Source organism: Haliotis rubra, unplaced genomic scaffold, assembly GCF_003918875.1.
Source record: "Haliotis rubra isolate DU_JTF1 unplaced genomic scaffold, ASM391887v1 Scf1535, whole genome shotgun sequence".
Lineage (NCBI taxonomy): Eukaryota > Metazoa > Mollusca > Gastropoda > Lepetellida > Haliotidae > Haliotis > Haliotis rubra.
The window spans coordinates 1-144,179 of NW_025765487.1; the positions used below are offsets into that span (position 1 = coordinate 1).

At 38.8% G+C, this 144,179-nt stretch overlaps 6 protein-coding genes and 2 long non-coding RNA genes across 10 annotated transcripts; 6 read left to right on the forward strand and 2 right to left on the reverse strand.

Annotated features, from left to right (window-relative positions):
* Positions 1–6,304: 6,304 nt before the first annotated feature.
* Positions 6,305–17,183, forward strand: LOC124270672. The gene is made up of 2 exons (XR_006896855.1): positions 6,305–6,512; positions 16,695–17,183. It is a non-coding gene; the product is annotated as an uncharacterized LOC124270672 (long non-coding RNA).
* LOC124270671 lies at positions 7,974–11,714 on the forward strand. 2 transcript variants are annotated; one of them, XR_006896854.1, is made up of 4 exons: positions 7,974–8,038; positions 9,857–9,985; positions 10,800–10,928; positions 11,226–11,714. It is a non-coding gene; the product is annotated as an uncharacterized LOC124270671 (long non-coding RNA). The 2 variants fall into 2 exon arrangements; XR_006896853.1 differs by lacking the exon at positions 7,974–8,038 and having other exon boundaries at positions 9,772–9,985.
* Positions 17,184–22,156: 4,973 nt separating the features above from the next.
* LOC124270674 (sulfotransferase 1A2-like) lies at positions 22,157–62,846 on the forward strand. Of its 2 annotated transcripts, none has more exons than XM_046705706.1 (6): positions 22,157–22,380; positions 28,818–29,020; positions 29,903–30,214; positions 32,309–32,406; positions 60,639–60,825; positions 61,267–62,846. In XM_046705706.1, exons 1-6 carry the CDS (start codon positions 22,349–22,351, stop codon positions 61,377–61,379), a joined length of 945 nt encoding a protein of 314 aa, XP_046561662.1. In that variant the 5' UTR covers positions 22,157–22,348; the 3' UTR covers positions 61,380–62,846. The 2 variants fall into 2 exon arrangements, with proteins under 2 accessions (XP_046561662.1, XP_046561661.1); XM_046705705.1 differs by lacking the exons at positions 60,639–60,825; positions 61,267–62,846 and adding exons at positions 32,638–32,824; positions 33,328–33,587 and having other exon boundaries at positions 22,165–22,380.
* Positions 57,054–59,952, forward strand: LOC124270675 (sulfotransferase 1A1-like). Its single transcript, XM_046705707.1, has 3 exons — positions 57,054–57,151; positions 57,888–58,084; positions 59,010–59,952. Exons 1-3 carry the CDS (start codon positions 57,117–57,119, stop codon positions 59,336–59,338), a joined length of 561 nt encoding a protein of 186 aa, XP_046561663.1. The 5' UTR covers positions 57,054–57,116; the 3' UTR covers positions 59,339–59,952.
* Positions 62,847–67,701: 4,855 nt separating the features above from the next.
* On the forward strand, positions 67,702–78,833 carry LOC124270668 (sulfotransferase 1B1-like). Its single transcript, XM_046705702.1, has 6 exons — positions 67,702–67,742; positions 68,087–68,310; positions 73,570–73,893; positions 73,978–74,081; positions 76,874–77,056; positions 77,531–78,833. The coding sequence occupies exons 1-6, from the start codon at positions 67,717–67,719 to the stop codon at positions 77,714–77,716; spliced, it is 1,047 nt and encodes a 348-aa protein (XP_046561658.1). The 5' UTR covers positions 67,702–67,716; the 3' UTR covers positions 77,717–78,833.
* Positions 78,834–84,069: 5,236 nt separating this feature from the next.
* LOC124270667 lies at positions 84,070–86,618 on the forward strand. Its single transcript, XM_046705701.1, has 6 exons — positions 84,070–84,214; positions 84,466–84,789; positions 85,162–85,259; positions 85,512–85,738; positions 86,195–86,262; positions 86,452–86,618. Exons 2-6 carry the CDS (start codon positions 84,495–84,497, stop codon positions 86,616–86,618), a joined length of 855 nt encoding a protein of 284 aa, XP_046561657.1. The 5' UTR covers positions 84,070–84,214; positions 84,466–84,494.
* A 1,647-nt stretch (positions 86,619–88,265) lies between these two features.
* LOC124270669 (putative nuclease HARBI1) lies at positions 88,266–91,667 on the reverse strand. Its single transcript, XM_046705703.1, is given in 4 exon segments — positions 88,266–88,668; positions 90,651–90,762; positions 91,135–91,247; positions 91,637–91,667. Coding segments are annotated over 4 exon segments (639 nt in total). The 3' UTR covers positions 88,266–88,285.
* Positions 91,668–131,585: 39,918 nt separating this feature from the next.
* On the reverse strand, positions 131,586–135,298 carry LOC124270670. The gene is made up of 3 exons (XM_046705704.1): positions 133,955–135,298; positions 131,839–131,907; positions 131,586–131,693 (listed from the first exon to the last, which is right to left on the reverse strand). The coding sequence occupies exons 1-3, from the start codon at positions 134,885–134,887 to the stop codon at positions 131,586–131,588; spliced, it is 1,110 nt and encodes a 369-aa protein (XP_046561660.1). The 5' UTR covers positions 134,888–135,298.
* Between the last annotated feature and the right edge of the window lie 8,881 nt (positions 135,299–144,179).

Consider the following 144,179-nt stretch of genomic DNA (forward strand, 5'->3'; position numbering starts at 1 on the left):
GACATGATTGGCCTGACAGGGGGTATGAGGAGGAGAGTGCTGGCTGTCATACAGTCACATGGAGGTTACACCCGGTATTGACCTTGAATGATGTAAGACACGCAAAATGACGTTTTGAATGTTCATATTCACCAATAAATTCAACATTAAACATTCCAGGTACATACTTGTACAGACATGGTTTTGTATGAAAATAGGTGTGTTTTTTGTTTGTTTTTAAATGAGCAATTATTATCATAAAATCAACATGGATTCCAATAATTTTGTCATTTTTATGCGTCAATGGATCATACGGGTTTAAAACCACGAGAAGTTTTTATGTACGTGTTGAAAACCTACCATTGCAAAATACATGGGGCTTTAATTAAGTTACAGCACGTAAGCGATTTCCAAGGACAGACGTACCTGCTTCAGCATTGTAAATATGGAACACAATCACACATTAACCCGTGAACACTCTGGACGCCATTTCACTCTGGGCTTCTTCTCTTGGTCAAGAGAAAGTATTTGGCACAGCGAGCACCTGCTGTAACCTGGATGCGCCTTCTGAAACGCGTCATTCCTTTTACTCCAGTTTACTAACCACCCACGTTCCACTATATCTATTTAATTTACACTTGCAGACCCCATTGGTCAATAATGCAATCTAACTATCGGCTTGCTATGTACAACTATCAACTATCGGGCTTGGCAACACACAATCATTTACCGTTTATATAAAATTATGTAAAAAGGTGCTGCCAGTTTGGTAGAATATCCATCATATCGATGTCATTGTTGCTTCTGAATGATCTTTGTATATGATTTCACTCATGTTCTCTGTTTAAACAGATGATCGAACATGATGAATGGAAATAGAAAGCACGTTAAAAATGCTGTTTGTAGTTACATGCACCTGTATGGCGCCGGACTTCAACCAGTCGACTAAAAACCATTAATCGAAACTTCAGGTTATTATTTACTTGTAGTCTTTCGAGATATTTGAAGTATATTTTCAAAAAGGGAGAAATTCCGATTTCTTTGCAGTTCTAAATACGTCACAGTCATTGAATAAGCTGTCTCTGATGTCTGGCGCAATTGATTCCATTGTACCAAACTGAACGAGAAACCGTTTTGGTGGATATTCAGGAATAAGATAACTTCTAAGGTTTTTGCGGTGAAGTGGTTGTAACGCACGGCAGACCATCCGGCTATCATCTTCGTACGATATGTAATTTCCAAACGCTTCAATAACCAGTCAACGATTTCCAAACCCACCTGATTTCAGCCTTGGAAACTATACAATATATATACTCATGCCAATAATGGTTGTCACCCCTTCAATTTTTTATTGGAGAGAGGGTGTGTGGGGTGGGTGTGTGTGGGGTTTGGGTGGGCAGGGGGTGACAACCATTATTAGCATGAGTATATATATGAAAAACAATCATCACCAGTTTAGCATGGAAACACATTTTGATGCAGGAACCATTCCATAATCTTTCCACAGAGTCTTTGTTATGGAAAATAAACTGGTATCAAGGTATGTATTGTTACTGACGAGGGTGTTAACACTGTGTGAAATGAAGGGGCGTTTTACGAGGTGACAACGCCAAGTTCGTTTCTGGACGAATTCAACAATACAATGCCCATTGTATATTATGTATCATGTACAGAATAAAAAAATGTAAAATGATCTTGAAAAATAATCAGTTTTGATACCTCTTGTCTTATATGCCTGTTTGTGATAATTTCATAACGCCTTAATCAATAATACAATTGTCAGCAAAAAGGTATATATTTTCACAAATCAATGATTTATTCATAGCCAATGGGGTCATGGGTCAAAAGTAGTTCGTATGCAAAATAGCCAAATCTTAATGAGGTCAGGTCTGCTGTCTTGTCCCTGGTTTTCATTGGCTGACAATGTGCGATATTTTGATTGAATGTTGATGCATAAGGAAAGGGTAACGTTTTGTTCACTTGCTGTTTTTCTCCCAACCTGGCAAGGTGGCTAAAAGGTCATGGCAGGAGGATTTTGAATTGGTGAAATACAGGTTAGATACACATATTTTTTTATTTGCACATTTTGTTTCAAAGTATAGGTCACATGTCACATGTAATCAATAATTTAGATTAACAATTGCATGTTTATAACACCCCAAGAGAATATATGTATGTAAAGATGATAAGATCAGTGTCTATTCAAGCTATGAACATACATGTATATTGGTCTACAGTCTTTCCTTATGTTCAATGTTAAATTTGGACTTGATCCAAAGCAAGCAATGCACTACTAGGTTAGATATACTTGGTTTTACAAACACTCTTAAAAAATATTGGGGGACCCTGAACTTTCAGTTTGGATAGGAAGTATAAGCGTTAACAAACCTTTCAAAGACTGACATCTTGTGAACCCACCACCATTTCTCTTGATCACCACCCCCTAAACACAACGTACAGGATGCACGTGCACAACGCAGAAGCCCCATACACGTGCATGGGGTGTCTTGATTTTGACGGTTTTCAAGAAGGTCGATAAATCACTGTAGACCATTGTTAACACATTTGTTAGTGTTTGTTTCTAGACTTACTTTTTGTTTGAATTTGCAAAGCGGCGTCTGCAACGTGATGAACGTTTACGTGCAATTGGCATGTTGCATACAGGCACCACCCAGCATGAAGTGGCAAATACTTTCAACGTTTCGAAGTCAGTCATTAGCAAACTTTGGAACAGATATCAGCAAACCAAAAATGTTGACGATCGACCCCGTTCAGGCCATCCGAAAATGTTGACGATACCAATCCACATACACAACCTGTATATATTAGTAAAATGTTTCAGGAAGTCACTGGCTTTCCCAGGTCCTCTCTATGCTACGAAACAGGTCCATCCAGTATTCAGAACTGATCCTGGAGTCCAGAATGAATGACTTCGCCTGCAAGAAAGGACTGGAAGCACTGCCTCCACCACGGATCCTACACACACATCTTCCTCTGCGCATGCTCCCCAAACAGATCGTGGAAAAGAAAATCAAATGTGTCCAGATTCTGCGCAATCCGAAGGATGTCTGTGTGTCGTTCTTCAACCACGCAAAGAGGGTTGCACCTCCTGATACATACCAAGGGGACTTTCAAGAATTTCTTCACCGACCAAAGTTAGTGGATGATGGGTTTCAGCTCTATAAAATTGTTCCTGTATTTCATTTTTTTCTGCTGTTCTGTATCTAAACTAGTGTCCAAAAGAAACGATACCACATGTTTCAAAGATCACCAAATTAAAACAAAACAACATAGACATTTCAAATTGATATCTTTCATTAGATAAATGATTGTACGGCATGTGTACAAAAAGTCATGGCAATCAAAGATTTACAATCATTAACACAGGGCTTTAAACGAAGTGTGGTGCCCAAAATTGAAATTTCATTTTAGCACAGTGGAGGAGGAGGCAAGTGAGGTAGTCTCTGAAAACAGTCTTAACGCCACTTTAGTACCGGGTATGCCCACCAGCAGCTGCGATACATGCCATGACACGCCTCCGAGCTGATGACGTCAAACGTCGGATGACGTTAGGGGTGATTCGGTGCCACTCATCCTGGAGACAATGTTCCAATTGTTGGAGGTTGGCTGGGGGCGCAGGGCGTTTTCTGATTTTCCGATTGAGGTGATCCGACATGTGCTCAATGGAGATTCAAATCCGGTGAACACGCTGGCCATGGCAAAACCTGTATGTTGGCGTTGGCAAGGAAGTTCTGGGTCAATCTTGCCGTATGAGGGCCTAGCGTTATCGTGCTGGAACACGATTCCTCCTGGATGCTGTTGGGCGAATGGCTGCACGACTGGTCGTAAAACCTCATCCTGGTAACGCTGTGCATTCAGGTTCCCCCGAATAATGATGAGCCTCGTTTTCACATCACCGCAGATACCTCCCCACACCATTATATCCCCGCCTCCAAATGCATGGACTTGCTGGATGCAGTTCGGCGCCAAACGTTCACGAACTCTTCGGTATACTCGCTGCCGACCATCGTTCTTGTAAAGGCAAAACCGGCTTTCGTCCGAAAACAAGACACGTGCCCAGTTTCGACGTTGCCACCGCCGAACACGCCTGGTCCATATCAATCGGTTGACTCTGTTTTGACGTGTCAGGTAGACTCCGCGGTAGGGGCGATGTGCTAGGATACCATGTGCCTGCAGTCTCCTGTAGACGGTTTGTCGACTGATCCGGTGTCCCAGTCCCGTCGCCGCCGTTAACGTCGCAGGAACGAAGCGGTTACGTAGGTGAAGTAACCGGATGTGGTTGTCTTGAATAGGCGTGGTCACCCGGGGTCTCCCGCTTCTCGGCCTGTCTGTTGATCGGGCTGTTTGACGCAACCGTCGCATTAACCTGGTAACGGTTATGCGCGCGCATCCAAACGTTCTTGCTACAGCGGCGTGTGATGCTCCCTGTCGGACCATTCCAACGGCTCTTTCTCTCTCGATCGCTGTTAAACGTGCCATTTCTTTTGTGTGCTTTTTACTGCTGTGGGCACAACGTGTCGGACCAGCGGTTTTATACAATTCATCTGCACGTGCATTTCGTGCTACACAACTTAACGTCATTTTGATTATTCGTGCTATTGCTTCTTAAGTGAATAAATGTTACCGGTTTTTTCGATCGAATACATTTGGTTAGGAACGTGGGATACACAGAAATATGTTTTTTCTCCAAAAAGTATCATTAATTTAAAAATATTGAAACAAATATTTGGTATCGTTTCTTTTGGACATGAGTTTAGTTGTATGTTTTAAGGCTACAGACATGCCAAATGCTCGCTAAACAAATATCTTAGGTGAAGGAATTTTCATCATACAGTGGTTATCCGCGAAGATTCGATATGAGTGAGTGAGTATGGTTTTACTCCGGTTTTAGCAATAATCCAGTAATCTCACGGTGGTGGACACCAGAAATGGGCTTCACACATTGTACCCATGTGGGGAATTGAATTCAACGTGACGAGCGAACGCCCTAACCACGAGGCTATCCCACTGCCCCAGATTCGATATGTCGTCAGTAACCTTCTCTTGACGACAGAGGCGACAAACGAGATCCGTCGGTGACGCTCGCGAACGGTGACTTGGTTGATCCAGGTTATCCCAGGTACACTGTATGATGTGATGTCAGTCACTTGATAGTCGGGTCCAGACTTAATAATTTACACACAGCTGTCATAGCTATAATATTGTTGTGTTCCAGAACTAACAAAAGAGTGTCCTTCCTACAGCTTGTTACCATGGGGAATACTGATGAACAGCGCTATTGTTCTATTGTAAATGTTTCAGTGCCATATGGGAGGTACGATGACTATTTGTTAAGCTGGAAGGCTGACGTGTCCAGGTTCCCAGACCTCCCATTTCTTTGTTTATTCTATGAGGACATGACAGTGGTTAGTATCTGTAGTAAATAAATTATTTCCACATAAATCGGTCGATTTCTCTACTTGACAGAATATATCGTTCATCGTTTCAAGACCCGTGAAGATCCGGGTTAGAATTGGTCTTCAGCAACCCTTGCTTGTTGTAAAAGGCGACTAACGGGATCGGGTGGTCAGGCTCACTGACTTGGTTGACACATATCATGTCAACCCAAATGTATAAATCGGTGCTCATGGTGTTGATCACTGGATTGTCTGGTCCAGACTCGATTATTTACAGACCACCGTCATATAGTTGGAATATTGCTGAGTGCAGTGTTTAACACCAAACCAACCAACCAAATCATCGCTTCCAGATAATACATCCCTGTTTTGTGTGAAAACAGCTTAAAAGAATGTGCAGAAGCAGACAACACATTTGAGGACATGTCATGTGTTAGCCCTTCAGTGTATAATCTAGACAAAGAGTTTTGTTCCCAAAGGATTAATGTTATTTATAAAGGCAGAACGAATGTTTACTGTACCGCATCTAGAAGTTTCGCCAAACACCAAATACACTGACGTACAAAAAGAAAGTACACACCTGGTGTTTTGGATTATTTGAAAAGTGTTGTGAATTTGACTGGCAACTTCGCTATTGGGCACGATATCTGTGGTGTTTTGGCAACATATTAGGAAAGTCTGTGACATATATCACTGTAAAAACACTTTTCAAAACTTTTACGTAGCTTTTATGAAAGTAATCCAAAAGCACCGAATGTGTCCTTTCTTTGTACGTCAGATTAGTAATATTTCAGATAAATCTCGCTTAATTTAAAATAAGTAGTTCTGATGATGCATTTTAAAAACATTATTGTCGGCTCCCTTTTAAAAGGTATGACCGGAACAATGAAGACATCGTAAATGTTTATATTCGTCTGTTTTATTCCCAGCATCCCTTAAAGTGCGTGAAGGAACTTCGTTCGTTTCTGGGGCTTAACATCACAGACGCATTCTGCGAGGCTGTGGTCGAGGCCTGTTCTTTTGATAAGTTGAGGATGAAAGAAAGAACGGGCATGAAAGATGGTGCTGTCGTGAACATCTGGAAGGAAGGTTCTGGAGGGACATTCTATAGAAAAGGTATGAATGACGTGAACATATTGTCCTATTTTGAAGCCAGTAAGGCGCCAAGGGCAGCGAAATATGAACACAGAAGCTTAGGCTCCTCCTTAGATGTAGTAAAGTGTGGGAAAGGGCCACACACCACTAAACATTCTATTGATTAGCAAGAGCTATGTACAAACTGCCTGGCACACGAAGGGATGTGCTTGAACACAGGCTTTGCATTCAAACGCGAACGTTATCAAACCTCACTAAAGATGAAACTTGAGTGATCGTTGACACACTTCAAACGTATATTCTCGTTGTGGACACTCGTCATATATTTACGTGTACAAAATGTCTTGATGTTTATGGAAAGTTACCAAATGGTAAAAACAGAGCAAAAGTGTAAATCAATATTCACTAATTCCTCTTTCCAGTGGAGCCCTTATATTATGCAATGTTTGGAGGCCCTCACTATGATTTAGTTTTGATCTCTTGTGTGTCCTTACCATGTGTCTTGTCGTCAACTGGCAAAAACAACCTTCATTGAATATGATATTTTTCTGCTAACGAAAAAGGATTTCATTGTATGGTTCCTACTGAACAATAGCAGTTGTTTACTAATCACTTTCAAATAATGCTGATATCAGTGTATCCCGTCACAAAATGGGACCATGCTTCACGTCACCAACACTCTGAACTAGAGACACCAAGGACAGTAGATGGTAAGGTATTGCTCGACACAATGTGGTAGCTGAATACATAACATCAGTGCCAAAGAATACAACAGTTTTGATTACATTTGATGTAAAGGGAAAAGAGCTGTGAAATCATATGAATGGACCGTTGAAAATCCGTGATTGTGTTCGCCCAAAACTATCCCTCTTGTCATATATTCTTATGTAACGGTTCAATGGGGTAAAACGAGAAAAATATATATTTTATTTCAGTAGCATGTCTGTTCTTTGGACCACTCTCACTTTTACCCTGTTAATTACAGTTTTACCAATAAAAGAAATAACTTGACAACATGAAGTTGAAACAATGAACAAGGATTTATTACACATAAATTTATCACAGTCAATAATGTCAAATATTATTTAAATCAGAACAAACTTCTGATTAAGTAAGTACTGTCTCAAGCAAAGCTTGGATATATTATACTTACATAATATTGTGGTGTTCTCGGTAGATACCGGTGAAAATATATATGGAAAATCTGCGACTCGCATCCACCACAATCAGTCTAGAACTGTCAACTGTCAACTGACAACTGACCAGAACTACGTCACAATCCTCATGACGTAATTTGTTTACAATCAACAAGCAAAACATATTAATATATTATTGGTGCAGAATAATAAATGTAGAGCGTCACAGGACTCATTATAATTGTGGAAATGTCTTTGATGCTTAAAATACAGAATTTGCAAAAGAAATTTTGTCAACGAACTGTGTACACATAAACTCATGACGTCATCATCAAATATGGCTGCCTCCATGGATAACATTGCCGAAGCAATAGCTCTGACGAAACGACAGTTAAATATAAGTTCTATCAGGTAAAAGGATATGGATTACAATGTACACAACATCGAGTAGTTTTTTAATGTTATTCAAACGGTATTACGTCTCACAATCCAAAGACTGAGGATAAATGCAATGAAACTCACTGCCTATATACCGACGGGGAAAACTCGTCGAATGGAAACACACCGGAATTAACCCGAGGCCAAATGCGAGAAAAGATAATTAGGGCTGTATATTACAATATCCCCCCTTTTACAATTAAATCGTCCCCGATTTAACACATTACTTTGTAAACCTTATTGCATGTCGAAACTTAATATATACATGTTAAGATAACCATTTTATCTTATAGAATGATACAGTTCTTTTTATTAAGGACAATCATAATATACTTACATAGTAAGTGTTACAAGAACAATCCATAGAGAATCACACACAATATATACACAATTTCATGATAATTACATACTTACGACACATCCAAGAAAGAGTCCAAGACCAATTCAAAGAATTACAATGCATATATAGTAGTGTTCAATGTCACATCTCAGAGTTCTTTGCTTGGGCTTGCAGAGAATTAATGTACGCATCTGCCTGTCTCCTTAATGTGAGCTGCTCCATAAACCTCCTATCTTCCGCAAGATGAAGAACTGACATGGCTTCCCTGCCAGCCCGGATAAACTCGTCGAGAGCTGGCCTGGATAATGGTATTTCCGACATCGTCGGCCAAGCTGGAGTTGCTTTGTGGAGGCGCCGGGTCAACTGCTCCACTTCCATCCTGAGGGCCTGTACCTCCAGGGCCTGACGGTCATAAGCGAGCTCCCAAGATGACTCCGCTGGCATCTTCATCTCAGGCTGGGCCTGGCTGGCAACAAGTGATTGCTTTATCTCAGGCTGGGCCTGGCTGGCAACAAGTGATTGATTCATCTCAGGCTCTGCCTGGTGGTTACTCTCTGCTAGGGCAAGACGAGTGTTCCGGGACCGCTGCCGCTCCTTCTTTGGCTTGAACACCAGGTTTCCAGGGTCGATAAAAGACCGGTTCTCGGCCACCTTGGTCCTCGCCCTTCGGCAGATGACCATTGGGTTGCTGGGATTCCCCTTTCTTCCAGCGTGGGTAGCCGTGTAGTGCCTGGTGAGATCTCCAAATCTGTTATAGATCGCTTGGCACCGATCAACAGGACAAAATAATGTCGTCAGCTTCTTCAGGTGACGCATGGTCCAATGCCGATCAAATGCATGCAGGTTGGTGAACATTTGCTTGTCCGGACATGCTGGACACTCCATCCCCGGCACGAACGTCACGACCTTGATGGATGGGCTAGCTGACACTTCTGGTTGTGGATTCTCCTCCTCTCCGAGGGACATGTTCTCATCAAACAACTCCAGGACAGATGGGGAAGACCTTATAATAAGAGTAACAATTATAATTAGCAAATTGTCAACCAGAGTGAAGAAATGTATTTCTGATGTGCAAAGAATTTACAATTATTTTATTTTATTTTATTATTTTTTAAATTTTGTAGTGCAGGTATAAGAGAGAGAGTTCCAATTTCAATGTTATTCCCACAATAACATATCCTACTAATCCTACTGGTAATTAAGTTGATCCGACATCTACTCTCAGTAGGATTTATAACTCAGTCATTCTAAATGTTTAGGCCCTTAGAAATACTGATGGAAAGCGTCCAACACGCCTAAATTTTAAATCCGTACAGATTGGTAAGTCCTAATGCTCTAGACTTTAGTCTACTTCATCAGTCCGTTCTCTGCATCCCTAAGTACCTATACTGATAATTTTGATATTTTTGTTTTAGTGAGATGATTTTAACTCTCATCTCTGATTGTTTCAGGAATACATGGATGATGTCTCAAGCCTATTGCTTGGAAGTCCACCATTTAGGTGGATCACTCCCCAAATATGGTAACAACCGGTCAATATGCACAACCTTTGGTGTTTTATTAGGTCCATTCTGGATACGGTAGGTTATGTCATCAATTTGTTTGGTGACAACCCAACCCTTTGACCATTTGGGGATAAGTTTGTAACTGAGGTTAGTGGCTCTGTGGGGGTTAAACAACCACACTGGTTGCCCTACTTTGAGTCTGGACTCTTTGCTCCCCAAGTCGTAACGTCTTTTCCGCACTTCCCGAAGAACGTTTGAGACTTCTTCTGGCAGTCTCAAAAGCTTTTGTGAACTGTTGTTTGATCTCGTCCATATATTCTTCTCTAGTAATGGGATTCTCGTTAGGATCACCAGTTACTAGGTGAAATGGCATTCGCACCTCTGAACCAAATACTAATTTATTTGGCGTGCAGCCCGTTGATTCATGCTTGGAACTTCTATAAGCTGCCATCACAAAGGGGAGATGTGTGTCCCAAGACCTTGGTCTCCCTTCTGTATATATACTTAGCATTGCTGCTAGCGTGCGGTTAAAACGCTCGACCTGACCGTTAGCCTGAGGTCGGAGAGAGGTTGTTCTGGTTTTTACCACTCCCAGCAATTTACATAGCTCTTGGAAAAGTGTAGCTTCATATTGTCTACCCTGATCACTATGTAACATTTTTGGGGTACCAAAACGGCATATCCACTCTTCCACCACTTTCTTAGCCACTGTTTTAGCCTCGATATTTGGTATTGCATAGGCCTCTGTCCATTTAGTGAAAGAATCTGTGACCACCAGAACATATTTATTTCCAGCAGTGGTTCTTTCAGGGGACCCATGATATCCGTTGTCAATCTCTCCATGGGTGAGCCTGTTATATACTCCTTCATGGGTGCTTTCTGCTTTTAGGTGTTTTCCTGGCTACACATTTGTCACAGTGTAGACAGTGGTCTCTGACATCTGCCTTCATTCCAACCCAGTAGAATGACTGTTCGAGCTTTGCGAATGTCTTGGAAACACCAAGGTGACCTCCCAAAGGTGAATCATGACAGCCTTCGAGGATGAATCTTCTCTTAACAGCTGGTACAACAATCTGCCAGCGCCATTCCTTGCCATCATTACTTTCCCATCTACGATGAAGAATTCCTTGTCGCATAGACAAGCGATCAAACTGACCCCATAATGCCTTGCAAGCATTAGAGTATCCTGAAACCGTTTCCCATTTCGGACGTTTATTCTGCTCTCTAGCCTTAAACATAAGACTGATATTGGGATCTTGCATTTGCATGTCTTTTAACTCTTCCTTTCTGAAGGTTATATCATTTTGTTTTGCAGATTGGGATCTGGTGATGGCAGAACAAACAGCACTTGTCTCAGCAACACTGCATGGTCCTTCCTCTCTATGACACTGCGGACAAGGGGTACAAGGTCGACGACTTAGAGCGTCAGCATTCCAGTGAACTCGGCCGGGTCTATGAACTTCTGTCAAGTCATAGTTACCTAACTCCTGCAACCATCGAGCCATTTGATTGACTGGCCTCTTGATGCGCTTAGCCCAAGCGACTGCAGAATTGTCAGTTCTGATGGTGACAGGCCTACCAAAGACATATGGATGCCAATGACGACAAGCTGCAACTACTGCCAACAGCTCACGGCGAGTGACACAGTAATTCTTTTCAGCTGGAGTGAAACATTTACTGTAGTAACCCAGTACCACCTCTCTGCCATTTTGATTCTGTGACAGGACAGCTCCAAGACCATCACCAGATGCATCACTGTCGATGGTGATTTCACCCTCTCGTGTGGGAAAACCAAGGACAGGGGCTGAGGTGAGAGAGCGTCTTTCAACTGTATGAAAGCTCTGTCAGTTTCCTCAGTCCATTGGAACTCAACCGACGGACTGGAAAGTTTTGTCAGTGGTCTCGCGGTTTTCGAAAAATCTTTGATGAATTTTCTATAATAGTTGGCTAGTCCCAGAAGTTGTTGGATCTATTTTCTAGATTTGGGAGTTGGCCAGGATCTGACAGTTTCAATTTTCTCTGGCTGGGTGTGTACACCGTCAGCCGAAATGACATGACCCAGAAAGTCCACTCTCTCCTTGAAGAGATGGCACTTCTTCGGCTTTAATTTAAGGCCTGCTAAAGATAGGCGATCCAAGACTGTTTTCAGGCGGATCATTACTTGATCAAAATCACGCCCAAACACTATTATGTCATCCAGGAAACAGAGACATTCGTTCCACTGGAGACCTCTGAGAATCATCTCCATGAGCCTTTCGAACGTGGAAGGAGCGTTGCAGAGACCAAATGGCATAACATTCCATTCGAACAAGCCGAAACGTGTTGTAAAAGCTGTTTTCTCACGATCACGTGGATCCATCTCGACTTGCCAGTAGCCGGCTTGTAAATCCATGGTACTGTACATCCTTGCACCCCCTAGGCTATCGATACAGTCATCGATACGAGGCAAAGGATATGAGTCCTTTCTAGTGCACTCGTTTAAAACACGAAAATCGCAACAGTATCTCCAACGACCATCCTTGCGCTGAACAAGAACTGTTGGGGAAGCCCAGGGACTACTGGATGGTTGTATGACACCTTGCTCCAACATTCGATTGACTTCTTTCTCCTCCGCCTCTTGCTTAGCAAGGGTCTGACAGCGAGGGGCTTGCTTGACTGGTCTCGCATCACCCGTGTCAATGCGGTGTTTAACTAAGTTGGTACATCCAAGATCATCATCGTTCTTAGCAAAACTATCTCTATAATTGTATGGGAAATCTCGAAGCTTTTCTTGTTGGCTTGCGTCCAAATTAACCTTGCTTTGGTCAAACAAATCTGCTAAATGATCAGGTACCTTAGCATTGTTAACTCTGACACGTGAGACTCTCTTAGCCAGTTTATTTGAAACTAAGTTTACATTCTCACACTGTCCCAGGATTCTACCTTTAGCTAGGATATATTCTTTGTCTAGAACATTGATCACTTTGACTGTAGCCACTTTACTTTGATTAGTAACTACTGAATTGCCCATAACTAACCCATGTGCACATAACATGTCTTTGCAGGGTTCTATGAGGATACAGGACTGATCTCTCTGACTCTCAGGCAAGCTAACTTGGACATAGGATACAGACTGGGGTGGCAATGGGACATCATCAGCAACCATGACAGTGGTCTCTGTGCCAACCATTGGCAACCATCTGCCACGCAACTGGATCCTCGACCCAGCGATGTCGATCACACCCTCAAGTCTTTCTAACACATCTATTCCAATAATGCCATCGCACTCATGAGAGTTATCTACCTCTGCAATGATGAACTCTTCCTTACTAGGGCTTAAATCATCTCCCAGAAAGACAGATGCTTGGAAAATTCCAAAAGCCTGGAACAAACTTCCATTCACAGCCTCACGCATCATGTCAATAGGATTAATAGCTATAGAGGAGGATAAGCGCTTGCTTGCAGCATGAGACAACATAGACACTTGGCTACCAGTGTCAACAAGTAAGGTGAAATAAGTATGACCTATCCTTAAATTAACAAATTGGCCCTTATCACCTATTTTAAAGCAAGCTTGGAAATCTGCTTTAACAGCAACTGGGTCAGGTGGATTGTGTAGAGGATTATCGGGAATTGCCTCCCCTTTACTGGAAACCACACTAATCCCACTTTCCACCTGACCACTGGATTTAGCTGATTTAGGCTTTGAGGTCTCCTTAACTGGTACATTCTCCACTGGCATCCGACCTAATTCCGGGCCAGTGGGTAACCGTTTCCCTGACAACCATTCATCTGGGAATTCAGAGGACACTCAGAAGCCCAGTGACCTGTCTGTTTACACTGGAAACAGGCATCTTTATCTCTCCTGCTCGTACTTGGCGAGCGAGATTCACTCCGCCGACTGGAATTGTCTTTCTTCCATGGGGACTGAGACTGATTTTGTCTGTCCTTATTGCGATTGTAGTTTTGTCTTCCTCCTTCAGGTCGCTTACGGGAACGAGAAGAGTGAAACTGCACGGCAGCAAGTTTTTCCAGTCTTCTGGAGGCTTGATAATTGGTCAGTAAGAGAATCTATTTTTTTATCCACGGAAGAACCTTCCGACTCAAACTGAACTCTCTTCCCTCGAGAAGGATGAGGACTGACAGATCTCACAGATTTCTTTGAACCTGGTTTTCCAACAACAGACTCGTAAAGTTCTGCAACCTCGATAGCATCTTGAAGAGTGCAGACACCTCTATCAAGGAATCTAAGTCTTAAGTCTTTATCGACTGCTCTTTTAAGTGCATCTAAGGCAAACCTTTCTTGCATCTCAAAAGGTAGATCTGGATAGGCTCCCAAAGCCAAATGCCAGATATCATCACATAACTCAGCGATAGTCTCACTAGGTTTACGGGTTTTCATCATGAGCTCCTCCCATTTGACATCAGGGATACAAGTACCATACCGTCTTCCTAACTGATCAGACAGCCTATGACAGTCTAAACGCTCTCTTACAGGTAAACCTGCATAGAAACGTTGTGCTACTCCCTCCAGAGCACATCCCAACATCTGAGCAGCCTGGGCATTGTTCCAACGGGACTGATTAGCAATATTGCTAAACTGGGCTTCAAAAACCCGATAATCACCAGTTCCATTCAACTTGGGCAACTGCAGAGAAATTCTACCAATGGAAGTATCTCCCCTTGAGGTACCTCTATCCATTGAATCTATTCTCTGAGACAAACTGAGAACACAGCTGGACAACTGTGACACCAGACCCACAAGATTTGGATCTGAACTCACCACTGGGCGTGGCGGATTGTACGAAGGTGTAGCATGCATAGAATTGTCTCGAGAATTGAGCTCAGGATGCAAACCATTATTCACTGGGGAATGAATGAATGTGTTTGAACTAAGTACATCAACTGGTGAAAGCTGAGGCGGTATAGTACCAGCAACATTCTCAGACTCTGGAGAAGTATTGGTCACAGAGTGTAACTCTGGAAAGCTGTGCATTTGGCGAGAACGCAAATTACCTGCCGGACCCTCCACAGAGTTTACTCTCCTTAGATCAGGGTTATTCTGACTGTGAAACTCCATTTTTATGTAATGGGAAAATTTTACTTGAAGTTATAATAAAAGTTACCAACTAACTTATGTTTTATTCAAGTTTTTTACTAAATATTTCTTTGATCCACAAGAAAGGATCCCACCGCTGCCACCATAAAACTGTAACGGTTCAATGGGGGTAAAACGAGAAAAATATATTTTATTTCAGTAGCATGTCTGTTCTTTGGACCACTCTCACTTTTACCCTGTTAATTACAGTTTTTACCAATAAAAAGAAATAACTTGACAACATGAAGTTGAAACAATGAACAAGGATTTATTACACATAAATTTATCACAGTCAATAATGTCAAATATTATTTAAATCAGAACAAACTTCTGATTAAGTAAGTACTGTCTCAAGCAAAGCTTGGATATATTATACTTACATAATATTGTGGTGTTCTCGGTAGATACCGGTGAAAATATATATGGAAAATCTGCGACTCGCATCCACCACAATCAGTCTAGAACTGTCAACTGTCAACTGACAACTGACCAGAACTACGTCACAATCCTCATGACGTAATTTGTTTACAATCAACAAGCAGAACATATTAATTTATTATTGGTGCAGAATAATAAATGTAGAGCGTCACAGGACTCATTATAATTGTGGAAATGTCTTTTGACGCTTAAAATACAGAATTTGCAAAAGTAATTTTGTCAACGAACTGTGTACACATAAACTCATGACGTCATCATCAAATATGGCCGCCTCCATGGATAACATTGCCGAAGCAATAGCTCTGACGAAACGACAGTTAAATATAAGTTCTATCAGGTAAAAAGGATATGGATTACAATGTACACAACATCGAGTAGTTTTTTAATGTTATTCAAACGGTATTACGTCTCACAATCCAAAGACTGAGGATAAATGCAATGAAACTCACTGCCTATATACCGACGGGGAAAACTCGTCGAATGGAAACACACCGGAATTAACCCGAGGCCAAATGCGAGAAAAGATAATTAGGGCTGTATATTACACTTATATAACCCTGAAGACAGCTGAGGTGCATGTGAGGTGAAGAGGTATTGAGGGAATGAGTTAATATTTAGCGTCACATCGGCAATATTTCAGCCATATCGTGACGAGAACAAATTAATTTATATCAATATTAAAATCAATAAATTTGGAACATAAATACATGTCATCGAAGGACAGTAAAAATACTAGAGCACCACATATATAAATTTAAAACTAGTAACTATCATAAAATTAAATCAGTATAGACAGTACAAAATAAAAACGGGCTATAGACCATCAACAGCTGAAGGTAGATCACCATACTAGGGTCCATAAGGACTTACAGTACTTTTGCTAGCTGCATTGACCCTAGTTGGATTTACACCATCCCTTCAGCAAAGAGGGATTGAATAGCAATCTCTTAAAATCATTTGGTAATGAGTGAGTTAAAAGCATTTTTACAAGTATTTAAGTTATATCGCAATGTTTAAACGTAGTGTAGTAAATAATTCTTTCGATGCTTGGGTGTATTTCCCTGTGCATCTGTAAAGTGCGAAGAAATCTGAGATCGTAATGATGTATCTTGAACATATGTCCTAACACGGCTAAGGAGAGTAACTCTATACATCAATTTAGGGTGTTTCGTACGATTGAGTCTCGTGTCCTTGCGGACATGAGAAAACTATAAATAGCTGTATATATAAACATATTAGCAAAACATGCACGCTTTATTTATTTTGTAGGAGAAGTTGGAGACTGGAAAAAATGGTTCACTGTGGCAGAGAGCGAAAATTTTGCCATCACCTGGAATGAGAAGATGAACGGTTCGGGAATCGAATTTTCATATTCAGTACCGTAATTAACCTTGAACTGTGATTGCACGCGATGTGCACCTTTAGTGAGTCCGCCAAAATATACCTCATGTACGCACTGCCTTCATTTGTTTGAAACAACAGTAAACTGCGGTTACATTGAAATTAAGTTCGATATAACAGTACTTCGTTATTCGCATTTCGACTGAAATATGTGGATGGGATGAAAAAAAACCAATTCGTTATATCCGTCAGTTTGCTATAAGCATTTTCGTTTTATGTTTAATGTACCCTCTGTATTTTTCAAATCAAAGTTTGCAAATAACATGTGTCCTGTGTTCGTCATCTCAGAACACATTAACAAAATTACCTGGTAGCTTGAATAAAGCACATCAGTTCACATTACAGTTGGAACACTTACTTCCTGATATTTGGTTTATCATTGAGTCAATGTTATTCTGAACCCGCCTTTAGTGGCATACTACGAGGACAGACGGAAACATGAATGATTAACTCTAGAGTTAAATAATTGACTAGCCGTTGCATGTGCGTATGGCAGTGGGACCAATGGAGCAGGATACGCTCCGCTTTAGCGAACAACTGGTATTGTCAATAATAAAGAGTGGTTAATATGAAAAATCTCCAGAGTCAAACAATGCTTTCGGTTAATGTGAGTCATTCCTGTCACCATCTTGATTTGCGTATGAAGACTTGTTGTGTGTGGGTTCTCTGTCGGTGACGGAACCAAACTTTAACAATTCACTGGTTAAAGAAACCAGTTTTATGACATATATATATATATATATATATATATATATATATATATATATATACATATAGGTTTAGTACTGCTCTGATTGAATTGTTAACTGTTGCAAGAAGTATTGCCGACGTGACTTTAATTAAACATTGTTATAAATCATACGTGTAAAATCGCTGAATGTTACATGAAGTATTGATATAAAGGTATAATATAAATGCTAAGTACTTGTTGTTTGTCTTTTAACTGCAAATGGTAGATAACCTTACTGTAACTTAGCTCTTGGGTTTGAGGGGTACGTAAGTCCCAAAACATTCCCAGTAAATTAAAATGTGTAATTTTAATATACGGCTAGATTTGTCTCAGTTGCTAACAGCTGAAGGGATGATGTAACTCCAGCTAGGGCCCATGCAGGAAGCAAATGTACTGTAAGTCCGCATGGTCCCTAGTATGGTGATCTACCTTCAGTTGTTGTCAAAATAGAGCCTGTTTTTATATTGTATTGTCATCTATAGTAAAACTGTTTTAGATCTAATTACTAGTTTATATTCGAATCTGTGATAATCTAGTTATTTTACTGTCCCACGTTGACAGGTTTTTACAATTTACCATTAGTTACTATGTATAAAATCAATTGTTCTCGTCACGATATGGCTGAAATATTGCCGATGTGGCGATAACTTTAACCTCACTCACTCTCTTTTTAGCTCTTAGGTTTGAGAATAGGGGAACAAACAACAATAATAAATATATAGGGCTCGATTAAGGAAACATTAGGTGATAACGTTGTTGAACCATATAAACACAGGTTGCACCTGCTGCACAATATAGTATGATATATAATGCTTGAATCTTGGCATTGATGATTTAAAACATCATTTCGACAAAATGTTCTGGATCTAATAGAATCATTGATCTCACTTCATAACACAAGCAAAGTATCTTCTTTGAGAGGCATTTTAGAAGTTGTATAGATGAAGGAAAACCAAGTTCTATGGATAGTCAACTTCTTTATTGAACTCAGTGCGACGTTTCGGTGTAGGTACTAACACATAAAGAAATTGACTATCCATAGAACCTGGTTTTCCTTCATCTTTAAAACTTCTAATATTCCCCTCAAAGAAGGTATCCGCCGTCAACATGGAGACGTGGCAATTAAGTACATCAGCAAACTCAGCAACTTGTGCTTGATAACGGTGTCAGTACCTACACCGAAACGTCACACCCATTGCAATAAAGAAGTTTACTATCCATAGAACATGGTTTTCCTACATGCATAGTAACAGTAATATAAGGTTTTCGCAGTTGTAAGTTGCACCGATGCAAGTTCTAATTGTTGACATCGAGGATCGCTGTGTAGTTTGAGAGGTTCTGTGTTTGGGAAAATGCCGGGGAAAGACTACGTCTCGTCGCAATGACAATTCCTACACCAAACCAACCGATATATTTCGACTGTGAGGTGTGGGATTCTGGTGACTGGATATTACCTTCCCCATCTCCCCAAAGGGAGTGAAAGAGTTTAGTTTTACGCCGCACTAAGCAATGTTCAAGCTATATGGGGGCGATCTGTAAATAATCGAGTCCGGACCAGACAATCCAGTGATCAACAGCATGAGCATCGAACTACACAATTGTATAGGGAAAACGTAAACAACAAGAACTGCAGTGTATTCGACAGATATGGATTACTGTCTCTATTTGATCCTTTTAAGGTAAACATCGCAGATTTACATTGGTGTACTTAATGTAATCTGCGACAATCATGTAACATCATGTATTTGATTTCCTACTGTTAGTCTCATGGTGCTAGTTTGGTGACTTACCTTCGGTTGTCGGCCATCTATAGCCTGTTTCTATAATGTCTTGTCATTTATAGTTAAAATGTTTTAGAGTTAGTTACTAGTTTTACATTTATATATCTGTGATAAACTAGTTGTTTTACTGTCCTTCGTTATAATTTACCTTTAATTAGTATGAATGTATAACTTGATATAGTCAGGATATGAAATAATGCCGATGTGACTTACAATTTTAACTCACTAACTCCCTCACTATTTGAATCTCATTCATACATGGGTTATGCTAACTACGGAGGCCAATACACGTACTAAGATTACAAGCAACTGACGCAGCATGTGTGACGCTATTATCAGAGTATAACATGTTACTTGTGACCATGAGACCACTGAGTACAGTGAGCTCACCTTGGCCTCAGATAAAGACGGTGGAAAACCTGTCCTACGTTTGCTTCGTTCTACTTCTGGTAACTGATACGTGTTGTCACTTATTTTTTATTTATTATTGGATATTTATATAGCGCACATACCCACGCACGAGTGCATGCTCAAGGCTTTGGTATTTTTTCCCTCGATCATTATCTCTGTCCTTGATGTGGTAACTCTTTACCAGATATACCTGCAGTGGTGGTAATCGACATAGAACCAACATGGGTTTAGCCCCAATACACATAAGAAACGATATAACAAGCTCTAGTCTGATGTAAACGATATGTCAAATATCCCCGATCTAAACGATATTACAAGCACTAGCCGGATGTAAACGATATACCAAAATATCCCCGATCTAAACGATATAACATGCTATCCTGGTGTAAACGATAAGTCAAAACACCCCGATCTAAACGATGTACCAAGCTAGCCTAGTGTAAACGACATGCCAAAAACACCCCGATCTAAACGATGTACAAAGCCAGCCTGATGAAAACGATATTTCAAAATGTACCGATCTAAACAATATTACAAGCTGGCCTAATGTAAACGATTTGTCAAAACACCACGATCTAAACGATATATTAAGCCAGCCCGATGTAAACGATATCAAAATCAAAATATCCCGATCCTAAAAAAAATGGTATATCAGGCCAACCTGTTCTATTCACGGAGGCAAAGTCAAAGTTCTTTCGTCTAGGAGATATATGTAACTGCCATTACCAAAATGCGGCGTGTCCAACTACTTTGATCTCAACATTGTACTTGGCTACCTTGGTCATCTCGCAATATTACTGGGTATGTTTTAACTAAATCACCGGTAGGTCACAGGGGAACGTGTGCACAGCTGATTGCTGTTTCCGGCTCTGTATACGAGACAAATACACACGGTGTCTTAATCCCTGCATACAAGACATTGCCTTTCAAAAACAAAGTAGAAATGAAAAGGTAAATACTCCTTGTCTGTCTAATCCGGACTGCTCTTTGCTCCGGAAAAATGAGTCGGTCTCAGGCCAGTCTATAATGGACAGATTCCATTGTATGTAGCTATCCTGACCTAAACAATATATCTAGCTACTCGGATCCAAACGATATAAGAAGCTCTTCTGACCAAACTGAAATATCTCATGACATATCACGTTACCCTGATCTACCCTGATGATGGACTATAAAATACCCTGGACTAACAGAATATATAACTTAACGATGCAAATTGGTAGAAAAACATAATTTATCACCAATATTTCGTCCACAGTTTCATCTCATTCTCTGGAAAATTCAATACTCTTTGTTCACTTTGTAACACATGTTATGTTGTATGGGAGCAGTATTCACATAAACTGGAACAGTTTGTTCACCAGCCCCTGTTTATTCAATCAATAACAACATGTATAAATCACTAAAGTGACAAAGCAAGTTTGTAGGAGGTATGTCAAAGGTCGGAATATGGGACATGTCATTGCGACCCGCATGGTGTTTCCCTCAAACTGACCCACATTGTGACAATTTCGTTGTGATATGGTCTTAAAGTGAGTGAGAATGATTTTACGCTGCTTTTAGCAATATCACGGCGGGCTGCACCAGAAAGAATCCCAGTCGGCGTATATGGATCTGTTTATATGAGAGGCACAAGGCATCAAAGTGCTGTTATGGTAGATAGGAAAGTAGTTATATTGAACGACTCATTTTCATTCACGTGTGTTTGTGAATAAGTTGCTTGGTTGGTTTGTTTTTTGTTGATCCAGCAATATTCCAGCTATATGGCGGCGGTTTGTGAATAATCGAGTCTGGGCCAGACATTCCAGTGATCAACATCATGAACATCGTTCTACTACATTGGGATACGATGACATGTGTCAACGGAGTCAGAGAGCCTGACCACCCAATCCCGGTAGTCGCCTCTTACGCCAAGCACGGGTTACTGAAGACCAATTGTAACCCAGATGTTCACGGGTACTATGAATAAGTACAACACATGTCATGAATGCGTTGTAGCATCTGCATCAATTTGGGGTCCAGGGTAAAAACGTTTGATGTGGTATATTTTGATACCAGTTTTGTTTCAAGGGATATACAATTATATTATATAACTGGAGTTTGAATATGCGAGTTAACCTTTGTTTGCCATGTTGATCAATATCTGCATTGATAATGCATTGTACTGAATGTAATAATTTCTAAATGTGTAATATGATGTACTGAATTGTAATAAAAACATAATTTTCAGTGTATGTTGATCAGATAATGTGATTCAACCACTGTCAAGCACCTATCATGTCATCATAAAATATTATCATTAAACGCACATGGTTCAAATGTCAGATACGTCAGACTTTAAACTGTACATGTCTGAAAGCAAAATGATAAACCTTTGAGAGTTTACGAGTCAGGGTTCACTGTGATTATGTCGTGAGGTAAGTAGCACAACCGAGTGTGCACCATGTGTGATAAATGTGGTCGCGTGATCACTAGATCTCCTGTATAACGTCGGGGACCGTCGATATATTCACAGTGCTTCACATATACACCACCCAGTCAGTTACAGTACAGCTGAGGTGTGATATATCATCAAATTGTCAAGATACTTCATCACCACGATGGCACAGGAACGTGATGGAAAGCCTCAAGTGTAAGTGTATCTCGACAAGTCCTATCAATTTAATTGGGCCGATGAGTATCGTTTTGTGTAGCTGGTCATTATGGAACGTCATATACCAGGATACGAATCAACATAGCGACAGGCCTAAAATGTCATTGTCAAACATATAATTTTATAATGACGTTTATGAATTGTCAGGAGTTTCATCGATTGCCCTCAATTCACCGTGTACATACATTTCGGTTGTTAAAAATTAAGAATGCTGTCTTAATAGGCTGTGTCCGTAACAGCCTGGTTCCCTGGGTCTGTTGAGCCTGCGCTAACGCTCCGACACTGACCCAGGCAACCACTGCCGAATGGCGGCCTTCACTGCAGGGAGACGCGCCATACATTTATTTTAGGAAAATCCGAGAACGGGTGGTTAGAATCTTTTCATAGCATTTTTATCGATACTATGGGAAAATATAGGTCACCAGAACAACGGCCATCGTTACTTTCAGTGTACAAACACGTTATTTAAGCAGTTTCGAGACACGAAAATCGTCGTTACATTGGCGATATGTAAACAATGACACAGACCCTATTTTCATCACCGACATGTGCTTTGATACTTCGTGTCAGCTCGCTATTGCCACGAAATCATACATATAAAACATGGATCTGAACGACCACATTGATTGAATATAGTTAGCATCTTTATTTTAGCAAATGTTATCACGTGTAATTCGATGATTTGGCCCCCATTTCTTCTGTTTTGTGTGTTGGAAATAAACTGAACGCGCACTAATAGTAACTAGAAAATGGTTGTTACCACATTATATAATTAATAATAATTATTTCTAATACATCTGAAACACATAAATGATTCATTCAACAATGGTTTTTTAACAATGTATGTGGTTTCAAAAATGGAATAATATTAGAAGAATTAGGCCTATTTATTATTTGTATTCATTTGGCATACTACATTTCAATATTACATTGGGCTGATCACGGTGATGCAATAGGCATTGATCTTAAAAAGTTTAACAATAATCATAGTATGGCAACATCTGCGTGATTCTACTGGGAAGTCGATTACACATCGGACCATTATATATAACATTGAAAGTACCCCATTCCCCACCCCATATATAGGTACAGTTTTGTACATAATAGGAAAACGGACACACTATGAAATATTCATAACTGTGTGTGTTTTAACTTGTTTTGAAAGAGCCCACTCATAAAAAGGAAAGTGTGCATTGTCTAAAACACACTGATACACAACACTTCCAGATGGGGCTCATGTTTGTTAAAGACATGTTAAGTAAAAAACAGCTATTAATATTTCATAATATGTCCATTTCCTATTACAAAAACCACTGTAGCTATATCTGGGGTTGGAGAGGGGTGGGGAATTGGGTACATTCAGTTTTGAAACCTGTTGGTATTACAATCCCAATAAACAGACAGTTTAATACAGACTATCTTTGATTGCATGAAACACGCAAGCCGATGAAACAAGCTATTACAATTCCCTTAGCTGTTTAATATGAATATAGACATGAGTTATATACAACATCAAAGTTGTCTTGTCTGTCTGTCGAAGTTTTCAGATGAAAGAATTTCGATAAAAGATGTTGGTTGGTTTGTTGTTAAAGGCTGCACTCGGTTCTATTCCAGTCTGGACCAGGCAATCCAGAGATCAACAGCATGATCATCGATCCGATGAAAAATGTTACAGTGTGTTACAGACTTTATATATATAATTGCTTAAGACACATACATAATTCTTATGGCTGAGTAGTGAGTGAGTGAGTGAGTGTGTATGGTTTTACGCCGCTTTTAGCAATATTCTAGCAATATCACGGCGGGGGACACCAGAAATGGGCTTCACACATTGTGCACATATGGGGAATCGAACCCGGGTCCTCGGTGTGACGAGCGAACGCTTTAACCACTGGGCTACCCCACCGCCCCTATGGCTGAGTAATGCTCTCATACAAGCAATACATGCATATGAAACTCATCTTCAACAAAAGATCTTCCCCTTAATATACAATATTTACAGTCATTCAGTGTATGGGACATTTGTGTATCTTCCAAAACCGACTGAAAGTTTAAACCTACTACATCTGAAAAGAGCCATGGATAGTCTTAGGTGTACAGGGATAGGGACTGTAAAATTCTTTTCCACATTTAACAGTGATTTAAAATGCTGTTAATATAAGGAATCAGATAAACTGTTGATAGAACTACACCCTGATTGTTGTAGGTTGTCAAATGATCTTCACATCTTGTGCTAACCGCACATATTCAAATCAGAATATTCTAAATATGAATGAGTCTAAATAGAATAATTTTAGTATGAGGAGGGCATGTGGTACGGCATTCCCGAGGCAGTTTGCGTTTATCCAAATACAGTAGTCTGCACCAATACCTTATAGGGCTTGTGGTGTGCACAAGTTGGAGAGGGGTTCTGCCACATTCTCCCCAAACCATAGCATTGTTTGCTGTTTTGAGAAACCGTTTACGCATTTTATGCTGTACGTCTTCAATATTTTTACAATATGAGGTCCCCTATACTTCTGCACCATTACACACTATAGGAACAATCATAGCATTAAATATCATGATTAATCTTCACATGGTTTATTTTCAACTTTCTTTTGACATCTGTACAATGCAATAACAGCCTTTTTACTCTGTGCACCAAGAGAAGTTAGTGCTTTAGTCCAAATAAGTTTACAATACCCAATATCTATATAAAGATTTCAAGATACACACCATAAACTTTTGATTTTTAAAAATTAAATCACAATAGTGGACTGGTACAGAGCAAATTACCCAAAATTCAAAAGCAAAATCACTGATGGTGTGTTGAATTATGTATGCATGCACTACTGTAAAGTATAATAAATTAAAGAAAAGAATCCATAGCAGCATTTAACGAAACTAGTCAACTGATATCTGACTGAAAAATTGCTGACATCAGATGATTTGTATCAGATCTATTCTAATAACACCAGGGTTATCATGCTCAAAATAATCAATGTACAGCAAATGTATACTCTCAGCCATAAAAACTACAGTTCTCATGACAGGTTTCATTGGTAAAAATCACCCTTAATTCAACAGTTCACAAATAGTGGAATGTTTATCTGTCTAAAACGTTCTTTTTCACATATATGTTATACCAATGTTTTAACATACTGCTCATACCATGTATTTTTATATGTTCAATTTAGTAATATAAAGTAAAAAAATCATTGTTTTGAGCTGCATATGTGTGTGTATTTTTGTATATAGATCATTTGATTCACCATGTTTATTATAATCATAAACATTTCAGAATGATATTGGTATATTTGTTCAATTGTTATCAGAATGACAAACCCTGTCATTAACATCATCCATATCCTAAACGCTTTACCTTGTAATTTCACAAGGCGATCGAAAAATATATCGGCCAAACCAACCCTGAAACGATGGAAGACATGGGACATAAACGGCGATATTTTCGTCATCACATTTGCTAAAATAAAGATGCTAACTATATTCAATCAATGTGGTCGTTCAGATCCATGTTTTATATGTACGATTTCGCTCGTACGATTAGCGAGCTGACACGAAATATCAAAGCACATGTCTGTGATGAAAATAGTGTGTGTGTCATTATTTACATATCGCCAATGTAACGACGATTTTCGTGTCTCGAAACTGCTTAAATAACGTGTTTGTACACTGAAAGTAACGATGGCTGTTGTTCTGGTGACCTATGTTTTCCCATAGTATCGATGAAAATGCTATGAAAAGATTCTAACCACCCGTTCTCGGATTTTCCTATAGTAAATGTTTTGCGCGTCTCCCTGCAGCGAAGGCCGCCATTCGGCAGTGGTTGCCTGGGTCAGTGTCGGAGCGTTAGCGCAGGCGCAACCGACCCAGGGAACCATGCTGTGTCCGTAAGTGGGTCACGGCACTTCGCGAGACCTTAGTACTCCCAATGACGATCAACCTACACTTGGTCCAGTCTAGTAAAGTCATATTCAGCGGTCGCGCAATTTCGAATCAGAACTGTTTCTTGAATATACGCTTGTCACCCGAAATCTGGTACCGGAAGTAAGCTGGGCCCGTCACGCATATTGCAAGTTGGTGAGGGGGCCAGCTTAGTACCGGATGTAGCGTCTCGCTGGACTTATAGACCCTATAGAATGTTAATATTGAAAATTGTTCATACCTTTGCCCGAGAGTGCCCACAGCGCAAGTATCAGGACAAGTGGGTTTTCAGATTTTGTTTCATGTTGATTCCAAAGTCGAAACTAATAAGTTAACCAGGAAAACAGCAAAGAACTGTAAATTATAATTTTATTCTAAATATACTGTTACGAGAGTGTGTTTTTTGTAATTTATATTATCATTGATTAAGTGATAGTTGTTATAGGGTCACAATGTTTCGAGTTTTGAGTGAGGGTTGTGGGTCACATTTCGCATCATGTATGTTCAATGGCAATACAATTTTAGCGGTTCGCCTTTTTTTATAGCGCTTCAGAGTTGCCGCCCTTGAGGTAATCGTTTGTATAACTATCTGTTTGGACATGGCGTAAACACGACGCTGTTCCCGAAAGTTCTGAGAGAATAATGATACAGCCACGCTTTGCTCGAATGTTCAAGGATCTGTGTCAGTATATATAAAGACTGGTTGTTGTGTTGTGCCTCACGGAATCACACACGGGGACACACACGGAATTACACAGGACTTTTCATATCAGTGGAGTTGTCTACATCTTTCTGCCGTCACCTGCCTACGGTTGTCGTCTGTCTGCCTTCATCTGACCTACATTCAAGATTGACAGTGCGAGCCTGAATGTTGTCATTGTAAACTACCTTCAATTAGAATATCTGTTCTCATTGTAAAAGTCAAGACTCTGGTGAGTTAATATTTCATATTTGTGACCCATTACTTTAGATTTGTGACTCAATTGCATTGTACCAAATATCTGTATTGTTATTCATAAGCTAGCTCATTGTTTGCTCAATATATTATTGAAAATTTTAGATTGCTGGTTCAAAGGGGACTCTTAAACCTTTTGTGACGGCAATTTAGTTAACCGTAACAATACTAAGTTCACAAATCAAGACAAATCTCGACAAAGGTTTCACCATTGCAGTACAAAATTGTGAGGTAGTACAAAAACAGAGGCAATATGATAAAGAGCAGTGATAATGGCAATTACGACAATGATGGCAACAGTAATCCAACCCGTGGTAAGACCAGACAGAGTGTGTGATGAGTGGTCATCATGCAATGCTTCTTCTGGTGACCTGAGATGTAATGTGAGTTGAGACACAACAGCTTGGTCCCTATATTGTTACGGTTTGTGAGTCCCCTATGAGACAGCAAAATAGAACACAGACAGGTCTAAAATATTCAACAATATCTTGAATAAACAATGCGCAAGGTTACAATGAATGACAGTACAGATTTCGAAAACAATATTATGGTTTCAAAAATCTAAGATATTAGGTCACAAATCTAAAATATTAACTAAATGTCTGTAGTTACCGCAGTCTTGATTCTGGTCGATGTACTGATTGAAGTGTGTTGGCAGTTGAGACGATGAGAGCGGACGACGCTAGCAGACCAATGAGCGTAAATCCAAAGCACTCCTCATCTCACCAACCAATCCTTATATACCTACCACACAGTTCTCGAGAATTCTTGCAGTACATACTCCTCACTACGGCCATTTAGATCACACTACGATCATGTAGAACTCACTCGAATGGATGCCACAGTCTTACCGGAAGCAGCAAACTGGGAGGTAACTCTAACGCCTCAACTTACTCTCAACAGGCGGGATTACATAGCCTAAGCAAGATGCGAGTTCAAATCACACTCATCGCTTTAAATTTTTGTGACCCATACTAATGAAAAGTTAATCAATGTGACATCTTAACTAACACCGCCTCCGTGGTGTAGTGGTTAGAGCGTCCGCCCAGAGAGCGGAAGGTCGCGGGTTCGATCCCCGACCGCGTCATACCAAAAGACGTTAAAATATGGTACTTGTTGGTCCCTGCCTGGCGCTCGGCATTAATGGGTACAACAAGGACTGGTCGGCTCGGAGTCAGTATAATGTGTCTGAGTGGGGTATTCATGCTTCACTGCGGCATGGTATCTCAGTGGGCTAGCACGATAAAACCAGCTTCAGTCTGGGCTAGTACAAGCAGCCGCACATACACATACACACGCATGCACGTCGTCATATGAGCGAAATATTCTCAAGCACGACGTTAAAGCCAATTTCACCTTACCTCACCTCTTAACTAACAACAACACACTCCCATAACACTATGTACAATAAAAGCAGGTGAAACATCGCTGCACCACGTGTACCACTGCCTGGAAACCAATTAGTGAGTGAGTTAAAATTTATTATTACTTTGGCAATATGGGACTTGTAAAATATATCCTGTGACATTTTCAGGATTCCTTTCGACCATGGTGACATCCACGATCTGACAAATTCCTTGGGTCATGGGTTCCAGTGTTTGCTGTATGGTGGCTTGTACCTCCCAAGGTCACCACCATCAAAGATCAAAGGAGGAAATCAACTGGAGAACTACAAAAGCATTAAAGCCGCTCAACTGAATATAGATGATGTAGTTGTTTGTGCGTATCCTAAATGCGGTAGGTACCTTTTGCATATATTTTGGACTGCATTTAACTGAGTTAATCGCGATGGTGTTCGTTTTTTGTTTGAATCCCAACGTCTTTCGATGTTTGGTACATGCTCATCTAAATATCAAACATTTTTGATCAGTCATAATAAGTTTCCTTCTACATCAGGTAGGTACTTTGTTATGCAATCAAAACGTTACAAACGTGAATTTACAACATTGAAAATGTGCAAAGGAAATGCTTTAAGTCCAGACATAGCTGATACGAAGCACTGCAGACAACTCGTGTTTAGCTTTCAGCAAAGCAACAGGCTGTCGAGCTATGGCGTCATGTCTCGTAATCCGGTTGTTATGTGTTCAATAACAAATATCAGTCTAAAATCTAGACATTAGGATGTTTTATTAACTTTGGTGAATATTTTGTCAATGTGGATGGTCAATTTATTATCCTATCTGTAATACTTTCATCCAAAACATCCAAACTGCGGTGTTGTAAGACATCTTCAAAGTAACATGTAAATTCGGCGCAGTTGTGAAAAGTGCATTTTGCTGAGAGAATAGAACTATACTTCTTATTAACATGTTACCGATAGCTCTCACAGATGGGACAGACAATCCATGTTCTTTCATCACAGAACTTACCCCGAGGAACCTACAAGGAACCTGTGCTTGTCGTAAACGTCGACCATTATAGATGAGATGATGAATTTGTGTGAGCCTGCCGTTATCTTTGTTCCTCAGTGTGGTTCGATTATCATGCTTTCTGTCAGTCCTTGTGAAGGTTCACACTCAACTGTTTACATTTTATAAGATTATTTTCATGATATAACTGAAGAAATGGTTAGGACTTTGGTGGAAAACATTACCTCACTCGAACTTTCTACTTGACCAGGTAGCCACTGGTTGTTTGAGGTGCTGGGGATGCTCACAACGGGGTCTCTTCATCACAGGAAATCCCTCCTCAGGGACCAAATGATTGACTTCATTTTCAAAGACGGCATAGAAAGTCTTCCCCCACCAAGGCTGCTCGCTACACATCTCCCTCTGCGCATGCTCCCTACACAGGTTGCGGAGAAGAGGCTCAAGTGCATTCAGATCAGGAGAAACCCCAAAGATGCATGCGTGTCGATGTATAATAACGCCAAAAACATGACCTATGAAGGAACCTTTGCGGAGTTCACAGAAGCATTTCTGTCGGGCAAATGTAAGTTACACTGCAATATTCACGCTGTGCATGAGACATCGTTCACGAAAACAGTCTTATCTTTGCGTGGTCTATACTGGTCAGATGAGAGGCATGCCTGACGTAACATGTTCACTGTCTCACCAGAGTACCGTCATGTACTCATTACAAAGGGTTCACTCGTTACGAGTCTTCTTAGGAAGGGTTCATTCCTTACGAATGTTAAAAAGGATTTTTTCTCATTAAAGTGTTATAAAGGGTTCACTCGTTACGAGTCTTCATAGGAAGGGTTCATTCCTTACGAATGTTAAGATGCTTTTTCTCATTAAAGTGTTATAAAGGGTTCGCTCGTTGCAATTGTTATCAAGGGTTCACTCGTTTAAAAGCCAGCAGAGTGGTAACTATGTCATCTCAATTTTGACGTAAATAAATAAATGCCGTGCCATCTCTAAACAAGTAGATACCGGATTAGTTGTGTCACCTGCATATAGTATGTAACTAATATGAAAAATGCGTCCACTATATCTATCTACCTTGTACATGTATATCGGTATCTAAATCCTCATGAATAACTTTGTAATGGGGTAGTTGAGTAGCATTCGCTTTCTCTGTCTCGTCCGCCTAACACCAGCGTTCTGTACCAATACAGCTAGTTACCAGTGTTACTCAGCTGTCAGTGATATAGCTACCATGTCGTCAGATTACCTTTTACTCGGGAAAGTTACTGAACATCTCAGAATAGTACCATTTCAGTTTTATTCTCAGGCTTCGCAATGATCCATTCAAAATCACCAACAATAAGTCTGACACATCCCCCTGGGCAAGAACAAGTTGAAACCGAAACACAATATGTGGGACATTTATGAGGATAAACATCATGTGTTGGCCAATTTCCGGGTTTTATTGAGTATTTGAAGCACGCAAATTCACTTGGAACCGACGGCGTTAGCCGGAGGTTTCAAATGAAATATTCCCGTTCTTCAAATACTCAATAACACCCGGAAATTTGCCAACACATGATGTTTATCGACATTGTAAACACAAAAGTAAACCAAAAGGCCCACATGGGTTTTACTGTCTGCACTCATTGACATTAAATACGGGTACAGCAGTGAAGTGTCATCAACCGGCCGTTTCAGCTGCCTCCCATGTTAGCATCTGGAACTGTTCATTTGTGACGTCATTCCGACTTTACTTCACAATATGATTTGAATGACGTCACCACTGCTGACGATACAATGGCAACAATACAATGGCGTTTGCGATATTTGTACGTGTCAATACGCAGTGAATAGTCTTGCAATTTCCGGGAATCGAATACCATTCGATCATGTTTTTCAACCAGTCAGATTAAAGAAAATGGTGGTTTACAATGGCGTTTTCACATGTTGATCATGAAAACCTACAAATATTTACTTGTAATTCATCAAAGGCATTTACTGGTTGATACAGTAGTACAAGACGAATGTTATGGATAACAAGTTCTTTCGTGAGAAACAAACAAAGAAGTTGTTGTCCATAACATTTGTCTTGTATTATTTATTTGTAGTTGAAGCATTTGTAATTGGGGGGGGGGTGGCTGGTTTTATGTTATCCGTTCAAACAACTGCTATCGTCATGTACATAAAACATTTTGAATATCCTATCAGAGATTTCTCCTGTATATCGAGCAATAGAACAATAAACCGTTAGCTCCAGTTACATAAGTGTCTAGTTCATCTGAAATGTTTGAATGGTGGTGCTACTGTTGGGACTGTAAATGCTTGCGTTTTCGTGAACGCTCAGTGTTATGTCCGATTCTGTTCTTATTCTCATCAACACTCCTTTGTCCTTCAAACCCAGTGAAAATGTTGAGGCAGTTTATACACGCTGTGCCGAATTTAATCTTTACGTATGTTTGTGATTATACTTGACATGGTGTTATAATATTCAGTAATTGGTTGGGATGCTGGGATACCACACATTACTCTTACGCCGAGGATCTCTGCTCTATTCAACAGTCTCCCAACTCCACTCACCCACCCAACTCCTTTCTGACCACGATATTTAATTTTTAAAATGGCAATGCCTTCAAGTTTCGTTAACCATACTAACGCACTGTCGTCGTTTATTCAGTACCTTATGGATCCTACCACGGCTATCTCACAAGCTGGGCAGCTGAAGTGTCCCCTGAACAACCGGTGTTCTATCTGTACTATGAGGATATGAAAGTCGTAAGTGTGAACAGTGTTCTTCGTATATGATTAACTGTCTGATGTGGCTTTCTGAAATATACATTTTTGGATTTGTTGTTTTTCATGCATGCATTCAAGAAAACATGTGTTTCAAAATACTAAAAGACACGTTCTTCATAGTACAGCGGTTAAAACGATGTAACAAGTACGAAAAGTACACATGTAAGGTTACTTTACGAATTTCACCATAATGTTGAATTGTATTTCCAGAATCCCCTGAAGTGTCTTAAGGACATGGCAAGGTTTCTGGATCTAGACGTCACAGACAGATTCTGTAAGGATGTGCTCGAGGCGTGTTCCTTCAAGAACCTGAAGGAAAAGGAAGCCAGAGATAAACAAGAAGGGCGTTACCCAGATTTCTGGAAGAAAGGTTCGGATGCGTCATTTTACAGGAAAGGTAGGCTTTACATATACTTTATAGTTAGACAAGATAGTAAACAATCTCCGATGATTGAAGGATGGATTTATAGGATGGAAATGATATTCTATATTAGGCATTCGGGGTTTTCAGCACACTTGTCTTCTCAATCATCGATACATTTGATAACTCTGTCGATAAAGATACCTACATGAAAGATAATTTTGACATATTAACACAGTTTTAATTAAAAACAAACATTAGACGTTGGACCCACATATATGTTGCCAAAGCCATTCAGCATTGGAAACCATCATGGAATTAACGCTACTTTAACGTACAGTGAGTGGGTTTGAACCTTGAATTGTTTTTCATTCACAATAGGTGTTATAGGAGAGGTGCAAAAAGGGGATTCGAACGAATGATCAGTGGACGAACACAACAGGCCCCTTGGCCTTCTGTACTCCGCAATTGTAATTAAGCTACTATCGATGTTGGATGCCATTTAGGTCTTTAAACCCCCACACACGCATATATTTCAGGTGAAATCGGAGACTGGAAGAACTGGTTCACTGTAGCAGAAAACGAGAGATTTGATCAAATATGGGGCGAGAAGATGAAGGATTCAGGCATCAAATTTACATATTCCGTTTAAGCATCCATCTCACTTTGAAGTTGATCCATTTTCAACTGCATATATATATATATATCCTTATATGTATGTATATATTATTATTTTTGTGCGTGTGTATATATATGTAACCGCTACAATCTCCCTGAACAGTAAAGATCGAAACATGTTGGAGAAAAAGGCATTCTGTTTTTATTTATCTATGTGATATTTATCACTGAACACCTGTACTATTTTTGACATTTTGTGCGTATATATACAGTATGACGTCATTACATATATATTGTGACGTCACAATATATATGTAAAGACGTCATACTGTTATCGCTACAATCTCCCCGAAGAGTAAAAATCGAAACATGTTGGAGAAAAAGGCATAATTGTTAAGCAATAAATATTTATACGACAGGGTCAAGATATTCGTGCCTGTTAGTTTTTTTATGTACACACGTTCATTCCATCCCTCAACGGCGATACAATGATTATGTTACAATAATTGTGCACAAATTATTGTACAATTATGCCCATAATACGAGCAAATCTTCCATGTGTATTCAAGAGAAACAAAATCACTAACACTGTCAGTGTAACAACATGTCACACACTTCGATGTCGAACTTGCTCAATTATATTTAAAGACTGCAAATTTTGTTTTACTGAAGACAAACTATTTACTGTCAAAGATGTTATATAGGTTACAAGATGTGCGGGATGGGGTGATCATTACACAGGTATGCAACTACAGGACCGAGACAATGTACATATACAGCATTTTCGAAATCCAAATGTAAGGTATAAATGTAAGCAAACACATTAATGAATGCGGGATTGTCCAGTTGAATATCTTTCCGTTTTATCAATTGTTAAAGCATGATACTTAATTACGAATGGAAAAAGAACTACTGTCCTGAAGAATATTTAATTCAAAAGTATAATTTTGTAACCGTATTTGTGCACTGAAACCGTGATGTATTGTTATTAACTCACTCTCCTACCCAGAGTTCCATGCGAGCAGCATAGTACCTCTGTCACAGGCCAGCGAGATGTGACGATTCGTCACATCTTGCACAGTCCATTCAAATTATTGTACATATTTCTTTTATTCTTTTATTTTTGATGAGTCTACACAATTAAAAAACGTCTTCGACAGAATTGTTTAGTTTCAATGAGAAAATTTCCTCAAACGTGTAACACTATTCCGGTTGGCGCATTGTTTACATGGGTTTTACGGCTCCTCGTGCTGTCATCGAAGCCCCACGGAGAGCAAACGATGAAGCCGCGTTTACATAATGTATTGTCATAAACCTTACTGCCGCAGTTATAGAAGAATATCTATGTAAAACATTATTAAGAGCGAACCGAAAAGCTTGCGCCACTCTCTTCTTATTTACGAATATGTGCGTTTGTTTACAAACAAGAGAAAAAGTCTGGTCACGTGATGTGCAGATTAGCCTCTGGCAGTGATGTTATGCTAAGTCATCGCTGCGTCGGAGTGTCTTACTAACTATGTTATCAAAGACATGATGACGTCACAAACATAACGTTTCTGTAACCTTTGACTACGTTATAAATACGTCAGCTTCTATTGTCACTAACTGTTATGACATGCGTATGACGACATAGATACTACCTATATGTGTCATGTAGTCATGTGACTACGCTTAGTTTTCATTACACCTGGAGTATAGGTAATTATACCACGAGTGTTTATCCGTTGAACTGCTGAGTTGAACCATGGCTCCTTTGTTTTAGACCAGGGTTTAACTGACTGCCAAACCAGTTAAAACCCGGAACGGAACTACTTTCCAAACAACATCAGCATTTCACTGGTGAATTACGGGACCCTCGTAGTCTAACCTATACATAATGCCATCGGATACATTGCCACAGTCAACTAAGGCATAAAGTTAAAAGTACCATTTCCCTTTTATCAATAAAACCGTACTACCCCAGTGAAATACGAAGTGATTCCACGTTGGCTATGATTTGAATGTGTTTCCATGTTAATTAAGTGACAATGCAACAAACAGGAAACATATGCATGTTAACGAAATACGTTTCCTATATGTAATGAATATCTGCAGTAACTAATGTAACTGTGTTGAATACATGTAGTTTGCCCCTCCCCTATGTGTAGTGTTATAAACTGTAGTTTTGCCCAGAAGTGTTTTAGTAAATTCACAAGGACGACGGGATCAAACAGGAACTGACGTGAAATGGCGTCGCTCTGGGGGTGTACAAAGCAAAATAAAAGCGACTGAGCAACGATGGTTGACTGCCATTAAATATATTGACTGCTGTATGTTGCAATATATGTTGCAACCAGTGAACAGGTGGTTCTAAAACTTTCGAAGCACTGCCCATTCCTGTAGCTGGACAAAGGACGTGATCCTTAAGGCTATCCACCTCGACCAACTCTGAAGCTGATGTGGCAAGGAGACGGCGGTGTGTATGTTTGATATGTGCCATGGGAGATGTATGATATAATCTCGCAATAATTCTTTCAAGAGAAATATATTGGATACTTATCTACTAACAATATACACTTGTTTCACCTATAGGGGATATGATAACATCATCATGAAAGAAATGAATTTGATGACAATGTTATCAGGATACTTTTAGTAAATAAATTTCCTCCGCATTTCATTGCTGATATAGTGCCCTCTATGATTCATTTTGAAGGACGCGTTGTCAGTATGAAATTGTGAGGAGGTTGGGGATTCTATTTTCAGATTATTTAAAGATAAATTAACCCACGCATAATTTCAGCCATGACAGTCATAATATTAAAATATCCCGTTTTTCCGTGAGTGAGTGAGTTAGTTTTACGCCGCTTTTAGCAAAATTCCAGCAATTTCACGGTGATGGACACCAGGAATTGGCTTCCCACATTGTACCCATGAACCCGTGAAGATCCGAGTTAGAATTGATCTTCAGTAACCCATGCTTTGCGTAAGAGGCGACTAAAGGGATCGGGTGGACAGGCTCACTGACTTCATTGACACATGTCATCGGTTCCCAGTTGCGTAGATCGATGCTCCTGCTGTTGATCACTGGATTGTTTGGTCCAGACTCGATTATTTACAGACCGCCGCCATATAGCTGGAACATTGCTGAGTGCGACGTAAAACTAAAGTCACTCACTCATTGTGCCCATGTGGGGAATCGAACTTAGGTCTTTGGCGTGACGAGCGAACGCTTTAACCACTAGGCTTCCCCACCGTCCTCCAGGTTTTTGAAATTCCAAGGCATATCACATACTGTATATAATGACCATATTTACGCTATAAACCCAACAAAGGAAAAGAAAAGTATTTCTTGAAGTTTAAATTTTGCTCTCCAAATGTACCTTAAAGCTTCGTTCAATTACTGGCATCAGATAATGTCCAGAACCAAATTCTCGACAATTGAATATACTTTCAAGTAATATCTCATGAGATGCCAGCTCACATTAACAGCATAATGGCATCGTTATTTGCTTTTCCTCCTCGCATCATCATTTCCACAATTATTACACAGTTTTTGCCAAAACGGAAACTTTCGTCTGAAAATGATAAACAGTAAAAACTGCACTGACTGACTGAGTTTGGTTTTACGCCGCTTTTAGCAATATTCCAGCAACATCACGGCGGGGGACACCAGAAATGGGCTTCACACATTTTACCCATGTGGGGATTCGAACCCGGGTCTTCGGCGTGACAAGCCAACGCTTTAACCATTAGGCTACCCCACCGCCCCCACTGCACTGACAATAGCAACCGAGTGTTGTATGGAAATCAGTGTAAACATACAGCCAAATTTAATACACATTCATTAGCTTCTTCAACAACGCATGCTTGAACAGTGCCAAAACTTAACCAGTCTTTCAAAAAGGATTGGGTGTTTAGGGTCACTGGTTCTGGTAACCTCTACTACTAAAACTGCTTCACATTTTGTGAATATCTACGAAACACACAGTCGATTAGCTCAGACACCTAAAACGTTTCAAGGTTATGACATGTGTGGAACAGACCTCCTTTGCGAAATCATTTATGAAATATATATAAGACTCAATGTACATCCCTGAAGAACCTAATTGTAGCATTCTTAATTGTTTCATTGTGCCATTTGTGCAAAACTATCATATGAAATCACCTGCACCATGAGTATGTTGCTAGTCGTGGGATGTATAAAGAAGATGCAATAGACAAATGATCATTGAGCATTACTGAGTATAGTACAGTTGAGAGAGAGAGAGAGAGAGAGAGAGAGAGAGAGAGAGAGAGAGAGAGAGAGAGAGAGAGAGAGAGAGAGAGAGAGAGAGAGAGAGAGAGAGAGAGAGAGAGAGAGAGAGAGAGAGAGAGAGAGAGAGAGAGAGAAGAGAGTCTGTGTGTGTGTGACACAGGTGATGCTGTATTACAAGTGTGCGTCCAACTCCTAGCCAGCCAGGCAGATTGTTTATGGCAGTGTTGTTTCCCTTTGTCAAACTGACGTGTTATTCCCATAACCGCAAGTCATAAGATATTGCAGAGCACCATATGACCGAAAATGAAGCAAAATCGGTCGAGGTCAGGTCACGTGTGGACGATAACATGGATATGTTCGCGCATTGGACATTTATAACATCAGCTTGTATAAAAGCATAGCATTTATACGCATATGATAAAGGCAAGTTTTCATTAAATCATTTGAGGGAAATGAAATGTGATACACACAGTAGTCAAGTGACTGAGTTGAGTTGAGTTGGGCTTTACGTCACATCGGCATTATTCCAGCCATATAGTGACGAGAACAAGTTTGCATTAATAAACATTGTAGGTAGAGAGTCGGAATGAGTTTTATTTCAAAAACATATATTCATTACATTGTCATTTAAAAACAGAAAAAGTCATTACACCAAATTTAAATGCAGGCAATTCGTTAGTCACATTACACAGTTACAATTTATGATACAGATCAACTTCCCTCAGGTAGTTCACTATCAGATGAGCGCTCACGCGGGAGAACAGATCTTTCAGATTTGTTGCATTATAATGTGAGTCCCTTGCAGACGATAAGTCCACACAGTCAAGCAGAATATGCTTGATGGTGAAAACCTCATCGCAAGAGACACACATGGGGGGTCCATCCCCATCCGTCTTCAGCAGATAGTCATGTGTAAACCGACTGTGTCCAATACGACATCGTCGTAAAATTACCTCATCACGTCTTGACTGACAACCCACGTAGGTGTAACCAATTGTTGGCTTCAATTCATACAGTTTATTTCTTCCTACTTGAGTGTCTCACCTTTTTTGCATGAGGTCCCGAGTATAGCTTTGGATAGTGGGTTTGAAATCACTGTACGTGATCAGCAGTGGAGATAAGGGCTTGTCAAGAGCTGCTTTAGCTGCATCATCGGCCTTTGTGTTACCTGCTATGCCGACGTGACCCGGCAGCCAGCAGAGGGCGATGTCACATTGGCCAGTAGAAAGGTTAATGTAAAGTTCTAAAATATCCAGGATGATTTGGTGACTTGAAGTAAGTTTTTGAAGTGATTGAAGGCAAGATAATGAATCTGTAAAAACGATGAAGTTTTTGGAGTGCTTCTGCTGTTTAATGTAGGTGAAAGCTGAGAAGATAGCTTAGGCCTCGGCAGTAAAAATGGAACTGTTGTCGGGAATCCTATAGGAGACAGTCTTGGATCCAATGACTGTAGCATCTTGGCCCTCATCCTTGGATCCGTCTGTGAAAATGGATCTATGGTGTCCTACTTGGAACGTAACTGGTTGTATTGCTGCTGGAACACCAAAGTATTTGTTTCGGACCTTTTGAGTTTAGTGAGGGTAAGACCGACCTGTGGCTTCACCATCTGCCAGGGTGGTGAAGACAGGAGTCGGTAAGGTGCTATGATATTGAGATTAATGTTAGCTGCAGATATGTGTGGTTGAATTCTGATTCCAAGTGGTGGAACCAGGCTTGGCAGTTTAGGAAACAGGTTTTTATAGAGAGGGTTGAAAACGCAATTGTATGCTGGATTTGACTGATTTGAACGGAATTTAGTGATATACTGCAGTGAAAGTTTAATGCGGCGTTGTTCAAGGGAAGGTTCGTTAGCCTCTGCATATAGACTGTCTACCGGAGAGGTCCTAAAAGCTCCCAGGCAGAGCCTCGACCTTGGTGGTGGATAGAATCTAATCTTTCTGAATTGCTTTTGCAGGCTCCGCCATAAACAATGGAGCCGTAGTCTAGTTTAGAGCGAACCAAAGATCTGTACAAGTGAAGGAGGGTAGTCTGATCCCTCCCCACTCTGTATTTGAAACGACTTTTAGAAAGTCCAGAGTCTTCAAGCACTTGGTTTTCAAATATTTTATGTGTGGTAAGAATGGCAGGTGACGGTCGAATGAGTCTCAGGAATTTGGCCTTTTCTACTACCTTAATAGGAGTACCATCTAAAGATAGGTCTTGATCCTTGTGTGGTTTGTATTTACGACAAAAGTGAATACAATTTTGGGGGGATTTTGAGAACTTAGAGCCATTTTCATTAGCCATTTTTGGAATTTGTTAAGACAGAGTTGTAGCTGCCTTTCTATTGCGTGCATGTTCTAACCACGACATGAAATATTAAAAACTTCCACGAAAAGGGACCCATCAAAACAACTGTTCAAGACGTTAGTGAGGCTGTTAATGTTGATGCTAAAAAGGGTGACAGACAAGATGCTGCCTTGGGGGACGCCCTGATCTTGGTGGAAATAATCAGAAAATGTGGAACCTACGGGTACTTGAAATTGTCTGTTGTTTAAAAAATGAGATATGAACTGAGGTAATCTGCCCCTCAATCCAAATTCATATAAATCTTTTAAGATACCATGTTTCCCCGTTGTATCGTATGCTTTTTCTAAATCGAAAAAAGATAGATACTGTATGCTGTTTGTTAACATTATCATTTTTTATAAAAGATTCCAGACGCACCAGATGGTCAATGGTACTTCGGTTCTTTCGGAAACCACATTGAGGTCACTAAGGAGGTTATTGGTCTCCAAGTACCAGATTAATCGATTGTTGACCATGCGCTCCATGGTTTTACAAACACAGCTAGTTAGCGATATAGGACAGTAGTTTGAGGGATCAGTATGATCCCGGCCAGGCTTTGGTATAGGGATGATAATGGCATTGTGCCACGAAGGAGGAAAGTTGCCGGTTGTCAAATGTCCCTTAGTTACGTGATGTGTATTTGTCTGTATGTTTACACTGATTTCCATTCAACACTCGGTTGGTATTGTCAGTGCGGTGTGTACTGTTTATCATTTTCAGACGAAAGTTTCCGTTTTCGCAAAAAGGTGCATAACAATTGTGGAAATGATGATGCGAGGAGGAAAAGCACATAACGATGCCATTATTCTGTAAATGTCATCAAATATATTGAGTAGCTTTTCCAAACTTGAATCAGCTCCTGCCGCAGTGTCGTGAGCCTGGCCCAGGGCAGTACGTAATTGATGGAGAGAAAACGTTTCAATGTAATCCGCACCATTATCAGAGTTAAAATTGACTGATTTCTTTTCTTGTTGCGTTTGGTATTTCTGGAACTTTGGGTTATAATTTGTGGAAGAGGAGTGGTTTGCCAAAGTTTCGCCAAGTTTATATGCAATTTCAAATTTATTTGTTAAAAGAGAGTGCCCAAGGTTGGTTTAAAACAGAATATATGTGATTGTGCCCCTTACATAGTTTGCATTCAACATCAATCATCAAAGTGCCTGTTTTCAAGCGTTCCTTGTATCGATCGCTTGTGCTGCCATGTCAGGAGAAGATTATTAAGACGTGATGTGTATATCAGGCCGAGGTGCTGGCTTTACCTGCAGAAGCCATTATGCATTTCCTTCTATTCTGACAATTACCTAACAAATGTGTGATCTTGTTATGTGGTTGACGTGGGCAGTAATTATGGTTAATATATAGTTGTCTGTGAATGGCATGTAGAAATGACAGACATAAACGGTGAAAGTATATGGATGATAAACTCCTGATAAACACAACGTTTCGGAGTGTATTCTTGAATTTCTGATGAAGGAGTAAGACTCAGTTGTCGTATTCCTCATATTACATGTTAAGGCCAGATTTAATCGTGCGATGAGGATGCTGGGAAATGTCGTACGCTTGGCGTGTGAAATGATTAATGGCAGCTTGGGTAACGTCGATTACTTAGTTGATTGACTGAACCCCAAATTGTACGCGTGACATACGAAGTGATTAATTGCATATTGGGGGAGGTCGGTGACTTAGTTGATTGAACAAAAACAAATAAAGAAGACTTTGCTTCGTTCACAGACCTGACTCAGGGCCAAAATATGCGACAGTCCCCGAGGTTAAGATGGTCGATCTCAACAACTCCAAGGGACATGGCTTCATGTGTTATCAGTACGAGGGTATATATTGGAGTTTGTGGCCTCGTCAAATATCCAAAGGGAAGAACCCAGTTGAGGAATTCAAGCGTCTCAAAGATTGCACAATTGAAGAAGATCGCATCGTAATATGTGCTTATCCCAAGTGTGGTATAATGCTAACTAGTTTCCTCAATCTATAATAGCGCTGTACAAATGTAAAAGTTCATCAGTTATTTATAAGACTTGCATGATGTAGCTACCTACATAGAAACGTATAACGTATATGCCCATACGCTTAACTGCTTTAAGAGTCACCACAAGTAACCCAATGTAAAAGTCCAACTGTTTTTGTCCGCGTCGATCACTACTTCCAACACTAAGAGTGTTTTCTTCTTGGTGAAAGAAACGAATTGTCTGCCACACAATAGTTATCAGGACATTCAGGCATGTCAGGCGAACAACTGTTATATTCCACAAAATGGTGTAACGGTTCAATGAGAAAAATAAATTTCATTCAAGTAGCATGTCGGTTCTGTGGACAACTCTCACTTTTACCATGTTAATTTAAGTTTTTACCAATTAAAAAATAACTTGACAACATGACGTTGAACAAGAATTTATTACATATAAATTTATCAAAGTCAGTAATGTCAAATATTATACAAACCAGAACAAACTTCTCTAAAAGTAAGTTCTGTCTCAAGCAAAGCTTGGATGAGTATACTTACATAATATTGTTCTCGGTAGATACCGGTGAAAATATATACGGAAAAACAGCGACTCGCATCCACCACAATCAGTCTAGAACTGTCAATTCTCAACTTACCAGGAACTACGTCACGATCCTCATGACGTAATTTGTTTACAGTCAACAAGCAAAACATATTAATTTATTATTGGTGCAGAATTATTACATGTAGAGCGTCAATGGATTCATTATAATTTTGGAAATGTCTTTTGACGCTTAAAATACAGAATTTGCAAAAGTAATTTTGTCAACGAACTGTGTACACATAATCTCATGACGTCTTCATCAAATATGGCCGCCTCTATGGATAACATTGCCGAAGCAATAGGGCCCGTAAGTCTCGTTCTGCTGTACTTCCGGTTACGAACTTCCGGTGACAAGCTTAAACCAGCTCCAGTACCTCAATGCGCAGCTAGCTATGCGACTCATAAAATGCTATAGACAACATCCTAGTCTCTCGATTTGACAGCAGTTTGACGTCTGGCAAACAAGGTTATATGTTTCGTGTTTGGCTGCAATCACCGAAGTGGTCGTGAATCATGTATTTTTTGTCGGTTACCGAAGGAAAAGAGAAGTTTATGGGGACGTAATTCGCCTAAGACTATACAAAATAAAGTAAAGAGAGTACCGTAGTGGCTTGTATCGATATATGTTCAAAGTACGTCCATCACCATCTGACCCCTGTTCTCAGTGCATAAACTAACTCTTCCTCTCACATTACACATTGTGTTAGTAAGTCTAAACACCACATCATATGATGTGAATTATCTTAACTATGAACTGCTTAAAATTTCATGTTTCAAGAGACTAGACAGATGTCCATCATCTGAAAATGACAGAATTTGCTCCTGTCATTTTCAGAATGGTGATAAAAGCACCAACCCTACCCTCTTTCCTCACAATGAGGGCAAGCTTTTCCAGTTTGAGGATCTTACATCGAAACGGTTTGTTGTATCAGGAGTGTGCTCACTGAGGAAACAAAACAAAACAGTTCCTTTTCTTCAGCTGAGTTTATTACAGTATAGGTACAGTTAATACGTTTTCTCACTTTATGCTGCTTTTCATGCTAAAGACATTATTTAGTTTAATAATAAACTGTTGAAACAAATAGTGGTAAGGATAAATTATATGGATGAACAACTGTTTTATTTACAATGAGGAGCGATGTTTCGGTGTACATTCTAACACTGTTATCAAGCAAGTAATTTACAGGGTAGTGTAGGGAGGCATATGAAACAGATATGAAGTATCTTTTTCACCATAGGGCAGAGAAGCCTGTTAAGTTTTGCAAAGACACGATTGAACTTAGATCAGTGTATACTTAATATCTGTACACCACATCACTTGCTTGATATTAATGATAACAGTGTTAAAATCTACACCAAAATGTTTCTCTTCTTTATAAATAAAGTCGCTGTTCATCCATATAGCTTATTACTCCAACTTCTATATGACTCTAAAAGAAAATGAACATTGGAGGAAGCATATAATACACAATCTGTGAACAATGGTTGAGGTTTATCGATATCTATCAAGATTCCCATCCATATCATGGTGACATGGAGTTACATCACGAATTGGTAACCAATATTGAATACTCTGTGTACAAAAGGCAATACACAAGATATTCATGCAAAATGGAACATTTCATGGTTCATATTTTTTGTACTTTCCAAAAGAGTCAAACACGTTAAAGAACATCAGTTTAATGGTTATAATAATACATGAGGTGAATAAAAAAATATTCCAACTGCAAAATATTTAAGTACCTAAAATTTGCCCTTGTATCCGTAAACTGAAGTCTGCAAAATGACATGGTATCACAAATTAATCAATAATTCATTTCATACAATCTTGTCAGTCTGAAACATTTTCAAACCACAAATATAAGATAATGACAGTATTCACATATTAACTTTAGCCATAATTAAGCCACTAAAACACAGATTTTTTTTCCTCAGAACTAGAAGGCAGCAGGACGCAATGCACATGGCAACCAAATCTAGTGAAAATCAAGAGCAAGCTGAAACAGAAATAGCACAAGCAGACTATCATGTAAGCTACAATTTGAATCAGTATGAAAATATGGAAGAAAATAATAGTTGATTTAAAATGACAAAGAAACAATAAAGATTTTTGTTAATTTTTCCATACTATTTCTCACTTAAACATTCAAAATCCATCTAATCACAGGTTGAAAACCAGCATGGGTACGCAATAACATGCAAACCTAACTGCATCAAGCTCAACACACTTCTCAACACAGAGATTACAAAGCTTAAACATGATATCGTTTCCCTTGAAAATGACCTCCAACAACTGCGCCAAAGTCGACATCGCTTTTCTATTGATGACATCAAAGACAATGAGGATAAGGTATAATCAATCATAAAAACATTCCTTTTTCAGAACGACTAGATTGAAACGTATGTTATATTTGGGATTACACTTTCTTAGTAAAGTACAAATTCTAGTACTTTTGGGGGTTGAGTCCCATCCGGGATTCGAACCCACACCCTCGTGGGTTAGCGGGTTAGGCGGCTGACTTTGTGTACTGGCTCACACCCTCAAGGTCAGGCACCAAATCGCCAGTACACAAAGTCAGCCGCCTAACCCGCTAACCCACGAGGGTGTGGGTTCGAATCCCGGATGGGACTCAACCCAAAAAAGTACTAGAATTTGTACTTTACTAAGAAAGTGTAATCCCAAATATAACATACGTTGCGTTTGACCACTTTCTACATGGCATTGTGTAATCATAGACTAGTTTGAAGCACTCTATGCACTGGACAAGAGATCATCTGTAATGCTAATGCGTTCGGTTTTTAAATAACATTTAACACTCTTAAATCAACGATAAAGGACTGCAAAATTGAAAAAAGAGTGGCTTTAACTTCTAATTAAAAATGATCACTTTTGCTAGGGCTGATCTATAAACAAACTTTTACTAAAAAAATTAATAAATATGAATATTAAAACAAAGGATGCTGTTGTACACCAGCATACCTCATGACATCTTTGTCATTCTGTCTGACACCATCGGGAGGTTTGGTTTGAACTACTATGCTGGCTGGAAGCCAAGTAGCATTAGTTTGCAGGATCAGCTTCTGCTCACGCTAATGAAATTGACACTTAACAGTAAAGATCTAGACCTGGCACAGCGGTTTAATGTTAGCAGAGCCACTGTGTCAAACATTTTTAACACATTCATTCATGTTTTGCATGAGTGATTGTTTGTTGCATGCTAGATATATCAATGCCATCACAAATGAAGTGCAAAGGGTCAATGCCAAAATCATTTGAAGATTTTTGGCAGTGCCCGAGCATCGGTTGATGCTGTAGAAATGTCGCAAGACATTCCAAATCAGCTCAACAAACAAACCAGAGCTTACAGCAATTATAAATCTAGACACACTGTAAAAGCAGTGACTGCTGTAGCTCCAAATGGAGCTCTGACATTTTCATCCAAACTATATCCTGGGTCGGTTTCCGATGTGGCAATAGTTAGGCACTGTCACCTTGCAAACAAATTTGAAGCTGGCGACCTAATCCTTGCAGACAAGGGTTCTACGATACATGACTTGCTGCCTCAGGGAGTTCATGTAAATATACCACCATTCCTTTCAGGAAAATCACAATTTACCAAGGAGGAGGCACAAATTTGTTACAAGGTGGCAAGAGCCCGTATACATGTAGAAAGAGCAAATGAACGGATCAAAAACTTTGATATACTAAACCATGTGCAAGCAACATATAGGCCCATCTCAACCAAAATCTTTCAAGTGTGCTGTGCACTCATAAATCTTCAAGCCCCTCTACTGAAGGAAGTAGCTGAAAACATGTGAAAGCAGTCAAATGATAGAACAGTAAAACCTCCATATGTTTGTACCTTATCTCCACGTCATAAGAGCAAATTTATCTGTCACCTCTTCTCACATGTGATATAAATGTAACCATAAGTGCAAGATACACCATTTTTAATTATAATCTTTTAGAAACAATTTGAACAGACCAATGTGAAAACATTTCAGCACTTCAATGGTTGTCAATGTGCTGATCTAAGACCCGGTATGTTCGACATAATGTGTTTTGACTATACTTGAAACAACAGAAGCAACATCATCATACCATATCTGAAAGCTTTAAGTCTAAATGTACCACTATGCACCTTGTGTTCATAATCATTTCTTAATGTGTTGACCTTAAATAGACACAACCTATCAACATCCCGTCTCAGGACTGTAATATGTGTCACTGGTAATGAAAATGATACAGATATATTTCGCAGTAACCTCAGAGATGACCTTGACCCTTGATAGACACTTTTCTTATTACAACTTGCCTTGGAGAATTATGTCCTGATGTGAGGAAAAAATACTCCCACCCTTGCACTCACAAAGAAACTGATGAGCTTAATCTATGTTTATGTAAGCATTGTTTCCAAAAACATTGACTCGATTTACATGTACTGGTATATAATAAATAGAATTACAGACTATTACCAAGTAATCTCAATTCTAAAATTTCATAACATAAGGTACACAGCTAGTGAAAAACAGACATATGTTTTCACATTTATTTAGCGCTATATACCACCTGCCCCATTCCTGGGTGATGTAGGAGCTGACAAGCATAAAGAATTATGGATCGCACAAACCTTGTTACATGTCCCACGTTGTGTGACCTCCAGCAAACACTGTCTTTGAAATTATTTGAGAACACACAATGCCTTTCAAAAATGAGGTCAAATGTAACATATGTTAAATTTGAGATAGTCTGTCTCACAGTCAAGGAACCACATTATTTTTCAATCCATCCAACCCATTCTGCATTATTATATAAGTCTTAAATGATTACATTTTCTTCAGGTCTAAATTTGGGATTCCTTTCTCAGTGGAGTAGTACAAGTTAAGATTTCTTGTTGTACTGAAATCAAAAGCTGCTCAAAATCAGAAGGCATCTATGACAGAATTGACTTAAGAAACTGATTGTGAAAAAAATCTATCAGTATGATCATATTTGGAGCCCAAGATGGGTCTTTAGCAATCCTGATCACAACCATGTCAATAGGTGTCCAAACCAGCAAGTCACAGCAATCTTTACCCAAGTGTATAGCTGACCCTGAATTTGGTGATAGTACTCATGACTCTCAGACAGATGAAGACAGGCATCTTCCCCTCTCACTGAAAATTTAAAAAAATAAAAATATTCAGTATTGTTAGTATGACTATACCTGGTAACCATTACCTTCATATTCAGTGTACTGATAAACACCAATAAATGTACTTATAAGGATGACATGTTAACATGTTTGACTTTGAAGTTGTATTACCTGGTTCAGGGATTTACCTTGAGTCCTGTTTTTGAGGGTCCCTAGGACTCATGCTCTTAATTTTCAGGGGTTCTTAATTATTATTATTAATACTGTTATTGTATTGTGTATCATAATCATCACATTATTGTTACAGTAATTGAATTGGAAATTGTACCATAATCCAGCTAGTAGCAAACCTTTTGATAACTTATTGATACTTTATTGGATTTTTTACAAAATGTATTTTGACTTTTTCTGCGCCCCTGTGGATGTGCTAATAAATTTTGTTGCCTCCATTGTCAATTTTCATGCGTATAGGACGCAGGAATTCGCGTACTATTAATCCCTGCTGGTTGTAAACTCGTGAGCTATGATACAGATATGACATGTGCTATTTCTGAGGGGTATTAAACATTAGCAAAGGCATACTAACCAAGACAGAATCCTTTGACTGTATCAACACCTGTTTCAATACCAACTGTTCTGGCAGCATATGGGCACTTCACCTCGATGATATCAGGTGTTAAATGCCTTGCTTCAAAAGACTGGTATATAACAGGCATCATGAAGGTAGTCTTCACTAGGCCATCATGGGATGCCCCAAGAACACCAGATTCATGCAACCAAATCCCTGTAAACATTCACATGGAAACAGATCAGTAGTAAGGCAAACATTTTTTTCAACTGTATGCTGACATGGTTAAAATAAAAGGTAGTATCTTTTACAAACTAATCACATTTATAAACAGTAATTTCAGAGGCACTGAAATTGAAAAAAAATAATAGTGCATCATACCAAGAAATTAAATTTCAAATACCTTCTGGGCAGGCTATGCTTTAACAGGGTGCAATATAAATGAGCAGTAAGTAATATGGGCGTCAAAAGATGTTATCATAAAGTTGTTTCCTGTTACATGATGCTGGAATTTACCTGTATGTTCAATCACACCAACACCAGCTTCATAGGCCCTGAGTGCAACTGCCTCATGATTTATCCCCCAGGCAACACTCTTCACTGCTTCCAGATTGTATGCTGAGAGCAACCGTTTCATAAGTGATTGTGGATACCTTGAAAATATTGGACACACAAATAAAGAACATAAGACAATGTGCCATGACCAAAGCTTATGAGTCAGTAAACACTGAAAATGGAGAGACTTGATAGGCTAAAGCTGTGTGCATGCTCATAGTATTGAAGAAACTTCTCATTTCTTCTATCAAATTAGTATGTTTTACCTATTTCTCCTGATGCAACCCAACACAGCACGAAAGTTCGATGCAGTGATGCGGTGCTTCCTCACTATGCACCAAAGAGGATTCGTCCTTTGTCCAATAGTCTTCTTTGCGATAAATGAAATCCTTGATGGTGACACGAGGAGGGTCCTGCTCAACCAAGCACGATTACAAGGTGCTCCCAAGTATTGGTGGCTGAGAATGAGATCTTCTATAGATGAAATGATCGGTCCTTCAAGTGGTGGTTCTGGTGACAGTATCCACCGGAGTGCTGCAATATATTGGCAGTTGAATAAGTTCCTAGTGTGTAAGTGAATTGTATTTCAATGACTGTCATAGATTAATAACAGTTTAAACAGGTTTTACTAGGTTTTCGCACATAGTAATGCCTGAACAAATAAGTAGACAAAAATATGGTGTAGCATACATTGTGTTTTTCATTATTTGTAGAAATAAATACATGTTAATTACATCTTGGGCATGTTGGGAATTTTTAATGTATATCTTCTACTCCTGTGTGATTATGGATACATTTATCAAACACATGTTCATTTGGGACTTTTTCTTAATACAAAGGAAACACATGTACAAAATATAAACAACATGATTTGTTAGAAAATACTTGTCAACTTGTGTTAGAAAGAAAATGTATTCATAATCAACTTGATAAGGATATCAATATAAATCCAGAAGTAATCTTCTAGTAAAACTTTTCGTGATGACTTGGCACAACTCACAAAAAGCTTATATATGTGGTATAGATACAGTATTGCATACTGTGCTGTTTTCACAGCATCAATAACTTATGATTACACAAAGCCATTTAGAAAGTGGTCAAATGTAACATATGTTATATTTGGGATTACACTTTCTTGGTAAAGTACAAATAAAAGTACTCTTTTTTTTTTAGTTGAGACCCCATCCGGGATTAGAACTCGCACCCTCAGAGTCAGGCACCCAATAATCAGCACACAAGGTCAGCTGTCTAACCTGCTCAACCACCGCGACTTCCACAGTGTAATCCCAAATATAACATATGTTACATGAATAACTTAACAATTATAAAATATCTTCACAATTATTAAACATAATTAAAAACAGCAAAACACCAATTTGAACACGCCATCATTTAACTTAAAATAATCAGGCACCAGTGAATCGTCCAAGCTTGTGCAGCTGATCATGTATGAATTTTCGGTCGTCATCTGTGACCTCTCTCATCAGAGCTCTGTTTTGTGAAAGGTAAAAAGGTAGTAACAAAGCAGAAAGCAAAAGGACTTTCCACATGACTAAATTATGAAAGATTTGACCATACAGATATAATAATCACCGGGAAATTATAGAAAAGGCACAAATACAGTTTTTCAATTTACTCACTTGTAACTGGGTTTGCGAGGGGGGAAAAAGCTCCTCCATGGTGGCGATCTCTGGTCTTATTTTACTCTTTGGTGCAATAAGCCAGCTGCACTTCACATCTGTTTTGGTGGCTCTCCTATAACTGTTGAAACAACAATAGTTGAATGAATAATAACTTAGTTAACAATATAAGATAGAAAGGATCTGTAACATTATGTAATTTCTCATTGTGTAATGAATTTCAAATTAAAAAAACATACATGTGAGAATAGTGGACAAACATAATTTGACATTAACCCATAATGTATCGACATGGTGCACGAAATCAACAATATCATTGGGTCCACAACACACCAAGTCACAACATCATTATGAATAGTTAGCCCTCTGTGATAAGCATGTAATACCTATATTGTCTGATTCAAACTTACCCAAAGAGAAGTGCAGCAGCTACATGGTGGCAGGAATACTGGCCCAAAGGACATTCGCAAGATAAGTATGTTACGTTAAAGGCATCATTAAGGTGAACCTTTAACAGTTACATAAAAATTTATATGTTGTTCAGCATCTCAAGTGTGTCGTCATCAATGCATTCATCCCAATTGTGGCAAAACTTGTGCCCAACAGTGGCATACTTCATCAGCACTGAATTGGCCCAAAGTCAGCACTGCATTTGCCCACTGTCTGCCATATATTAACATTAATCTCAAATTATCATAAGAGAATCAGCTATTAATCAGCATATACTTTGTGTTTGAACATGCACTGAAAGCTCAATACTCCTTCTGTTGTTCTAAATTTTTCCATGTCTAATATTGTAATACATTTTGATTTACATATCACACAAACAGTACTTTTAATAACATGTAAACACATGGTCAAGGGAGATAGGGATACACCATGTACACTAACCTGGGTAATTGTAGGCTTTGGCATTGCAGAAAGGGCTAAGCTTCTTATGCCTTGCCAATATTTGAATATCAACCTCATGCTTAGTTACAATACTTGTTCACAGATGAATCACAAATACAAGTATGTGGCTGAATTGTCAAAAATATGTTTGCCAAAAGGCAAGGTAATCACTCAACTTAATTTACAATGCACATGTATGTGTGGCGTTTTGGTAAATATGGCATGCTACCTGGGATATTTATTGAAGGACTTACTATTGCTGTTTCTTAATATATATATATTTTAAAGTGCAACCTGTAGAACACGCAAACTTCAAATGCTATAATGATACCTATCAGCAAGTGATTAGTTCTGCCAACTTCTGGTACACACTTCCAATAAGAATAACACGAATATAACACATTGTACCATCAGAAAAAGATCATGCAGAATTCCCAAATTCTTTGACGAACCAATGGGTAAAGATTAATTAACTTACTATTCATGATCGTTATTACATCTACAAGGACGTGAAGTTTGCAGCCATCATACCCACCTCCACGTTGTAAGATCTGTCACGCATCGAGGCCTGAACAACCGCACTTACGTGCAGACATTCTCTATCGAACAGAAACTTCAATACGTGATCACTGTTAACAGCAGTTTCCGACTTCCTCATCAGTTTCAACTTATCCCGCGTATAGGTTACCCAGAACATAATTGATAACGCCATATTGCCGGGATTTGTTTGTCACCGGCAGTAGGTAATCACGTCGATTCTCGCATTGCCCCGTGACCTACTTACGGGCCCTATAGCTCTGGCGAAACGACAGTTAAATATAATTTCTATCAGGTATAAAGGATATGGATTAGAATGTACACAACATCGAGTAGTTTTTGAATGTTTTTCAAACGGTATTACGTCTCACAATCAAAGACTGAGGATAAATGCAATGAAACTCACTGCCTATATACCGACAGGGGAAAACTCGTCGAATGTAAACACCACCGGAATTAACCCGAGGCCAAATGTGAAAAGATAATTAGAGCTGTATATTACAATGGGCAGCAAAAACACCCAGTTTTCCAGTATTTTCACTCCCTATCACAACTTACACCATTGGTCAGTCCCACGCATGATCATATGTGGTTGTTATGCTTCGTTATGTAACGTGAACAAGAGTAACCCGTAAAAACCATTGTATTACTTGTTGTTACTATTATGAATAACATGACACCTTAGTAGTTTTATTCAAAGCATTAAATTTAAAGTTTAATAACGTGAAAGAAAACCAGAAGAGTTTTATGCTAAGGATAATCTGTCTTCCAAACCAAATCATCTCATTCCAGTTTCTCTTAAATTTATCTTTTGATAGGAACCCACTGATTGTGGGAGATTGCCGAAAGAGGGGAATCATCCGGAATACGAAGGAGGTGAAGGAGACCAGGATGATGGAGTCCATACAAAAAGACGGAATCGAAAGTCTGCAAAAGCCGAAGATACTGAATACACACCTTCCTCTCTGCATGCTCCCAACACAGATTGTGGAGAAAAAGATCAAAAGTATCCAGATCCACACTGACTCAATCTCTCACTCACACGCTCCCCCCTATCTCTCTCTCTCACACACACACACATAAAACCACTCACCCGCTCACTCACTCATTGCCCTTTCTTTCTTGGTACAAGGATATTACTCTCTATCTCTATCCACACCTTAAGTCTATGTCCCATCAAGTGTATACGATACCTTGCCACCTTTCTAAATATTACTGTCACTGATACCTTCTGTAAAGGTATAGCCGAGGCATGCTGGTTTGATAAAATGAAGCAGTTTGACAAAGATGAGATGCACAAGTCTTTGGCACTCTGGAAGGAGGGTTCCGGGGGAGTCTTTCTATCGAAAAGGTACATAGTTGAATTGACTGTGCGGTTATAACTGCCTGGGTTGGGTTCTTCACTGCCACACTGAACAGTATTTCAGTGATGTCGATGTATGTGAGACATTCATCCACTTTGATGCATGTGAAACCCTCGAACGGCACAGCCCTAACAAGAATCATTATCAGGGCAAATCTTGTACTCCAACCCATGACTCTTGCTGTGGACAGGGACATGTTTTTTAATACTTATGATACTTCAAGTCTAAGATATGAAAAAAGTAAAAAAAGTGTAATACTATTTAATTCATACAATATTCCTTCCACATTTGATAACAAGTGCACTTTTAGAAAGTCTGAAAGAAGTCAAACCAGAAAGAATCATGCTTTTACAGTCCCGCCCTTTTGAAACTTTGATGAAATTAGGAAACGATTTTTTTGCCTTTTGCCTTTTCCTTCAGGTGAAGTTGGGGACTGGAAGAATTGGTTCACGGTTGCAGAAAACGAGTAATTTGATTATATTTGGAACGACAAAATGGAGGGCTCTGGTATCCAATTCTTGTATACACTATGATGAGAAGGTACATTGACTGGTTTGTCAAATTGGCGTTCAAACACTTTAGCAGCTTTTTCAAAAGCTATTTAGGGGAGGGACAGGTTGGTGACGACAATACATATAACCTGAAGACACATTTCTATTTTATTAGTTTTTGCATATACGTTTTGTGTGGTCCAATAAAAGTCTAATCAGAATCAGGTTACTAGTGTTTTGTTGTTTCGAAGTGAGGCCTTTCCTTTTGACGGCTCATTGTTTGAGAAGAGTCTGAAGAATAAGGGCATGAGGACGACTGGCTATAAGAGTTAGTTAAACGTTAACGCCGGATCGGCATTATTTCATCCTTGTATCGAGTCGAAGAAAAAGAAAAACATGTAACGTGTCTTGTTTTCAGAAAGTTCAGAGGCGTCACGTTCCTGATGTCTTTGACACTGCATAAGACTGTTCAAAATGTCCTCAGTCAATAAACCATTCACGGGCCTAAGATTCAAAGATAACTTTGTCTGTTATGCATACCATAGGGAAGATTTATTTTGTGACTGAGCGATAACGTGTTCATAGCATATTTCCAAAAAGAGCCTCCAGTCGGAAGATTTGCTCGATGCCTGTTCTTCCACAGGATGGCACCTTTGGTATTGACTTATGTGGATCACATCTTATCTCTGTATTAGTGAAAGTCGGTAACACTCAATTCAGAACGTGTTGTTGTTTTTTCGATCAATTATTCATACATTACTGTACAGAAAACAGAACCTACGAAAAATATCTTTATGGTTGATGATTCATTATTCATCACCGATAAGCCACAGATGCACTGAAAACTATATATCTCATATTTGTAGTATAAATTGACAATATTATCAGATCACGGGAAGTGGATGAGTGGATGAACCGACACATTTGTCATACAATGATCGCACATACTGCATCACCCAGTGCAAAACGTACATAACAAGAATTATATTCACTGCAGGCAATTAATTGAATGGGGTATCTCGTTGTCTTTACAAAACATGCAATGTAAACTTTCAGCTGACATGAGTGAGTGAATATAGCTAAAGAGAGTTATTACGTAATATTATGAACGGGAAGAAATTAACTCTACACATTGTACCCAGGATGTGCGGAATCGAACCCTGACTTTTGCCGTTACAACGAACGCTTCAGCAACAACTCTCCAGGGCCGTCCAGTGGGTGTTTGAATGGGCTGTCGCCTCACATCGCATCACCATCCCTGATGTAGCAGGAGTTAAAGATGTATGGTGAGATCATATTGAAGGTCAGCGTTGCACAGCTTGAAGGGGTGTCTCAATAAGTATTCGATATTACATATTGCCTCTTGGGGTGCAGTCAGGTTTGATTTGTTTGTTTCTGAACGCCGCACTCAGCCATATTTTTGCTATATGGTGGTTGTCTGTAATGAATCGAGTGTTGAACAGACAATCCAGCGATCAACACGATGAGCATAGTTCTACGCAATTGGGATAGGACGACAAGTGTCAACCATGTCAGGGAGCCTGTTTAAGATTTAACGTCTTGTCGACAATTCATGTACTGGCAAGAACAAAACAATACAATATACGGACAATGCGAACTGAAATAGCAAGGTAAATATCAGTCAAAGTAACAGACGTGAGATAGAGTTAACTATAATAAACACAATCAAAGCATGCCATGCGTAGTCATCCGCAATGTCAAATGTTACCCAGTCTGCTTTCTTCATGGTTCATGCCCGCTCGTTCATTAAAACGATCACTGAGGTGTTGCTGATTAACAGTCTCGTGAATATGCTTCATTTCTTGAGCAGAACAATGTATCCATTTAGTCTATAATAAAATTGTTTTATTCAGTTATCAATACATGCAAGTGATGACAACAACGTTTCCGTTTGTACATATATGAATATTGTATAATCTGAACTCAAGTGACAAGGCGAGTTTGCTGAAAACCGTCAAAGATCACAATGTGTGACATATCATTACGAACTGCAAGTCGTGACTGTCCAATTGACCCACACTGTGACAGTTCCTTTGTGATATATGGTCTTAAAGAATCACAGTTCATGTATTGGGATCTGTGTTTGTGAGTGACGCAAAGACACCAAAATGTCTTTGAGGAAGACATGAAAGTAGTTCAGGCATGATGTGATTTTCATTTGAGTGGAATGTCGATTTATACAACAGGGGTTAAATGTACTTATCACAGAACGTTATAAAAATTGCTCATACAAGTAAAGACAAAGATTCATTTTCATTTTCATTCAAGTAATTTGCATAAACAAGTGTTACATGGGCACAATGAGATTTCTGGTGTCCCCGACGTGTGGAATTTTGTAAAATTTGTATTATCATTGATTAAGTGATAGTTATTATGGGTCACAATGTTTAAAGTTTTGAGTGTGGGTTGCGGGTCACATCTCATCATGTATGTTCAATGACAATACCATTTTTTAGCGGTACGCCTTTTTGATAGCGCTTCAGAGTTGCCTCCCTTGGCAATCTTATTTACGGCTTTCATCATGTCATGTTTATGAGGCCTTTCGTGAATGTTCTGAGAAGATAATGATGTCGCCTGGCTTTTCTAGAATGCTCAAGAATCTGTGTCACTATATATAACTTAAGGCTGGTTGTTGTGTTGACAGACACGGACTAACACATGGACTTATCACACCACTGGAATTATACATCTGTCTGCCATCGTAAACATCGTCAAGACCGATCGTCTACTCTCATTGTAAACTACCTTTATTCAGTATGTCTGCTCTCACTGAAAATGTCAACACTCTGGTGAGTTAATATTTCATATTTGTGACCCATTACTTTAGATTTGTGACTCAATTGCATTGTACTAAATATCTGTATTGTCATTAATTGTAGCTTGCTCAATGTTTGCTCAATATATTATTGAATATGTTAGACTTTTCTGTGTTATATTTTGCTGGTTCAAAGGGGACTCTTAAACCTTTTGTGACTTGTTAACCGTAACAAATTATAGAGAAAACATATGTAGTGAACGTGGGGTTACCTCTGCATCCATTGTATTGCCCGGTGTATGGGACTACGTTGTGGTCCTGCATGCATGACATGACACTTCTTTCTTTACACAAAGCAAGGAGGGTTAAACCTATGAGGGAGAGAGTCAGGGTCCACTATGATAATGAGCTGAGGTAAGAAAAGCGAATGGTAATTATGTCTCTAGCACTACTGACATGTGTGGTCACGTAATCAAAAACAGTATGTCGCAACTTCAGGGCACGTAAATACATTCACAGAGCGGCACATCACACATACACTACCCAGGTGCGAGTCAGATACAGATCAGAGGTGTGATATATCATCAGATTGTCAGCGTACCACATCACTGACCGACATCTACCACCATGTCGGCAAATGAATGCGAAGGAAAGCCTCAAGTGTAAGTTATAGCTTAACTGAGAGTATCATTTTATAGCGCTACTAGTTATATCCATGCAATATAACACACCAGGAGACGTATATTAATCAACATGGTGACAGATATGCATTGGGAAGACATGAGTTGTAGGATACTGTATACATACATTTCCATATTTAAAAATCAAGAAACGATTGTGAGTGAGTTTTAAGGTGATTTTTGTCCAGATTACTCTTAACATACTTCGTGTATATAATTTTCTTTTTTTTTTCTTTCGTATATTATGTCCTATGCATTTCCCTATTTTGACTTAAACCATGTGTTCCCGAATTATTTCAGGTGAACAAATGACTAGTCTTAGCATATGTTTATGACGGGTGCCACCGAGGGGGCAGGATACCTGGAATCGCGAACACCTGGTACCATCACTATTTCATAGTGATTCATAAACATATGGTCTGTCATCGTATCGCATGGTGACAATCACTGGATTGTCTGGTTCATACAGCTGTAATACTGCTGAAATAAATATCTGCTCATGATATAGTCACAATTTTACAATCACCTCTGCTTTTGGCAGAGACCTCTTATGAATGTGGAAAGGATTTTGTCGCTTCAAGACCCATGACAATAGCATGTTGAAATTTGTTCACACCTTTGCCCGAGAGTGACCACAAAGCCCACAGTTTCAGCGTATAAATGCGAGTTTACAGAATTTAAATGAAATCTTATAAAATTAATGCTGTGGTATCTTCAGGATTTCTTCAGATCTGAGAGACCTTGGTGACATCCACGATTTGAACAACTTTCAGTGTTTACTGTATGATGGCCTGTACCTCCCAATGGCACCACCAAAACGGCTTGAAGGTCGGAGTCAACTTGAGAACTACAAAAGCATTAAAGACGCTCAACTGAATAGAGATGATGTAATCCTTTGCGCGTATCTTAAATGCGGTAAGTACTTGTTGCATGAGTGTTAGACTGTATTTACTCAATTTCGATTTCTGACACATGTAATTCATCTGCAAACGTTGTTTATCAATCACTTTAATAACTTTTATGTGTGATATTTCCTTCCAGGTGAAGTTGATACTTCAGTCTGTAACCAGAATGTTACAAACGTGATGTTAAAAGTTAAAAGTGTTTCAAATCAATCCATAGCTGATACGAATCATTAGCACATCTAACTGTCACCATCAAACAGACAGTGTTTGTTGAACAAAAGATGAGAATTCATTCCCATTGTAAGACTACTGAGCAGGGTATTTCAACCTCGTTCTCTCGTCACTCTTTTCACAAAGAAAACAATGCAATTCATGCAAATGCCCCCACCTTTTATCCTTTCTTTAATAAATAACCCACTAAAATCTAAAAGAATTAGGATCTTCCGAAGGTTTGGTAAAAATGGGCATAATGTTGGAACAAAGATGTAGAATCCGACTTTAACGAAACGTATAATGTTTTTATCGATAAAACTTCCAAAACATCTCCAAAACCAAAAGTATGAATTCGGTGCAGTGGTGAAAAGATGCATCTTTCGCAGATAATACTCTCCTCTTTGACTGTTGTAATATCGATCATTTCAATTACATACTTCCTTATGTTGAATATTCCGTTGGCATAGTTTACCACCAGGAACCTATCAAGAACATATCAGGAACCTATCAGGAGCCTTGACCACAGAAGCTGCTCAAGTTCTGCCAAGTGTATGCAACTTTGCCCAATCAGCTACAATTGATGATCATGCTTTCAGTCAGTGGTTGTCAAGGTCCGCACACAATTACTTACAATTTACAAGAATGTTTAGGAGCCTTAGCTCGAGGTTTCGTTAAGGCTTTGGCGGAAAACTCTCACTCACACCATATTTTCACTTGACCAGGTAACCACTGGCTGTTTGAGGTGCTGGGGATGCTCACGACGGGATCTCTTCTTTACAGAAAGTCACTTCCCAGGAGCCAAATGATTGACTTCATATACAAAGACGGCATAGAAAGTCTGCCCCCACCAAGGTTACTCGTTACCCATCTCCCACTGCGCATGCTCCCTACCCAGGTTGTGGAGAAAAAGCTCAAGTGCATCCAGATCAGAAGAAATCCAAAAGATGTATGCGTGTCCATGTATAATAACTTCAGAAACCTCGCTGTCCCGAAGTCCTTTGAAGGAAATTTTGCGGAGTTCACGGAAGCATTTCTGTCGGGTGAAATGTAAGTAACATTGTAGTCGCTGACACTGTTCTCTCAGGAAAACAATCTTAACTTCGCATGGTCGCTACCGGTCCTGTGGGTTTCTTGTGTGACGTGACATGCTCACAATCCTACCAGAGCGCATGCTTTACAGGAGCTTTACAAGAAGAAGGGTTCACAAGTTGCAAGTCCTAGAACGGGTTCACTCGTTACAAGCGTTAGGAACGGTATATATTTGTAACAGGGTAGCTGGGTAACATTCGCTCTCTTTGCCTCGTCCGCCCAAAACCAGTGCCTTCTTCCCACACAGCTACCATGCAAGTGCTGCTCAGTTGTCCATGAACTGTAATGTTTTGTCATATACTCGGGGAGTAATAGATCCATTTCAGCTTAATGCAAAATACCCCAGCTTCCCAAGTATCCATTTTAAAGAGATATATTGCATATATTCTTAAAATCACTGTCATAATTCTGACACCAGTTAGGCTTTTCCGAATCCAATACCATCAGTGAATACATGAGACACTGGAGTTAATCACATGTTGACCCAGAAAATCTCCAAATAAACTTTGTGATAATAGGATGCTAATGGTAGGATATGGTTAATCTTTCTGCGAGCACCAAATGACAAAGCTGGTTTTCAGTCACTCATTCACATAACTTTCACCTTTATTTTCTTTGCAAACTTTGTCCCAAATTGTGTCAAAAGAATTTCGAATCTCCCATCATAAATATCTCCTGCATATCGAGCAATAGACCATGAATAATATCCAGTAAGGAGGTGGATAAGTACATCTTTCATTACAGTTGACGTGACCATTATATTGAATGATCAAAAAAAATGTCCTTAACCATACACACACACTGTCATTGATGATTCAGTACCATTGGGATCCTACCACGGTTATCTCAATAGCTGGACTACAGAAGTGTCCCTGAACAACCGGTGTTCTATCTGTACTATGAGGATATGAAAGTCGTAAGTGTACACTGTGTTTTTCGTAGAAGATTAACTGTCATATGTGGTTTGGTGTTAAGTTTTCTTATATATATACCTGTTTACATTTAGTGTTTGTCGTGAGAGGGAGCTAGTCATCTCATCTCCATGCTCACCCTCACCCCACACCAACTAACATTTTTCTTGTGATAGAATTACTCATATATTCGAGAAAAAATGTGTTTCAAAATAACACAATACATGTTTATTACAGCACACTAAAATGTTACAAAGATTTAAACAATTAAGAAAAGAGAATCAAACATGTATGTATGTTACTGCACTTTCCCAACGATTTTCAACATGTGTGGATTTGTATTTGTATCAGAATCCCCTAAAGTGTGTTAAAGACATGGCAAGGTTTCTGGATCTAGACGTCACAGACAAATTCTGTGAGGACTTGATCGAGGCGTGTTCCTTCAAGAACCTGAAGGAGAAGGAAGCCAGACATAAGCAGGAGGGTATTGATCCAGGTATTTGGAAGAAAGGAGCTGGTGGGACATTTTACAGGAAAGGTAGGCTTCACGCATGCGTCATAGTCAGACAACAAATTGAACAAACTCGCATATTTGAAGGACAAGGATGGAAATGGTATTTACGCTTTCGGGTTTTCCAGCAGACCTGTCTTCCAAATCATAGATACATTTTATAACTCTGTCGATAAAGATACCTACATGAAAGGTAATTTTGATATATTAACACAGCTTTGATGAAAAACAAACTTTAGACGTTGGAGTCAGATACATGTTGTCAAAGCTATTCAGTACTGGAAACTATCATCGAATTAACGCTTCTTTAACGTAAAGTGATAGCTGAAAACAAGGGATTCGAACGAATGATCAACGCAGGAACACAACAGGCCCCTTTGCCTTCAGTACTCCGCCCTTGCAACTGAAGTACAATTGATGTTGGATGCCATTTAGGTCTTTGAACCCACGCATATCCATATATTTCAGGTGAAATCGGAGACTGGAAGAACTGGTTCACTGTAGCAGAAAACGAGAGATTTGATCAAATATGGGATGAGAAGATGAAGAATTCAGGCATGAAATTTATATATTCCGTTTAAGGATGCATTTGAAAATCGTGCTGTGATCGAGGCCATAGCCAGTGAACCACAGAGGACGGCATGATACTATATATATAGTTTCGTTCAACAGCTTTCATAAGAGTGCTTTTCTTCTCGTGTATCTTTCTTTTGTAGTACTTACATCCCAGCGAAGGGCATGTGCACCTAAAGCGTTAAACGGAAGGGGAAAGGGTCGAACAGGTTACGGATAAATCTATATAACATACAAGGAAGGCGTAAGCATGGCTGGAAAAGTTACGAGGGTGAGCCTGCTTTCGAATCATTACTGAACAAATGTAGCCGGAAAGTCGGTGAAAGTTTCAGGAGAGTTTCCGGCAGCCAGCATGTTCGACAATAAACAATTCCATCATGTTCTTTCAACGAATATTACCAGATATTTTACCGTTAGTGATCTGTTAACTTGTGATTGGCTGACTACTGATATAGCATGTAACTATTATGTCAGCTCGCGATGGGTTACCTGCCTTTTCCGTTAGTGACTTCTTTATGTGTAGTGTGATAACCCCTGATAATTGCGTATGAATACATTGACAAACACTCACACAAGACAGATTTTTTGTTTCTCAAACCTGTCATTTCAAATACGAAATGACTACATAATAGTTTTGATTTGATTGTGTTCGCTTGTCAATGCGTATGGCAATTTAACAAACAGAAATGATATCCAAGTAAATGAAATACGTTTCTTGTATGTATTGAATATCTGCAGTAACTAAATGCAGCTGTGTTGAATAAATAAATAAATATCGTTACCACATTCTCAGTGCAGTGTAATAAAGTGTAGTTATGACCAGGACTGTTATAGTTAGGGCACGAGGACGTCGGCAACTGACAGAAATTGACGGCTTGCAGTGTGAAATGGCGTCGCCCTGAGATGTTCAGGGCCGTAGAAAGAACCTGAATAATGGTTGTTCTTGTTGTTCTGGTTTAAACGTCGTTATATAACGTTTGAAGCACTGGTCTTTCCTGTGGCCATACAAAGACGTCAGGCATAAGGCACTAATGCCCGTCCGTAGCTGATGTGACAAGGAGAATTCGGTTTGTGTATGATGAGGATGTTGCATGGGAGATTGTTAACATAATCTGGCGTTAATTCTTCCCAGAGAGTTATATTGGATAATAATCCTAAACTCAATTTCGCCAATATGGAATTGCCATGCATGCACCATCATGAAATGAAACATTACAGTGTTTTCAGGATACGTAACATCAATAAATTTCCAAGACATTTCATTGCTGATACAGTGCTCTGTCTGCTACATATTCTAGGACGTGTCCTCAGGATGAAATCATGTATTGTCTCATAGGCAGATCCAGACGGGGATTGCAGGGGTGCGTAGACCCCCTCCCCCCTTTTGTCCTGAAAGTGTATTAAATGACCATTGAAACTCAGGTTGAAATGAAGTGTGCAACCCCCCCCTTTTTTTCTCAATAGTGTACACCCCCTTTCTTATAAAGCTGCATCCGCCCCTGTGTTTAGGGATTTAATTTCCAGGAACAAGATATTTTTAAAGACCATTAAATCCAGGCCTGCTCTTCGGACAGTCACAGTGAAGTAAATATCCAGGATGTCAGGGCATATTGTATAATATCCAAGGGATTTGACATATGGAAATTCTATGTCAGTTCTATTCTAAGGACGACGTTTTGACATTAAAACATAACAAAGAAAAACAAAGACATGACACATCAGTTGGAAGTTTAATCTTGATTTCCAAATGTGTTGTTGTATGGAGGGATACATCTAGGAAGGGTAGGTGTTGGTTAGACTTATTAATTTAATTTACCAATTTTAATTTGGTCTCTTTGTCCTTGTATTTATTATTATTAGGCCTGGCTTCCATTTGTGTTCTTACCACCCTGTTACAGTACAACCAGAAATTATTGAGAATTTAAAGATTGTAAATGTTTGTATTTTTTTCACTTATTACTCACGTATTAATGTGAATAGTAGCAGAACAGAACTCCAGATTCAAAGACAGGTGAACAGTTTGTATTTTGTCAAGTCACCATGGGCAGCAATGCAGGCTTCAATGCGGCGGGGCATACTACTGATCAAAGAAGTTAGAAAGTCGTGGTCCATGCTGTCCCAATATCGGACCACCTCTTCTTTCATTTCAGCAATATTTCTCAGATTTTTCTTATGGACACTTTCCTTCATAAGTTCCCAAACATTTTCTATTGGATTTAGGTCAGGGCTATAGCTTGGCCAATCTAATAATGTCATATTGGGGGTTCGAAACCAGGCCTGTGAATGCTTTGAGCGATGTTTTGGGTCGTTGTCCTGCTGGAAAATCCAAACATTTCAATAGAACACGTGAGCAGATGGAAGTAAATGTCCCTCGAGAATAGCTGTGTACCGCTCACTGTTCATATTCCCTTCAAATACACAGCGGGGCGTTGCCCCTAACACAGATATGGCACCCCACGTTAAACTTCGGACTCAGTTTGTTTGGTCTTTGTCCCAGAACTTTATCTGAGAAAATCACTGTCTATTCTATGCTGTAAGCACCAGTTCAACCTTCACTCCTTTTGTTCAGGTTTCATGATCGGTGATGGAATTCCTCGACTTTTGCCAACCCATTGCATGCAAGTTCTAATTGTCTCACTGCATGCAGATCAGTTCTACCAAATTGTCTCCTTACTGCCTCCCTGATGCTCAATGCCATATCCATTTGCAATATGTTTCAAAACACGATTAAAAGAGGACAAGGGGATGCCTGTTCTACTTGAAATCACTTTAGCTGATCTGATGTTCTGTTATAATACTCTAAACTCAACTTCCTCTTCTCTAAATCATCCATACTGAGGATCACTGAAAATGTCGTCTGCTAGTAAGTAAACAAAGGGGGATAACTCTTCACAAACTAATGAAAAAGGATTAACAGAGTTGTCTCTCTTGAATGAATCCAAGCACTTGATAGCTGATCAAGGTTGTTTATACTCGAAATCCAATTACGCATATTCCTAAAATTCTCAATAATTTCTGGTCATACTATATCTGCCACTAATGTTACCTCATCAACTACACCACATGGGCACAATGTGGGAAGCCCATTTCTGGTGTCCCCCGCCGTGATATTGCTGGGATATTGCTAAAAGCGGCGTAAATCTAAACTCAGTCAGTCATCAACTATGCCTGGATTAACAATCACTGGCTTCCTTTTGTCCATCCACCCAGTTAGTGCTAGTTATACCCCCTTGGATTCTATTTGTTTTTCTTATGATGCATGCCTGGATTAACAATCTCTGGCTTCCACTTGTCCATCCACCAATTCAATACTGGTTTCCTTTGTTATACTGTTGTTGTTTCAACATGTACAGATGTATCTGTTTGTTCCTAATTGTTTCATTCACCTGATGAAGGAGTAAGAACATACTTCACAACGTCGTGACCCTTCACAATAAAGAAGTTGTCATCCATAAAACTCTTGTCTTTATGTGTATCACTTCTAAATGCCCTCCAAAGACTTTATTGTCACGTGATCTTTCAGACTAATTGATAAAAACAGTAAAGTGTTGTAACAGTGATCCATCAGTTCTTCACATTCTTTCAAAGAAAACTTGACTCCACAAGCATCTAATGCAAAATGTTTTTACTCCTGTACAATATCTATTAATTCTCATGCCGTTATTTGAGTCAAAGATACGTGTAACTGGTCTAACTTGCTACATCCCTTAACGAAAGAGAAAGCAGATGACGTTAATTGACTGCAGTCAAAAATATCCAAAAACTCCAAGCGAGATATTTGAATCACTGCTAACTGGAGCCTACCTAAATAGGTTGATTTAGGCAACCAGGTCAAGAGAAGCAAATCCACTGATTCAAAGGACACAATTCCATAGCTGATACAAGATACTCTGAAACTCTTTGAATGCGTCAGTGCCTCTTCTAACTGACTTCTGTTAAAGTTTATTTGTCCATCAAATGAAAAAAAGGAAATATTCATTTAACAATACCTACGTTATTCTGCAGTTGTCTGTTATGAATGTTAGGTCTATACTGTTCTATCTCAGAGGTATCCGAAGATAGAATAGTATAGATCTCAGAATGCCAGTGTTATAATTCAATACTTATGTGTTCAATCTCAAACACTAGATTAAATTCTCACCAATGACGTTATTTCTGAACACAATTAAGTGAAAATTACAGAACTATCAAATCATTATGTCTATTATTGAATGAATACGGTAATGCAATGATTTAAGCATTTATTTACCTGATTTTATGAGGATCATCAACATCTCATCCATTCCGTCCAAACATCAAAGAGACCTTTGATCACATGATGCAAATTCACTCAGTTGATTGGATGAAATTTATAAAATTGTATAGAACTGAAATCAAGTGAAGTTTTTCAGCTAGAACAAAATGATTCTGTCTCTGACAGCTTTATTATTGAAGAAATATTATTGATGTAAATTCTATCGTGTAGAGCTCGCCAAGAGCTTTCCAACCGTACCAAAAGATCAATATGACTAATTTTGACGATAGAACAAAATAGTTCTCATGGAGCGATATTTCGAGAAAGTTCAGGTATTTGTGAAAATGGGATCATTTCTGATTTATCAAGATATGCACGTAGGTGAATAACTACGAAACTTTCGTTATTCGCCGTGAGAACCAAATACGTTTTCGGGTTATGACATGTGCAAACAACAAAAGAAACAACAAACAGCTCTGGGTGCAACAACCAAACTCGACTTCGTTTGTTGAATCAGTTATGAACAATAATAACATCAGGTTGTATAAAACTGTCACGGCGCCAGCTACCGTCCAGGGAGATCCAGAATAGTAAGCAAATACACAACTAGATTGTTGATACAACCCATTCTTAAAGCTAAGTACCCGCTCAAGCATGAATGAACTTCACAAGCACAACAACAAGCTGCTAAAAACAACAAGTAAACTAAGTAATCTCGCCTTAATAGGCTAGCTCAGGGATCAGACCATATATTAACTGGTGACACCTGATGAGTGGGGGATAATAAGGACCTAACTACTGCCACACACAGGGAGAGTATCAGGCCAATAAACATTTAACACTCCAAGTGATCAATAGTACAAACAGACCAGAACAAGATATACTATCACAAAAAACAGAGCTCCCAAGTTCCGTCCTCAGGTCGTCCCACGATACGGCGAATGACAAATATGTAGCAGGCCGACATGCACAAAGTAGTCTGGACTTGGACAACTAGTGTGTTTGGACAACTGGCCATGTCCAGCTATAACTTAAACGTGCGGATACGACGCGAGTTGAAAGTTTGCATCCAGCCTCTGACCAGCAAGGAAGTGTGCTAATACTTGGGTACATAAACGACTGTAGCTAACTTGTAAGCGTATGTCCAGTGAAGGGGAATACATGTATATGTATAAGAAGAGCGTGAGCTCTGCTACAAATAGATATAGGTTAGCAAACACCCTGGTAAAATAAGGGGTATACATATAGGTTGGAGCGGCATAAACGCTTATATATCCCTTCTAAAAACAGATACAGCGACGGGAGTCACATATACAACAAGTGTTTGGCTCTGATATGGCAATGTCCCCCGCCGCTAAAGAATGGAATATCTATATTTAATGCTATTTATTTTGGGGTCACATACAAGATGCCTGAAATGACAGGTGTCTGCCTAATCACCTAATGTAGGCTGTCAACATAATTGTAAACATTGGGTGCAGTGTTTTATGAGATATCACACTTAAATAAGTTTGAAATGAGATACCACGTTAACAACAGTTTGAAAAGTGGTCAAAGTGTCGGGGTGACCTTGACAATACGGTCAAGGTCACCCAAATCGACTGGTGTCTGCGAAATCCCCCAATGTAGGCTGTCACCAAATTTGAAGACATTGGGTACAACAGTTCATGAGATATCGCGTTAACAAGAATCGGGACGTACGGACGCCGCTGAATACATAGTCCCATGTTGCATAACACACACGCGAGTCGCGTGACAAAAACATATATACATATGTCATCGCATTCATTTAAATTCATTATCTCTGCCCGACTGAGCATAATTTGCTCAGTGATATGTTTTCAGTAAATAAATAAAAAATAATGACAGGTGATGCAATCCTTTGTTGAATCATTTATAAACAATGATAACATCAGCTTGTGTAAAACATGTATTCATGTGTCATCGCATTCATTTATATTCATATCGGTTATCTCTGCCCTACAAAACTTAATAGGCTTAGTACGATATGTTTTCAGTAAATAATTGAAGAATAATGACATGCGGTGCAAACTACAGATGCGTATCTGAAAATATAGGTTTGTGAAAAGCTCACATTTGAAGGCGGCACTATGGCCAAGCAGACCGCGGGGCTAAGGTAGGCTTGAAACATAATTTGTATGTGATTGTGACACTTATTTGCATGTAACATGTGTAAGTGCCTGCTTTCTAGCAATCACTTGTATCGGTCGCTTGTGCTGCCAGCAGTATATTACCTCTGACGTCAATATATCAGACCAAGGAGTTGGCTTTACCTTCAGTAGCTCTTGCACATTGAATTTAGTTTTGACACTTAAGTAATAAAATGCGTGCTCTTGTTACGTGGTTGACGTGGACAGTTCTTATGCGTCACATATGGAGCGATTAATGTCGTACTGGGGAACGTCGATGACTGATTTGATTGCACACACAAAAATAAACTATACTTTGTTTTGTGCACAGACCTGACCCAGAGTCAGAATGTACGACAGCCCCCGAGGTAATGGTGGTGGATCTCACCAACTCCAAGGGACATGGCTTCAGGTGTTATCAGTACGAGGGTATATATTGGAGTTTGTGGCCTCGTCCAATATACAAAGGGAAGAACCCAATTGAGGAATTCAAACGTCTGAAAGATTGCACAATGGAAGAAGATGACGTCATAATATGTGCTTATCCGAAATGTGGTATTATGGCATCTACATTCCTCAATATATCACAGTACTGTACAAATGTAAAAAATCTTCTATTTATAAGTGAGTGAGTGCGTGAGTGAATGAGTTAAGATTTATAATCACGTCAACAATATTTCAGCCATATCGTGGCTAAATCAAGTTCTAGATTTATAATACTAATTAGATCACCATACTAGGGACTATGGGGACTTACATTACTTTTGCTTCCTGCATGGACCCAAGCTGGATTTACACCATCCCTGCAGATGTTAGCAATGTTTGACCATTTAGCCATAAATCAAAATGACATATTGCTCCATAAGAACTATTTTGTTCTATCGTCAAAATTAGTCATATTGACCTTTTGGTACGGTTGGAAAGCTCTTGGCGAGCTCTACACGATAGAATTTACATCAATAATATTTCTTCAATAATAAAGCTGTCAGAGACAGAATCATTTTGTTCTAGCTGAAAAACTTCACTTGATTTCAGTTCTATACAATTTTATAAATTTCATCCAATCAACTGAGTGAATTTGCATCATGTGATCAAAGGTCTCTTTGATGTTTGGACGGAATAGATGAGATGTTGATAATCCTCATAAAATCAGGTAAATAAGTGCTTAAATCATTGCATTACCGTATTCATTCAATAATAGAAATAATGATTTGATGGTTCTGTAATTTTCACTTAATTGTGTTCAGAAATAACGTCATTGGTGAGAATTTAATCTAGTGTTTGCGATTGAACACATAAGTATTGAATTATAACACTGGCATTCTGAGATCTATATTGTTCTATCTTCGGATACCTCTGAGATAGAACAGTATAGACCTAACATTCATAACAGACAACTTCAGAATAATGTAGGTATTGTTAAATGAATTTCCTTTTTTTCATTTGATGGACAAATAAACTTTAACAGAAGTCAGTTAGAAGAGGCACTGACGCATTCAAAGAGTTTCAGAGTATCTTGTATCAGCTATGGAATTGTGTCCTTTGAATCAGTGGATTTACTTCTCTTGACCTGGTTGCCTAAATCAACCTATTTAGGTAGGCTCCAGTTAGCAGTGATTCAAATATCTCTCTTGGAGCTTTTGGATATTTCTGACTGCAGTCAATTAACGTCATCTGCTTTCTCATTCGTTGAGGGCTGTAGCAAGTAAGACCAATTATACGTATCTTTGACTCAAATGACGCCTTCAGAACTGATAGATATTGTACAGAGGTTAAAACATTTTGTATTAGATGCTTGTGGAGTCAAGTTTTCTTCGAAAGAATGTGAAGAACTGATGGATCACTGTTACAACACTTTACTGTTTTTATCAATTAGTCTGAAAGATCACGTGACAACAAGGTCATTTGAACAGCAAATAGAAGCCCGTTATTATGACTGCCACTTTGTTATTCACAAGCACCCTCAACATGGATCAGTCAGCAGCTGTGGATCTATGGAACAAAATGATGGAGTATGATGGTGATGCTGCTGACGATAATGAGGTTTGAGTGTGTTTAGGTGATGTTTTTATCACTCCTGTTATAGATTTCTCTGAAACGGAAACATATAAAGATCGGGCAGATGTGTTGATGCCAGGGGTAGAAGTTGTTGAAGAGTGTGTATTATCAACAAACTATGATCATTTGGAAGAGAACGCTTCTGACACGGATGACGATGATGATTCTTTATATTGTCCAGAGGAAAGTTTGGATGACTCGGAAAATGAAGAAGTAATCCAGAGAAGAAACAAACAAACAGTGAATAGGAACAAGCTATTGAAACTGAACATAACATTAACGAGGAACAGCCAAGGGTCCGAAAGCGTACAATAAACAAAGATCAGTGGAAAGGCAATGTTAGAAAGCGGAAAACACATAGTGGACAGGAATATGTAAATTCAAAGGGGAATGTAGAACCAAGACGAAAGATTAAGACAAAGAAGGACTGTCCAGGAAGATGTAAATTTAAATGCAGCCAGGTAATATCCTCAAACAAACGACATGAAATATTTGAATCTTTTTGGAAGTTAGATGACTCAGAAAAGTCAGTATTTTATGGCAACACAACCAAAAGAAACCAAACAAAAAGGAAGTCTGAAAAGTCACCAGGTAGGAAAAGATATACCATTCAATACGTTTTCATTGTTGATGAAAAAACCCTCCGAGTGTGTAAAGAGTTCTACCTTACATCCCTGGATATTAGTCACACGAGGATCTCTTACTTTCATGAACAGGTGACAGGAGATGGAACTCCTAAACCAGAGAGACGTGGAAAACATAGAAAAACTAGTGTTCCTGAGGACATGAAAGAATGAGTAAGAAATCATATAAAACCATTTCGCAGAATGCCATCACATTATTGTAGAGCTAGAAGCTCAAAGGAATTTCTGGAGTCTGGTCTTTCTCTTCCTATGATGTACAATCTATATGTGCAAAAATGTCTGAATGAAAATCAACAACCTGTCAAAGAACATATGTACCGGAAGATTTTTGACACAGAGTTTAACATTGGTTTTTACGTTCCTGAAAGGTCGGTGTGACCTCTGTGCAACATATGAAATAGCAGAAAAGAATGGAACTGTTACCCCAGAGCTTACAGAAACATTCAATGCTTGTCTTGAATCGAAAATGCTACGAGAGCAGAAAGAAATTCTGACAGATCATGTGATATCATGCCCAAGAGCCAACGCATCCAATATTTTCTACAAGTGTAAACTAAATGCATTTAATCTCACAGCTCACAGTTCACTTTCACCACATGCTTACTGTTGCATCTGGCATGAAGGAATTGCCGGCTGTGGCGGTAATGAAATCGCAGAGCAGGAAACCAAAGAGCTTGGATAAATTTAACATCGATAGTGTGAAGATTGGTTCAGCTAACATCACACCGTCAGCTTTGATAAAAGATCTTGGTGCTTATATTGATTCGGGCCTGTCTCTAGATTCGCATGTGGATAAGTTGTGTCATACCTGCTATTACCACCTCAGACTCATTGGGACGATTAGGAAGCACATCACAATGGAAAGTGCCCCCACTCTTGTGAGATGCCTTGTAACATCCAGATTGGATTACTGTAATAGCCTTCTATACGGACTCACCAACGGACATCTCAATAAACTACAAAAAGTCCAAAATACAGCAGCACGTATTATATCCCTTACCACTAAACGAGACAATATCACCCCTGTACTCTCATCATTACACTGGCTTCCAATCAAGTTCCCGGATTGACTTCAAACTTCTTTGCATTGTGTATAAATGTTTGCATAATCAAGCTCCTTCATATCTCTCTGAACTTCTCACTGTGTACTCCCCTACCAGAACTCTCAGATCTCAAGACCAATGTCTTCTCTCCGTTCCCAAAGTTCTACTTTCTTCTTTTGGCAAGAGGTCTATCCAGTACGCTGGTCCTATTCTGTGGAATTCTCTCCCTCTCCACATAAAGCAGTCATGCACATTGGAAACTTTCAAAATTAAGTTGAAGACTTTCTTTTTTTCCAAAGCCTATCCCTAAAATCAATCTTTCTGTCATCAATTTTAATGTATACATATTTTACTATTTTATCCTCTGTATGTATTGTATGTATGCTTTTATGTAGCGCCTTGAGCATGTATCAGTGGGTGGAAAATGGCGCGCTAAAAATATCCATTATTATTATTATTATTAAGTTGTGTGATTGCAGTACTAGAAAGATTTGTGGAAAGTCACCCCAATGTGAAACACTTAGTATTATGGTCGGACTCCTGTGTTCCCCAGAACAGGAACTCGATGATGCTTACAGCACTGAAGAACTTTATTGTTCGATCTGACCTCAAAACAATTGTCAAGAAATTCTGTGAGCCGGGTCATTCATCAATACAAAGAAGTCAACAGTGTCCACAGCAAGATTGAAAAAACACTGAAAGCCACAGAAGTTTATAGTTCACAGCGCTTTATCCGTGTACTAAAGTCTGTTACAGCCAAAGTTGGCACAGTAATTATTTCTTAGAACGGTTGATAGCCATGTTTAATTAATTATGTTTATTATTGTCTAGAAATGTTTATAAGCCAAGGCTGGCTTTCAAACATTTGGCCTACTTATTTTTATCCTTTTCATAAAACCCAAAACAGTAGGCTGAGCAGAGATTATTTTTGTATTCTCTTGTTATTGAGTTGTATTATTTACTTAAATACTTTTTTATAACTAAACTTTTTCACCAACCTTGAACCTTTACGATTTTCTTTGACTCAATATTAATAACACCTTTGGATAAAACAACAACTCCACGCAATGCCCATATTTATCGTATGCTTTCATTGTAGACGATTGTTTCTGAATTATAGATTACAAAGAAAATGAAGAAAAAAATAGACCATTATAAGACTTAAAATATGCATAAAAAGGAATAGAATAGTTTAAGATTTTAGCTCAAGCGTTCTATCTCAATCATTAAATCTTCGTGTCCCTTAAATTACGTTGAAATGAGGGATTAGATGAGTAATTTTATTAAACTCACACGGAATGAATACCAAAAAGCCATTTGCAGCGAGATAATATTGAAAATTAAATAATACCATTATTTCAAAATTTCAAACTCAAATTTCAACAAATTTCAAAAATGGCAGAGAGAATAAACTAGTTCTCATGGAGCAATATATACTGATTAAAAGTAATAGTAAGCTTGAATTTACTTTAATTCTTTGGGGACTTACATACCCTCTCAGTAGGACAATAATTTTATATTACTAACCCCCTGGGAGTACGGTCATTTACAAGAGGTTGATGAAGCTACCTACATGGTAACGTATACGCATATGCACATACGCACATCAGCTTTAAGAGTCGCCACGAGTGTAAGTATGACACCACCCAATGTAAACGTCTACTTGGTTTTTTTCCGTGTCGATCACTACTTCAAACACTAACAGTGTTTTCTTCTTGAAGAAAGAACAGAATTGTCAGCAATGCAATAGTTATCAGGACATCCGGGCATGTAAGGCAAACGACTGTTTCATTCCACAAAATGTGTAGTAAAAGTAATTTTCCAGTATTTTCACTCCCTATCACAAAGTCAAGTAATTGGTTAGTCCCTTCACTTTGACATATGAGCATGTGTGATCATTGTGCTTCTTTATATAACGCGAACAAAAGTGAAATGTAACCTTTAAAAAGCATTGCATTGCATGTTGTTCCCACTATGAAGAACATAACAGCAGAACGTTTTCCTAAGATAATTGGCCTTCCAAGTCAACGCATCTCATTCCAGTTTTACTTAAAGTCATCTTTTGATAGGAACCCATTGGTTGTGGGAGATAACCGAGATGCTCAAAAGTGGAATCATTCGGAATACGAAGGAGGTGAAAGAGACCAGGATGATAGAGTTCATACAAAAAGACGGAATCGAAAGTCTCCAAAAGCCGAAGATTCTGAATACACACCTTCCTCTTCGCATGCTTCCTACACAGGTCGTGGAGAAAAAGATCAAGTGTATCCAGATCATACGCAATCCCAAAGATGTTTGTGTATCCTTTTTCCACCACAAAAGGGACACGTTATCTTCCATTGGATATGATGGAGACTTCTTGGAGTTCACAGAGGCGTTTTTATCTGGGAAATGTAAGTTTTGTTTGTGATGGATACAAATTATTGAGAAACCAATGTTCCACCACATCACTTCCGCATTAACCGGTTTACTTTCAGTGCCGTTTGGATCCTACTACAACTACCTGATGACATGGCAGAAAGAGACAGCCAGAGAACCGAGCCTACCTGTGCTCACCCTGCACTATGAAGACATGAAGCTGGTGAGTATGGTGAAATAATCTGTCGGATCATGCAGTACTTTACACTAGGTGGAAAACCCTTTTGGATAAAACATGTAATGAACTCAAACTCTTCCAGATTTCAGTTTTTACATTGCTTAAAATCTGATGATATATCTGTTTTTACATGTGGTCTTGTATGAACCGGGAATTCCCGTATTTAGGCCCATGGGCTAAAATATGGGATTTGACCGTATTTAAGCACGTGGGCTTAAATTTGGATTTAATTCTTGCGTGTTTAGAGTCACGTCCCTTTCCAAAGGCATGGTGAACCTCGACGTTTTCAACTTTAGTAGTCCTGTGCGAGGTTATCACGTTTACAGGACATTTTGGACACTGATTACAGAGCAGTTATTAGTGACAGAAATCGATCATCTTAATCCCTACGATGTGCATGCAGTTGCAGTTAAATTGAACCATGTGGTCATTCAATTTGAATTTATAGACATGTTTCCTGATAAAAGCGTTTTAAAACAAAATCTTGTTGTTTTTCAACATATTGCACATTTTTTAATTTAAGCCCTGGGCTTAAATATGGTTAAAATATTTCTTCACTAAAACAGGGATTTTCCGTATTTAAGCCCCGGGAATTCTCGGTATGGTGTGTAATGAGAAGTTATGTGTTGGGACATACAGCTGACTGAATACTGGACACTTTGATTGGCTGGGGACTTATTGAAAAGGACACTTTATGTCCTGAGTGCCTTTCATGTATTTCTGCGTCAAATACTCTTTGAATGTACATACTTTGATAAATATGTATTATTGAGACAGCAATGGACACGAGTTCAGTCATACATTGATATAGTATGACCAGGAATTATTGAGAATTTTAGGAATATGTTGAATTGGATTTCTAGTATAAACAACCTTGACCAGCTATCAAGTGCTTGGTTTCATTCAAGAGAGACAACGCCGTTAATCCGTTTTCATTAGTTTGTGAAGAGTTATCCCCCTTTGTTTACTTGCTAGCAGACGACATTTTCAGTGATCCTCAGTATGGATGATTTAGAGAAGAGGAAGTTGATTTTAGAGTATTATAACAAGAACATCAGATCAGCTAGAGTGATTTCAAGTAGAACAGGCATCCCTTTGTCCACTGTTTATCGTGTTTTGAAAAATGTTGCAAATGGATATGGCTTTGAGCACCAGGGAGGCGCAGGTAGGCTAAGAAAATTGACTGTCGGTGACAGGAGGCGGCTTGGTATTCTTGTTTCTAAAAACAAACGAAGGAGTTTAGAAAACTTCAGGCTGGATATGATTGATAGAGGAACTGTGGCTGTCTGTAAGGAGACAATTAGAACTGAGTTGCATGCAATGGGTTGACAGAAAAGTCGAGGAATTCCATCACCGATCATGAAACCTGAATGAAAGGAGTGAAGGTTGAACTGGTGCTTACAGCATAGAAATTTTAACTGGGACAATGTGATTTTCTCAGATAAAAGTTCTGTGTGGCTGTTTCCTAATACACTGAAATTCTGGACCAAACAAACTGAAAAACCTTTGTATCAGCGCCCAAAGTACAGTCCGAAATTTAACGTGTGGGGTGCCATATCTGTGTTAGGGGCAACGCCCCTCTGTGAATTTGAAGGGAATATGAACAGTGAGCGGTACACAGCTATTCTCGAGGGACATTTACTTCCATCTGCTCACGTGTTTTATGGAAATGTTTGGATTTTCCAGCAGGACAACGACCCAAAACATCGTTCAAAGCATTCACATGCCTGGTTTCGGACCCCCAATATGACATTATTAGATTGGCCAAGCTATAGCCCTGACCTAAATCCAATAGAATATGTTTGGGGACTTATGAAGGAAAGTGTCAATAAGAAAACTCTGACAAATATTGCTGAAATGAAAGAAGAGGTGATCCGATATTGGGACAGCATGGACCACGACTTTCTAACTTCTTTGATCAGTAGTATGCCCCTCCGCAGTGAAGCCTACATTGCTGCCCATGGTGACTTGACAAAATACTAACTGTTCACCTGTCTTTGAATCTGGAGTTATGTTCTGCTAATTTTCACATTTAATACGTGAGTAATGAGTGAAAATATAAAACAATTTAGAATCTTTAAATTCTCAATAATTTCTGGTTGTACTGTATATATGATTAATGGCTGATGGAGGCAGGACCTGTGACTAAATGAAACCTGCAAACAAGTGTATGATGCTGATGCATCATGATGCATATCTAGGCGCGATGCAGAACAAATGATTTTATGTCAGTATTAAATCCTCATTTCTATGAAAATTTTACTCATGTCTGCATAACGAAAGGTAAGTCATGTAAATTATAGTAATGACAAACGGAGATTGATAGCTTTCTGGAACTGGCTGGACTCACAAAAAATGGACAAAAACGAAGAGTCACATCAATACCAATTCACGTTCCTGTGTCGAAACTTAAATTGAGTATCCTGACACGACGAACGAGTGCAACCCTATACAGACAAGTGTGGCCCAAATAGATCATCCTGATCCAGTGATGAACGGGAACCACTGTAGCAGAACGTATGGTTTTCAGTTAGACACAATGTTGAATACAGTCCTGCCTTTGACATTACTTTTTTCCATACAGGCACACCGAAGCACACAATTAGTATTTTTTTTTTTTTCCTGGAGACATATTTCAGTCTCAAGAGATCCTAAAGCTACGAATCCTCGGATGGGTAGGCCGAACGTTTACATTATAAACGATGTCCTACTCACTCACGCACTCTCTCAGTACAAGTGTATTACTCTCTACCTCACATTTTGTTTGTATTTTGCAGGATCCCATCAAGTGTATACGAGACATTGCCACCTTTCTGAATCTTACTGTCACTGATACCTTCTGTAAAGGTATAGCCGAGGCGTGCAGCTTTGATAAAATGAAGCAGTTTGACAAAGAGGAGAAGCACAAGCCTTTCTCACTTTGGAAGGAGGGTTCCGCGGGGGGTCCTTCTATAGAAAAGGTAACTCGTTGAATTGACTAGGTGGATATAACTGTGTGTATAATATGGATATGTTCTGTGGGATGGGTTTACTCCCACCATAAACTGTATTTTATCGACGTGGTGGTAGGGATGTATTTTAGACAATTATCAACTTGGATGAATGTGAAATCCTCTATCGCTACAGCCGAACAACCAGGAATCGTTATCAGTACAAATCTTACACACCAACAGTTGCTCTTGATGGTTCCAAGAACAGATCACTTTATAGCTACTTGTGATACCTCGAGCTTAAGATATGAAGAGTATTTAAGAATTTAATTTATACAATATTCGTTCTACATTTGATAACTAACGGAAAGTCTGAAACTAAGTCAAATCAGAAAAAAATAATTCTTGTACAGTCCATCCGTTTTGAAACTTGTGTTTGTGTTCCCCAAATACCACTGATGGAATTAGGTTAAAGATTTGCTTTCCTTTTGTATTTTCTTTCAGGTGAAGTTGGGGACTGGAAGAATTGGTTCACGGTTGCAGAGAACGAGAAATTTGATTATATTTGGAATGCCAAAATGGATGGCTCTGGTATCCAATTCATGTATACATTATAAAGAGTCACATCTTCCATATTCCAGCCATATTGTGGCTCAAACAAGTTATACATTTAAAAATACATCCTGGTAAAAACTGTAAAGACAAGAAGGACATCACAGATTTGGATGTAAAACTAGGTTGTAAATCTAAAACCTTTTTACTATTAAGACACTACATTATAAAACAGGCTAAGAATTGAAGGTAGGTCACCATGCTAGATACCACGGGACTTACTGTACTTTTCCTACCTGTATGGGCCCTAGCTGGATCTACACCATCCCTTCAGCTAATGGCCATTGTGCTCAAATTTGGCCGTAATTAAAAGAAAAATACCCAACGATTAAGAATCTTGTAGGCTTACATCTACTTTGAATGCTTTGGGACTTACGCACCCTCTTAGAAGGACAGTGGTTTTACAGCACTTATTATATAACCCCCTTTTAGTTTCAATTACCAATACTAAAGCGTTATTGATCTTTTTACAAAACATATTAATCAATGTTTTTCAATCAGTTCTCTTTCTCCTTAAAAACAATAATTCAATTGCAATAACCATTATCGCAAAGATGTTTAGCTGTTTTTAAACTGAAATGTTGATCCCTTCTGGTGGCAAACCATGCAGTCAAGTAAGACATGTTTGACCGTGGTTCTTTCATCATAATGATACAAAACGGAGGATCCTCAGCTTTGGATAAATATTCATGAGTATATCTCGCTTGACCAATATGACATCGTCGCATAATGACCTCTTCAAATCTGGAAAGACAGCCCAAGTAGTTTGTTGCATGTAATGTATTTATACATACCCGGTTGTCACACTTCTCAAGCATTATGATGGATGTAATATCTATTAACAGCTTCGTCGCATAATGCCCTCTTCAGATCTGGACTGACAACCTAGTAGGTGTAACTGATATTTGGTTTAATTTCATATAATTTATCTATATCTATTTGAGTGACCTACAGTTTTTGCATTACTCCACAGAGATCAGATCTAATAACAGCTTTGTAATCGCTGTATAAATGAGAAATGGTGTCACAGATTTGCTGAGAGCTGATTTACCTGCAGCATCAGCATCATGCATTGTGTTACCCGAAAATAGAGCTGGTAATCTTGAAAATGTTGTTCCTGATCCAGTGACAGTGCCAGATCCAACTGCGCCACCACCCATCTATAAATAAAGATTTGCATGCATTATATTTACTTCTTAACTGATGATTAAAATATTGTCTATTGTAATTCATTTGTTTCTGGTTTCTTGAAAGTAGTGATAGGGCTACTTGTGGCTTGCTCAATAGCCAAGGAGGGGAAGGAAGGAGATATATATCCTAGCTTGATGAGAACAGCAGAACTGAAAGGTTTGTTTCTTTTTCGGCATAAGAGAAGATTGTGTCTATTATACAGATCCTCATAAAGAGGATTACAAATACTGTTATATGCGCGGTTGGACTCATTAGAATAAAGTCATACTGCAAAGATAATTTGATACAGTGATGTTTTGAAGATGGCCTATCGGACTTAACATTTATAAGGACTATCAACAGAAGTTCGTAAGAGTCCAAGACAAGGTGTTAGACCTTAGTGGTGGACAGAATCAAGTAGTTTAATGTTTCTTTTACAGGCTCCACCATATACGATGGAGCCGAAATTGAGTTTTCAGCGTATCAGTGATCTCCTCACCACTTCGAATTGGAAAGGACTCTCACTATGTCCAATCCCTTCAGGCATTGAGCTTTAAGGTATTTAATATACGGCTGAAAACTGAGTCGATAATAACACCCAAGAACATGGCCTCTTTCTTGGTGTGAAATTTACAAACAGTTAAGTTTTTATGTGGCTTTTACCTTCTGCAGAAATGTATACAATACGTTTTTGATTTAGAAAGTTGAAAACAGTTTTTAATCTATTTGAGTCATACCTGTAACTGCCTCCCGATTGTATGCATAGTTTTACCACGACAAGAATCATAAAATCACATATAAAAAGTCCACAAACTGAAACACGTAAAACCTGTGAAAGACTATGTATTGTTGTACTAAATAACGTGACAGATCAAGTACTGCCTTGCGGAACACCCTGATCCTGATTATCAGTCTGTAAAAAACTAAGATATAAAGTGAGGTAAACGACCCCCCAAACCTCTTATAGGTCATCGTGGACCATCCAATCAAATTCAGTATACAAGGTGGAACATTATCTCATTTCTCCTTTAAGTTGTTAGCATTCCATTCAGACTATATTTTCACAGAATGAAGCAATTGTTTACATTATCATATTGGAAAGGAACTATTGAAAATATATTCAATGAAGACGATCAATCAGTAGTAAGACAACATATTATGGATGTCAACTTCTTCTTTATTGTATACACACATTTCTGGGCTTTTCCTTGCCCCTTCGTCAGCTGAATTCAGAACAAGCTCATTCATAAAGAATATAAACATGGCTTAAAACGCACCCTAGTCTTACCCTAGTAGAGGTGCTAAAAAGGAAGTGTTAGAGCAACCAGCTTTTACACCTGCTTTTACATATCCATACATACTTTTTAACAGACTGTACATTTTACGGCATCCTTTTTGTAAGAGTAAATAGAGCATTTTCCTATCAACATGCCGCCTTATCCTGGGGCTTTTCCTGATATTAAATCCTCAATAGTGTCCTGGATTTCTTTCTCACTAATGCGACTACGTAACAGTTCGTCAGTAAATGGTAATTCGTTACAATCATGAATGGCTTTCGATAAAATCTAAAACTGAATAATCAAATGTCAAATGATGAGTTCATACGGGTTTATCAAATTCTTGAAATAGGCATAACATACTTCTGGGGTATAACATGATTAACCTTGCAGTTAAAAGATATATCCGTGTGCTTTGAATTATTTTCTTTAACTTATTCGTCATTCCGGAGTGTCTTTTCTTCAAAATCCAAGCGTAAGGACCAATTTAGCGAGGAGGAAATTTCGGATACAGCATAAATGGTATACATAGTGAATGCTCACAACCATGTACATGACATACACCTTTTGAAAGTAAAGTCACCAGAAATCATGTAAATAAAGATGTGTTATACGAGGATAATGTTACAGAGATAGACAAGAAGAATATGGCGTACATTCCTCAGATAAATATAGTGTGATAGACATATTTAATATTAACATTGTCAGTTTGAGTTTATTTATTTCTATGCCATATAGCAGGAATATTGCTGAGTGCGGCGTAAAACTAAACTCACTCACTATTTATTTCTATTATTGTTCTGTTTATTTATTTAATCGTTTATGCTTTATTGTGTGTGTGTGTGTGTGTGTGTGTGTGTGTGTAGTATGTGGTAATCAGTGAGCAAACGATAGATGTTTTGGTCAATACTAAATGGAGTGAGTATTATAAGCTAAATACCAGCCTCAAAGTTGTATTCATGAAGTACGTTACAACCGATGTTCAAATGGCAGTTAAAGTGAGTGAGTGAGCTAATATTTAACGTCACATCGGCAATATCTCAGCCATTTCGTGACGGAAACAGTTAATACAATAAAAAAAATTAAAACATTTTGGAGAGTAAAACCTGTCGACGATGGACAGTAAAATCACTACAGTATCACAGATATGAACATAAAACTAGCATTGAAAGCTAAAAGATTTTAGTTAAAGAAGACAATACCATATAAAACACGGGCTATAGATCGCCAACAACTGAAGGTAGATCACCATACTAGGAACCATGGGGACTTTCATTACTTTTTCCTACCTGCATGGACCCTAGCTGGATTTACAACATCCCTTCATCCCTTTCAAAAGAAAGTACCCCCCCTCCCCCGCCCACGTGCATCAAAGTGATGCACTATATGCCTACATCCCTCAAACCAGTGAAGATCCGGGTTAGAATTGGTCTTCAGCAATTGGTCTGCATAGATCGATGCTAGTGGTGTTGGTCACTGGATTGTCTGGTCCAGACTCGCATTATATAGCTGGAGATTATTTTTAAACGACAGCCATTCCAAAACCAAACCTACCCCCCTCAGGCAGCAGGATAAAGTACGGCCATTTCTCTTATGCAGCAGAAAACAGTACTACACAAACCAGGACTCCCCACTCACTGAGATAAATGTTCCGGTTATCATTAATTTGGCTTGATCCACAAGCAGAAAAGGCCGACACAAGCAGGAAAGGCCTACCTTCCTTCCATTCAGCCACATTTTCATTCGAGCGTTGATACGTGAACTCAATGTACAGGGTGGAATGTTTAACATAACACCTCACAGCCATGACCACGGACCAGCCCAGTGGTGAACCTCCCATGTACGTTTATAAATAAATTGATCCAATAGTACAATCATTTATGATGACATTTATAATTGATACAGTAATACCGCTTGCATAGTGCCTTCTGATGACGCTTAATTAACGATGTTGCAAGACATAAACCACAAGGTTATCTCACTGACATCTTGCACGGTGACCAAAATTCAGGAACTGAATAATCCAGAGTTTGTTCACAAGTATTTATCCAATCGTGCAATCCGTCGAGGTCTTGTATACCGATGCTATTGATGTGCATTATTCAAACAAAAATAAATAGACCATTTACGTTTTGTTTAACTGGAATATATGCTGCAAGCTATTCAGTGTTACATTACACAACACCCATAATAGAATATGCAGGAAACCTAAAACGTGTATATGCATCGATTCACGCTAGTTGAATAACTTGAATAAACGCTTCGCCGGAGTTCCAGCTGAAGCCAGCCAACAGTAGTTGGGATTGTCATTGGCTGGGGCTTTGCTCTGCCTTGGGTGTTTTGGTTTTATTTGCTGCATTCGGTAAACAGATGTTAGCCAAGTATGCATAACTATGCACCCTCACGATCAATGTCCATTATGACTGTGACTGTCAATATCTGTGTTATGGGGTCGTTAGGCCCCGTGAATCATACAGTGGTACGGCGTGGGTCGTGGTATTCATATAATAGTGTGATAAAGGTTAGAATTGGTCTTCAACATTCCGTGCTTATTGTGAGAAGCAAAAGGGATTGAGTGAGTGAATTTGGTTTTACGCCGCTTTTAGCAATATTCCAGCAATATCACGGTGGGGGACACCAGAAATGGGTTTCACACATTGTACCCATGTGGGGAATCGAACCCAGGTCTTCGGCGTGACGAGCGAGCGCCTTATGCACTAGGCTGAAAAGGGATTGACAGGGTGATAAGTGTTCTGGTTGATACGTATTTTGTATCCGACTTAGCGATATTTACTATCTTATTACTAGTGTGTCATCCGTGAAGGTCTGGGTTAGAATATTGATCTTCAGTAACCCATGATTGTCGTAAGAGGCGACTAACGGGATCAGGTGGTCAGGCTCGCTGACTTGGTTGACACATGTCATCGGTTCCCAATTGCGTAGATCGATGTTCATGCTGTTGATCACTGGATTGTCTGGTCCAGACTCGATTATTCACAGACCGGCGCCATACAGCAGGAAAATTGCTGAGTGCGGCGTAAAACTAAACTCACTCCCTCACTCACTAGATTGACTGGTTGCTAACTGACTATTTACATGTCGTCGTATAACCAGAATATTGCTGAGTGCGGCATAATACAACAAACATAACATTAATTAGAAACAGGAAACCTGGTTGTTGAGAAAACAATTCTGGGTTTGAATCATATTTCTATTTCTAAAACGTTATTCTTTACTTGTAAGAGGTAGAATCTCTGAACTTCAAATTCACAGCTGGAGTGTCTGTTTCATCGCTCCCTGGATTATCTGTTTGTTTACAGGTCGCCGTCGCATGGCAGGGGAACTGCTGTGCGTCATCGGCCTGTAAACAATTAGTGGTTAAGGTATACAACTGCCAGGACATGCTGACCTTTTCACCAACACCTCGTTTCAGTGGTCCATTCACATGATTCTCACAGGTATCTGCCATGATGATATTTATGGAGAAGCATGTACAATGTGAATGACAAAATTTATGTACAAAGTAAGTGACACCCCCCTAGCGTCACATACAACGTCAGTGACCCCCCCCCCCCCTATTTTTTCAGAATAATTGGTAAATATTACTACGTACAAAACCGATGAATCCCCTAGAACATGTGTACAAAATAAAATCATCATCACACACAGATACCATGCCATTACGTAATATACGTTACATTTAAGCATTTTCTAAGTGGCATTGTGTGTATTCAAGACTAGGTTTTCCTTTCGAATTGAATATACATATCACTCATTTGATCCTCTCTCTAATATGTCGCGTCTTCATCCCATGTAACTGACAGATGGCCCCTCGCATTTATTGAATAAACTTCATGAATTTAAAGCAAACGGTTGTTTTAGAGTTTTGTAGGAACATTACCAATAACGACGTTTATAATGCGAAATGATTATGACGATTTGCTGTATTCCACCATCCACGATCCACGATGTGGCCTCTAAAGGCCATGGCTTCGAGTGCATGGTGTTTTACGGTCTCTACATGCCGCCGTCTTTGGTGAAGGGCGAAAAGCTGAAAAGACGCTTCAGAGCATCAGAGAAATTGAACTTTATGACGATGACGTCTTTATCTGCGCGTTTCCAAAGTGCGGTGAGTAACGACACATAACCCGTGGAGTTTGGCTTCCCTTTCTACAGAAATCTGAGTTTATTTCAACACCTAGTCGCTGAAATCATCACATTTTTACAACAAACACATTTTGATAAAACGGTAAAACGGAGCCCCAAAACTTCTTGCATTTTCCTGAATCTGCGGTACTCGAAACTTGCCACTTACTCTTGGCTGAAACGGGCTGTACTGTCTGTATGACAGACTAGTTTCAATATGTGCGTCTGTTGCAGGCACTCACTGGGTGTGGGAAGTCGTTGAGATGCTACGAAGTGGGGTCATTGAATACAGGAAGCAAGTTAAGGAAACTCAGGAGTTTGAACTAATATACAAAGAAGGTGTAGACGCACTACCGTCTCCGCGAACCCTGAACACTCACGTATATCTGCGCATGCTCCCCAAACAGGTCGTGGAGAAGAAGATCAAGTGTATCCAGATCATGCGCAATCCTAAAAATGCCTGTGTGTCTTTCTTCAACCAACACATAGATACCCTTGCACCTGTCGGCTTTGAAGGAGACCTGGCTGAGTTTACAGAAATATATTTGTCGGGCCAAAGTGTGTACTAAATTTACATATCCAAATTCCAATGTTCCGTTTGTCAGGAGTTTGATGAAAAGCGAATGGAAGACCTAGGAGACACAAACGAGTTAATTAACATGTATGTGACGTAATGAAATATGAAAGATCAGTTTGGAAATATGACAGCAGTCTGTACTTAACTGAGTCCCAATCTGATACTTGGCAGTAAAATCACGATGAATCAGTCAATCGCTATTTCAGTCGGCTTTTACGAAGACCATGACGTTTGAGCGTTCTCATTTACAAAACTAATTGTTTGAATAAAATACAGTTCCTCTTGGTAATTTGTCCCTGTCCCAGGAAATGTAATTTGTAATCTTCCAAAATTTCCTCTCGCCAATTTTCCAGTGTTTTCCTACTCCGACTACCTCCTGACATGGAAAGCAGAATTGGCCATATCTCCAGGGCAGCCTGTATTGGAGTTGGTCTATGAGGACATGAAACTTGTGAGTTCTGGCCCCGATTTCTCGAAACAAACTTAAGTTTTTACTCAAATTACAAACTGAGTTTGAGATTTTGACTCAGCTGAGTTTCTAACTCAGTTGCGTTTCTCAAAACAAACTCAGTCAAAACTCAGCTGAGTTTGTAACTCAGAATTTGACATCGATCTGAGATTTTTTTTATACGTGGTGTAAGCGGCCATGGCGCGGAAATCAACTTCCGTTTCTAATGTAAACACGGTAGAAGTCGACTGCTAGCGAAGTCGTCTACCGATAGGAAAACGGCAAATGATGTTGAGAATGACTACCAGCGGGATGGAACCGAAACGTAGGCCGAACTTGACCGAGGAGGAGCGGCTTACGTTAGTTGATGAGGTGCGGAGGAAGGAGGAACGGTTGTTCGGCAGATTTAGGGGGTGTGGAGGGAAGAGGGGGGCGGCGATGAAGGAAGAGGCATGGGAGGAGGCAATGGCGGCGCTAAATGCGTAAGTTACTTTTCGTTGAATGCACCCGTAACTAAATTTCCATGAAAAGAATATGATAAATATAACCAGAAAAAAACGTAATCGTGCATGGATGTATCTGACACCTGTGCAAAAACTGAAGGTGAAAAACTAGGTCAGCAGAGTGCCGAATTAGAGTTACCTGCCCCGTACATTATGACTGCAAGCTTTTGGCCCACGTTAATATTGGGTCACGTTACTCAAGGTTTTGCAGATTTGTGCTTATTCCTAATGTGTGTTTTTTTTTGTCTGGTAAATAAAACCACAGTATAGATTTGTACAAAATCTACTGTGAAAAGTAGTTGTACCAAATTCATAAGCATGAAATATGTTTTACGAATCCAGCCTGTGGTATCGACGAGTGGGTGTGACCATGCAGTACCGTGCCAACATGTATATATACATGTATAATCAGTCTCACGTTTGTTTTTACAATAGGAAATCGAGTCAAATTAAACGGACGGTAGAGGAAGGGAAGAAACAGTATGCGAACTTGAAGCAAAGAGGTATATCATTATACATTTTCTTTATGAAGTTGCTTAGGTATTTAAATAAACATTTTCACGCCTATTTGATGATTACAATGACATTAATGTCACAAATTAATTCTGTAAGAAATATTTTATATATATGTAATGTAAACCGAAATGATTAAAATTTAATATCTTTATCAATACCTTGCAAAATATTTTCAGCAAAAGAAAAGAATGATGCCATCCGTCGGCCCAAAACAGGAGGAGGGCCCAAACCAGCTTCCCCAACAATGCCAGAAGCTGCCATCCTGGAGACTATGGGGGGAAGGGCAACTCTGAGTGGTCTAGCAGGAGGCATAGACACTGAAGGTATAACTTATTTCAACTGACTTTGGGCTATGAAAATGGTATTTGCTGCATTTTGTGTAGTTTTAACAACACATAAACACATAACTCAAAATAGAGCAATGATTTGTATTTCTTAATTGCATTGATTCACATAAAATATTCATAAAGAGTGTATGAAAATAACACAAAAACATGACTAAATCTACATATTACATGAAGAAACATTGTTCCTAATTTCACATTATTCAACATTTAAAAACTGCAATTTTCCCTCAGATATGACTATATGTGACCAGGCAATGTTACTATTGGAACAGAACACTTTCTTGACCTAAGTTTTTTTCATACTTTAGCAGCACAAAAAACTTTAAAAATATAAGCCAGTTTGTATATTAACAAGGTGTTATTTGGAAACATAAAACATTAACAATGCTTTATTTAGCAATTTAGCTTCATCACATTTTCCTACTATAAATGCCATTTCATCATAATATTAATAGTAGTAATAGTAATGTTCATTTATATGTAGCTCCAAACTCCACATAAGGTATGTTCATAACGCTGACAATGAATAGCACAGCACACCTCAGATAAGTGCATTCAAAAATACTGTTTCACTTTCCTCATGAATGTATTTTCAGATTTTGATGTAATTCCTTGTTTTTCGGAGGAAGAACCAAGTGTGTCCATGGACTTCACTGATACTAATGAGCATGGTTTGTCCACACTTATATACCATTCTTATACTTTATCCATTAAAATAAACTATCAAATGTGGGACACATTTTTATCGTACCATTACATGTTAATGTACTAAAAGATAATTGTCTCTTTAACCATGACATACTGACCAATCAGACATTGCAATAATAATAAAATGGGACTATTCATCTCCCAATAACTACTGTATTATCTGACAAACAGATGACTATTTACATAAAAAAATATATTTTTGACATATTGTCTCATTTCTAAATTTATATTGTGATTTATATGATTATAATCTGGCATAACTGATATGCTATTCTGTAGCAATTCTTTACAATAATAACTGTTGACAATTATTTATATTACAGTTCTTCAAAGTGCAACAAATTTCCTTGTCATGGAGGACGGAATACTGCAGATCCCAACTATCACTGCTGGTACTCCAAAATCAACCACTGTTACCACTACTACTACTGCTACTCCTACTGCAACTACATCTACAGCTACAGCTACAACTGCAACAGCAAATGCCACTTACAATTCCAATGTTCCTCAAAAAAAGAAGCTAAAGCTGCAACAGCAGGAAATACTAACCTTACAGGCAGAGGAATCCAAATTTAAATGTGAAATTGTTAAATTAAAAGAAGCAGAATTTTTCAGGGCAAAGGTAGCATTAATTAAATTAGAACAGGAAAAGCTGAAATTAGAAATGGAAATACTAAGAAAACAGAACCGTATTAGTGAAGAATAATTGTTATGGGTGCCAAAAATGAAACATACAAATTTATGGATAAAATTTTCTCTTTACTGCATAGAATGATGTTTTGATGTAGTTATCTTGCTAAAAATGACTAATATTCAGACACGTAATTGTTAATCAAGGGAGATAATCTGTCTTAAGTTTTTTTCTGATAATGTACATTTCTATTCATTACTTGACCAAATATGTTAAACACACAATGTTTTCATGAGATATATTGTTTAAGCTGTAATGGAATATCTAACTAAAACACTGCTGACACAAGTGTTTTCGAACATTGTTACCAGTCCAGTCATCAGCTATATGGACACTGACATTTTCATTTGTCTCAATATCAACCTGTTCAACATCTATTATATCTTTTCTATCAATGCCAATATTATGTAGAATGACACAAGCAGTTACTATTTTGCAGGCATTTTGAGGTGTTGTCCTTAATCCACTATGTAAACAAGAAAATCTCCTTTTCAAAATTCCAAAACTCTGCTCAATCAAAACTCTGGTTCTACTGTGACTTCTGTTATATTTCTCTTCAGCATGGGATGATGTGGTTAGGAATGGTGTCATCAAGTAGGACTTGCATGGATATCCTGAGTCTCCCAACAGTTATCCCTTGTAGGTACCTATAACATATAACAAATCACAATCTGTGTGGATGGTTCTGTTGACATTCCTATCTAAATTTGCAAACATGAAACATATGAAAATAAGAAAAGAAATCCTATGGCTATTAATATTTCCTTCTGAAGTAAGAGAGAGCAAGTGAGTTTAAAATCTTTAATATTGTAGTTAAACTGTGGCCAGCTTAGCCTATCAGTGTAAAAATTGAAATGGCCAAGGGCTGGAGCAAAGAGTGTTGTAAGCATGCAGTGTTGTTATTACTGTAGTTAAGACTGAGAGTAAAGCTTAGTATTTAGAGCTGGAAGAATAAAATTAAGTAAAAAATAGTGGTGGTCCGATTAATTGAAATAATCGAATATTGGTCGCAATGACTAAACGACCAAGCAATCAATGTTTTCTCATAATCAAACATTAACAATTTTGGAACATTTGTTTGCATTAACATTATTTTTTACAAGGTTGGTTTTGTCTGTTACATTTCATAAGCACTTCCAGCTCGTTTCAAGTCATGACTGAATTTATTATAAAAACTCAAGAAAAATTATGTTCCTAACATACAAGTCATCCTTTCAAGATGTGACATTTGCAAATGCATTTTGTGCAATTAGTTAAAAAATGTATAAGAACTACATGTTTTCTACTCTATTTTTTGTGCATTAACAAACATATCCAGGAAAATTTGAATAATGACGCTAACCAAATATTTTCGATGATTGAATGGTTGTAATGAACCAATCATCAGTTAAGAGATTCTAACCAATGCCCAACACTATTAGGAAACATAACTAAGCTTCTAACATTTTATCATATAAAACATACCAAGAGTCTACAGAGGTACAGATAAGCTGCGTATCTGCGTAAATTACGCAATTGTTTTTGGGAAAACTCAATTCCTATTAAGTCTATTGCGTACAAGTACGCTTGATTTTTTGTAAATACTCAATAAATATGATCTTACATGCGTACACACAAAAATGTCAAATCTTAGCTTGGGTACCGGTGGATAGATAAAATAACTGAGGTATATTGAGAGGTTCTATTTCAGGACATGAACGTGACAACTTGCAGTCTTTCTTATCATTTTTCATATGACAGATGAAACATAAATAACAAACACTAACATTTAAACTTTATTATATTTTTAAAATTAATGGAAAATGGCAAAATACCCAATTGAGTTTGAGTGAGGTGAGTACAATTTATTTGGTTACTCAAAGGAAAATTAGGATACCCAATTGAGATGAACACAAGCGAGTACATAACTCAATGACCCAAAAAGTTATCTGTAGCTCTGCAGTCTAACAGGTGTTCTTTTTGTTAAATATAGTAAATAAATGGAAACGATGTCTTACATAGGGATGTCATGATACATTAGTTTCATGAATCGATATGTAACCTGATACCCATGTCATGATTCAATACACAATACAATACCCATTTTCGCGGCATTATTGCTTAAATTTAGTAACATTTTGAACATTAATGTTGAAAAATTGTCCATGAAAAGATCAACATGTTTGATTCTTAGAGATGAAAAGTTCTAATTTCCCATCTATGTGCATGAAAAATAATCTTTTATAACCCTCATAACACTTTAAAAAAACATGATACAATTGATAAATGTAAATATTTATAATATTTAAACCAATATTTTTAAACATAAATATCAATACAATTGTCAATGTATCGATAATTGTATTGCCTTAGAAAAAGTATCGATACATTGATGTATCAATGTGTCCTGGCATCCCAAGTCATACACCTTACTACTTCATATGATGTACCTAATATTGTACCTCATCTTCAGTAAAAAGCTATGTTCATATATAAAATGTACCTACTATTAATTAAGAAGAACAGAACCACAATTAATATTTTGTTTGAAAAAAACTCTTCAAGAGTGTTCTTCAAACAGTGTCATTTGGTATTTTGTTTTTTTATACAGTGGAAGTTATGTTATTACAGCTGCTCTATGAAGTTATACCATTTTCAAACGCAATGCTGATTCTGCTGTCTCTGAAGATGCGACTGTCATGGACACTCCCTGGCCACTTTGCAGCACAGTTGATGAATTTGTATCTCGCATCACATATCATCTGAAAAGTGATTCAAATACTATGTCAGCTTAATATAACAATTATTATTTGAAATCAGTAGGTCATTGGTCTTGACTGTTTTGGATTTACATTTGAGCATAAAAGTGACGGAGTTTAGTTTTATGCCAGCGCTTTTTAGCAGTATTCGAGCAATATCATGGCAGGGGACAACAGAATTGGGCTTCACACATTCTACCAATGTGGTGAGGAATAGGGCAAAATTCAAATGTGACTTAAGAAGAATTGATATGGTGATAATCTACATTTTGGTGGTAACAGCATAGGTAATGAAATATGTTTTTTTTAACGCTGAAAGTAATTTCATGCATTGTACATGAGAAAAGTGGTGATTAGTAAACATAAACATATTACCTGAACATTGAGTGAATGAAAGCCTTTCCTGTTCAAATAGTCTGCTTCATTCTCAGATGGTGTCATTAAACGGATGAATGTTCCATCCACACATCCCAGAACATTGGGGAATCCTGAAAAGTACATTTTCCATAATTCACATTTTTTTGATGAATTCATATATTATACAATTATTATATAGACATTATTGTATCATTAAGTTTTGGGTGTGTGTTTTTTAAAAAGTACATCAAGGAATATTTCTGGTTCTTTTCAAGTTTATAAAAATATATTTTTATCATATCGTATGGGATGTCTCTAATGTTTAATTTTTTCCCACATTTGCAATATCGTTATGTCAGTGGGTCTTACGGGGATTTTTATTACGAGTCTCTTCATTTATGCATGATTACATCTCGGTTCATCGGAACTAGAAATGACAAGATTGAGAGTAGCCCCCCTTTATTTGACCTAGAATGAGCTTTGCTACGAAAGGAAGGTAAAAGCAATCAAATACACTCACCTGCAATTTGAAAGAACTGTTTCTTGGTCATATCGGCATCTTGTCCGCTTGGCATACGTATGAAATGCCGGAGATGTTCAATGAGACAAGAGCATACATCCCTGACTGACCCAAACACAGATGAGGTGGAGATGGTCGCATACGTATCGGCGATTAATGAATAAAAAGACCCAGTGGCCAAGAAACGCAGAGTGACTAGAACTTGCGTTAAGACAGGTAGTGGGTTGCTTCGGTTTGAACACCGTTCGAGTTTCCCGCAAACAAGTGAAACAATAAATAAAATACTCTCAGCACGGAAACGGAACCGCAGAAAGAGCTCCTCTTGTGACATAACCTCGAGAGGGTTCTGTCTGTCAACTAATGATCTACTCAAAGTGGATTTACGTTTCACTCTACGGCGTCTACGTCTATTTATCAGCGCCATTTTGTGATCACCAAAAAAACTTAAGTCACCTCCCTACCAAACTCAAATTGTCAACTCAGTTTGAGTCCAAAATCGAACTCAGTTTTGTTTGAGAAATGCATTTTGCTGAGTTTTCTCAAATTTGAGTAAAAACGCAGACTTAAGACTGAAAACAGACTTAAGTTTGTTTCGAGAAATCGGGGCCTCTTATCGTCATTTGGAGTGAGTGATGTGAGATAGCTGTCTGAGATAAGGTGCAAAAAAATCGTATTTCCCTAATCCCAACCAGTCCTCCTTGTGTATCTCTGTGATGTCTGTGTCACAGCTGTGTTCGTAGGTTTCCACAAAATTGATGGCTTCTATGATCTGCATACCTGTGAAGGTCCGGGTTAGAATTGATCTTCAGTAACCCATGCTTGTCAGGTTAGGGTTAGGGCGACTAACGGGATCGGATGGTCAGGATCGCTGACCTAGTTGACACAGGTCATCGGTACCCAATTGCCCACATCGATGCTCATGCTTTTGATCACTGGATTGTCTGGTCCAGCCTCGAATATTTACAGACCGCCGCCATATAGGTGGAATATTGTTGAATAAACTAAACTCACTCACTCAGTCATTCTATGATCTGCATCACGTGCATCTTTAATCAATCTGAGTGAGTGAATGAGTTTAATTTTACGCCGCTTTTAGCAATATTCCACCAATATCACGACGGGGGACACCAAAATTGGGCTTCAACACAATGTACCCATGTGGGGAATCGAAGCCGGATCTTGGGCGTGACGAGCCAACGCTTACACCAGCGCCCTTCATCAATCTGAAACACAGCATGCTGCAGTGTATTGTGAGGATGTAGAACTTTGAATATTGATTCAGTGAATATTCATGACACTAACGCAGTATTACTATGAAGTATTATTGTGTGTGCATTACGTTAGGGTGACGTGGACCCTGCTCTAATTGCAGTTATGGAGGTTTGGGTATGGTTTGGGTATCTATCATGCATACATCTATTTACACACACACACACACACACACACACACACAGATATGAAACTCAGGTTATAAAACGACCTCAAGTTGTTGCTTGTCTTCACATGGGTCTAGGTTGGATTGGATGCAACGCTCGCTTGCGGAACGTTTTTTTCGTAATTGTTTACAGGTTGACTTGACTGGGGTGGAAAAGTGTTGAGTGCGGCATAAAACAATACGAAAATCGAAAAGGCAAAGAATTGTCATTATAGTTATTTGTATAATAAGGGGATACGTACGCATAGATTGCCACCGATAGTCTAAGACACGTACACGCAGATTATGACATATGTGCAACGACCTCTGAAATATCCAACGCATAATAGTAAAGTGTAACAAAGTGCAACATATAACAGTGAACTTACTGCAACGCGTAATAGTAGAGCAAACTGAATGCAAGGCAGTAAAGTATAACAGTCGGTCCATCACAGTAATGTGCAACAATTAGTTGAATACATGACTCTAATAGTGAAGGAAACAGTAGACTCTAATAGTAAATGAAACACGTGATAGTAGACTCTAACAGTAAATGAAACACATTACTGTAGACTCTAACATGTCTGACTGAAAGTGTGAAACAGGAGATTGTGTGCGTGTCTGGGGATTTAAGATTATTTACCATTTCAGATTAATGTATATAAACGTATATCAATCATCTCCTACAGTCCTACGTAGGAGATACTAAGCCCTACGTGGGAGATGCTAAGTCCTACGTAGGATATACCCACTTAGGAGATACTAACTCCTACGTAGGAAATACTAAGTCCTACGTAGGAGATACTTAGTCCTACGTAGGAGATTTTAAGTACTACGTAGGAGATGCTAAGTCTTACGTAGGAGATAGTAAGTCGTGAGTAGGAGATAGTAAGTACTACGTAGGAGATACTAAGTCCTACGTAGGAGATACTAAGTCCTACGTAGGAGATATTAAGTCCTACGTAAGATATACTAAGTACTACGTAGGAGATGCTAAGTCCTACGTAGGATATACCCACTTAGGAGATACTAACTTCTACGTAGGAGATAATAAGTTCTACGTAGGAGATATTAAATACTACGTAGGGGATACTAAGTCCTACGTAGGAGATATTAAGTACTACGTAGGGGATACTAAGTCCTACGTAGGAGATATTAAGTACTACGTAGGAGATACTAAGTCCTACGTAGGAGATACTATGTCCTACGTAGGATATACCCACTTAGGAGATACTAAGTCCTACGTAGGAGATAATACGTCCTACGTAGGAGATACTAAGTACTACGTAGGAGATACTAAGTCCTACGTAGGAGATATAAAGTCCTACGTAAGATATACTAAGTACTACGTAGGAGATGCTAAGTCCTACGTAGGATATACCCACTTAGGAGATACTTACTCCTACGTAGGAGATAATAAGTTCTACGTAGGAGATATTAAATACTAAGTAGGGGATACTAAGTCCTACGTAGGAGATATTAAGTACTACGTAGGGGATACTAAGTCCTACGTAGGAGATATTAAGTACTACGTAGGAGATACTAAGTCCTACGTAGGAGATACTATGTCCTACGTAGGATATACCCACTTAGGAGATACTATGTCCTACGTAGGAGATAATACGTCCTACGTAGGAGATGCTAAGTACTACGTAGGAGATACTAAGTCCTACGTAGGAGATAGTAAGTCGTACGTAGGAGATAGTAAGTATTACGTAGGAGATACTAAGTCCTACGTAGGAGATACTAAGTCCTACGTAGGAGATATTAAGTCCTACGTAAGAAAAACTAAGTACTACGTAGGAGATACTAAGTCCTACGTAGGAGATATTAAGTACTACGTAGGAGATACTTAGTGCTACGTAGGAAATAATATGTCTTACGTAGGAGATACTAAGTCCTACGTAGGAGATATTAAGTATTACGTAAGAGATAATAAGACCCAAATTGTTATCACAGTGGCCCTACTACGCTTCCGTAGATATCAACAGGGCCCCGTTCCACAAAGCGATCGTAGTGCTATGCCAGTCGTAACTCTATGTTAAAGTATGGCAGTTAGTCTTTAGTATATCTTAAAATGAATGTCATTAGCGCTGTTCTAAACACACAAACACCCATAAAAACAAGAGTAAATGTCATCACATGGATGTATTGAACTCGGGTAATTATCTATCACATTCAATACATGATACCTCTATATTCTCTATTATTATGAAATAATATGGACAGATCGAATCGCCAGTTTGAAACTATCTGGGCAATAATGACCAATGTCCGACCAGAACTGAACAGAGTCTGAGAGTGCAACTCTCTGATTGGTTGATGACTTCCAGAACAGTGCTTTTTCTTCTAATGATTTTTGTATTTTTGTAAAAGCTTAGACTGTTGAGGAATTATAGAGAATGCCAGTAGCATGCCATCCTGTCTTCACATTATAGACCGTTCAGAGGAAAGCTGATGTTGCCAAAAGTTAATTGTGTGCCTGGATGAGATTTTACAACCATTACACCGATGCTATTACGTGTTCAGTTTTAGAGATAGAAAATCCTGACAAACTTAGTTCCTGTTTCAGTCATATATTACATGTGCATACATGTGTTTTTGTCACAGATGGTTTAGCAATGTTGTAAAGCTGTAAAGCCATTAGCGCAGAAACTTCAATTAAGTCAAATAGGACATGATGTAGTCATCCTGCCGTGTTGTTTGCATTCTGCTCCAGTCCAGCTGTTGATCCTGGTTTAAACTGGATCACGATGAAAACATACGTGAGAAGGGTCCCAATGATCTGCATCAACAAAGAAGCTACTTTAAAAAAACTGCAATTGGCTACCGAGTGAGTGAGTGAGTAAGTGAGTTAAAATTTAACGTCACCTCGGCAATATTTCAGCCATATAGTGACGAGAAATGTTTTACATAAACAATAAATTTAAAGTTACTAAAAACTAGAGTTTCACGGATGGAGTTTAAAACTAGCATGTACATGTAAAACTAGTTTATTTACGAAGACAATACAATATAAAAACGAGCTATAAGTCGCCGACAACTGAAGGTAGATCACCAAACTAGGGACCATGGGTGTTTACAGTGCTTTTGCTACCTGCGTGGAGCCTAGTTGGATTTACACCATCCCTTCAGCCGTTGGCGATTGTGGGTGGGAACATTCAGCCGACAGTTAAAATAACAAAAATACTACGTTTTAAAAATCTGATAAGTCTAAATTTAACGTTGAAGGTTTTGGGACTTACGTATCCTCTCGGGAGGACAGTAATTTTACAATACTTTAACCCCCTTTGAGGGTACAGCCACTAACAATCTAAGTTACCAATCTAAACTACCAATCATAAGAGACATCTATTTGAACAAACTCTAATCAAAGTTCATCAATCAAGTCAATTTCTTTTAAAACACGAGAATTAATTGAAAATGAAATTTGGCTACCGAACAGAAGTGAAAAATATATGTGTTCTTTTGCCGGTTTTTATTTGAGAGTTCAGTTGAGACGGACGTTCAGATCTGGTAAATGGACATGTGTGGATCTATATGCGCGCTACCTACCGCTAAGACTGTGTCCTTCGTGATGGTCAACAGGCCTGAGACAGAGATTCCAATCTGGCGCTGAGACAACTTGTTGGCGAACAGTGTGACCTAAGTGTAAAGTTTGTAAAAATATTGACAACAACTACATATTCACCAAGTAATGTGTACATTTTTCAAGAACAGGGCAATACAATCGTTTAATCTATCTCAATAACAGTATCAGGATTTATTGCAATACATTCAGGTCCGTATCTCAAGATTAAGATGATTGGTAATATTTATCAAATTTAACACATGTAAATTGTTTATCATATATAATGCAACATTTTGGTATAGGTTCTTATACTGTTGTGCCTCTTGCTTGACAAGGATAAAAGAATCTACACCGAAACGTGACATGATATATATATAATAAAGAAGTTGTCAAACATAATTTAAGTATCTTACTCTCTTATTACCAACTTGTAAAAATCCAATCAAACAGATCGTTTCACACATATGTTTGAAATGTATTGATATCTTTATGAAACGTGATTTCGTCTTCTCAGTGGGGACGGTAGTGCCGTATGTATAGTACATGTATATATGCCGGTACTAACACATGCGGCACAAACTGACTCTTGCTTGACAACGATATAAGAATCTATACCGGAACGTTGCATAATATATAATAAAGAAGTTGTACCCTTAATCAAAGTATCTTAGGTTCGTAATACTCGACAACGTCTAACAGTCCAGTTAAACAAATCGTTTCACATATATGTTTGAAATATTATGGTGTCTATATGAAACGTGATTTCGTGTCCTGAATGGGGACGGCAGTGACGTATGTACAGAATATATGCCGGTTCTAAGAGGTGTGTACGCAGACATACATCTGAATGAGTGATAGGGAATGTTTATGGAATCACTGAGGTATGAATGAAAAGGTCTATGCAGTGAGTTGTACGTTAATGCCTGACAGACAATTTTGCTTTTGTATGGGAACAAATGCAAAAGGAATTAACGTAATTCGACAATTCAAATATTATTGAATACCATAAATCATCATGCTTCAAACTAGTGTTGGGAATTGGCTGAAATCTCACAATTGATGATTGCTTCATTACCAACGAACAATCATCGAAATAAATGGTTAGCATCATTTTCAGATTTTCCTATGCAGGTTGTTAATGCAGTTAGTGAAGTGAGTTTTCTAAGAATTAAACAAGTTTTCAGGCCCTGACAACGTCGAAGATATGTTCCATCGTCAAGCGTTTCAAAGAGTAAAAGAGTAGTTCCAAAATCGTTTGTGTTCGATTATGAGTAAATGTGATCGATTGCTTGGTCGTTTGGTCACTACGACCAATCTTCGATTATTTCAATTAATCGAAACACCACTACTTCACATCACGTCGATATACTAGTATTTGTTTTCTTACCAGTCCCATCACTCTGTCTGACATCTTTCTCCCAGCCAAGTCATGAAGGATAATCATAGGTCGGTGTGCCTGGACACAAACATTCCAGTTACTTTCTTTAAAAGCAATCACAGTTCACATCATCAACACAAAATCGGATATTATACTGACTGCAACAACTGAAACCGTATGATAAAAGACATATTGAGGTTTGCAAGAGGAACAGACCATTACAGTGTAAAGCAATCCCAACCCAACAGCTTGGTTACGAGCAGAAAAACTAAACATCTGTGTTTGATCTTGGCTGGAAATGGTAATGTATTATGTACGGGTATTGAAGTTGTGATTTGCAGCGTTTCGGCAAGCATTTCCAGCCTAGACAACGTTTTGCTCTAATCTAGTTTATCAAGGGCATAAATTCTTTTGCCGAGAGGTATATACAAATCTCAGTAATAACGACATGATTGATAAAATGCAAAAAGGAAAAATCACAGATGTTTAGATGTACCTCCCGCAAATGACAAATCAAACACTTACCGCTTCGTGCAGTCTGATACCAAGATAGGTGAGAGTAACGAGAGTCAGCATGGCGACGAACACAAAATAGGCCGAAAATCCAATGTTCTTGATGGCGGAGCTGTCATTGATGATGATATACAGGCAGAAACACAAAATAAGGAACGAACTGAGATAGGCAGCAGCCACGTGTTTTGATATGACGGAACACACATAATCCACTAGGTCTGTCAACAATGCATGATAATCTCGAATCTCCTCAATCTCCTCTTCTTTGACGGATCCTTCAGATGCACGTACCAGTCTCAGCGTGCAAACATCATATTCATATGTTAGAAGAAGGGAGACTGACAAAAACATAACCAAAAGTGAAATGTTTTGAAGAGTGCTACAGCCACCATATAACACATACAAGACAATTATAGGCCAGTATAGTTTACTGGAGGGATCAACTGTCATACCTGCACTAATTCCACAGACGATACCCATCAACGCCGCGAGGATTTGTAAGCATAAACATGTCCTCTTTACGCTCTTCCTCAATAAAGGGTTTGGAACAGAACTTTTAAATTTCAAGTGTGTTTCATGAAGACGTTTGCAGAATATGCGTACCTTGCTATGGATGTTGGTACTGAGACCCCAGTAGATCAGTGATAATGCAACTACAACGTGACTCGATATTGCAATAGCTGTGTCGCTGAAAGAATCAGCTTTGGTATAGGCTGGTATCAACTCGACAAATATTAGCATGAAAACTATGCACACCCAACTTGAATATATGCAGGCAGCTGTCGATGACGGGGTGCACCTTTGTGCTGGCTTTGACTGCTTGTAGTCCCACGATAACCCAGACAATGCCATCAGTCTCTGAATACTAGACAGTGTTTCCTGTACATCATCTGTATCACTGGATGTTCCACCTGTATTTTCAAAAACCGTCACGGTGGTTGACATATTGGCTATTGGATATAGGATGTACTCTCATAGGCCTTCCTACCTATAAACTCCTAATGCTTCTGCTCTCAGCTGAATGTCACCAGTATCTGGTACATCGGAGTGCGTGATGCTGCATCAATTAACTCTCAACATACTATCAGTTACAAGAGGTTTCAAACGGAAATGGACGGGGTCGTCCAAATTGTCACTTAGCCCATATTTGTAGTCATATCTCTAACAGCATTTGCTCGAGGGACGTTGTTTGCACGTAATTTCACTGAAGTAGGTGAAAGCCGTTAATGGCCTTGATGTCATTATATATACTGATAAACAATGGAACTATAGCATTAGCTCTAGAGAAACCTTCCACAAAAGCATAAGTGTGTTTTCAGTGCTGTTACTGGCAGAATTAATTTACACACTGGGAATAAGTGTCCACATCTGCGAATTGCGTCAAGTCACAGGCACAGTGTTCTGTGAGCACTATAAAATGTAAACACAATGTTAACAATGACTGCATCATCTACTATCACATACGTAAACAAAACTTTGAATTTTACATTATGGAACAGCTCGCCCTGTAGTTGCATTGATTTCTGTTTTACATGTATAAGCGGCTAGTGAGAGTTAGTGAGTATATGAGTGGAGGAAGTAAGGATACATTATCGTCCCTACTTACCGATAGTTTGAATCACAGTAGTTAACGTTGGCTGTACCTCTCAACTTCCAACTATAGTTCTATATATCAGAGTGGATCATGTCTTCTTTGAAACGTTGGTGCTTACCCATTGTAATGATAAGAGACGGGAATGAGAGGGAGGGGTGGGTGGGGTGGAGTGATAGAAACAAAACAATAAACAGATGTGGCATGTGATAGTGATTCACGACAAACGTTGGTTATGAAATGTTCACTGTTAAACGGAGCTTCATATATCGTGTGGATCCGAGTAGATATATTGTTTAGATCAGGACAGCTACATACTTCGCTTTGACCAAAGTAACCAAGTACAATATTGAGATCAAAGCAGCTGGACACGTCGCAATTTGGTAATGGCAGCTTCATACATTGCTTAGATGAAAGAACTTTGACATATCGTTTACATCAGGCTAGCTTATTACGTCGTTCAGATCGGGTTGTTTTGACATATCGTTTACTCCAGGCTAGCTTGGTACATCGTTCAGATCGGGCTGTTTTGAGATAGACAGACAGACAGACAGATTATTTTATTAAAGTCTCACCTCAAATGTTTACATAAAATACATATGGTACAGAGTATAAAAGTATAAAAGTGAGCCACCCTAAACTGGGTTATGAGAGAATATGATTACAATAAATAGATCAACTTCCTTATATACATAAATTAATATCGACAAAGGCATGACATGAATATGATGAAATCATGGAAATCATTGTTAGATAGTAAAACGGTCGTTCTCTGTAAAACAAGTTTGCGCGTTCTGGCAGTTATAAACACAATATCTGAGCATGACCTAATAAAACACATTTTCTGAACATCAGTAAAAGTTCTACACTCCAATTCTCAGAGAGAATGCCCAATTGGCCATTTTGTTCTGTCGTTTTGATTTGTACTTGTTAAGCAGACGAATACACACGAATAAAGTCAAATACGCATCCAGTACTACCAAGTAATCATGGTATAATTCGTAGAAATCAACTGGTAATTGCTATTTTGTTTGTAACAACCAAAATATGTGTCACAATTTATTCATTCTTCGTGTCGCCAAAGCTGTAGTGTTTAAGCAAATGGATACACTTAGTATGTTTACCATCATAGGCGTTTAAAATCACTCCCCATAGGTTGTACGTACATGAATGTAAAACCTATGAAAAAATGAAGGTATTATCATAATAAACAAAACAAATGTGACACTACGAAATATGTCACCACAATAGCGGTAATCTACGTTACCGAACGTAAAATGCAGTGTAAAATGCATATATATTGACAAACATTTGTTTTGAATGCTCGCAAGTGTTTACTGGATATAGTATATGTGCAAAAAGTGTCATCTTGGAACACATCGTACCACATATAACCGTACACAAAGACGAACCCGGTCTATAAAAATAGTTGTGTCAAGCATGAAAGCTACGTTACCATTACTGTACGGAAACATGAATAACAGCTACCTATGAAAGTGATTAGGATGAATGCTTTGTGTTTTCATAGAGTAATAAAACCGAAAAGGGAGTGCAATATGCTTCCAGTCAAGATCATGGAAGTTTGCAAACGGTGAAAGTAATCTGCGTTATGAAATCTACGTTACCACCTGATATGGAATCTTACAAAATTTAATTGGAAATAGAACATTTCGCTTCGTAGCATGGTCAGAGATCCCAGGCAAATAATTTGATAACAACAGTTACCACCGGTTGCTGTCACATGATCGCAGCACTTCAGTGACATTTCACGAAATTCAAATTTGGAAGGGAAACTTCATCTTTATTCGGGTAATTCCCAATAAAACAGGTAAGAATGTTTGTTAATTTACTTTATTATAGGGATATAGTTTCAGAATATTTCAAAACAATTGTTCTACTGTTGAGAATTTCTTCGGTAGAAGCATTTGGAAATGATCACTATATTTGGGTGTCGGTAGCCATCATTTCAAAAGATTAATAGAAGTTGTATTTCGTGAAGCATGTATCAATTGTTTTAATATGACATAGATTTTTTAGATATATTGATCTTAACCCTAAAGATATGATATGTCGGTCTCTTAAGAAAACTGCAACATATCTTGCCCCTCAATTTTGTACTCGTTCCTCAAAGTATGGTAACGTAGATTGCAATGAATCAAGTAATACCTTCATAGCTATCACATGTTCCGGTAAATATTATAAATATTTTATTTATTTCTAATCAAGTAGCAAATTATAATGACTTTCATATGTGGTAAATTGATGTCAAATCAGTCTATATGAGGACAAGTATTACGTCCAATGAATTAGTTTGTAAGGTAACGTAGATTACAGTTTGGTAGCGTAGAATACAAAAACATCATTGTTGAATTCTGACAGAATGGGCAAGACTCATGCAGAGAGATTCAGCGGGATTACGGACAAGGGAATAAAAAAAAGAAGGAATGAATGTTACTCATCTGAACAAGTGTGTTTTGTGCAAATCTGTAATCTATGTTACAAAGGCATTCATTGACAACTTGATCACTAATATTACCTTACGTAAATGTTGCTGGATTGTCAGTAAAGTTCATTATATTACCTCTCAGATGTCGATTTTTTTTGTCGTCTCTTTTTGTGTAAAGAACTGCATTTAATAGTATAGCATAAAATTATATTTTCAAGAGCTTTGCCTTGATAAAGTTTACTGTTATAATGCTAACAAACACAACTGAGTGTAAAGGATGTTACATGTAATGTTGTTTTCTTAAAGGTCACATGCAACCAAAAAATCAAACATAATTAAAACACAATTATCACTTATTCATGACATACAATATACATTGCTGGTTATGAAAAAATATATAAACAAAATTATAAGCGTACAATCGCAAATCGAAAGTGCAAAATTGTGTACTTCGGTTTACTTCCCAAGAAACGAAGCAGCCGGGATACCGAACCCAGTCAGAGCGGGTGGGTGTGCACTCAAGTGTAACGGCTGGTTCATTTGCAGATGCCTTCACGGCTAATTGTGTGTATATATAAAGAGAGATGTTGGGTTTTGTAAATACATGCTCATTTTTTGTGTACAACATTTTGCAATCAACAGACATCATAACATGTCATGTGTACAAGTATCACACCTGCCTGTCTGTGTAATTACATAATGTGACAGAGACCGAACTCGGGCCATAAATCAATGCATTTTGTTTATGGTGTATAGCCTGATTGGTGTTAAGTTCAAATTGCATGTGGTCAGTGATAGCAGCTGTGTATTGAATATTGTCATTAGCAGACAGGCAGGCAGACACACAGGTGTCAATAAAACAGACATTGAGTTTTGTCTGTGACAACGACATATCTATATCACAGTTAGAAATTCTGTCAACGCTAAATAATGGCATTGCTTTTAAGTATCGAACTGAGAAAGTGTCTCGGTAATAAGAACGTGTGGTGAAATAGACAAATGAAATTATATAAACAGTTAATTTACTGTCATAACATATAAAAAGCTCGCGCCTGTGAGCTATCAACAAAACATTAGAAAAATAGCTCACACCAAAGCCTTCACCGAGTATTCACCCGACTACCCGCTTCCAAGCTGCGCGAACCTATTTACTTGCGCACGTGCTATGAGCGCAGCCCAGCTGTTGAAATCCGTTTTCCCCAGAAAAGTCGGGGGAAAATTAGTGAAACGTTTTTTTTCATCGCGTTATTTTTCAACTGTATAAGTTGAATTTGCATTTTTGACGATTTGTTTCGGTATGTACATACCGAAAGGTATCAGAATCTGCAAAGTTGTGTTTTACGTTGCATGTGACCTTTAACGAACCAGGCGACTATGCTTGTCGTGTAAGAGGCGACTAACGGGATCGGGTGGTCAGTTTCGCTGACTTGGTTGACACATGTCATCGGTTCCCAAATGCGCAGATCGATGCTCAGGCTGTTGATCACTGGATTGTCTGGTCCAGACTCGATTATTTACAGACCGCCGCCATATAGCTGGGATATTGCTGAGTGCGGCGTAAAACTAAACACACTCACTCACTCTTAACGAACCACAACTTTGGGAATAACGATTTAATTTTGTGAATATCTCCCTTCAATGTTTTATGCAGCCACCATAAAGAAAAGTTACGTAGATGAGAACGATCGTGTAGGGTGGTATTGCATGAGATGTGATGGAATTTTTACAAGCTCACCTTGAGTGCTACAATTTCTGATTTTCGTTCGTGACACTTTCTGCAATAAAATTACAACAACAGGTGGCAGAAATATTGTCTTTATTTTTTACGATTTGTGTCTTTCAAATTGGTCATTCTCTGTGAGAATTGGTGCACCATTGCCCTTGGCATTGTTACAATGGTTAAATAAACTGAACGATAATCACAGTATACAGGGCAGTGAAGTAAAACATGTGGCTCATCCTCTACGTAGTCCGGGCAGATGAAACACCTCCCCTCTTCTACCGGTGAGTTGGAGTATCGACCAGTCTCAATACGTAGAGGAGCGGTGCACTACCCAGTGCACTCCGGTAATGTTAAAATATCGTTTACACTAGGCTGGTTTGGTACATCGTTGACATACCGTTTACACTAGGCTAGCATGTTATATCGTTTACATCAGGCCAGCGTGTAAGATGGTTTACATCGGTGTGTTTTGACATATCGTTTTCATCAGGCTGGCTTGGTACATCGTTACATCGGGGTGTTTTGACATATCGTTTACATCAGACCAGCTTGTAATAGCGTTTAGATTGGGGATATTTTGACATATCGCTTTCATCTAGCTAGTGCTTGTAATATCGTTTAGATCGGGGATACTTTGACATATCATTTACATCAGGCCACCTTTTAAGATCGTTTACATCGGGGTGTTTTGACATATCGTTTTCATCAGGCTGACTTGGTACATCGATATCGTTTAGATCGGGGTGTTTTGACATATCGTTTACACTAGGCTAGCATGTTATATCGTTTAGATCGGGGATGTTTTGACATATCGTTTACATTAGACCAGCTTGCAATATAGCGTTTAGATTAGGGATATATGGTATATCGTCTACATCAGGCTAGTGCTTGTTATATCGTTTTTTACGTGTATTGGGACTAAACCCACGTTGGTGCTGTGTCGATTGCCAGATATACCTGGTAAAGGGTTACCACTTCAAGAACAGAGATAAGTGACAACACGGATCAGGTACAAGGCTCTTTTCAGACAAAACAGGAATGCATTATCTTGAATCGATTATTTGGTTGATTGGTTTGGAGTTTAACGCTGCACTCAGCAATATTCCAACTTTATGGCGGAGGTCTGTAAATAATCGAGTCGGGACCAAACAATCCAGTGATCAACATCATGAGCATGGATCTACACAATAAAGTTACGATTATATGTGTCAGCCAAGTCAATGAGCCTGACCACCTGATCCCGTTAGTCGCCTTTTACAACAAGCATCTGGTATGCCTGTAGCCTTAAAACATACAACTAGATACAGAACAGCAGAAAAAATGAAATACAGGAACAATTTTATAGAGCTGAAACCCATTATCCACTAACTTTGTTCGGTGAAGAAATCATCTGTAAATTCTTCAAAGTCCCTTTGGTATGTATCAGGAGGTGCAGCCTTCTTTACGTGGTTGAGGAACGACACACAGACATCTTTCGGATTGCGCAGAATCTGGACACATTTGATTTCTTTTCCAAGACCTGTTTGGGGAGCATGCGCAGAGGAAGGTGTGTGTGTAGGATCCGGGGTGGAGGCAATGCTTCCAGTCCTTTCTTGCAGGCGAAGTCAATCATTCTGGACGCTAGGATCAGTTCTGAATACTGGATGGACCCGTTTCGTAGCATAGAGAGGACCTGGGAAAGCCAGTGACTTCCTGAAACATTTTACTTATATATGCAGGTTGTGTATGTGCATTGGTAGGTAAGTTTGACAGTTTGTTTATTCGCAAAGGAACGGTGGTACATACGGTGGTGAGCAGACAAGTAGCTGATGACGGACGGGTGGAAGAGAAATAAGTATATAAATTGAGATAAAAACACGTACCACATTTCGGATATGAACAAAAGATGTCATTATCTTCATACATCTTAGCTGACTTTATACTCTTTATCTGTTCTGAAGGATTGTCACCTGTTAATCTAAATGGAGATGGACAGGGTAGGTACAGGCCATCATACAGAAAAGTGTTCAATTCGTGTCTTGTCTTCTTTCCTGAATCTTCAAGTAAACTCACTGCGAGGAGTATACTGAAACAATTTCGAAGAAATTATAGTTGGAAATAGCAAGTTTCCAAAATCTCGCCTTAGTTTACAAACAAATACACCTGCCATATATCAAATGAAACAAAACCACGAAATAGTTAATTAGTGTATACTTCTTGGAGAAAGTATCGCAACACTAGAATATATCGTAACTACAAAAAATGATTTCGCTGCAACTGACGCACAAACTATAGAAATGATATACACAAGAAAAGGAGTATCGCAACAAACAGTAACATCCAAGGCCCTCCTCTTCACTGATTGTATCAGACGTTACATTTGATGATGAGATAGTGCCTTCCATTCTTGTTTTCGGATGGGTTGTAGACGAAGATTCTGGCGTTATCTGCAACCCATGCTGTCCCAGACTTGCTCTATGGGATCTATGGACTGCTGGCGTGCTAAGATAGAGTGCCCATCGCCTCGCGACTTACGAAATCACCAACGTCTGGGGCGGTGGGGTAGCCTAGTGGTTAAGGCGTCCGCTCGTCACGCCGACGACCTGCGTTCGATTCCCTACATGGGCACAAAGTGTGAAGCCCATTTCTGGTGTTCCCCGCCGTGATATTGCTGGAATATTGGTAAAAGCGGCGTAAAACCCAACTCACCCACTCACTCACCAACGGCACGTGCACAATGCGGCCTCGTATTATCATCTGGCCTTGTGTTGAGAGGATGGTACATAAACACTGACTATGATGTTAGTGATGCACCGTTCTCCATTCAGATCGTTACAAGGCCAAATTTAGAGTTATGTGGGAGGCACCCCATACCATCAGTGATGATCGCAAAACAAAATATTCCTCTGTGCATATGCAGTTACATGCAATAACTTACCAGCTGATGAGGCCACGCTAATGCTTATGAACAACGAAATCAATTGATTTTCCAAGCTGTCGAGCAGTGAAAACAGTTCACTAAAAGTTGATATTTGCTTTAGGACAGATACAGGTGCTCACCTTAACAAAAAGCAATGTATGGTTTGCCCTAAGGGTCACAATATTCAGTTATTCAAAAAATAATTATGATATGAATATAAATTACTATATAGGGGTAAAACAAACATGGGTGTGAGGTGAGGTGAAATTGGGTTTAACGTCGTGCTTGAGAATATTTCGCTCATATGACGACGTGCATGCGTGTGTATTGGTATGTGCGGCTGCTTGTACTAGCCCAGACTGAAGCTGGTTTTATAGTGATAGCCCACTGAGATACCATGCCGCAGTGAAGCATGAATACCCCACTCAGACACATTATACTGACTCCGAGCCGACCACTCCTTGTTGTACCCATTAATGCCGAGCGCCAGGCAGGGACCAACAAGTACCATATTTTAACGTCTTTTGGTATGACGCGGCCGGGGATCGAACCCGCGACCTTCCGCTCTCCGGGCGGACGCTCTAACCACTACACCACAGAAGCGGTCAAACATGGGTGTTGTCATATGTTATGCATGTGTATAGTTTGTGTATCTGGGTAACCCACTGGATGATTGTGTCTCACGTACTCCACTTATACACCCTTGCATACGAACATTTACAAAACGAAGCGTTCAACAGTATCAGCTCGCTCTTACCTTGGAAGTTCCTGGTTGTCCTGATCTGAAGGCAATTTCGATCATATATATCATAAGGACTGCACCGGCTTGTGGAATAAGATAAGGTTGTATGATTGCATTTTTAAATGTTTTTGTAAGGTTTTAACAACTCAGCAACAGAAATTGAAACTGTTTTCAATAAACACTGAAAAGATGGATGCCTAAATGGATATGAGCTGTTATGGGCGTTATTGTTTACCTCTTCATGCAAGTGTATCTAATATAACTGTCACGGGATAGTGTATTTTCGATAGACATTGGATAAATAATTCTTTGTGGCATTGGGTATCACGTTATGGACACAATTTATTTAAACTGTCAATATAGTCATTGATGTATGCACTCTTTATGTTGTGCTCAGAATCTGACATTATATTCAGTTTGTGAAAATGGTTATTTTGTCCTATAAAAAATACAGATAATTGGATTCTAATCAAAATATGAGGGTATATAAATAATTTAGATTAAAAAAGGACTGGTTATATCTGTAGGCTACTATACTTGTCTTAATGAGTGGCTGCTTGCATAGTCGGTAGGATGTTAAATTTGAATAGTGATGAATGTGTACTTTAGATATTTTTTGTTTTATATTTTATAACTGTTTGTGTTATTATAATACAATATTTCAACTGAATTTGATAGAAAAAAATAATGTGCAACTTCAGCCGCAGTTATTTGTCTGACCATCAGGTCTCTTACGTGTCGACTTTATCACACGTCTCACCGAGGAGCACCTTCAGTATAGGTTAGTATTTTCAGCTAATTCCACTTGTCATCGTCTGTTTTCTAGTTGTTTCACTGTCCTTCGTAGACAGGTTTTTATCATATACATATATTCCATTTCAATGTCAAATATGTTCTCGTCACGATATTGCTGAGATATTGCCGATGTGACGTTAAATATTTACTCACTCACTCACTCTGTTTACCAGGATGATAGCAGCATGATACATAGATAGTTTCATGATAATACTCACACATTGTGGGGTTCTATTTAAAGTGTGAATTTATACTTTGCCTGACTAAATGATCCTACCACACATGGCACTGGCACCAAATCATCGAGCATACAAAACACGATCCCGTTAGTCGCCTCTTACGACAAGCATGGGCTGCTGAACACCAATTCTTACCCCGAACATGATGGGTACATCAAGTGAAATTTCACAACGATGTTGACGAAACGCCATCTGTGAGCTCTGTTGTTTCCAAATAGGTGATGGAGATACATGCATTACTAGTTATGATATCTTGTAGCATTCTGGACAACAAAGCTGGAAGGTATTGACACATGCATTACATAGATAATGCTTATCATTTCCTAGAAAACACACACACACACACACACACACACACACACACACACACACACACACACACACACACACACACACACACACACACACACACACACAACAACAACAACAACAACAACAAAACAAAACAAAACAAACAAGCAGGACTGTTTCAGCAGCTTCAAAATTTCTTTCTCGTAATAAACTCTGTTTATTACACTTACTTATATGTCTTATTGTCCTCCTGAGAGGGACCGTAAGTCCCAACACATTTAAAGTAAATTTAAACTTGCCACATTTTTAATCGTAGAATATGTGTGCTTTTACTTTATGGCTAGATTTGTCTTCCATCACCAATGGCTGAAGGGATGGTGTAAATCCAGCTAGGGTCCATGCAGGTAGCAAAGGTACTGTAAGTCCCCATGGTCCCTAGTATGGTGATCTACCTTCGGTTGTTGGTGATCTATAGCCCGTTTTTATTTTGTACTGTCTATAGTGATTTAATTTTACGATGGCGTACTAGTTTGAAAGTTATATAGCTGTGATACTCTAGTATTTTTACTGTCCTTCGATGACAGGTTTTTACGTTATACATTCATTGATTTGAATATTGATATAAACTGTTCTCGTCACGATATGGCTGCAATATTGCCGATGTGACGTTAAATTTTAACTCACTCACTACTTATATGTCCCAAGTTCATTAAAATGGACTTGACATGCCTCATTTGTGTCTACAATGACCAGCAAGAAGTGGTTGTTGTGATGCATTTGTAATGTATAGACCGTCATTATCGAAAGATGTTTTAGCTATGATGCCTGGTTGTTTGTCGAAATAGCGTCACAGACATGTTGGTTTACCATAATGCCTGTCAAATAGCCAGAGGTTTGAGATGTTTATCTCTTTATCGAAATCCAGAAGCACGGGTGTGATGGCGTAAACGTGTGAATAGAATGGGAGTAGAACGGAGTTCGAACACAGCGTTTTCAGAGCTGATCATATAGACTATGGACATTAGATTCTCGAAGAGTTTACTTGGGGGGGGAACAATACTCAGTGAGCAAAAGGTAAATGCATAGTCTCAGACATATAGCTACACGGGTATGACAAATGCCCTACCTGAAAACATAAGTACATAATCCAGATGCTTGATTGATGGCAAATTATTCTGCTTAAACATGATACTTTTATTAAGAAATACTGGCGGTTTCAGTCATGAACAAATACTTGTTTTTTCTCAATAAATTCTAATTTCGCGATGACGGGCTGGTTATATTTCACGCTCACTATTAAATAAATATCAGGATATTTTCCTTGCCATGGGTGACCAACTGTATTCAAATGTTGAAGAAAATGTGTCAATTTTAACTTTAACAAATATGTATCAAAGGACGGATATGACAAGGTATTCAGGAAAGGTATTATCGGGCAACATGTACCATCACAGCACCCATGGTGGGACGATGAATAAGGTTGTCTTAGAGAGAGAAGATATGAAGATTAGAGAAAAATAGATCTTTGGGAAATACCTTTGCAATTTATAAAGAGGCTATGTAGTGCATATTTAAGAGAATATAGAGGAATGTTGAAATGAACAAAGAACTTTATTAGTAAATGCACAACATACTCGCAGATCATTCTGTAAAATCCTCATGTCAGGATGAAGAAGTGATACATAATCTGGAGCTATAACACAGAATCAATTGTGTACACATATTACAAAGCTGCTGTGGCTATTCTACACTGCTTAGTGAAAACCACGGCACGTATTTTACAGCTAATATCATAGAAGACAGTGGTAGAATTTAACTAAACATGCCTTTGCCAGATGAAACTTTTTAGGAGCCAGGTTTAACAAAATCGAGCTCATGCGGTCAACAGGCTCCTGGAGTTCGAGTATGGGTGAGACGATGAAAAATCGCCTGCATGCAGCTCATCTGAATGAGTGATGACCACGTGTTTAGCCACTCCTGACACATCGTTTCTGGGGAAATTGTCGCTGTTCACATGCCAGGGTTACATTTGAGCCCATGTTCATTGGCATTTTCTTGAGTGTTCTTGTGAGGCGACGTCAAAATGAACGTCAAACCAATGGCAACCTTAGACCTCATGACAGATGTGGCGCTGGGTCCGTTATGACTTGGGATGCAAGGAATGTTCACTGGGCCATCCTGTTGCAACTAATATTCTGACACCCTCTATGTCCCGTTTGCAAGGCTTCAGTATTGTTCATCAACACACCGTAAAAGGAGGCCTTGATCAGAAATTTACCTTGGCATTTCCTTGAGCAAGTTTGTGACATGATAGGGAGAGTCACATATATAATATAAATGCTCGAGTACTGAACGTTTGAGAAATCGAGGCGGTACAACTTCCTACTCATTGGAAAAAGACCCATGAAGATCCGGGTTAGAATGTACCTTCAGTAACCCATGCTTGTCGTAAGAGGCGACTAACGGGTTCGGGTGGTCAGGCTCGTTGACTTGGTTGGCATATGTCATCGGTTCCCATACAGACCGCCGCCATATAGCTGGAATATTGCTGAGTGCGGCGTGAAACTGAACTCACTCACTCATTCGAAAAACATTTACAAAATTACCGTGTTACCGCATTCGTCTGTCAAGGCAGATGGCGATCATAACAGCGATTCTTGTATAGCACAACATACTTAGATGTTTTTCAAATTGATAAATCTATTACTAGAAATTAAGGCACTATAGGTTATTTCCGATTATACCTTGCTCTTTATGAAGAATACGGTTTTGAGAGATAAAAAGATTAATTCTAATTGAATGATACTCTTCTAGAACGGAGGCAAGGAATGTATATTTTAATTATATTTATTCGACCTTCCGGGATCAACAGACTATGTCAAAGGAACTACCCGGCTGAATATTTGTTTTCTGGAGAATCGCTAATCCTAACCCTAACCCATCCTACCTACACAGCGCTGCAAATCAAGTACAACTGTTTACCTCAACTGGAGATACATTATGCACGGGGTAATAATATCACGATATTAACATTGATTCGTGCATTTTACATTTTCAATGTAGACTATACATCCTTCACCTGAAATTCATGACTACTTAGGTGTGGCTTCATTCGTCCAATCCATCTTATGTTCATTAGTTCAGTGGAGATCTATTCTAACGGCGAATCCCAGTGGGATAGCTGGTTGAACAGTCATTCACGTTAAACAGTCATTAATATTCACATGATTGTAATTGCTTTTTCTTTGATGATGTATTGACAATGTTCAGAACATCGCCTACGTCAGTCGTATGAGAGACTAAACAAGCACATGTAAACATTTGGAGACAATTATCACAATTACACAATGCATGACAGGCGTTTTAAACCCGGCTCCATAGCTATAAGTGCCAAATGTAAATACCACTGTACATTAACTCAACAGCCACGAACTGCTGATAGCTCTGTATGTTGTGGTGGAATCCTATACACATGATCTGTGCATTCACTATGATAATACCTATTTTTAATCCTTCGAGCATCCATCACATGAAAACACTATTCGATTCGACATTTGAAAAACCTGTAAAACGTGAGCTGTAACTTGTAGCTCAAACAACCTATTTCAAGGACTGGAGATCTATGTAAACATTTGGAGACCATATTACCGCAATTGCAGATCACATGACATGCGTTTTAAAGCACTGTTTCCATAGCGACAATGTCAAACCATTACAAAGTAAAGCTGCATATCCGTTAGTACACAAACGTCACATTTAAGTCAGTTTCGACTTGATGCAGTCACCCAGCCGTGTTGTTGGCATTCTGCCACGGTCCAACAGTTGATTCTGGTTTAAACTGGATCACGATGAAAATATACGTAAGGAGGGTCCCCGTGATCTGTGTCAACAAAGAAGCAAAGTAAGAGAACTGCAACAGGTTATTGAACAGAGATGAAGCTAAATGTTTTCTGTCACGGCTTTTAGTTGAGATTACAGTTACTCTTGCAAATAGCATGTTAGGACCCATATGTGTTAAACGTACCGTTAGGACAGTGTCCTTCGTGATGGTCACTAGGCCTGAAGCACTGATTCCAATCTGGCACTGAGACAACTTGTTGGTGAACAGTGTGACCTGGTGTACATTTCGAAAGAAGAATAAACATATTGACAACAAACTACATCTTCACTAAATGACGTTTTTTTCCAGAAAAGACAATACAGTAAAAATATCATCGGTAATATTACCTAACAGGATCTAGTGTAATACATTCAGGAGTGAGTAGGGGTGTCTATGTGATCACTGAGGTATAAATGAAAAAACGCCTTTGCAGTGAGCTGTACTGGATGATATGACGGACAGAGAACGTTATATATTGTATATGACCAAATTACCCAAAATAAAAATTGTATGACGAAGAGCACATTTTATGGACAGACAATGTTGTCTGTCTATCAAAAGTGTTCCTCTTTCTCATACCAGCTTCTAAATAATGCAACTAAAAGAAAATCGACAATGCAGTCAAAACTTCAAAACCAATCAAATAAAAGAAACATACAACGTTGCACAGCACACCTCAGTTTTTTACCTATGCAACTGTCACGTATGTAAGTGCTCAAGATACAACTGAATTGTTTTCTTACCAGTCCCATCACTCTGTCTGACATCTTTCTCCCAGCCAAGCCATGAAGGATAATGAGAGGTCGGTGTGCCTGGAAACAAACATTCCAGTTACTTTCTATAAAAGCAATCACAGTTCACAAAACCACTGCACAATTGAATACTGTACTGACTGCGAGAACTGGTGGTCTCAAGGCCGCCCAACGGGAAGAGATTTCGCTCTTGACACCAAAAGCCTACTACCGAGACACATCATCGGAACATTACTACAAGTGAAACCATACTCTTTAATATTCAATAGAAACTGTTATTACTGCAGTCGTTCACACTTAGACACTGACAAATCATGACTACCGAATCATGGTATACTGTGTCTGACAATAGGAACAGGCCATTATGTAAACTATTTTAATCTAACAAAAGTACAGAACATGTAAATGCCTATGTGTTTTGCACGGGTATTTAAGTTGTGCCTTTAAGCATGGACATCACATATTACGACAGTAAGGTTTTGCTCTAATACAGTTTTTCATGAGTGTAATTTCCTTGGCCCAGTTGTATATGCCATTCTCAGTGAAACTGAACAGATTGACAAAATGCAATAGGGTACACATTTCATATATTTATTATGCAGAATACTTGGTTTTCTAACTGGGGATTTGATCTTTCAAATGACAATTCAAACACTTACCGCTCCGTGCAGTCTGGTGCCAAGATAGGTGAGAGTGATGAGATTCAGAGTGGCAACGAAAACAGCATATGCTGTAAAGCTAATGAACTGGATCGATGAACCGTCATTGATGATAACATAGAGGCAGAAACATATAATAAGGAACGAACTGAGATAGGCAGCAGCCACGTGTTTGGATATGACGGAACACACATAATCCACTAGGTCTGTCAACAATGCATGATAATCTCGAATGTCCTCAATCTCCTCTTCTTTGACGGACCCTTCAGATGCTTGTACCAGCCTCAGCGTGCAAACGTCATATTCATACGTGAGAAGAAGGGAGATTGACAAAACCAGAAGCAAAAGTGAGAGGTTTAGCAGAGTGTTACAGCCACCATATACCGCACTGCAGACAAATAAAGACCAATATAGTTTTTGGGATTGTTCATTTCTCATAAATGCAGCAAGTCCACTCACTACAAAGGTGCAAAGACTTGTATACATAAACATGTCCTCTTTATCCTCTTCCTCAGTAAACTGTTTGAAACAGAACTTTTAAATTTCAATCGTGCTTCACGAAGACGTTGGCAGAATATGCGTATCTTGCTGTGGATGTTGGTACTGAGACCCCAGTAGATCAGTGATAACACAACTGCAATGTGGCTTGCTATTGACATAGTTGTGTCGGTAAAAGAATCAGCTTCGGTATACGTTGGTATCACCCAGACAAATATCAGCATGAAAACTATGCACACCAAACTTGAATATATGCAGGCAGCTACCGAGGACGGGGTGCACCTTTGTGCTGACCTTGACTGCTTGTAGTCCCACGATAACCCAGACAATGCCATCAGTCTCTGGATACTAGACAGTGTTTCCTGTACATCATCTGTATCACTGGATGTTCCAGCGGTATTTGGGAAAACCGTCACAGTGGTTGACATATTGGATAATACTTATAGGATGTACTGACACTGGACTCTAGACAATCTTTCTTAGAAAAGCGTATGCTTCTGTTCTCAGCTGAATGTCACCAGTATTTGGTACCTCGGCTTTCGTGGAGCTACATCAATTGACTCTCAACATACATTTAGTTACAAGAGGTTCCAAATGGAAATGGACGGGATGGGCTAAGTTGCCACTCCGCATATATTTGTATTCATATCTCACAACAGCATTTATTTGAGGGACGTAATTTCACCGAAGTAGGTAAAAGCCGATAATGGCCTTAGTGTCATTTTATGCTCTGTATAAACAATGGAACTATGGCATGATCTCTTGAGAAACCTTTCGCAATAGTATATTTGTGTTCTCAATGCTGTCACTTGCAGGATTAGTTTACACACTGGGAATAAGTGTCCACATCTGAGAATTACCACATTGCCCAAAGTTTTGTGAGCACTATAACATGTAAACCCAATGTTAACGATGACTGCATCATCTATTGTCACATCCGTAAACAAAAGTTTGCTTTTACATTATGGAACAGCTCGCTCTGTAGTTACGTTCATTGATTTCTGTTTTACATGTATAAGCGGCTGAGTTAGTGGGTATTTGAGTGGAGGAAGGAGGAATCATTATCGTCCCTACCTACCGATATGTTAAATCACAGTGGTCGACGTTGGCTTTATCTATATCAGAGCGGGCCATATCTTCTTTGACCCGTTGGCGCTAACACATTGCAATAATTAGAGACGGAGATGAGGGGGAGAGGGTAGAAACAGAAGAACAAACAGATATGGCATCTGATAGTGATTCACGACAAACGTCGCTTATGAAATGTTCATTGATTTCTGTTTTCCATGTACAAGCGGCTGAGTACATTCGGGTGTGTAAGCTTAAAGTGGGAGGTAACTCCAAAGTCATACAAATAGGCTCTGTCAGACTGTCCCATGTAAATGAAACCAATGTTCCATAGCACCTCGTCATGCCATATATGGAATCGGTGGTGAATTCACTATTCACCGCTATCTTGCTAACTGACTAACTGTGCAGATGTAACTATTTGTAATGGAATAGTCTTGAGAATACTCTGCATGGTGTAAAGAGCGTAGGTTGGTCAAAGAATGGGATTCCACTTCCCACATTCACATATGACCTAAATATAGCCAACTAATGAAATAAGTGACTCGATTCCTGATTATGCTTAGCAGGGTGATAAGGTTTCATGGAAAACAACAGATCGTTGTACATTCTCAAGATCACGCGTTGGCAGACTGTTGAGTGAGTGAATGAGGTATAGGCCATGTTTGGAAATGCTGAGCCAACACCAATAAGCCGGACCCCAAAGCTTCATATATTGTCCAAATACGGGGCTTCATTCAGTGTCTTTGGTGTAACGGCACAACTATTAAACAACTTCACTGCAATCGTCCCCTGGAATTGTTTGTTGATAATACACATTAACCATCATGTATCATCATGCACTCATTATTAAGACGAAACAATGGTGTCACAACTTACAAAGGTATTTCTTTTAATGATGAGAAGATGCACCTGTTGAATGCTGTGGAGCGTGGGCGGATCACACTGAAAATGATTCAAAGGTGATTCTTACCAAACGTGGTGGCCACGTATAGAGTTAAGTCTCTTTCTTCAGATTAGTACAACAATAATCAACAATGAATGCAATGTCACACCTAGATTTCAAAGATCAAAATAGGAAGTGCAGCTTGTGTCTGTTCGAATATCTGTTTCCCCAAAGTCCTTGTCCCTAAATTTCCAAAACAGCAATCTATGAGGATATGTTGCATTTCCCTTTTTTTCTGTAAGCTTCATACGACATTTACTTTTACAACAGACAAATTGTCATGAAGCCTGGATGTGTTTCTATATTCATGGTCACCATTTTTAGTAAAGAATGCCTACTAGACCAAGGAAGATATTGTTTGCTATTTATTGCATGGTTTACAATCACGCCTTGTTAAGGATATAAATATAATATTATCCTATTAAGGCTTTGGTATAGAGGCAGTCTTAGGAAGGTGGAAACTTCTCTGAACTTCGTATGTAATGAAATGTATCTGAACACAGACACAAGACATGACTGATTCCATTACTTCATGAGGTGATAGGCTATATTTTCAGCGGCTGTTGCTGAAGGAAGTGTGAATGTCATCTGTGGACAATACTTGAATAAATCATCATTAGAATTAGATTATCCGCCTCTTTTATCTCTTATTTGACATTCAGAACTGCAATCTAACGTTGACGAATATCTTTAAATTGTCTGGCAAATGTATTGGCAATGTCGGTTTTCAGGGTAATCCGTTTGCATTTATTCTTGAAATGTGTTTTACCAAAATGATGCCTTATACAGACGTTTGAAAATGTTCTAGCACTTTAATTAAATAACATCCTAAAAAGTCAGGTTTATATTACTCGGTACCTAGTATTGCACATAACGATCGATAGGCCTTCACGATATCATCAATTCATTTATTGCCTTTTAGTAATGAAGTTTCAATTCCAGAAGGCTTATTGTTGACTGAGTCCTCAGATTCATTGCAATGGTTTGCATCAATAGGTAGAAGATTGCCGTCGGAAACGTTCCAGGTGCAGGACGTTCCAGGGTGAGTGAGTGAGTGAGTTCAGTTTTACGCCGCTTTAAAAAATATTCCAGCTATACCACGGCGGGGGCCACCAGAAATGGGTTCACACATTGTACCCATGTGGGGAATCGACCCCGGGTCTTCGGCGTGACGAGCAAAACGCTTTAACAACTAGGCTACCCCACCGCCCCAGGACGTTTAGGTGTTTAAGTAGGAAAGAGAGTTGGCTTTAATGCTCGTTTGTGTGCAAACCGCCGTGGAATGGCAGACGTACTGCTTTGTGACGTCAGGTTATACACACGTACATTTGTAAGCAAATTGTGTTATTTTATTCCTTTACACTGAATTGCTGTTTGTAAAGGGAAATCATGCACTTGCTATCAACCCTGTCCTGGTGAATAATTCTATCAAATCCAATGCATCATACCTCATTATTCACTGTTATCATTAAGAAGTATCGACAACAAGCAAGAGACAGGGCACTTTTACACCATCTGGGCACATATGATCGACATGAAACCCGAACTGAATGGGGGCGTTCGGAAAGCAGTTCTCTATTTGGTGGATAACTTTCAGAACTGTAGGAATGATAAGTCTTTATGGATGATCAACTTCTTTATTGTACAATAGCGACGTTTCGTTTCAGTATAGATACGCATAGCGTTTTCAAGCATGAGGTTGTGAATGGATAGACGCAGCAACATATGTATAGGGTCCGGAACAGTGTGTTGGTGTTTTTCTAATGATTATTGACAATGACAATATATTTCGGCATAGCGTCCACGTGGCCTAAAGTACATTTAGGGTACAGAAATATTGTGCACAGCGGTACAATGTCGATAAGATCAAGATATAGTACTGTGGAAAAGGTATAGTTAATATTGGAAGATTTCTTTTCAGATAAATACTTAAGGATAGTATATGCTCTTCATTAATTGATGAAAACAATTGATAATACTTGACAAGTGAGTCTACATGGGAATAAGATGGAATAATCTTCTGCATAATAATGACAAATAAGCAGAAAATGATGCTCATCTTCTATTTGCTGTAACTGACACTTGGAGCAGACTAGTGCATTTCTATCAACATTCTTATTAAACCGATACTGCTGGATATTCAACTCATGTAAAAGACAAGGAAACTTATAGAACATTCTTCTCAAATCTTTTTTGCAAGCAAGTGAAGACATTTCTGGATTTTAACAATCTGATGATTATTGTATCACTGTGAAACATTAGCCTGAATGACGGATAGAGAAGGCTAGCAGCTGTCGTTCCATTATGAACCTTTGAGTGGATTAATACTTTCTTGTCAAAAGTGGATAAGGATTGGATGCGATATTTACAACGACATATAAGAAAAGCCTTGTAAACTGAGTTCAGTTTAAATTATATATTACATAAACATACATGTATTTTGTGGGAAACGTTTGTCCTCCAAATGAATTATTCATCAAGTCGAACCAGCACCATGTGACCAACATTTTGTTATCAACGTATTCGAACCGGAATCCGAGCGCAGTAGATTCCGTCCACTCATCACAGCTTTGGTCATGACAGTAAGTAATGACTGATTACTGCTACAACAAGTTATCTTGGTAACTGGTTTGTGTAAGGAAAATGAAGACTGGCCGATCGTTCAAGTCTCATCAAGTTAATGGGACTAATTATTAGCATTTATTTTTGTCTTTGAGGGCACATTACTATCGTTTAGAATAGTGCTATTGACATTCGTTTTATGAGAGACTAACACACAAATGGGTAGATCTTTGTATAATAACTAGGAGACTGAAACTGCTGACCGCTCTGTGTGTTCTGGTGGATTTCTCTACACATAATCACTGCATTGGGAAAATATCAACATTTCCTGTTTTAACCCATCGAGAATGCATGCCACTGAAGACATCATTTGAATCAACATTTTAGAAAGTTCTTCTAGTACCAATGTCAACTACAAAAGCATATTCGTTGGAATGGAGATCTTTGTATACATTTGGAGACCATTACCACAATTACATAATGTACGACAGCCGTTTCAAAGCACGGTTTCCATAGCGGCGATGGCAAATCATTGTGAAGTGAATGTGTAAAGCCATTAGTGGACAAACATCAGGTTTATTCAAATATGACTTGATGCAGTCATCCTGACGTGTTGTTTGCATTCTGCCGCAGTCCAGCAGTTAATTCTGGTTTGAACTGGATCACGATGAAAACATACGTGAGGAGGGTCCCGATGACCTGTTTTAAATAGAAGAAAAGTTTTAGAACTGCAATTGGCTACTGAACAGTAGTGAAAGCACAAACATGTTGTCAAAGGTTTTAGTGGAGAACAGAGTTGAGTCTTATATTAAGATCTGGCAAATATGTTAGGGTCTGTTCAGCGTACCGTTAGAACTGTGTCCTTCGTGATGGTCACTAGACCTGAGGCAGTGATTCCAATCTGTCGCTGAGACAACTTGTTGGTGAACAGTGTGACCTGGGTGTACAGTTAGTAGACAAAATAAGACATTTAGAAAACAGAACTTGTCAATATATTACACATGTACTCTTTGATATTAACAACACGAGTCTGGGAGTGTGGATTCCAATCATGGATGGGACTAATCTGTACTTTACTAAGAAAGTGTAATCCCAAATATAACATATGTCAACATTTATTTCTTCTATTATCAGTGTCAACTGATGTAAACACAAACATTTAGGGACAGCATTTCAATGTTTCGTGAATATCTATCTATTTATCTATCTATATATCTATCTATATATATATCATCTGAACATATATGTGAACATGTTGGAGAAGATCCGTGTCGTGTGATTATTTCAGAAACTTCATATATATATAAGAAGTTTCTGAAATACGTGTTTCACTTTTATCTTCAGGGAGAAGTGATAACAGTTAAACGGATTATGTCATGACGTCACTTTTGGGTTGTGTTATGACGTCACTTTTTAACCGTTTAACTGTAATCACTTCTCCCTGAAGATAAAAGTGAAGCATGTTTGAGAAGATTATTTCAGAAACTTCTTCTTATATATGCACTACTGTACGCTCGGGAGATTCTTATATATGCACTACTGTACGCTCGGAAGATTATTTCAGAAAATACTTCTTATATATGCACTACTGTACGCTCGGTATTCTCATCACTTTCTTTATATATATATATATATATATATTGAAATGTTGTCCCTAAATGTTTGTTTTCTTACCAGTCCTATCACTCTCTCTGACATCTTTCTCCCAGCCAGGTATATATATATATTGAACTGTTGTCCCTAGATGTTTGTTTTCTTACCAGTCCTATCACTCTCTCTGACATCTTTCTCCCAGCCAGGTCATGAAGAACATTCAGGGGTCGATGTGCCTGTCCACAAACATTCGTTCATAGTTCAGTATGTAAGTTCACAACTTCAAAGTCAATTTAGTTCTACCAACTTTCTTAATCGTAGAATACTTGTTGTTTTATAATGGCTAAATATCAGTACAATCGTCAGTGGCTGAAGGGATGGTATATGTCCAACTGGGGTCCATGCAGGTAGTAAAAGTACTCAACGTACCCATGGTCCCTAGTATGGTGATCTACCTTCGGTTCTTGGCAATCTATAGCCCATTTTTATATTATGTATTGTTCAAATAGTGCTATTAGTTTTAACTTCAAATGATTGTTTCAATTCGAACTGTGATTGTCTAGTTGTTTTACTGTCCTTTGACGACAGATTTTATGATATATACATATTCTTTATAATCGTCAAATTTGTTCTCGTCACGATATGGTTGAAATATTGCCGATGTGACGTTAAATATTAACTCATATGAACCGAAAAGCATTACCATACCATTGCTATGCAAGAATGTAAACATCCACCTTGAATTATAATTAAAAAGAAACAAAACTGGAGAATACTATTTGATAGTGATGTGTTTGGTCAATGTGTTACGTTGCGGTTGTGTTCTTGACCTTAGGTCTGCAGTGCCTTGGTTACTGTTTACAGTCTAGAAAAATATCAGGTAGCGTTTGTAATCATTCGCTCTGATCCAGTTTTTAAGATCAATAGATACCATTCTCAGTAAAATCAACCAGACCGATAAACAGTTTAAATTTATATAGCATAGAACCGTTTGTATACACTTTTCATATTTCAATCATTCAAAATGCGTTGATCTCTAACATTATGTTGACAATAACATTCAAACACTTACCGCTTCGTGCAGTCTGATGCCAAGATAAGTGAGAGTGATGATATTCAGAGTGGAATAGTACACAACATACACCGCCACACCAATGTTCTGGAGTAGAGGGACGTCATTGATGATGACATAGACGCAGAAAAACAAAATCAGGAACGAACTGAGATAGGCAGCAGCCACAAGTTTGGATATGAACGAACACACATATTCCACTAGGATCCTTCAGATACCCGTGTCAGTCTCACCGTGCAAACATCATATTCATAGGTGAGAAGAAGTGAGATTGACAAAAACAGAAGCAATATTGAATGGTTTAGCAGAGTGTTACAGCCTCCATATACCAAAACCAAGACAATTGAATGCCAGTATAATGCACTGGATGTGTCATATGTAATGCTAACACTAATTCCACAGGCTACACAGAATAAGGTCGCGAGGATTTGTAAACATAAACATGTCCTCTTTATCCTCTTCCTCAATAAAGGATTTGGAACAGAGCTTTGAAACTTCAATCGCGCTTCATGAACACGTTGGCTGAATTTGCGTATCTTGCTGTGGATGTTGGTACTGAGACCCCAGTATATTAGAGATAACCCAATTATAATGTGTCCTAGTATTGCCAGACTCGTGTCTGTAAACGATGCAGCTTTGGCATAGTCTGGTATCATCTGGACACACATTAGAATGAAAACTATGCACATCAAACTTGAATATATGCAGGCAGCTACCGAGGACGGGGTGCACCGTTGTTCTGACTTTGACTGCTTGTAGTCCCACGATAACCCAGACAATGCCATCAGTCTCTGGATAGTGGACAATGTTCCTGTACATCATCTGTATCACTGGATGCTCAAGCTGTATTCTGGAAATCCGTCATAATGGTAGGCATATTGAATATAAATATGTACTGACACTGAAAGCTGGACCTTCCTTTCCAGAGATTTTTACGCATCTGTTCTCAACTGAAATTCCTCGGTATTTAGTATATGGTGATGCTGCATCAATCAACTCCGAACATACATTCAGTTATTGGGGTTCCAAATGGAAATGGACGGGATGGGCCAAATTGTCACTCCGCATTTGTTTTTATTCACATTTCGCGATACGTATTTGTTTGAGGGACGTTGTTTGTATCTAATTCCCTGAAGTTGATAAAAGCCGATAGTGGCCTTGATGTAATTATGTGTACTGAATAAACAATGGAACTATGGTATGATCTCTACAGAAACATTTCGCAATAGTATAAATGTGTTTTCATTGGTGTTACTGGCATTTTGATTCACACACTGGGAATAAGTGTCCACATATGAAAATTACATCATGCCACAATTACAATGTTCTGAGAGCACTATAAATGTAGACACAGACGAATAAGCAAATGTGGCATGTGATAGTGATTCACGACAAAAGTTGGTTATGTTACGTTCAACATTCAGACAACATTTCCGTGTGAGTTTCAGTGGACAGAAGAAGGAAACCGAAAACACTCTCCGCAATCTGTCATACTTTGTTTCCTGTCGACGTGAGCCGAATTGTAAAGGACGCTAGTTTATAACATTAGGATGTTTCAGATTAACGTGTGAGGGTATTCCACAGAGATGCAAATCGTTCTTGCCAATCAGAGTCCAGTGTAAATGAAACCAACTTCAACAGTCATCTTGGAATCGTCAGTGAAGGCACAACCGCTATCATACGAAGTACCTAACTCTACATGTTACCATTTGAAGTTCCTCCATCGTAAGAAAGATACTCTACATAGAATAAAGAGACCGGATACAGTGTGGGGTCGGGTCTTCTCGTTCACCAAGCAGCGTGGGGACATTAACAGCTATGCTTGATTCAATTTGCAAATACCGTTTTTCCCTGAGAGATATGGACCGGCCACCTAAATGATAAGTGACCACAGTTCACTAAGTAGCGGCTGGCAAGGGTTATTTTACTTTGATTAGTAATAACGGCACTCTAGGTGAACTATGTTACCTGGACAATTGTATATATCCAGGTTGACAATAATTTCATGCCTATTTGTAGAGGAGTCAATACTTGATATTTTGGGGTAGTGGATTAAGTATCAAGGCAAGGGGATATTGGAACTGCTTACAGCTTTGGATTTCTGGTGGATTTCTCAACACTTAACCAGAGCATGTATTTGGAAAACCTCAAGGTTTCCTGTTTTCACCCATCGAGCATGCATTTTGCTGAAAACATTATTTGAATCAACAATTTAGAAGGTTCTATATTTGGAGACCATTACCACAATCAAATAATGTACAACAGCCGTTTCAAAGACCGGTTTCCATAGCGACGTTGTCAACCCATTACAAAATAAAGGTGCATATCCATTAGTGCACAAACTTCAAGTTTAAGTCAAATACGAGCATGCATTTCCGTGAAAGAAATTGTATGAATAATTTTTAGCATTCTGAGGTACAGTTGTATAGCCATTAGTGTAAGATAAATACAAGTGTAAGCTAAACACGACTTGCCGCAGTCATGATGCCGTGCTGTTTTCATTCTACCGATCTGTGTCGACAACGGAGCAAAGTAATGGAACTGTAATTGCTTATTGAAGAGTACTGAAGCTACATATGGTCTTTCACAGGTTTTAAGACCAGAGTTGCATCTCACGTTAAGATCTGGCATACACACATATATATATATAGATTAAGTATCAAGACAAGGGGATATTTAAAACATATTTTATTTCAAGAGAAAGAAAAGGGATTGGCAAACAAGCTCAGTGAACTTATATAAATGCCTCCCCCGAACATGTACATATTTACGGAAGCTATTTACAGAAAATCAATTGCCAATAAAATAATAGAATGTATTGGTACCACGCGTTTGCTCGTTGAGTAAAATATGTTTTTTAATTGTTGAACTTTATTAGTAATTTCATAAGTCATGTTAAATCTTTTTTAAAACTGGATGAAATGGTGAACAGAGGAAGTAGTATTTACCTTGGGGCTACGGGACCAGGTCCCTCCCAAGGGCTCAAATTTAAAAATTGAGCCCTTGGGAAGTCCCTAATACAGTAGCCCCATGGTGTATACTACTACTGAGGTGCATGCAAAATTTGATGAAATATTGACTTTTAAGTGAGCATGGGGTCAGTCGGGAAAAGGTAAAATGTCCAACTTTTTGTCAGAACTAAGTCTTAATTAATCTAATGAAGTCATCGAGAGTATTCGCAATGACGTTTTTCGCTATAGCATAACCATCTGCCGAGATGCATGCAAAATGTCACGAAAATCGGTCAAATAGTTTAGGAAATAATCACTTGTTACTGAGCATGGGGTCGGTCTGGCGAAAGGCTAACAATTCAACGTATTGTCGTACTTGTTATATATTAACGATGCGAGAGGTGTTTTCAGCTGAATGATACGCAGGTCTCGGCAGTTCCCCCGAGCTGCCTTGCTACTATCTCGTTAGGACGTACTTGTAGCGATGTGTGAGCTGTCTGAAGGCGAATGAAACGCAGGTATCAGCAGTCATCACCTCGCTACCCGGGGGTAGCTCTGAGTGAGCGCCGTGGACGAGTATAAGTGTGTGCGTGTGTGTCTCGGCTCGGCTATCATGATGCACGACCGGCTGACTAGCGAGGCGACAGATGTCTGAAGGTGAATGAAACGCATCTCTCGGCAGTTCCCCCGGGTCACCGAGTAAGGTTTTAACAATTCAGCCACAGAGTTTGAAACTGTTTTCAATAAACACTGAACAGATGGATGCCTAAATGGATATGAACTGTTGTGGGTGTTTTTCCTCCTGTTATTGCTTACTTCTTCATGCAAGTGTAACTAATATAACTGTCATGAGATAGTGTATTTTCGTATAGAAATTGGATAAATAATTGTTTGTGTTTTTGGTTATCACGTTATGGCCAAAATTTATTTAAACGGTCAAAATAGCTATTGATGTATGCACTCTTTGTGTTGTACTCAGAATCTGACATTATATTCAGGTTGTGAAAACGGTTATTTTGTCCTAAAAACCCCAGATAATTGGATTCTAATCAAAATATGAGGGTATATAAATAGTTTAGATTAAACAAAAGGACTGGTTATATCTGTAGGCTACAATAGTTGTCTTAATGAGTGGCTGCTTGCATAGTCGGTAGGATGTTAAATTTGAATACTGATGAATGTGTACTTTGGAATTTTTTTGTTTTATATTTTATAACTTTTGTGTTATTATAATACAATATTTCAACTGAATTTGATAGAAAAAAATCATGTGCAACTTCAGCCGCAGTTATTTGTCTGACCATCAGGTCTCTTACGTGTCGACTTTATCACACGTCTCACCGAGGAGCACCTTCAGTATAGGTTAGTATTTTCAGCTAATTCCACTTGTCATCGTCTGTTTTCATCGTCTGTTTACCAGGATGATAGCAGCATGATACATACATATTTTCATGATAATACTCACACATTGTGGGGTTCTATTGAAAGGGTGAATTTATACTTTGCCTGACTAAATGATCCTACCACACATGGCACTGGCACCAAATCAGTGAGCATACAAAACACGATCCCGTTAGTCGCCTCTTACGACAAGCATGGGTTGCTGAACACCAATTCTTACCCCGATCATGACGGGTACATCAAGTGAAATTTCACAACGATGTTGAGGAAACGCCATCTGTGAGCTCTGTTGTTTCCAAATAGGTGATGGAGATACATGCATTACCAGTTATGAAAGTTTGTAGCATTCTGAATACCAAAGCTGGAAGGTATTAACACATGCATTACATAGATAATGCTTATCATTTCCAAGAACACACAAAAAACACACAAACACGAACACACACAAAAACCAGGACTGTTTCAGCAGCTTCAACATTTCGTTCTCGTAATAAACTGTTTTCTATGTTTATTACACTTACTTATAGGTCTTATTGTCCTCCTGAGAGGGTCCGTAAGTCCCAACACATTGAAACTAAATTTAAACTAGCCACATTTTTAATCGTAGAATATGTGTGCTTTTACTTTATGGCGAGATTTGTTTTCCATCACCAATGGCTGAAGGGATGGTGTAAATCCAGCTAGGGTCCATGCAGGTAGCAAAGGTACTGTAAGTCCCCATGGTCCCTAGTATGGTGATCTACATTCGGTTGTTATTGATCTGTAGCCCGTTTTTATTTTGTACTGTCTATAGTGATTTAATTTTACGATGGCGTACTAGTTTGAAAGTTATATAGCTGTGATACTCTAGTATTTTTACTGTCCTTCGATGACAGGTTTTTACGTTATACATTCATTGATTTGAATATTGATATAAACTGTTCTCGTCACGATATGGTTGCAATATTGCCGATGTGACGTTAAATTTTAACTCACTCACTACTTATATGTCCCAGGTTCATTTACATGGACTTTACATGCCTCAGTTGTGTCTACAATGACCAGAAAGAAGTGTTTGTTGTGATGCATTTGTAATGTATAGACCGTCATTATTGAAAGATGTTTTAGCTTTGCTGCCTGGTTGTTTGTCGAAATAGTGTCACAGACATGTTGGTTTACCATAATGCCTGTCAAATAGCCAGAGGTTTGAGATGTTTACCTCTTTGACGAAATCCAGAAGCACGGGTGTGATGGTGTAAACATGTGAATAGAATGGGAGTAGAACGGGGTTCGAACACAGCGTTTTCAGAGCTGATCATATAGACTATGGACATAAGATTCTCGAAGAGTTTACTTGGGAGAACACTACTCAATGAGCAAAAGGTAAATGCATAGTCTCAGACATATAGCTACAAGAGTATGACAAATGCCCTGCCTGAAAACATAAGTAGATAATCCAGATGCTTGATTGGTGGCAAATTATTTTGCTTGAACATGATACTTTTATTAAGAAATACTGGCGGTTTTCAGTCATGAACCAATACTTGTTTTCTCAATAAATTATAGTTTCGCGATCACCGGCCGGTTATATTTCACGCTCACTCAATTTGTGACCATTAAGTAAGTATCAGGATATTTTCCTTGCCATGGGTGACCAACTGTATTTCAAATGTTGAAGAAAATGTGTCAAACTGACTTTAACAAATATGTATCAATGGACGGATATGGCAAAGTATTCAGGAAAGGTATTATCGGGCAAAATGTACCACCACAACACCCATGGTGGGACGATGACTTAGGTTGCTTTACAGAGAGAAAATATGAAGATTAGAGAAAAATAGATCTTTGGGATATACCTTTGCAATTTATAAAGAGGCTATGGAATAAATTCAAGTGCATATTTAACAGAATATAGAGGAATGTTGAAATGAACAAAGGACTTTATTAGTAAATGCACGACATACCCGCAGATCATTCTGTAAACTCCTCATGTCAGGATGAAGAAGTGATACATAATCTGGAGCTATAACACAGAATCAATTGTGTACACATATTAAAAAGCACGTATTTTACAGCTAATATCATAGAAGACAGTGGTAGAATTTAACTAAACATGCCTTTGCCAGATGAAACTTATTTAGGAGCCAGGTTCGACGAAATCGAGCTCATGCGGTCAACAGGCTCCTGGAGTTCGAGTATGGGTTAGACGATGAAAAATCGCCTGCATGCAGCTCATCTGAATGTGTGATGACCACGTGTTTAGCCACTCCTGACACATCGTTTCTGGGGAGATTGTCGCTGTTCACATGCCAGGGTTAGATTTAAGCCCATGTTCATTGGCATTTTCTTGAGTGTTCTTGTGAGGCGACGTCGAAATGAACGTCAAACCAATGGCAACCTTAGACCTCATGACAGATTTGGCGCTGGGTCCGTAATGACTTGGGATGCAAGAAATGTTCACTGGGCCATCCTGTTGCAACAACATTCTCACACCCTCTATGTCCCGTTTGCAAGGCTTCAGTATTGTTCAACAACACACCGTAAAAGGAGGCCATGATCAGCAATTTACCTTGGCATTTCCTTGAGCAAGTTTGTGACATGATAGGGAGAGTCACATATATAGTATAAATGCTCGAGTACTGAACGTTTGAGAAATCGAGGTGGAACAACTTCCTACTCATTGGAAAAAGACCCATGAATATCCGGGTTAGAATGTGCCTTCAGTAACCCATGCTTGTCGTAAGAGGCGACTAACGGGATCGGGTGGTCAGGCTTGCTGACTTTGTTGACATATGTCATCGGTTCCCAATTGCGAAGATCGATGCTCATGCTGTTGATCACTGGATTGTCTGGTCCAGACTCGATTATTTACAGACCGCCGCCATATAGCTGGAATATTGCTGAGTGCGGCGTAAAACTGAACTCACTCACTCATTCGAAAAACATCTACAAAACTACCGTGTTTCCGCATTCGTTTGTCAAGGCAGATGGCGATCATACCAGCGATTCTTGTACAGCACAACATGCTTAAATGTTTTCCAAGTTAATAAATCTATTACTAGAAATTAAAGCATTATGAGTTATTTCCGATTATACCTTACTCTTTATGAAGAATACGGTTTTGACAGATAAAAAGATTAAGTCTAATTGAATGATACTCTTCTGGAACGGAGGCAAGGAATGTTTATTTTAATTATATTTATTTGACCTTCCGGGATCAACAGACGATGTCAACGGAACACCCCGGCTGAATATTTACTTTCTGGACAATCGCTAATCCTAACCTTAACCCATTCTACCAACACCGCGCTGCAAATCAAGTACAACTGTTTACCTCAACTGAAGATACATTATGCACGGGGTAATAATATCACGATATTACCATTGATTCGTGTATTTTACATTTTCAATGTAGACTATACATCCTTCACCTGAAATTCGTGACTACTTAGGTGTGGCTTCATTCGTCCAATCCATCTTATGTTCATTCGTTCAGTGGAGATCTATTCTAACGGCGAATCCCAGTGGGATGGCTGGTTGAACAGTCATTCACGTTAAACAGTCATTAATATTCACATGATTGCAATTGCTTTTTCTTTGATGATGTATTGACAATGTTCAGAACAGCGTCTACGTCAGTCGTACGAGGGACGAAACAAGCACATGTTAACATTTGGAGACAATTATCACAATAACACAATGCCAGGCGTTTTAAACCCGGCTGTATAGCTATTAGTGCCAAATGTAAATACCACTGTACATGAACTCAACAGCCACGAACTGCTGATAGCTCTGTATGTTCTGGTGGATTCCTATACACATGATCTGTGCATTCACTATGATAATACCTATTTTTAATCCATCGAGCATCCATCACATGAAAACACTATTCGATTTGACATTTGAAAAAGCTGTTAAAAGTGAGCTGTAACTTGTCGCTCAAACAACCTTTTTCAAGGACTGGAGATCTATCTAAACATTTGGAGACCATATTACCGCAATTGCAGAGCACTGTTTCCATAGCGACAATGTCAAACCATTACAAAGTAAAGCTGCATATCCGTTAGTACAAAAACGTCACATTTAAGTCAGTTTCGACTTGATGCAGTCACCCAGCCGTGTTGTTGGCATTCTGCCGCGGTCCAACAGTTGATTCTGGTTTAAACTGGATCACGATGAAAATATACGTAAGGAGGGTCCCCATGATCTGTGTCAACAAAGAAGCAAAGTAAGAGAACTGCAACAGGTTATTGAACAGAGATGAAGCAAAATGTTTCCTGTCACGGCTTTTAGTTGAGGTTACAGTTACTCTTGCAAATAGCATGTAAGGATCCATATGTATTAAACGTACCGTTAGGACAGTGTCCTTCGTGATGGTCACTAGGCCTGAAGCACTGATTCCAATCTGGCACTGAGACAACTTGTTGGTGAACAGTGTGACCTGGTGTACATTTCGAAAGAAGAATAACAATATTGACAACAAAGTACATATTCACTAAATGGCGCTTTTTCCCAGAAAAGACAAAACAGTAAAAATATCATCGGTAATATTACCTTACAGGATTTATTGTAATACATCCCCATGGTCTCTAATATGGTGATCTACCTTCAGTTGTTGGCGACCTATAGCCCAATTTTACATTGTATTGTCCGGAAATAATTTTCTACTTTTAAAGATATATGCTAGCTAGTTTTAACTCAATCTGTGATAATCTAGTGGTTTTACTGTCCTTCGTTGACAGGGTTTTATATATTATATGTATGTGTTATAAATTTTGAAGTAGGTTTAGTCACGATATGGCTGAAATATTGCCGATGTGACTTTCAATCTTAACTCACTCACTCACTCACTATTGTAATACATTCAGGAGTGAGTAGGGGTGTCTATGTGATCACTGAGGTATAAATGAAAAAAAAACGCCTTTGCAGTGAGATGTACTGGATGATATGACGGACAGAGAACGTTATATATTGTATGTGACCAAATTACCCAAAATAGGAAATGTATGACAAAGAGCACATTTTATGGACAGACAATGTTGTCTGTCTATCAAAAGTGTTCCTCTTTCTCATACCAGCTTCCAAAAAATGCAACTAAAAGAAAATCAACAACGCAGTCAAAACTTCAAAACCAATCAAATAAAAGAAACATACGACGTTGCACAGCACACCTCAGTTTTTAACCTATGCAACTGTCACGAGTGTAAATGCTTAAGATACAACTGAATTGTTTTCTTACCAGTCCCAGCACTCTGTCTGACATCTTTCTCCCAGCCAAGCCATGAAGGATAATGAGAGGTCGGTGAGCCTGGAAACAAACATTCCAATTACTTTCTATAAAAGCAATCACAGTTCACAAAACCACTGCACAATTGAATACTGTACTGACTGCGAGAACTGGTGGTCTCAAGGCCACCCAACGGGAAGAGATGTCGCTCTTGACACCAAAAGCCTACTACCGCGACACATCATCGGGACATTACTACAAGTGAAACCATAAACTTTAATATTCAATAGAAACTGTTATTACTGCAGTCGTTTACACTTAGACACTGACAAATCATGGTATACTGTGTCTGACAATAGGAACAGGCCATTATGTAAACTATTTTAATCTAACAAAAGTACAGAACATGTAAATGCCTATGTGTTTTGCACGGGTATTTAAGTTGTGCCTTTAAGCATGGACATCACATATTACGACAGTAAGGTTTTGCTCTAATCGATTTTTCATGAGTGTAATTTCCTTGGCCCAGTTGTATATGCCATTCTCAGTGAAACTGAACAGATTGACAAAATGCAATAGGGTACACATTTCATATACTGAGTCAAAAACGAAACTTCACATTCTTTCTTCAGGGCACTATAAAAGAACAAGAGATGGTAAGATGGTTAAATTGTTATTATTTCATTGCTGAGATCTGTGTGATGTACTCGATACACTGACAGTGCCATAATCAGTTCAATTAGGCTACATCGCCGTTCCAAAACATGGGTATACAGAATGTCAAGTCACAAGAATAAAAATGCGAAATTTCTCAGTTCAATATCGTGTATGGCCGCCCCGCGCATTCACCACTGCCAAACACCGTCTCCTCATCGACTGCCTGATGCTTGTGAACATGTGGTTGGGGATTCTGCGCCATTGCCCTTGCAAGGCAGCGCCAAGTTCCTGCAAATTCTGAGGTTGGTTCCCAAGACCACGAAGCCTTCTCCCAAATACATCCCAAACGTGCTCTATTTGATTAAGGTCAGGGGATCTCGATGGCCAGTCCATGACGTTGATTCCAGCGTTTTGAAGGAAATTTCGTGTCAACATCGCGGTATGCGGCCGAGCATTATCATGCTGGAACTGTAGACCTGGGCAATGAGCCGCCATGAAAGGAACGAGTTCAGGGGTGAGCACCTGGTCGCGGAAGCAGCAGCTGTGAGGTTTCCACGGATGACCAGAAGTCGGGAACGGTTGTTCCCACAGAAAGCACCCCACACCATGCAACTTCCGCCCCCGAATCTGTCGACTTCCTGTAAACAACATTGGGCATACCGTTCACGACGTCGTCTCCAGACTCTATGCCTGCCGTCCGCGAATCTGAGGGTAAACCTGGATTCATCGCTAAAGACGACTCGATTCCAGTCTCTCTGGGTCCATCACAGGTGACGTTGGGCCCACAGCAGACGTTGACGTAGATGAAACGGCGTCAATATTTGCCCACGATATGGACGTCGAGAATGGAGATTGGCAGCCTGCAACCGATTTCAAATGGTCTGTGAGGACAGTCGACCTCTAAACATCTCAGCCCTGGTTCATGTAGACGGCGGAAATCTGTCACGTAGGTGACGTAGGACGATTTGACGGTCTTCTGCTCGTGACGTCACACGTGGACGACCCGACCTTGGGCGATCAAAAGTGGTGCCAGTTTGTTGTAGACGACCTCGCAAGTCATACACAGTACGACGGCTGCATCCCATTGCTCTTGCGACGTCAATAACTGATCTTCCCGCTTGCAACATGCCAACAGCACGTTCACATTGCACATTTGACAATCATGGCATTTCAAATACCGTTAGAACTGTGGTTTAAAAGTGTTTTTTAAATTCTTGAGGCCAATGCTAACACATGCATATGAAGAAAACTTCGATGCGAAGATCACGTGATCGACTGCACGTGCAAAAGAGTCGAAAGTTTGGGATCCCGTTTCGGATACATAGATGTATCATCGGAGAACAATTATTCATTATTTTTCAAATTACATTTTGTGAAGTTTCTTTTTTTGACTCAGTATATATTTATTATGCAGAATACCTGGTTTTCTAACTGGGGATTTGATCTTTCAAATGACAATTCAAACACTTACCGCTCCGTGCAGTCTGATGCCAAGATAGGTGAGAGTGATGAGATTGAGAGTGGCAACGAAAACAGCATATGCTGTAAAGCTTATGAACTGGATCGATGACCCGTCATTGATGATAACGTAGAGGCAGAAACATATAATAAGGAACGAACTGAGATAGGCAGCAGCCACGTGTATGGATATGAAGGAACACACATAATCCACTAGGTCTGTCAACAATGCGTGGTAATCTCGAATGTCCTCAATCTCCTCTTCTTTGACGCATCCTCCAGATGCTTGTACCAGCCTCAGCGTGCAAACGTCATATTCATATGTGAGAAGAAGGGAGATTGACAAAACCAGAAGCAAAAGTGAGAGGTTTAGCAGAGTGTTACAGCCACCATATACCGCACTGCAGACAAATAAAGACCAATATAGTTTTTGGGATTGTTCATTTGTCATGAATGCAGCAAGTCCACTCGCTACAAAGCTCAAAGCTGCAAAGACTTGTATACACAAACATGTCCTCTTTATCCTCTTCCTCAGTAAACTGTTTGAAACAGAACTTTTAAATTTCAATCGTGCTTCACGAAGACGTTGGCAGAATATGCGTATCTTGCTGTGGATGTTGGTACTGAGACCCCAGTAGATCAGTGATAACACAAATACAGTGTGACTCAATATTGCAATAGTTGTGTCGGTAAGAGAATCAGCTTTGGCATACAAAGGAAATTCCTGGACAAACATTAGAATGAAAACTATGCACACCAAACTTGAATATATGCCGCTAGCTACCGCGGATGGGGTGCACCGTTGTTCTGTCTTTGAGTGCTTGTAGTCCCACGATAATCCAGACAATGCCATCAGTCTCTGGATACTAGACAATGTTTCCTGTACATCATCTGCATCACTGGATGTTCCAACGGTATTTTTGAAAACCGTCACAGAGGTTGACATATTGGGTATCGGATATAGAATGTTCTGTCACTGGAAGCCAGACCCTCTTTGACCGATTGTGTGTTGTCAACTGAATGTCACCAGTATTTGGAGACCCTCTTTGACCGTATGCATCTGCTCTCAACTGAAGATTACCAGTATTTGGAGATCCTCTTTGTTTGACCGTATGCTTCTATTCCCAACGGAGTGTCACCAGTATTTGGTGTATCGGTTTTCGTGATGCTGCTTCAGTTAACTCTGAACATACATTTAGTTACATGAGGTTCCAAATGGAAGTCGACGGAACTTGCCAAATTGTCACTCAGCATGTTTGTATTCACATACCACATCACGTTTATGAGGGGCGTTCAATGAAGTAGGAAAAAGCCATTAATGGCCTAGATGTAATTACCGCTACATACTGGAACTACAGCAAACACATTACAATGGTATCAGGGTTCTCAATGGCTGGTCTGTTGTACTATCTGGTAATAATAGTCCGCATCACACATAAAACGATGACTGAATACTATACTGTCACATATGTAAACAAAGCTTTGATTGATTTTTACGTTGTGGAAAATCTCGCTCTGTAGTTAGGTTCAGTGTTTTTCCACATGTATTAGCGAGTGGATGTGTGAGTGGGAAGGAAAGGAATCGATATACATTGTATTACCAATATATTAAATCACAATGGCCGTACCACTGAAACCCAACTATAACTTATAATAGTTCTTTGCATCAGAGGTTGTTTTTTTTCGTTGTTGTCTTTTTCATCACAGAGTATTGCCGTCATGGTGGTAACACATTGTAATTAGAGACGGCAGGGAGAGGGAGGGGGAGAGAAACAGACTAATGACCACATTTGGCAGATCATGGTTCACAGACAAGAATTTGTATGAAGTGTGAATCTCATCTGAATACTTGAACACGGTCATCTACAGAACTAGATTCACTTGTGGGTAATGACTATGCATCTCATTTTGACATTTGCTGATACCATCTCCATGACACCATGCTTTTAAAAGCCTGTCATGTGTAACGTAGTTGTGGTAATGGTCTCCTCGTGTGTAGACAAATCTCGAGTCTAACAAATATGTACACTTATAAAAAAACTTTAAAATGTTCACTCAAATGATGTTTTCAGGGAAATGAATCGATAAAAAGAGGTAACATTGATGTTTCCATAGTCAGTGCACTGATTATGTGTACAAAAATCCACAAGAACACACAAAGCTGTTCTCACTTCCGGGCCCTTGAGTTAATGTACAATGATATGCACATTTTTTTAGTTTTTAGTCTCTCTTAAAATGAAACTCATTAGCGCTGTTCTGAACACAAAAGACCCCATAAAAACAAGAATAAATGCCATCACATTAATATATTGAATTCAGTGTGACTAGTGAATTTCGTCGGTCTTCCTTTTTTGCACATAAACATGAAACCAATAGTTCTCAGGATAAATTGCTGTAGTATTTTTCAGTCTTGAAAATTGAGCACATGACATCTAACATGCCATGAATAAGCATATGGGTGCATATGTAATATATCACTGAAACTAAGTTTACCAGGGTTTTCTTTCATACTTTCTTTAAAATTGACCACGAAATACAAAAGCAAATGCATACACAAGACAATTTGAATTCAGGTTTCCTTCATTGAAAACGAGAGACATGTCGGTGTGAGTAAAAACATGCATCCCAATAGTGTTCGTCCTGGGTTAGCAATTCATCTGGATCATTACATTTCAGGTTTACTCGTTTGATAATCACATATGGGTTCCTGAGAAGGAATGACGGCTCACGCTGTCCTGTAATAGTGGAGTTCTGTAGAAACCAATAAACGAGTTGTGCACTGTTGATTTCAACTTTCTCTCTTTGGTTGTCAAATTCTGGTTGAGGCTCATTGATGTAATGACACAACTGGTTTCAGTCAACTCTTGGGTCAATGCTTTGTGTCCAAGATGAATGAATATCACGAATGTCACAAATGGACCATCCTATACATTGTATCGCTGTTTGTAAAGCAAAATTGCAAATCATGCATACAGACTTGATATCTACCTTGTTTTGGTAATCATCTATCAAATGCAATAGATGATATGTCTTTATTCTCTATTATTATTAAATAATATGGACAGATAGCGGTCGATTCGCAACTTTAAAACCATCTGGGCAAAATTGGTCAATATTTATTATTAGTAGTAGTAATAGTAGTAGTAGTATAGGATATTTATATAGCACACATGTCCACGCGCTGGTATTTTCCCCTCGATCATTGGATGTCAATCTCAACGGCACATCTTATTATCAATCTCAACTCCCTGGGGATTATACAACTCTTGCTGCCCCCATGCGCACCGAGTTATTGTGGCACGAGAACTGAACAGAGTCTGAGACTGTAATCTTTGAATGGTTGATAACTTCCAGAACAGTGCCTTTTGTTCTGATGGCTATTGTAGTTTTGTGAAAGATTAGACTGTGGAGGAATCACATACCAACAATTTGCATTTGTTTGTATCATTAGAAGTCATGACAAGCCCATGAGCACCACACAAATATATTGATTTATAATTTCATTACCACAATCAGTTATTGAAGTAAATGCGAACAAGCCCTTTCCGCATCTTTGCTAAAAGCATGGTCGATTGTACAATTCTGACTAAATTTTGTTGCTTACTTTTTTGTTTGTTTAACTGCACAACTGAGTCATGTTACAGCTATATGGTGGCGCTCTGTAAATAATCGAGTCTGGACCAGTGATTGACATCATTAGATACGGTGACAGAGCATAGGTTTATGAGTCGAATATCGATAATACCAGATGTTCTCGAAAGGTGACCGTATCCTGCCCCTCTGTCATAAACAAATATTTCATGAAAGGTTTCAGGTCACAGATGCATCATATTTTGAAATGTCATCTACGTGTCCATATGCAGCTTTTTTGACATCTTCCCTGAGATCTCGTATGTTGTCAAACATATGAGTAAGTGACACATGAGGCTATTTGAAAGCTTGGTAAAAAGAGCATGCCTGATTTTACCCCAACAGGTGTGAAGTGGAAACAGCAAAGGAAACTCCATGTCCCATTTATGTTTATGCACGTAGTCTTTATGGTGAACTATAATGGTGAAACAAGCAGACGATGGAATAGTATGAACACTCGTTCTGTTGAGGTTGGTTGATTGACTTTTGATTTTGCCCCTCTAGATGTTGTGATCGGGATTGCCTCGGATATGGTTGGATAAGGTTGTGTCAAGTTATATTACTGAGCTCTAACGTTCTTTGATTCCGGTTGTGAAGGGTCTAAATTTTTGCAACACACAAAAGGTATCCATATATTATAATGTTGTTCTTACTTTGTGGTACAACTTGTTTACAGATGAGCCTCGATTCTTTTTCTTCTTGATAGACGTGGTCGTTGAAATGAACGTCAAGCTGATGTCAACCTGAAACTTCATGACAGATATTGTGGGATATTATTTTTATGATGTGAGGTGTCACCAATATAACTGAGCCAATGCCACGGCATTGTGACATTAAGGAAGGAACACTTGACAGTACTATCGGTTCGACAAACTGACACCCGTTAGTGCCCATTGCAAGGCGTGTGGGCCTTTCAGGACGACAACGCGAGTGCTCCTCTTGCACCAATCGTCAGCCGCCATCTCTTGCAACCTCAACGTCCAGACTAACATTACCAGGAATATGCTGAGACCATTCCCTTGTTGGACATCGGACACAAGTTAGCATTAGTGCCACAAAACACTCAAGAAGGGGATTGGGACAGACAGACAGTGACTGTTTTATGCACTCTTAATTCATCTTAGAATTGTGAAATCTTTCTCTTAACGTCACGGTACTTTAAGATAATTGCCAGTCATAAAGTCGACAATAATATTTCACTACTGTGAATGGAAATTCACTACCATTAATGTGATCCTAATTAGTTCATCATTGTCACACAACTATCATTTGAAACAAACAATGTTGAAATGTCTATTATTTGAAGGAAAAGAATTAAGGTTATTTTGGAGCGGAGACCATAACTGTTTTGTGAAATATTGTTGTTTGAACAGTCACCTTCAACACATCCCTTATTCACATAGTGTTTTATCAGGGACATGGCGAAATATATTAGTAACACCCAGCTCACCCAATAGACGGTCAGAGATGTATTCAGTATCTTGAACCCACAGGCCCGTAACACATGCAATGTAACCATTGACAAACGGCCAGCATGCTTTGGACAGAAGCAGCATTTAGAAGAAAATAAGTTACCCCGATGAAAGCATTTTATTTTCGTCTTTGATGATACATTAGCAATATTTAGGTAGCACGAATGACATTCGTTATATAACAAACAAATGTCAAACCGTTGTGGCAATATCAAATCATTGCAAAATAAAGTTGTAAAGCCATCAGTGCAGAAACTTAAATTAAGTCAAGTAGGACATGATGTAGTCATCCTGTCGTGTTGTTTGCATCCTACTCCAATCCGGCTGTTGATTCTGGTTTAAACTGGATCACGATGAAAACATACGTGAGGAGAGTCCTGATGATCTGTATCAACAAAGATGCAAAACCTGTAATTGGATACTGAACTGTAGTGAACAAAAATGTGTTCTTTCTCGGGTTTTATTTGAGAGTTCAGTTGCGTCGGACGTTCAGATCTGGCAAATGGACATGTGAGTGAGTGAGTGAGTTAATATTTAACGTCACATCGGCAATATTTCAGCCATATCGTGACGAGAACAATTAAGTTTATGCATAGTAAACAATGGTAAACTATAAAAACCTGTCAACGAAGGACAGTAAAATAACTAGATTATCACAGATTCGAATTTAAAACTAGCAATCAAATCTAAAACAGTCTAACTATAGGACAATACAAGGTAAAAAACAGGCTATAGATTGCCAACAACTGAAGGTAGATCACCATACTAGGGACCATGGGGACTTATAGTACATTTGCTTCCTGCATGGACCCTAGCTGGATTTACACCAACCCCTCAGCTATTAGCAATGTTAGATAATCTAACCATAAATTAAACGAACATATATTCTACGATTAAAAGAGTAGTAGGTTTAAATTTACTTTGAATGTTTTGGGACTTACGTACCCTCTCAGGAGGACAATAATTTTACGCTACTTCAACCCCCTTTGAGGGCACTGCCACTAACAATCTAAGCTACTAATCAAATCTACCAATAATTAAAATACATATATGTACAGAACATATTATTCAAAATTCATTCATTAAATCAATTTCTTTTAAAAAGCCAATAATTAAATGAAAATTAACAGTGTTAAAAAGATCCTGAACTGTTTTCACATTGAAGTATTTATCCCTTATGATGGAGAATTCAACACAGTCAAGCAGGACATGCTTGACCGTGCTTCTCTCATCACAAGGGATACAAAACGGAGGATCCTCACCTTTCAATAGGTATGCGTGAGTGTATCTAGTGTGGCCAATACGACATCGTCGCATGATGACCTCTTTTCAAATCTGGACTGACAACCCAAGTAAGTGTAACCGATATAGGGTTTTATTTCATGTAATTTATTGATACCTACTTGGGTGTCCCACTTCTTCTGCATCAGATCACGGATGTAAGTTCTAATGCAAGCTTTGTAATCAGAGTAAGGAATAAGAAGTGGTGTCACAGATTTGTTGAGTGCTGCCTTGGCAGCAAGATCAGCCATTGTATTCCCAGAAATGCCAACATGGCTGGGTAACCAACAAAAGACGATGTCGCATTGGCCAGTAGCAAGCTCATTATATAATTCAATTATTTCATTTAAAAGTGGATGTTTGCAAGAGAGATTTTTAATCGCCTGAAGGCAAGAAAGAGAGTCTGAAAATATTATATATTGTTTATGTTTGGGATGTCTTTGAAGATATTTAAGAGCTGTTAAGATGGCGTTTGCTTCTGCTGTAAATATAGAGCTGTTATCAGGTATTCTAGAAGATATTGTTCTGGATCCAATGACAGTGGCACATGCCACTGCGCCACCGTCCTTGGACCCATCTGTAAATAAGGATTTGTATGTATTATATTTGATTTTTAATTGATTATATTCTTGTTTATACTGTAATTCATTAGTTTCAGACTTCTTAAACTTTGTCAGAGTTAGGTCAACTTCAGGCCTCACCAGTTGCCAAGGAGGAGAAGAAAGAAGACGGGAAGGAGATATATTTTCCAGCTCAATGCCGGCAGCAGTAAGAAATGGTTTAATTCTGTGCCCAAGAGGCGGAAAAAGAAAAGGCTTTTTGTTGTACAACTCCTCATAAGAAAGATTGAAAACACAGTTAAATGCAGGATTAGACTCGTTAGAATAGAGTTTTGTTATATACTGTAAAGATAGTTTGATACGACGTTGGGTAAGTGATGGCTCATCAGCCTCAACATAGAGACTATCAATTTGAGAGGTTCTAAAAGACCCAAGACAAAGTCTTATGCCTTGGTGGTGGACAGAATCAAGTAGTTTTAGGTTGCTTTTGCAGGCTCCACCATATACGATGGAACCATAATCAAGTTTCGAGCGGACCAATGATCGATATAGGTGTAGGAGGGTAGTTTGATCCCCTCCCCACTTTGAGTTGGAAACAACTTTCAACAGATAAAGGGCCCTCAGGCATTTAGCTTTAAGTGATTTAATATGCAGCAAAAAGGTTAAATGATAGTCGAAAATTAGACCCAAGAACTTGGCCTCCTTGACAACTTTGATAGGAGTGCAATTTAAAGATAGTTCTGGGTCCTTATGAGGCTTATATTTTCTACAAAAGTGTAAACAATTAGTTTTGGTCTTGGAAAATTTTAAGCCGTTCTCAAGACACCATTTATTTATTTTATTCAAACACAACTGCAATTGCCGTTCAATAGTATGCATATTTTTACAACGACAAGAAATATTAAAATCATCCACAAAAAGCGATCCATCGATGGAATCGTTTAAAACCTTGGATAAACTGTTGATCTTGATACTAAATAAAGTGACAGACAAAATACTGCCTTGAGGGACACCCTGATCCTGATTGTAATGATCAGACAGGGTTGAACCCACTCGGACTTGAAATTGTCTGTCTTTTAAAAACTGTGATATAAAAAGAGGCAAACGGCCTCTCAAACCAAAGTCATGTAAATCCCTCAAAATGCCATGCTTCCAGGTCGTATCATAAGCTTTCTCAAGATCAAAGAAAATTGATACAGCATGTTGTTTATTTACGATAGCATTCTTAACAAAGGATTCTAAGCGTACTAAATGATCAATGGTACTACGATTGTTCCTGAAACCACATTGAATATTGGTTATAAGGTTATTGGTTTCAAGATACCAAGTTAATCTATTATTCACCATACGTTCCATGGTTTTACAGACACAGCTAGTTAGAGATATTGGTCTGTAACTAGATGGATCTGTATGATCCTTGCCAGGTTTTGGTATAGGTACTACAATGGCATTACGCCATGAGGGAGAAAAATTTCCGGACGTCCATATTTTATCAAATATATCTAAAAGTGTCATCAGACATGGTTCAGGCAAGTGTTTCAGTAGCTGGTAATGTATATCATCATCACCGGCTGCAGTGTCCTGAGCTTGTTCAAGAGCAGTATGTAGCTCATGTAATGAAAACACTTCATTATAATCCTCACCGTTATTTGATTCGAAATTAAGTTTTGTCTTTTCCTGTTGTTTCTGATATCTCTGAAACTCAGGGACATAATTTGCCGATGACGAATTTTTGGCAAGAGTGTCGCCAAGTTTATTTGCAATTGTAGACTTGTCGGTAATTAAATTATCACCATCTTTAAGATGGTGAACAGCAGACTTTGAACCTTTGCCTTTAATTCTTTGAACCATGTTCCATACTCTGGCCATTGGCGTACGTGAATGAATTTTGGAGACACAGTTCCTCCAAGATTGCCGTTTGTTTTGTTTGAAGGTACGACGTGCCTTCACATTGAGTATTTTAAATTTATTTAAGTTATTGACAGTTGGTTGATGGTGGAAATAGCTATCTGCCTTTTTCCTCGCTTTTATGGCTTGCCTACAATCTGTATTAAACCATGGTTTCCGTACATGTGGAGTTGTAGAGGACTTTGGTATACATTCATCAGCTATTTCATTTAAAACGTCAGAATAAACCTCAATAGGATCAGTTAAATCACTGAAATATTCGGGTTTTAGTTTAGATGTGCATAACGTTTGAAATAAGGACCAGTCTGCCTTGGAAAATTTCTTTCTTGTATAAGATGTAGAATCAGATGGATAAATTTCTGATAGGATAGTTGGAAAGTGGTCACTTCCACAGAAGTCATTGTGGACTGACCAATCAAATTCATTGAGGAGGTTAGAGTCTGCAAGAGACAAATCTAGAGAAGAGTAGGTGCCGGTTGCAGGATGCAGATAAGTGCTTGAATCGTCATTGTATATACACAAGTCATTATTGGAGATAAATTCTTCAAGTATTTTACCTTTAGAGTTTGTGCTTGTACCACCCCAGATCGGGTTATGGCCATTAAGATCACCCATTATAAGACAAGGTTTAGGAAGTTGGTCATAGAGAGCTTGGAGATCAGACTGTTGGAGTGTTGAAGAAGGGGAAATATATAGAGAGCATATTGTGAAGGCAACATGAAGAGTAAGTCTCACTGCAACGGCTTGAAGATTAGTTGTAAGTGTGACAGGGCTGTGAATTACATTCTGCTTAACAAGAATTGAAGACCCGCCAGTGACCCTATCACCCGGAGGTGAGAAAGAATGATATGCTTCGAACTGACGTAGATTAAAAGTATCTGTCTGTTTCAGATAAGTTTCCTGCAGACAGAATGCCGATGGTGCCAGATCCTGGACTAATAACTGTAATTCATTAAAATTAGTCCTTAATCCTCTACAATTCCACTGTACTATATTTTTAGAATACATTAACTGTTTGGTGGGTTGATTGGGGATCTACCCCGCACTCTTCTTGAGGCTGACAAGCTATGTGCCCTATTTTGGATGTTTTCGGACACATCCATGTCCTCTAAGGATCCCAACTTATTAAAAAGTTGGATTTTGTTATTAGACCCCTTTGAGGCTCTGCCACTTTGATTCTTTTGTGAAGATTCACATCTAGATTTAGGCTTATTTTTAACAGTTTCTTTCATATTTGATTGAGATTGAAATTTTGTATTTGGCTGAGATGATTTCTCCATAGTACAAGGTGCATCATGAACACGTGTGGCCTCTGGAATGACTTCAGTAGTTTGAGTGGATGTTTCGGGTAGCAAAATCTGAGGAGCGTCAGTATTAACCCATGTTA

Coding starts and splice junctions, on each gene's coding strand:
- LOC124270674 (XM_046705706.1), top strand. CDS start 22,349: ATGGCACAGGAACGTGATGGAAAGCCTCAAGT. Junction 32,407..60,638: donor ACTATGAGGATATGAAAGTC/GTAAGTGTGAAC, acceptor TATTTGTATCAG/AATCCCCTAAAGTGTGTTAA. Junction 60,826..61,266: donor TGGGACATTTTACAGGAAAG/GTAGGCTTCACG, acceptor CATATATTTCAG/GTGAAATCGGAGACTGGAAG.
- LOC124270668 (XM_046705702.1), top strand. CDS start 67,717: ATGGCCAAGCAGACCGCGGGGCTAAG. Junction 67,743..68,086: donor AAGCAGACCGCGGGGCTAAG/GTAGGCTTGAAA, acceptor TTTTGTGCACAG/ACCTGACCCAGAGTCAGAAT. Junction 73,894..73,977: donor GGCGTTTTTATCTGGGAAAT/GTAAGTTTTGTT, acceptor GTTTACTTTCAG/TGCCGTTTGGATCCTACTAC.
- LOC124270670 (XM_046705704.1), bottom strand. CDS start 134,887: ATGTCAACCTCTGTGACGGTTTTCAAAAATACCGTTGGAACATCCAGT. Junction 131,908..133,954: donor GCATCAGACTGCACGGAGCG/GTAAGTGTTTGA, acceptor GTTTGTTTCCAG/GCTCACCGACCTCTCATTAT. Junction 131,694..131,838: donor CAGACAGAGTGCTGGGACTG/GTAAGAAAACAA, acceptor ATTTTCTTTTAG/TTGCATTTTTTGGAAGCTGG.
- LOC124270675 (XM_046705707.1), top strand. CDS start 57,117: ATGTCGGCAAATGAATGCGAAGGAAAGCCTCAAGT. Junction 57,152..57,887: donor TGCGAAGGAAAGCCTCAAGT/GTAAGTTATAGC, acceptor TGGTATCTTCAG/GATTTCTTCAGATCTGAGAG. Junction 58,085..59,009: donor TTGCGCGTATCTTAAATGCG/GTAAGTACTTGT, acceptor TCACTTGACCAG/GTAACCACTGGCTGTTTGAG.
- LOC124270667 (XM_046705701.1), top strand. CDS start 84,495: ATGCTACGAAGTGGGGTCATTGAATACAGGAAGCAAGTTAAGGAAACT. Junction 85,260..85,511: donor TCTATGAGGACATGAAACTT/GTGAGTTCTGGC, acceptor GTCGACTGCTAG/CGAAGTCGTCTACCGATAGG. Junction 85,739..86,194: donor GCAATGGCGGCGCTAAATGC/GTAAGTTACTTT, acceptor TTTTTACAATAG/GAAATCGAGTCAAATTAAAC.